Source organism: Meriones unguiculatus, chromosome 17, assembly GCF_030254825.1.
Source record: "Meriones unguiculatus strain TT.TT164.6M chromosome 17, Bangor_MerUng_6.1, whole genome shotgun sequence".
Lineage (NCBI taxonomy): Eukaryota > Metazoa > Chordata > Mammalia > Rodentia > Muridae > Meriones > Meriones unguiculatus.
Window position 1 is genome coordinate 35,659,679 of NC_083364.1, and position 117,643 is coordinate 35,777,321.

At 42.1% G+C, this 117,643-nt stretch overlaps 3 protein-coding genes and 1 pseudogene across 4 annotated transcripts; 2 read left to right on the forward strand and 2 right to left on the reverse strand.

Annotated features, from left to right (window-relative positions):
• Window positions 1-10,320: 10,320 nt before the first annotated feature.
• On the reverse strand, window positions 10,321-73,596 carry Pak2 (p21 (RAC1) activated kinase 2). 2 transcript variants are annotated; one of them, XM_021645125.2, is made up of 16 exons: window positions 73,333-73,596; window positions 72,884-72,973; window positions 44,090-44,300; window positions 34,602-34,702; window positions 32,816-32,963; window positions 32,082-32,113; window positions 30,850-30,957; window positions 28,961-29,093; window positions 27,347-27,410; window positions 25,638-25,686; window positions 24,708-24,820; window positions 22,620-22,737; window positions 21,074-21,173; window positions 18,424-18,620; window positions 15,705-15,842; window positions 10,321-14,370 (listed from the first exon to the last, which is right to left on the reverse strand). In XM_021645125.2, the coding sequence occupies exons 3-16, from the start codon at window positions 44,277-44,279 to the stop codon at window positions 14,284-14,286; spliced, it is 1,578 nt and encodes a 525-aa protein (XP_021500800.1). In that variant the 5' UTR covers window positions 44,280-44,300; window positions 72,884-72,973; window positions 73,333-73,596; the 3' UTR covers window positions 10,321-14,283. The 2 variants fall into 2 exon arrangements, with proteins under 2 accessions (XP_021500800.1, XP_021500799.1); XM_021645124.2 differs by lacking the exon at window positions 72,884-72,973 and having other exon boundaries at window positions 73,333-73,595.
• On the forward strand, window positions 57,605-57,676 carry LOC132648864 (small nucleolar RNA SNORA17; annotated as a pseudogene).
• A 4,926-nt stretch (window positions 73,597-78,522) lies between the features above and the next one.
• On the reverse strand, window positions 78,523-92,403 carry Pigx (phosphatidylinositol glycan anchor biosynthesis class X). The gene is made up of 6 exons (XM_021645119.2): window positions 92,233-92,403; window positions 91,005-91,068; window positions 86,321-86,462; window positions 82,179-82,392; window positions 79,515-79,615; window positions 78,523-78,730 (listed from the first exon to the last, which is right to left on the reverse strand). Exons 2-6 carry the CDS (start codon window positions 91,064-91,066, stop codon window positions 78,587-78,589), a joined length of 663 nt encoding a protein of 220 aa, XP_021500794.1. The 5' UTR covers window positions 91,067-91,068; window positions 92,233-92,403; the 3' UTR covers window positions 78,523-78,586.
• A 513-nt stretch (window positions 92,404-92,916) lies between these two features.
• Window positions 92,917-101,327, forward strand: Cep19 (centrosomal protein 19). The gene is made up of 4 exons (XM_021645117.2): window positions 92,917-93,224; window positions 96,252-96,329; window positions 97,194-97,390; window positions 100,138-101,327. The coding sequence occupies exons 3-4, from the start codon at window positions 97,261-97,263 to the stop codon at window positions 100,497-100,499; spliced, it is 492 nt and encodes a 163-aa protein (XP_021500792.1). The 5' UTR covers window positions 92,917-93,224; window positions 96,252-96,329; window positions 97,194-97,260; the 3' UTR covers window positions 100,500-101,327.
• The last annotated feature ends 16,316 nt before the right edge of the window (window positions 101,328-117,643 follow it).

A 117,643-nucleotide genomic window follows, 5' to 3' on the forward strand; every position in this document is an offset into this window, starting at 1 on the left:
ACACTACTTTCCCATGCTGATCTTACCCCTTGGTAATGTAAATTACTTGTTTAGCATTTTTCCCAGGAGGGCAGAGCCTCCATCTCGGTCCTGACTGGCCTGCTTACCAGAACTCAGGAAGTCTACAGTAAAATTTCTTTTTTCAGACAGTTGTGAGCTGCCATGTGAGTCTGGGAATTTTACCCGGGTCCTTTGGAAGAGCAGACAGTGATCTTAACCACTGAGCCATCTCTCCCGTTCCAAGGGATCTCATACCTTCACACTAACGCACATAAAATAAAATAAAATTATTTATTTAAAAAAAAAAAAAAAACTCTTTCTGTTAGGGTCCTTCAGTATTCATCCAATGAACTATTTGTTTAAAGATAGAGTCTCACTATGCAGCACTGACTAGCCTCAAACTTGGATCCTCCTGCCTCAGTTTACCTACCAGTGTGCATTGCCACATACAAACAATAAAATTGTTGCGGAAATCTTTGTAGAATAAGCACTCCAACACTAATGGAAGAGGAAGAGAAGGAGAGGTCCCTGGTGAACCTAGTCAGGACAGTGCCTGAAGAATTTGAACCCAGGTACAGTTTGTGTACTCACTCTATGGTCTAAAACCAACAGGCAGGCAGGCAAGAGTTTACAGAACAGAACACGGAGGGCCAACGACCCATTGTTTCAGCAGGTTGTTTTGTTTGGGGAGCAGGGGGTAAATAGGCAATACAAAAGAACCCTAATCTAAATAACTCGGTATCTAATACTTTGGTCTTCAACCTTGTTCTACTTCACAACTACTTTTCACTTTTCAGTGGTGGTAGCACATGACTGTAATCCCGAGGTGGGAAGGCTGAGGTGGGGGGATTGCCACGAGTGTGAGGCCAGCCTGGTCTACCCAGCCAGGCGATGATGATTACTGTCAACGGTGAGCTTGACTGGCCTAAGGAGCGCCTAAGAAGGTGTTTGATTCCCCACACCCACATCAGGCAGCTCACAGCCACCACCTGCAGTTCAAATACTAAGGGAAGCGCCCTCCTCTGCTCTCCCAGGACACCAGCGTGCACTTAGACACACACACAGACACTAAGACACACACTTATATAGACACATACATACATTCTCAAAGAATGAAAATAATCCCAAAAAATCTTAAAAAAATAAAAAGGTGAAGAGGCAGGCAGCTCCGAGAGTCTTTAAGTACTAAGACTAGGCCAGCCCGGAGAAACTGAATGTGTTTGGACACGCAGGCATCACTTGGACAGGTAGGGTATTGTTTGGACAGGTAGGTATTGCTTGGGGTGTCTCTCCATAGAACTGAAAAGAGACTAAGTCTACCTTCTGAGAGGAACATAAAAATGGGGTGAAAGGTTTAGAGTGGTCCAGACTCTTTAATGCTGTAGTAATCGGAAGGGCCTCTTTGACCTTGGAGAGTGTTGGCTAGGTTAGGAGGGGTCCAAAGATTCTGTATGATGCCCATGAGTAGCCTGGTAAAGAGGTTTGGCTATGACTTCAAATTCAGGAATCCCAGACACAAAGGTCACTTGCTAAGCCCAGGAAGGACGGAAGGTGCTATTTAGGTTTGTTTGCTTGTTTGTTTGGGGAGGGTATGTTGTGGATTAGAGTTTTGAGATTCATCATGGGAAGGGGAGTCAGGGTGACCAAGGGTCAGTTACATAGGGGGATGCTCTCTGGGCCTTAGGGAACACCAAGTATCCCAGGTCAGTGAAAATTAAGGACAGTAGAGTTGTGCTGTAGAGACAGTTCAAAGAGATGCAGCAAAGAAGAGTTCCTCAAAATATTGGAGGAGAGTGCTGGGAGCAAGAGCCTGGTCAAAGAGATGAGAGCTATCAGGAAACCCCCGAGGAAGGATGGTCCAGGACATTTGGGTGTCAGGGTATGGCCAAATAAATGTGAAAAGGTCTTGACCCAGGACTGAGAAGTGAAAGGAGGAAGGAGGGGTAGAATGGTTTACAAGTTGAGTGTATAGGAATTCCAGCTTGGTGAAGCAGAGGTAAGTTTTGGCTAGGTGGTAGATGTCTAGCTTTCAGACTGCCAGAATGGAAGTGTTGGTCGAGAGTTTGTTGGCCATAAAACGTGGACTTTGAGGAGTCTGATAAATAAAGGTTTGTCCCCACTAAATAAAAAGATAAAAAAACTGTAGTTTACCCCACTGGGTCCATTAGGAGTAAGAGATTTGGACTTGGCATAGAAAAGTGGAGGGATCCTGTAGTTTGATTAGAGGTATGATGGGTATAGACTGTGGGGGAGAAAGTGTCCCAGACCCAAAGATAAATGGGGGTAAGAGAGCTGTGTGGGTATTCTGAGTGGGAGACCGTCTGAACAGCAGAGAAGGGAGGCTGCTTTGCAGGAGTTCAGTGATGGAAAGGTGATATGACCATGGAACTTTTCCAGAATGTTCCATACCAGGAGAGGGGTTAGATAACTGGCAATAATGAAGAATGAGTGGGAAAGGTTGCATAGTAATGGACCAGTTGGTTCCATCTAGAAAAAGGGAAACTCAGTGGAGAAAACGCCTTTATCAGATTGGCCTGTAGGCAAGTCTGTGGGATATTTTCTTGCTTCCTGATGATTTGTGTGAAGGTCCTGGCCCTTGGTGGGTGGTGCTATATATGGGCGAGTGGATTTGGCTTGTTTTTAAAAAGCGAGCTGATATGGAGAACAAGGCAGGAAGCAGCATCCCTCTGTGGTCTCTTGCTTCAGCTCCTGCCTCCAGGACAGGTCCTGACATCCCTCGATAACTGGAAACTGTAAGATGAAGTAAACCCTCTCCTCCCCAAGCTGCTTTTGATCACTGTGTTTGTCACAACAGTAGAAAGCCACTAGAGCAGAGGGGGTTGATTTGGGTGATGTGGGGATTTTCATGAAGTAACTGAAAGAGCTGTAGAAAAATAAAAGTGGAGACAGATATACAAAGGTAATATCAACAGCCTCAGGTATTTCCTGCTGTAAAATATTTTTTAGGGTCCCTTTGAATTTGGAAGTCAAGTGTACCTCCTCTGACCAGCAGTGGCCATTGTCAAGAGTGTACTGTGGCCATGAAGTGTTAGAGTTGAACTTGAGATATTTTAATTGACTTAATAGAACCTTTTAGGTCCAAGGTAGATAAATCAGGCCATGGGAGAGTTTCTGAGCATATTAGAGAGTTTTTGGTACGTGGCTATAGGGAGGGATTAGAAAAGAGGTTGTTTTTGTTTTGTTTTTTCCTAACAGGAAGTGGGTCCAGAAAGAAAGGGCATCCTAGCTGGGCATGGTGGTGCACGCCTTTACTCCCAGAACTAGAGAGGCAGAGGAAGGAGGATCTCTGAGGCTAGCATGGTCTACAGAGTGGGTTCCAGGAAAGCCAGGGCTAACAAAGAGGGACCCTGTCTTGAAAAAACAAACAAACAAACAATAAAATTAAATAACAAAGAGCATTCACACAAGTTAGAGACTCGGTGCTATGCCTGCCTGCTGAAAGGAAGGGGCCCGCTGATCCCCATGAGGAGAGGAGCAGCATGGTCAGGGGAAAAGCTGCGTTTGGCACCAGTGATTCTGAGAAGTCTCCCTGGCGGATGAGTATAATGGTGACAGTCACTGATGAAGCTGCCTCAGAGGGAAGGCATACGAGGAGCCAGGAAAGATGGAAGAGGAGTGGACAACAGGAGGTTCCACATCCTGATTCCCCATGTCAGCCACCACATGCAGGGTCAATAAGACCAGACCAACGAGAGATAACACCTCAGGACACCACTGGCTTTTAGGAAAAAGACCTGCAGACTGGGCTTCTAGTATGTGACCTGGAGCCAGGTAGTAATTATAGGGCAGAGAAATGGAAGTGCGAAAGGACTACACTTATTTATTTATTTGCTGTGGCTGGTCATCGCTATGGGTATCTAAGGAAACAAGATGAACAGTGGGCTAAAGAATGGCAGGATCAAACATCTCTTTTGGGCAGCCATTACTGGGGGAAGAATCTAGACAAAGGACTGTCATTGTGGATGTACTTTACAGACCGTCAGTGGCATGGCTAATATACACATGATGGGGGGGGGGAGATTAACCAAATTCTCAGCTGGGCATGGTGGTGCACTCAAAACTGTCTCAAAAACAACAAAAAACAAAACAAAACAAAAAAAAAAAAAACAAATGGAGGAGGAAGAAATTCTTTTCGTCAATGTTTTTTCAGCCATCTTGTCTCTGAGGGCAGGGTCTGGCAGAACAGAGCCAAGTTTCTTGAGTCATTTGAACTCCATGAGGAATAAAACCTTGCAGAACAGGGCTCACCTCCCCACCTAGATGAAGACAGTGGTTCTCAACCTTCCTAATGCTGTGGCCTTTTAATACAGTACCATGTGTTCTGGTGACAAGAAAATTATTTTTGTTGCTACTTCATAACCATAATTTTGCTACTGTTATGAACTGTAATGTAGAATATTTGTGTTTTCAGATGGTCTTAGGCCACCCCTGTGAAAGGATCGTTCAACCCCCAGGTTGAACACTGCTGACCTATGAGGTCAGCACTGCCTCCTCACAAATTGATAAACAAGCAATTTAACAATGTATCCGAGCAGCTTGCAGGGAGGACTGGGGCTGACAATAACTTTGGGATGGCCTGGACTCCCCCTTAACCAGGACTGTTTACTTACGCACAACCGCTCCCCTCCCCCAGGATTTATTTATTATGTATACAATGATCTGTTTGCGTGGGCACCTGCACACCAGAAGAGGACACTGAAGAGTTTATGTTAGCCTGAATATAACTCCGTTTTGACATAAAGATCTTGACTGGGAACTGAATTCAGGCACCAAGAAATATCACAGAATGTACACCTGGCAGAAAACAAAGTTAACTCTCCTAGCAACAGCCTCCAGGAAATATAACAGAATAAATGCTTTATAGAAAATAGAGACAAACTCCCTGGCAATAATCAATGAGAATCGGTTGGGAATCGGGTGGGGAAATTCTCCCCAACGTTTCAGATATGGTTTAGAAAAATAGCCATTGGGATTGTATGCATTAGCCATTGTGATTGTGTGCCTCAGAAAAGGTCACTCCGCCCTGCTAAACTTCACCCAATTCTGTAAAGCCAAGGCTTGTCTCCCCTGCTTGCTGCCACGGAAACCCCCTGCTCACAGACTTTCCCTTTAAAAATCCTGTTCACTGAGAGCTCGGGGCCCCACTTCTCTACTGCTGCGTCAGTGTGACTTGGGTCCCGAGTTCTAGCACTCTCGTACTAAAGCTCTCTTGCAATTGCATCGAGTCTCCTGGTGGTCTCTGAGGGTCCTGTGAACCTGGCATTACAACACCAGATCTCATTATAGATGGTTGTGAACCACCATGTGGTTGCTCGGGACCTCTGGAAGACCAGTCAGTGCTCTTAACCTCTGAGCCATCTCTCCAGCCCCAACTGCTCCCTCTTTAAACCTAGCCCTCATATCAGGACCTGGAAGGTGAAACTGGGTTCTCAAATACAGATGTGGGTAAGTGGCTGCAGTCATTTATTTCTCTTCTCACTGTGGCCACATTGAGAAGTCTCTGCTTTTCACTGTCTGGTGTACTGGAGACAGAAGGCATAGCCTAGCTTTGAAGGGCTGCTCAGACAAAATTTTGTCCCAGTCTTAGCCCCTTTTATAAGATATTTGTGTTGCAGACAAAGGATAATCAGAAGGAAACTTGGGAAGGACAATTTCACTGCGTCATGACTGTGCACACCTTGTAATCCCAAGTGCTACTTGGGAGCTAGATCTGGAGTTTAAGGTCAGGCTGGGCTACTTAAGACCCTATCTAAAAAAGAAAAAGAGAAAAAAAGGAGAGAACAATAACAAGAGTAAAGCAACCAGTTTATGAGTTTATTGGGGTTATGTTGCAGGATAATTGATCCCATTATGAACCCCAGGATTGTGAACTGTAAAAAAAACAAAAAACGCTTTTTCATTGTTTGGTGTGGCTCAGCCCTAATACACACCTTTAACCCAAGAGTTTTCTGTACAAAAAGGATTTAATAAAGTTAACCCTAGGTCAAGAGGCAGAGCAAGAAACCAGCTGATAGGAATCAAGTAGAAAGGAGGGCTTTTGAGAGACAGAGGTATTTAAGACAGCATGAAGGAAGAGGAACTCTTTGTCTTTTAGCTTTGGGCTTTTTCCTCCTGGGCTGCCGAGTGAGCTAGCAAACTTGGGCTTTTTTTTTTTTTTTTTTTCTTTTAGCATTTTGGCTTTTTCCTTTAGGGAGGTGAGCTGAATAGGAAGGTTAGCTGGGTGCTTTCTCTGGCTCCTGAGTCCTCATTGGTAAAATCAACGGTTTGAGTTTTTTTTTTTTTTTTATAATAAGGTTAGTTGCAGGAGTGTGGGTGAGGGGTTACTTATAGGAGCGGAAATGACTCAAAGACAGCTGCATCACCAAAGCCCATGAGTGACAGTTTATGAAATCTGGAAACCTGAGCACCACACAGCCTGCAGACAGCTTGACAGGCTGGAGAGTGTCTCTTTTCAGGCAGCTCAGGTGGTCCAGGTGTGTCACACAGCAGTCCTTCTTGGGGAGGGTGGAGCCTAACTTGATTGGCTGAGTTGGACTTTTGTGGTATCCTTACTTTGGTCCGTCCCTGTCGGGGAGTGTATGTTTGTCTCCACCTCCCTGGGAATACATGCACCACACATGTGCATACGCACACAGCATCCTGGTTAGCCATGTTAACCTGATACAATCTGGAGTCACTGGAGAAGCCGGATGGAGAATTCGATCATGGGTATGTCTGTGGGGACTCTGTACTGTTGATTGATAAGAGGTGGCACAGCCCACTCCAAGTGGCACCAGCCATCAGCAAGCACTGAGTGTGCAAGTAAGTGGTGTTAAGAAAGTTTTTATTGTACTTCCCTCACGAGTTCCCTGGTCGGAGGTAGTGCTGAATGGAATAGCTCCTGCCTTCAGCCACCTTGAGCTCCTGCCCTAGCTTCCTTCAAAGACAAGACTGTGACTGGAAGTCTAACAAGAAACCAATCCTCCTTGGGGCTGGAGAGATGGCTCAGTGGATAAGTGCACTGTCTGCTCTTCCAAAGGACCAGGGTTCAATTCCCAGCACCCACATGGCAGCTCACAACTGTCTATAATGTGCATTTCAAGGGATCTGGCACCTTCCCACTAAATGCACATTAAATAATAAATTAAAAAAAAAAAGAAACCAATCCTCTTCCTCCTGTAAGTTGCTTTTGTTTGGTGTTTAACTACAGCAAAAGAAATTAGAACATAAGAGTCATTTTTGTCTTTGTTTTTTAAGATTGAGTCTCATTATGTAGCTCTGGTTGTCCTGGAACTCACCAAGATATACCTGCCTCCAGGGTTTCTCTGGGTAACCCTGCCTGTCCTGGAACTCTCTGTAGACCAGGCTGGCCTCCAATCACAGAGATTCCCCCTACTTCTGCCTCCTGAGTATTGGGATTAAAGGTGTGTGCTACTATGCCCAACCTCACTTTATTTGTTCATTTGTTCGTTCATTCATTATGATTGAAGGGAAGGTTTTTATTGTAGACACAGAGAAGAGTACAGCATCTGGAAGAGCCTAGAGCAGGGAAAGTAGTAGACTAAACATGACCAGTAGACTGAACTGGGCACGAGAAAAGAAAAGTTGGGAAGACGAGAGAGGAAAAGAGAGCAAAGAGAGGGCAACGAGCCGAGAGTTAAAGACTGGGTTTATGTAGCCCTGGCTGACCCTGAATTTAAGAGATCTGAGTGTCTGCCCTCTGAGTGTTGCAATCAAAGATATAAACCACCACACTTGGTTAAGGTGTGCATGCATGTGTGTGCGCACGCGCGCACGCCCACGCCCATGCAAGCACTCAAGTGCCTGCGTGCATTCGTATTTTTTGTGGCTCAAAGCTCAGAAGAGGGCATTCTCCTGGAGCTCAAGTTACAGGCCTTTACTGGGATCGGAACTTGGGGCTTGGTTGTGTAGCAAGTGCTTTTAATAACTGAGCTATTTCTCCAGTCAAGCTTTTTGTTTAAATCTTTCGAATGCTTTAGCACAATCGTGCATGGCTTTACTTTCACGACTCAGGAGGCAGAAGCAGGTGCTATATATACTTAGTTCCAAGACTGCCAGGATTATGTAGACTGTCTCAAATAAGAAATTTGCAATTGTACACCATGTATGTTCTGTGTGAGTAGTTACATGTAAATGTGAGCACCTGCTTTACAGTGATCAGGTGGAGGCCCTCACCTTCTGCCTGGGGACAGTCTCTTTTTCCAAAGAAAACAAGTAATTCACTTGAAACAGGGTCTCCTTTTCTGCTGTGTGCACCAGACCACGGAGCCCCATTAGCTTCTAGGACTGGCCTTCTCCACCTCCTGCCTTTGTCATCCTAAAAATGCTCCAGCTTATACATCAGCCTTTTTATTTTATTTTTTTAATAAAGGAAAGTACTGTTACATACACTATTTTTATTCATATGTATTTTATTTTATATTTTTCAAGACAGGGTTTCTCTGTGTAGCCTTGGCTACCTGGAGCCTACTCTGTAGACCAGACTGGCTTCAAACTCAGAGATCCACTTGCCTCTGCCTCCCCAATGCTGGGATTAAAGGCTTCCGTTAATACTGCCCAGCTTCATTTTATTTTTTATACATCGGTGTTTTGCCTGCAATATCTGAGGGTATCAGATCCCCTGGAACAGGAGTTACAGTTGTGAGCTGCCACGTAGGTTCTGGGTTGCCTAGCAACCTATGATAGCATGTGTCGCCCACCAGGTAGCCACACCTGGTAGGCGTGGTTATGTTGCACCTTAAAAGGTTCAACCAGCCACTTCCGTCTCTCTTGTCCTCTTACCTTCTCCCCTTTCTCTTTTGGGGAGGGGGTCCTTCCTTTCCCCTATGATGTCTTACTTTCTCCTTCTCTCTCTCTCATCTCCACCCAATAAACCTCTTTCATATAAAATCTGCTGTGTGCATCATCATTTCATTTGGTCCTAACAGAACCTGGGTCCTCTGAAAGAACAACCAGTGCTCTTAACCGCTGAGCCATCTCTCCAGCCCCTTACACATCAACTTTAGTTGTTGTTTTGTTTTGTTTTTCAAGACAGGATTTCTCTGTGTAGCCTTGGCTGTCCTGGATTCACTTCGAAGACCAGGCTGGCCTCAGAGAAATCCACCTGCCTCTGCCTCCCAGAATGCTGGGATTCCAGGCATGCACTACCAGGCCCAGACACACATCAGCTGTTATGTGGGCTCTGGGTATTTGAACTCAGGCTCTGTTCACAGTTACTTTATCCCACTTGGCCATTCTCCCACCCAAGTTTTTCACTTTTATTTTGAGTCAAGTCAATTATGCCCAACATGACACAAGTCATTCAGACAAAAAGGGCTGGTAAAGGGCCAGAAAGATGGCTCAGTGGTAAATGTTCTTGATGCTCAAAGAGTTCAATCCCCAGAATCCACAGGGGGAAAGAGAGAACAGACTCCTGCAAGTTATTCTCTGATTTTTCTTTCCTTTATCTTTTTATTTTTTTTAAGACAGGGTTTCTCTGTGTAGCCTTGGCTGTTCTGTACTGGAGCCCAGGCTAGCCTTGAACTCAAGAGATCTGCCTGCCTCTGCCTCCCAGAATACTGTGATTACAGGCATGTGCCACCATGCCCAGCCTTCTCTGATTTCTTGATGGCATGTGCACACATGAAAAAACACACACACACAAAACAAAAATAAAATAGCTGGTAAACTTAATTAGGAAGTCATTGCTAATGTTGGCAAGAGTGGTTTTGCTGAGATCAGAAGGAAATGGGACATCAAAGAGAAGCACATAGTAAGTCTTAGAAATAGTTGGTATCAACCACTAAGGCACTTTCAACTGTTCTTAGGCAAATGCTCTGAGAAATGTAAAGAGCTAGAAGCTGGGCATGGTAAGTGGTTCTCCCTGACCCTGTCAAAATACTAGTATGTTCTTTGAAAACCTTATTTAAAAATTTTTATTTATTTATGTGCATTAGTGTTTGTCTGCCTGCAGAGGGTGTTAGATGCTCTGGAACTGGAGTTACAGACAGTTGTGGGCTGCCATGTGGTTGCTGGGAATTGAACTCCGGTCCTCTGAAAGAGCAGCCAGTGCTCTTAACTGTTGAGCCATTTCTCCAGCTCACCTCTCCCCCCCACCTTTTTTTTTCCCCCAGGACAGATTTCTCTGTGTAGCCTTGGTTGTCCTATAGATCAGGCTGGTCTCTGCCTCCCAAAACGCTGGAATTAAAGGTGTGCGCCACCACCACCTGGCTGAAAACCTGTTAAGATTTTTCAATATTTATGTTTTTATGCTATTCTGGTAAAAAGTGGAAATTTAAGAAAAGAAAATGGACATTAACGTTTATTTCTAGCCCTGAAAGAACAAAACGTTTATTTCTAGCCCTGAAAGAACAAAACAATTTAGTCATCAAATACAGTAGTTAATAGCAAAGTACAGTTAGTTATGTTGGATTAAATTAAAAATAGAAAGCAATATAAAATTTGAGAACGAACAGAAACAGGCTACTTTTACCCAACTTCTACCTACCAAAACAAGAAAAACAAACAAAAATAAATAAATAAAGTGACTACTTTCTGAATTCCAACCAATTTGTTTTTCTTGACACAGAATGAGCTTACTTGACAAGGTTACCATATTTTCTTCTGCTCTTTGGGTAGCATAGAGCAGCGAATAACAAAGCCTTGAGTTCTTTAAAGGCCAGGCCAGTGCCTGAATCTGCTCCCTCACTCTAGCATCATCTTTGCCAGAGTGGTCAATGAACGTACTGAAAGGAGGGGAAAAGTCCTACATACATGCTACAGAAAAACCATTTAATTATCTATTATAGGAACAGCGCTGACAGAAAGACCAATCTGCTTTGTATGGTGCTATGAGATCCTGTTAGAAAAACAAAAAAGAAATATTTAACTAGATTTTAGCAGTATTTTTAAATTTGGTATTTTTAAATGGTATATTACTTTCAAATAGTGGCTAGATCCTTCCTATTTTTAGTGGAGTTAGGGATCAAGCTAGGGGATTTGGGCACAATAAGCAAGTGATTCACCACTGAGCTACACCTCTAGTCCCATTAACCACAGTCTGAAACTACATTAGAAAAACTTTAAATGCAGGACATGGTGGTGCATGCCTTTAATCCCACTACTTGAGAGACAGAGGCAGGGGGATCCCTGTGAGTTCCAGGCCAGCCTCATCTATATGAGTTCTAAATTAGCCAGGCCTATATAGTGAGACCCTGTCTCAAAAAATAAAGAGAAAACAATTCTGAGACTGTGTGTGTATGCGGGAGTGCACATGGAGGTCAGAAGACAACTTGCAGGAATCAGTTTTCTCCTTCCACCATGTTGGTCCTAGGGATCAGGCTCTTGTGACTAGGCTCAGCAGAAAATGCCCTCACTCACTGCTCTCCATGGCCCTGTAACATTTTGACAATTTACTGATTACAGAGGTCAGTATGGTAACATTTTCATATTCAAAACCAGGTGCAGACTGTTTAAATGCCTGTCCTCTTAATTCTAACCATGGTCTGATAAGGTCTGAAAGCATCTGGCAAGAACACAGTGTATACACATGAGCCCATAAGGAAATACTTCTAGGGAGCTTAAAGATGCCTGTGGAGGCACAGCATGTCACTAGGTACATTTCAAGCAGCTTAATATTTTATGTTGGCAGATACATGATCCCTACTTTATTCCAAGAACTCAACGCATGAAGGCAGGGCTGTGCCAGTCATGGTGTAGTAGGCTGCAGCCACGCTACTTTTCACTGTTCCAGGCAGAAGGTGCTCTGTAAACGTAGCAGAAGAACAAGAGAAGATACCTTTGGAGCCACCACCAAGCCTGTAAAGGTGATAAATATAAGCAGTAAGGCAACAGCTCCTAATGACACAGGAGGACTACTAACGGAGGCTCCAGTGGGGATTCTTACTCTAAGAGATAACAAAAGAGAGGGAATACAGAAGGCAATTATTTAAAAAAAATAGGAATCTCACTTCATACAATTGTCTTTCAACAGGATCTCAACATTTTAATTTAAAATTAACTAATAAATCACAATTCTATATTGCTTTAAAGATTATTTTTAAAAACGACACATCTCAAAATTAACCATTACTATTAACTATTACAGGTTAGTTTATCCAGGTCAGGAGAGAATAAACAACAGTGCAGCTCCCTTAACCTCGGAGTCAGGTTTGAATGACAAAGTCCGTCGCCAGCAATGGACATGCAAATAACCATCCAAGAAATTGTAAAGACAAACCCCAAACTGCTTCTGTTGAGGGAATAGCCCTTGTGGAGTCACAGCGTAAGGCGGGGATTGGCATGTGTCCCATGTGGTCTCTATGACTTAGGATGGAGTGCCTTCTTGAGCAGTCATGAGACAACCAGTTCCACCATCTAGCTGGTTTTCTACTTTGTCGGCAGCATCATCAGCACACTCTATCCAGATGTTTACAAACAATGCTCACATCCAGAACTCAAGAGGCAGCACAGCTTCCCACCAGAAATAAACCAGTTTGTTTCTGTGATTTAGTTACAATTGTAGGAGGACAAATACAATCTAGGGGAAAATGAAACCCCATGGAGAACGGGCCATTAAGTGCTCTGTATGTTGAATTCACAGAAAACCTTTCCGTTACCAAAACCTAGCTATTTCTTCTAATCCCCATATCTTAATGGGAACAACAGGAAATGAAATCGCGCCCTTTTCCCCAAATACCCCAGAGAGCAAACTTATTCATTCATGATTTGTACTATGCAGAATGGCAAGCATGTGTCGAATTTGTTGAAAGGGGATGGTGGGGATAAATCTGAACCAACCACAGAGATTTCTTTTCTGTGGTTGCAGGAACATAGAATAGACAATAATACCTCCTCCACAGGCAAAACAACAAAGCAACAAGGAGAAGCAGAGAAGAGGAAAGACAGGAGGGGAGAGAGGGCAGCTAACAGCTAACGCTACAGGTCGCAGACCTTTTATTAAATCTTTAAAATAAAAAGTATTACTATCAATGCACACATTGCAGTTTTCTTTCTCCAGTTTTTTTTTTTTAAACAATGAATACTCTACTCATTTGGAAAAACAAAAACTAGAGTACCCAACACCTCAAATGACCCATCAAGTACTTTGCTATTTCATTTCTCACAGACAGTGAAACATTGATAATGGGCTGGAAACACTGTGACATTTCATTATTACAACTAGCCTAGAACTCACCAAGGTTCAAATCTCACTTGGTTTCTGCTAGTCCCAAATATTTTTTTCTTTTAAATAGAAAAAAGTCCTTAGCTTTTAAATTCTGAAAATTCATGGTTATTACTTGCCCTAGAGGGTGGAGGGGGTGTATGCAAAATAAGGGGTGTGTCAAATAAAAACCGACACCTAGAACCACAGCATACACAGACGCTCATTTCCAAGGAACAGCAGGGACGGGAGTGGCACCACAGTAACAACACACAAATCACTTTGGTTCCTAAAGCCAAATCTGAGGAGAAACAGGCAGAAAAGACAAAAGGGTAAGCATGTGTGTCAGTGGGATTTTTTTCTCTGTTATCAATGATTTAGTTATAAATATAGATTATTAGTCCTCTTTCTATACATGTAACAAATGTCAAACTCACTACCATGAAATTTCTAAAAGTTGACTCTTTCACATTTGTTAAAAAAGGTAAAAATCACAAACTTTCCCCCTTTCACTTTAAGCTCTGAACTGAAATACTACAATACAACAGCTGTCCTAACTTCTATGAAAAGTTAAAACATGCCAAGCTTCTCTGCCAATAGAAAGAGCTACATAATTTCTATCACATTTATCTTGAATTTAGGCACGAGAAAAACTCAAAGAAACAACTCAAAGGAACGGTTGAGAGAAGGGAACGTTACAAAGAAATGGGTCTGAGGAATGGAAGGCTACAAAGAGGTAAGACCAGCAGATGAACTACTCAGAAAAACTCGAATTTGACATTCAAGTATGAAAAATACTCCAAGGGAGACAATGAGCAAGGATCTACTGTAGTGAGAGTCATCAAAACAGTATGCAAAAGTCAAACGCTGTCTGCTGGAAAATGTAAGGCTAGGGATGCAGTCCATGGTTCCTTTTGGACCCTAAAGCAGGGGCTCATCTCAAAGTCACAACTTTCTTACTGCAATTTTCTCTTGGTCATCTTTAGAAAATAGTAGTTTGCTTTTTGTTTTTCTCCATGTGATGCAGACTGTCTCTTTACACCCCTCAGAGTAACAATTTCATGTATTAAAAGACTTCTTTTAGAAAGCAGGTAAGAGAATATGAGGCCTCAGTGATGACGTTAGCGGTTACTCTTCATTGCTTCTTTAGCTGCCAGGATCAGTGGCGTCAAGCTAGATAATGGTTTGGCCAGTTTCAGGAAGGGATGCTGCCAAATGGAGGGGAGAAAGGAAGCTTAGAAGTATTACTCATTTAGACATGAAAGCCCACAAATTACCTATGGATCACCCTTAATAAACTCAACATTTACGTTGATTCCTAAAATTCTCACACTCAGCACATGACTTTTGCAGCTGCAAGGAGAGCTAGTTTGTCTGTGGTATATGAGCTTGTTTCTGTCTACCTTTGCTCATTTTTGTGTGTACATGTGGAGGCCAGTCAATGTCAGGAGCTCTCCTTATTTTCTTATATTGTTTCTCAATGAACCTGGTGTCAACTGATTGGGTAGGCTGGTCAACAATCAATTTCTCGGCACTAGAGTTTATAAACACACATAATTACATTTAACTTAGGTGGCTGCTGGGGATCCAAACTCAAGTCCTCAGGCTTTCCTGCCAGCTCTTTATCAACTGAGACGTCTCCCCAGCCCTGGTTCTGGCTTTTAGAGCTAAAGTCTTACACAATGTAGCTTATCCTGGCCTCACACGCACCGCAATCTTATTGCCAATTTCTAAGAAGTTATTCCCTGACTTGCTCCCCCCCCTCTTCCCCCATCCTGGTCATTGCTTTTTAGTGTCTTGAAACAATGTTTCTTTATGTGTCCCTGGGTATCCTCAAACTTGGATCTCAAAACTCGGAGATCCTCCCTGAATGCTGGGATTAAAAGTGTGCACCATCATGCCTGGCTCCTTTTTATTCTCTTAAATCAGATTTATTTAATGTGTGACTGTGTTCTAGGGACTGGAACTTAGGCATTCAATTTGGTGGCAAGTACTTTTACACAGAGCCATTTAACCAACCCCCAGTAAGTTTTCCTAGCTGTGTAACTTCTACAGATTTAAGGGGCCACAGCCATAGTGCAGAAGGCAGAGTGCTTGCCTCACATGCATAAAGCTCTGGGTTTAGTCCTTAGCATTGCACAGGCAGGAGGCTCAACATCATTCTCTTATCTTCTGGATAGCACTGAACAGTCCAAGAGTTGATTACAGAACCTACTACTATGATTAAAAAAAAAAAAAAGAAAGGAAAAGAAATTAAAAATTCTTTTTTAAGGGCCAAAGGGATGGCTCAGCAGGTAAAGGCACTTGTAAAAGTCTGATGACCCGCATGCCATTCCTAAGACCTACTTTGTGGAAGGAGAGAACAAATTCTTTCAAGTTCCCTCCATGTATGTCTGTATACACACACATACACACAGAGTTAAAATTTTAAACTGACTTTAGAAAAACCTGAAATGCAGCAGCTGATGGACTCTTGGCAAGCGATCGGGAGCCATGAGCACTATGAAGTACATCTTCCCAAAGCTATCTTCACTGCATTTACCTGCAACAGTTCTTTGGCTGAACCTCTTTTCTCCACATCCATTTCCAAACACCGATTTAAGAAATCCCGAAATATTGGGGAAAGTTTTTCTGGATTCTGGAGTTCAGGAGTTCCATTTGTTGCTATCAGGTATAAGGCCTAAAAATAGAACATTTTGGCATATTAAGGTCACTCACAAAATGATAGTGCATCAAGTTTCATACTCTGGCCTCTGTCACCCTGTGCTCTCAGTGGCAGTCCTTTTTGTTCCCACGGACTCAGGGACTAGAGAGGCCAAGGGCTTTCGGCTCCTCAGTGCTCTCTGAGACCTTCACCACCTACCTCCTGATTCGTGCTGTTGATAGCACATGGATCTTCCGTGATGCAATACCAAGGGAGTCTAGGTGAGTTGCCCCACTCCATCACTATAGGTCTTTCACTGTGATCTCAAATGTCATTTCTGTCCTAACTTGTGGCCATTTCAGCAGCCACAAAGAAACACGTCACATTCTGTGACCTCTTGACCTCTTGATCCATGATGCTTCTTCAGCTGTGTGCTTATGGGCACACCCTCCCTTCACCAGGACTAGTAACTGCAGTAACTGATAAACTCCACAGTTCATCTTTTCCACCTGTACCTCGACACCAGCAATTCTGTGGCAACACTGAGTCCCAGATCCCCCTGATCCTCCCAGTTTCCATCATTCCTTGCGCGTGTGCGCATGTGTGTGCACACATACAGGCGCAACTTGTGCTTGTTAGTAAAGCACTTTTCAATTGAGCTTCACTCGAGGCTCACGTCACTTCTTTACCTACTTTACTTCACAGTATTCACTTGGCTGAATGTGGTTAAAGTTCTGATAACTTGTTCCCTAAGTCTATGCAGTTAAGTACAGTGATGGAAAAGGCAAAACCACTAAAACAGACATCTGCTTAAACTGGGTATGGAATCCCAGCATTCCAGAGGCAGAGGCAGAAGAACAACCTGGTCTGTGCACAGCAAGTTCTAGGCTATGAGCTTCACAGTGCAACCCCCCCCCAGAACTCCCCACCACAAAAAAACCAAAAAACAAAAAACCATCACCCAAAACAACAACAACAAAACCCCCCAAAAAACCCACAACCCAAATAGGGTAAAAATACCACTCACTATGTGTGCTTCCAACAACCACAAAAGATTTCCCTACTCCATTTATTCCTTTTCTTTTGGAGGGGGGGTGTTGTTCAACAAAGGGGTTTTTCTATGTAGCCTGGGCTGTCCAGGAACTCACTCTGTAGACCAGGCTGGCCTCGAACTCAAAGAGATCCACCTGCCTCTGCTTCTGAGTGCTGGGATTAAAGGCGTGGGCTACCATCAACAGACTCCTTTTTGTTCTTCCAGGGCCTATTTCTTTTCTCATGACTAGACTGACATTAAGATCAGTGAACAGAGTACCATTTTCATTGATTGTAGCACAGCAAAGGTCCACACAATAAAATAACCAACCCCTCTCTCACCTTAAACTTTTAATAACTTCTAATTATTTTGTTTCACGTGTATGGCTGTTTTGTCTGGATGTTTCATGGCCAGAAAAGGATGTTAGATCTCTTGGAACAAGAGTTACAATGGTCGTGAGCTGCCACCCAGGTCCTCTGCAAGAGCAGCCAGTGCTCTAACTGCCGAGCCATCTTTCCAGTCCCTCTTCCTTATCTCTTGAGCCTGAATCTTGGCTTTTTAGCTCTGGCTGGCCTGGTACTCACAACATGGCTTCAAATGTGTAGTTATCCGCCTGCCTCAACCTTTTGGTGCTATATCACAGGCCTGAGCTACTGTAAGAAAATTAATAATTTTTTTTTGTTTTGTTTTTCGAGATAGGTTTCTCTGTGTTACCCTCGCTGTCCTGGGCTCACTTTGACCACCATGCTGGCCTCGAACTCACAAAGGACTGACTGCCTCTGCCTCCCTGAGTACTGTTAAGGATTAAAGGCATGTGTCACTACTCCTGGCAAGGGAAATTTTAAGGAAGAAGCGAGTGGTAGAATATCATCCCTCAGCTGCTGGAATACTCAGTTCAATCTATCTTCTGTGTGAATACATGCTTTAACATTACCATCTAGGCATCCTATCTCAGAGACGTAACCTTTCCTTCATCCTTGGAACATGAGGTCAAGGTTCATTGGTGATAGCCTTCTTGCTATCCACAGGGTACCAGTGGCTCGACTGATAAGAGTGCTTGCTTAGCATGTATGATGCCATGGGTTTCGTTGTCAGCACCACATAGAACTGGGTGGTAGTGGTACACATTTGCATTTCCAGCACATGGGAGGTAGAGGGAGGAAAATCAGAAATTCAAGGTCATCTTCAGCACTTCTGTAGAAAGGTGATTACATTTAAATATCTAAAAACTTTTAAACTATCTACCCTGTAACTCAGAAGCAATATTTAGATACAGAGAAAGCAAGAGATTAGAGTTCACCAACCATATTCTAAATTCTTGTATAATGGCTAACATAAGCAAGTGCAAAATGTGTTTTGAACAAAAGTATTTTTTCTTGGGCTCGAGTGATGGCTCTAGGAAAACAAGGCACTTGCTGCCAAGCTTGACAACTTGAGTTAATCCTAGAACCCACAGAGCAAACAGGAGAAACCATCCCCACAAGTTGTCCTCTGACTGTCACACATTTGTAGTGGCATGACATTTTTTTTTTAAAGAAGGCAAAGTATTTTCTTACAGGAAAGCTGGTGCTGTATTGGTCTTACCCGTAAAGGATTTTCATTGAGGTATGGAGGTTCTCCTTCAACCATCTCAATAGCCATGATGCCCAGAGACCATATGTCAACTTTGGGGCCATAGGCTTTCCGTGTAACCACCTCTGGTGCCATCCAATACGGCGTTCCAACCATAGTGCTGCGTTTGCTCTGTTCAGGGGTAATCTGGGCACAGAAGCCAAAGTCAGCTACAGGATAAAGCAGAGCAGCAGGGTTAACGGCTTCAAGGGATGCGTCCACCATTCACTTCAGCAGACATGATGCACTGCCCCCACCCACCCTCTGCTCTGTGACGTTTCAAAATACGGCAAAGCAGGGTAAGGTTGACATTTGTTGAGGATGTGATCTACAGATAATTTTCACAATTTACTTTTGACAACAACATAATTATCAGGTCTTTTTCTTCTGAATAACTAATGCTATTCTAAAGAGTTAAAATTAAAAGAGGTCTAAAAAGATTACCCAAGGTGAACAATAAAACTAAGTGAAGTGATTAAATCTGGCAAAGTTCAGAACATGGAAACTACGCTCTTCCTTTTTTAGCTTGGTGGGTATTCTTTAATACTTTCTGTCAACATTTATTTTGTGTGTGTAGAGTGTATGTGTGAGTTTAAAGGAATATTTTCAAAAGTTCATTTTCTTTCACTGTGTGGGTCGTAGGAACTCAAGTCAGGTTGTCAGGCTTGCTAACAAACACCTTTACTGGCTTAACCACCTGGCCAGCAGGAACTTAAATTTAATCAAAGCTGAAATCACTATGAATCCAATTTAGCAGAAGGCCTAGAAAAGACCACACTTAACTGCAAATGCATGTGGAAGGTGCTCCAACCACCTCATGTACATCCAAGGAACATGGGACCTAGTGTAGTACCTGATGTGAAACTGGCGGGGATGTGAATTTACACTTTCTTTCCTTGTTGTTAAGCCCATTATCTCCTTATTTTATTGTTTAGATTTTACCCAGACAGGGCTGGCTTTGAACACAGATGTAGTCAAGAATGACCTTGAAGGCCAGGCCTGGAGGCACACGCCTTTAATCCCAGCAACTGACCAGGAGGCAGAGACAGGTGAATCTCTGTGAGTTTTAGACTAGACTGCTTTACACAGTGAATGCCAGGAGAGTCAGAACCACCTAGTGAGTTAGACCCTGTCTCAAAACAAAAACAAAACAACAATAATAACAAAACAAAACAAAACCAAAAAAGAATGACCTGGAACTCTTGAGCCTCCTAACTCAACCTTCTGAATGCTAGGATTACAGGTATGTGCTACCATACCTGTCTGGCATCTACTGACTCATTTAACCTATTAGCAAGGAGCCTGTAACACTTTGACTTTAATTATACATTTACTATTTATAATAATAGCAATAAACTGCTTGGTTTGTTTTATGTTGTATCTTGTTTTTAAAAACTTTACTTTCTTTTTTTGGAGATAGGGTTCCACTGTATAGATGAGATTGGCCTTGAAACTCACTGGAATTAAAAGCAAAAAGCCACCACACTGACTTTACTTTTAGTTTGTGAAGATAGGCTCCCATACTATAGTCCTCAAATTAGCTGACCTCAAATTAGCAGCAATCCTGCCTCAGCTTCTTGAGTGTTGGGATTATAGGCACCAACCCCACAAAATTATTTTTATCTTTTCATTTCAGTATATTTATCAGTTGAATTCTTAAAATTGAAAGCATTAAATATCAATGTTCTGCTCAACATTTAAGATAGTTTAGTTTTTTACAATGCTCTAGAACTTGCTTTATACATGTATTCAGTAATTCTATAAATGAGACTATTAAAAGGGTAACTGTTAGGTAAAACAGTATTTAGTGAAAAAGAGTGTTTATAATAAGGCAGGAACAACCTATGTAATCTTTAAAAGTTATTTAGTATGTGTGTAGGAGAAAAAGAAAACACACACACACACACAACTTGAGGCCAGATGAAAAACGCAATACTGTCTCAAACACTAAGCGGGATGCACAGCTTGGTAATGTGGATTTAATCCTCAAACTGCACATTAAGAAGCAAAAGGCAGGACTGCTGCAGATTCATGGCCAGCCTAGGCTACACAGCAAGCCCCATATCAAAAGAATTACAAGTATCTTGACCATTTGATTATCAAATAACATTTTAGAAAATATAGCTGAACAAGGAAGATGGAGGTGGGAAGCAGGCCCTTTTAGCAGATCTGATTTAAAATAAAGCACTGTGGGATTATAGCCCCAGAGGAAAAAACTGTGTCTGACAGATAAGATCTCAGGAAAAGGACATTTCCCCCCATGTTACCACTGAGGTTACAGTCTTCCTCTGATTAGACCATTGCCACAAAATTCTAAGAGGGTGAAGGGGCCGGCTGAGAAAAATACCCCAAACAATTAGACACGCAGTCATGAGTCTCCTATAAATGGACTCAGCAGCAAGGTAGCTCAGACACTGCTCCTCTGCATATTACTTTTACTTTAATTTCCAAAAATAATTCCCGATATTAGTATTTTCCTTATTGTACATCTGCAAAAACATACAAGCTCAAAATAAAGCAGTAACAGATTTGCTGCCCAGTTCATATGCACATTTAACAAGTGACCCACCCTTCACACAGCCAATTAGCTTTATTAATAAAACATCACTTCACTACTACTCACTAAGTTTAACCGAGCCTTCCATTCCCAAAAGCACGTTGTCACTTTTGATGTCTCTGTGGATCACTTGATTAGCATGTAAAAACTCCAACGCCTGTAAACACTGAACAGAGAACACACCTATCAATGAAGCAGCCCCAAGTCTAAGAAGTCACACACAGCTGCAACGGCCTGAGTAGTGCTGTCTGGTAGACCCTCAAAGACTTACCATTTGTAGAGCAAAAATATCTTCTCATTTGCAAAGTCAAGAAAAACAAACAAAAGCCACAACTCTGGCTGGGCATGATGCAACATGCCTGTGATCTCAGCACTGGGAGGCTGAGAAAGGATAATGGAGAGCTCCAGGAAAGCCCAAGTTGGACTATACCAAAACAACACTTTTTTTTTTTTTTTTTTTAAATATATATGAAGCCCCGCAGCACCACACACCTTTGAGTCCAGCACTCAGGAGGCAAAAGGAAGGAGCATTTTTTATGAGGCCAGCCAGAGCTACATAGTGAGACCTTGGCACACAAACACAAAGAATGAATTTCTGATTATTCTCACTAGGGCTGGTGGAGGGCGCAGTGGCACAGCACCAGCAAGCATGAGGGCTTAGGGTTCACAAAAACTAAATAAAGAACCCTCAGTATAAATCACTAGTCCAGACATTTTTATTTTAAAGATTTATTTATTATGTATACACAAGATCTCTTTATGCAACAGATCTTCTTATAGATGGTTGTGCGCCACCATGTGGTTGCTGAGAATCGAACTCAGGAACTTTGGAAGAACATCCAGTGCTCTTAACCTCTGAGCCATCTCTCCAGCCCCTACTCCAGACATTTATTAGTAAATATAAAGTGCAGGCCAGTGAGGTCAGCAGAATGGGCTTCCTACTGCCACGCCTAGATATCTGAGTTCACAGACTCCCACATGTTATCCTGACTTCCATATATGTGTCACAGTGTGTACATGACCACACATATGTGTACATATACAAATAAAAGTATAATAAAGAAATTAAAAATCTAAGAAAATCACTAGTTTCTTTACTTCGGTGGTCTTTATTAAAGCCAAGGGCAATGCAGATACTTAAGGTATTAAGCGAATACCTTTTGTTCATCACATTGATTCTAGTTTCCACTACTGAATTATACATTTTTAATGCTATCACATTTTATTTTGGAAAGTGTTCTATGTGGATGATATAAACCATTTCTCGCTGCTAAAGTCTGCCTGTGACTTCTACACCTCACAGGTCCATGTCTTATTCCCAAATTATCTTCCAGGAAGGAAAGGACTAAAGTTCTATTTTTGTTTTCACTGGAGGCAGCGTCTCACTATGAAGTTCTGGATAGCCTCAAATTTATAAAAAGCCCCCTATGCACCTCCATGCCCAGCAGGACTGAAGCTCTTATCTGTTGAAATGATAAAGGAAAAACTTAAACAAACAAACAAAAAAAGCGTACAAGAAGTATAGAGAGAGCAATTCTCTGACCCAAAAAACGTCTTTTTCACCTTTGCTAAGCACACATTACCTCGGCGACCAAATGGCAGGCAGACTCACCTCTCTGCAGACAGCTGCAATCTGTGCTTCATCCATGCATGTTTCTGTTACAACATCAGTGAGTGACCCGCCAGCAAGGTATTCCATCACCACAAACAACTCATCTCCTACCAAGTAACTGAAAAAGAGCATCAAAATACACATGGCTTCTAATTTCTCTAAGAGCATGGCTCACTGCACTGAGGAATTAAAATGATAATACAAAGAGCCAACAGTTCGAGAACTAGGAAGAGCACTAGAGAGGTACCACAGCACAAACCAGGATGTCCTGAACTGGGAGTGGTGGTGCACACCTTCAACCCCGGCACTGCCTCAGCAAAGGCAGATCTCTGAGTTTGAGGCCAGCCGGGTCTACAAAGTGAACACCCGAACACGCAGAACTATATAGTGAGGCCCTGTTGGGAAACAAACAAAACAAACAAAAAGTAGATGTCCTCAGCTGGGTGAGGACAATGCCAGCACTCAGGAAGCAGATATGAAGATCAATGTGAACTCGAGGCCAGCAGGCAAGAGCAAGATACTGTCTGAAACAAAACCAAACCAAGCCAGAAAAAAAAAAAAAGAACTTTTTTTTTCATTTTAAAGTTATAGTTTGCCCACATTGTTCGAGTATACACATAAATTATTGCAATTAGAATGATTCAATATAGGGGCTGGAGAGAAGGCTTCAGCACTGGCTGCTCTTCCAGAGAACCTCAGTTCAATTCCCAGCAGCCACATGGTAGCTCACAATCATCTATAAGAGGATCTGATGTCCTCTTCTAATGTACAGATGTATGTGAAGACAGAGCATTTATATACATAAAATACCTAAATAAATACCTAAACACCTAAACAAATAAATAAATGGTTTTTTAAAAAATGATTCAATGTAGGAATTATTTCACTGGGGCAAGCTAGGCATGGTAGCCACTGAGGTAAGAAATTGCAAGTCTAAAAACTCTGTCTCCAAATAAAACAAAACAAAAAAGAAGTGTGTGTGTGTGTGTGTGTGTGATGGGGGTGGGAGAGGCAAACAAAGTGGGAGGAAGACAGAAACTGACAAGAGCAACATCTAAAGCTAAGCAAACAACGACCCCAAGTCTAGGGTCTGTCTAAACTTCATGCTGTGCTGATGTGAAACATATTTTACTTAAATTAACTTAGGTGTATGGGTGTTTTGCCTGTGTGTATGTCTGCACACCAATGTATACCCCTAGAGGAAAGCAGAGGGTACTGCATCCTCAGGGACTAGGGACAGAGTTGTGAGCAGCCGCGTGGGTGCTTAGAATTGAACCCAGGTACTCTATAAAAATAGCTCTTTCCCTGTGAAATTATATAATTTTTGGTTTTTTATTTTCTTTTTTTTTTTTTTTGTTTTTTTGTTTTTTTGAGACCATGCCAGGCTGGAAATTATATTTTAAAAAAAGCAAGAAAATGGGTGGCTGGAGACATAGCTCAGTGTTTAGGGAATTTACTACCTTTCCAGAGGATCTGAGTTTGGTTTCCAGCACCCACACTAGGAGGCTCAAAAACACTTGTAACTCCAGTTCTAGCATTCTGACACTCTTCTGGCCTCTACAGGCATTGTCATGCCAAGCAGATACACACATACACAGAAGTTAAAAAAATCTTGAAAGGGGAAAGGGGCCAGGTGTGGTGGCCCATGTCTGTAGCGCTTGGGGAGGCAGAGGCAGGTGGATCTCTGCGATTTGAGGCCAGCCCGGTCTATAAAGGGAGTCTAGGACAACCAGGGCCACACAGAGAAACCCTGTCTCCAAACAATAAACAAAGTCAACTGCAATCTATACAATTTTATACTCTGCTTTTTATTTGTTGTTTAACACAATTTCTAAGCTCAGAATCTTGAATAGCAACCTGAGATGGAAACATGTAAAGTAATATTCGCAGGTGAGATCCTTGCAGAAAAGGACCTACACTGCAGTGTGCTGTTTTCACTTCTTCCCCCTCATCCTTTTGGCTTACTTTTCAGCATTGGCATTTTAATCTAAAGTGATCCTTCTGTCTCAGCCTTCCAATGCTGAGAATACAGTTATGATTCATCACTCCTGAGTTGATCTCAATTTTAAAGAAAATATTTATACTTACCTGTCCAAGAAGTTAACTATGTTGGGATTCTTTAACTCTTTCATCACCAGAATTTCATTAATGATTAATTCCTTCTTTGGTTGTTTCTGTAAATTAATCTGCTTGATAGCAACCTGTAATAGAAACAAATATGAACTATCAAAACAGCATTCCTAATTCTCTGACAAAGTTATAAGCACCAATTAGTCAAGCCAATTTTAATATGTATACCCCACACAGTGAGAATGTAGTCAAGCCAATTTTAATATGTATACCCCACACAGTGAGAATGTAACTTACTTATACATGTTTTTACATGTGTACAGCCTATGCACAGAGTTTTGTGATACAGATTCTAAATTATGTTTGAAGTGGTAGTTAAAACACTTTTAAATGACATTTTGTCTGTCTTACATGCGTGGGTGTGCATGTGCCATGGTTGCACATGCTGAGACAGAGGGAATGAACTCAGGTTGGTGAGTGCCTTTTCCTACTGAGTCATCTCACTGACCCTAGATATTTCTAGACATTTACTAACCAACCTAAGGTCGATCTACAAAAGAAATTAATTCTTAAAATTCTAAACTGGTAAATATTTTAAAATATTTCCTTATCCATGATACTAAACATATTCATTTTTGTACCCTAACATGGTAACTTGTTGACTCAACAGATCAATCCTTACAATGCACCTAAGACTAGGGAGACACTCTTCCCATCCCAAACCCTCTGGTAGCAGCCTGTACTTAAAATGCAGTGCTAGGAAGTCCACACAGGCAGACCCACTGGTTTCCTGGTCGGCCAGCCTCATTTATTTGGTGAAGACAGCCTCTGGTTATTGCATATTCATGAGCACATATAAGCACGCATATCCCATGTGCACATAACACAGTTCTACTCATGCCTTCTCCCTACACAAAGAGCTAACATGCAGACTTGAACAGTAGCTACCTCTTGCCCCAGAGCCACATCAGTTGCAGTAAAAACTGTTCCAGAAGCCCTGTAGGAAAAAAAAAAAATGAAATTTAAAAGTTTTTAAGTTACATCATTTACACAATTCAAATACTTCAGACTCTGAACAACTGAAAAAGATTTAACATCTTAAGACTCAAGACTTCTAAAACAAAAAATAAGGAAAACGAAGATGCAATCTTTATGGCCAAAACTTACATATTAAATATTTCAGGCCTATAATAATATAAGGAAAAAAAGAAGAGCACACACTCATAAATCTACTTCTATGATTAAGAAACAAACAAGTGGCAGGGCAGTGGTGGTGTCTGTAGGACTATGTAAATGGAGACACCCCCCCCACAAAACCACCAAGCCAAACCAACAAACAAACAAAAGCTAAACAAAGAACCCACCCATTCCCCGAAACCAAAAGTAAGGTAGGGTGTACATGTCTATGCAGCTCTGCTTGGGAGCTGAAGGCAGGAGGGTGATGCTGGCTAAGTGCTACTTTGGGCTTCAGAGAAACTGTCTCAGGAAAAGCAAAACTCAAACCAAACAATGAACCCTGTCAGACTTAAAGGTGCCTCTACTCTCTGTAAAAGGACCCTCTGGCCTGTATGCTGTGTATATCCTGGGTTTGATGTGTACCGTTCCTAGGCATTTCTCTGAACTTCTAATCACAAAAGGACATAGATATGTTTTTCAAGAAAATTTACAAAGTTTTGTTTCATGAGTTTCTTTGCAATTTCAACACTGGATTTATGATTGTCATTCATGCACATAAGAATTATTCTTGTTCATTTATCGTTATTATTTACTATGAAACGTCTCTATTATTATGCAAAAGCACAAAGATAAAAAAAGCTGAAGATGTAGCTCAGTAGTAGAGCCTTTGCCTAGATGCACAAGGCTCTAGGTTCAATACCCAACACACACACACACACACACACACACACAAAAAGGGCGACTTTCTTTTTTTTTTTTTTTGTTATTAAAACCAGTGCTTGGATTAAAATTGGAAGGGAAAATAAAACAAAAACCCAATATTTGATTTAAAGATTTTTTTTTTTACTGCCAATTAGCCTGCAATAAATATTGTAATTGCCTTTAAAATACATTGTATGTGTAACTTTTTTTACATGATCTCTCACCACCTATGGAAAATGATATACAGCAAAAAGCAATGAAAACCACATAGTGACACACACCTCTGTCCTAACATCAAGAAAGTTGAGGATGGGGGGTCACTGAGATTTGAATTACATAGTGAGTGTGGGGCCAGCCTGGGCTACACAGGGAAACCTTGTTGAAGAAGATAATGATGATGATGGAGGAAGTGAAAGGGAGAAGAACAGGGTAAGGGAAAGAGGAAGACAGGGGGAAGTAGGACAGACACTGTAAAGTTACAATTAACCTGTGCTGGATTACTTTTATTTTTTGAGACAGGATCTCACCATGGGCTCAGGCTAGCCTTCAATCTGCAGCAATCCTGCCTCAGCATCTCAAGTAATAGGATTACAAGTGTGTATCATAGGCAACCTAGAGTGCAGCTCTGCTTTAACAGTATCTAACACAACTGTGTTATGTATTCACACACTCTCCCAAAGTACCGCACAGAACAGCTCCATGCTGAGTTTCAGAACGGAGAGTGCTGTGGACATACACAGGCGGCCCTGAGTACGGTGTCAGAAAAGACCAACACTTACCCTTGCCCAATCTTTTCATATCTTGTGTATTTTTTCTTAGGGTCACCTATGCTCACAATAGTTCCTGTTTTAAACAAACAAATTAGAAGTCAGTTAAGCAAGCTAATTGCAAACAAAATTTAACTATTCCTTTAAATAATTCATGATTATTCCTTTTAATAACTACACTAATCATAAAAGTGCTTTCCATATACTGTTTCAAACCATCAATTGTTTCAAACAATTTAAATGCTTTAAACCATCAACACCAAAGAAAACTAAGTAAGGGATGGAGAGAAGTCTCCACAGTTAAAAGCACAAGACCTGGGCTCAGTTCCCAGCCCCCACACAGTGGCTCACATCTACCCAGAACTCCAGTTCCAGGGGAGCCAACACCCCTTCTGACCTCTGCTGGCACCACTTATGCATAAGGTAGACACACACACACACACACACACACACACACACACACACACAGAGAGAGAAAGAATTTTTTTAAAAGATTTATTTATTTATTACTTATGCAATGTGTGTTAGCATGTACACCTGCACGCCAGAAGAGGGAACCAGATTTCATGTTTAGATGGTTGTGAGCCACCATGTGTTTGCTGGGAATTGAACTCAGGACCTTTGGGAAGAGCAATCAGTGCTCTTATCCTCTGAGCCATTTCTCCAGCACCCGAGAGAAAGAATTTCAAAGTTAAAAGAAAGTGGCACACTTTTCCATCAGGTTAGACGTTTCCCCCCTCTCTATGTAACCTTGGCTCTCCTAGAACTTACTCTGTAGACTAGGCTGGCCTCAAACTCAGAGATCCACCTGGCTCTGCCTCCTGAGTGTTGGGATTAAAGGCGTGCACCCCCATTGCCCGGCCAGGTTAGATTTACTAATCACTTTCTTTAAAATCCTGACATTTTAGTAGACCCAATTGTCTCAGTCAGCCTGAAACTCACAGGGTTCTCAGAATGCAGGAGTTATAACATAACTAAATTAAAAAAAGAAAAAAAGGCTGTGAAATGACTTACTATCAAAAATAATAAATGAATAAATAGTCAACTAAATAATCCTTAACTGGTTTTTCAAACGTTTCCAGCCCATCTTCTACCTTTCTACTTAAGTATATTGAAATGGACTTCAATTTACTAAGAAATATTAAATTCATGAAATTAGAAAAATAATTTAAACATATTTACTATTAAGTCAAAATGACACATCACTGTCACTTGCTGAAGGTAAGACATGGACATGTGAAGCCCAGTCAGAGTCGTCTACTTAGGTCCCCACCAAAAGCAGCCACTTAACTACAAGCTTTAACAAAGTTAAAGCTTCCTCCATTTGTATCCCAGGGGGTGAAACATCAGGCTTGGGGTTGAATTTCCTTTCCTACTGTACCATCTTGCCAGTCTGTAAGGGACATTTTTATAGGTTTGCACTAAGAAGATGTAAGTGCACATACATACATACATACATACATACATACATACATACATGCAAAGCCCCTCTGATAGAGTTTCCAACTGTGCCCTTTAGGCAGAGACCAAGGGTTCTGCACACACTCAGCAAGTGATCCCAAATAAGCAACAAGTATCTCCAGCTTTGGGGCAAATATTTTTAAGAAAATAGTATAGACTGCATACTTAATTTCTCCATAATCTCTTCATCTGTCATCTTGGCTTTCTTTTTCTGCTTGTCTGAAGACTTGGCACCACTGTCAACATTAGAATCACCAACTGGAGCAGGAATAGGGTCGATGACTGACCGTGTGTAAATCTGCAGAGATACATAGTTTATTGCTGAGATTTGAAGAAAAAAAAACATTTAAACATTTTCAGATGATTTTAGCAGCAGAAAATTCATTCTTTGTTTATTTATTTATTTAAAGCAAAACTAAGTTCTGTCTCCCACTGTTTTGAAGATTGGGAACAGTACATTCAACAAGGAACACATAGCTGCCAGGGACAGTGGTGCATGTCTATAAACTAACACTCAGAAGGCAGATACATGAAATAATAGGACAGCCTGGGCTCCGATAAGACCCTGTTACAAATACTCCTACTTCCCCAAAACATGTAACTCGGAAAATAATGTGTAACATTTTTTTTTCTGACATGGCATGTATGCATTTTGAAAGTGTCTAGAAAAAAAAGTTTATGAAATTTCAGTGTGATCACATTAAAAGTACTGAGAATAATTTAATGAAAAAAAGCACACTTGTGAGGTTGGAGAGATGGCTGAACAGTTAAGAGCCCGGGTTCAGTTTCCGGCACCCACATGGCTGCTCGTAAACCATCAGTAAATCCAGTTCCAGAGGATTTGATGCCCTCTTCTAGCCTCCCCAGGCAACAGGGACACACCCAGGCAACACATCCATATACATAAAATACAATAATAATAATAATAATAGCAGCACACTTGCAGTGGGCATAGCAGCACACATCTATATTTGGGTAGCTGAGAGGCAGAGACAGAAGGATCAAGAATTCCAGGACATTCTCAACTATAAAGTGAGTTTGAAGCCAGCCTAGACTACCTGAGACTCTGGCTCAAAACCAAAACAGAATGACCCCAACATAGCTTAGTAACTGCCCATGTAAGTTTTACACAAATTCAATGATCATTTTCCTTAAAATACCTGTCCTGTAAGTCATAAAGAAAACCCAGTCTTCTATCACTACCTCAGTCTCAAATCTGTACTGAGTGGACCAGAGCCCCATGGTAGCACAAGTATCATCATCTTGCATTCTTCCTCATCATGGCAGGAAGGGCAGGAAGTTTCTCACTACCTGCCTCCACTTGAGGCCCCTACTCTTTTTTTGTTGTTGATATTTAAGACAGGGTTTCTCTGTGTATAACAAGCCAGGCTGGCCTTGAACTCACAGAGACCCACCCGACAATGTTAGCCTCCTGAGTGCTGGGATTAAAGATTTATGCCACCACACTCAGCTAAGGACCCCTACTCTTAATTCTCTTGATGAGTAATTTAACTCCCAAATGCCTGTTGATTAAACACACAGCCTCTGACAGCAAAGTAAGATACAACAATGACCTAAGTTTTAGATAAAATACTTAACTATATTGAGAAAGCTAAAGAAATACAAAGTCTTTAGAGTAGGGGGAAGAAATATTTTCTTTCTTTTCTTTTTTTTTAGGAGATAGGGTCTAGTGTCTTAGTATGGCCTGAAACTCACTAAGCTAGCTGGTATACAACTCACAGAGATCTACCTGCCATGCTACGATTAAAGTCGTGCACCACCACACCCACTCATGACATTACTTTTCAAAGTATTTTTATTAATTTTAACTTACTTATTGTGTATATGGGTTGCATGCACACACCTAATCTGCATGTAGCAGTCAGAGGTGTTCACCGTCTACCACACAGGTCCCCGGGAGTGAATGCAAAGCTGTCAGGCTTGGTGCCAAGCACCTTTACCTGTTGAAAAGTTTCTCCATACTACAATATTTTAAGCCTGAGGGCCTGATGTTTTCAAAACAAACAGTTGCAGGTCATCATTCAGTCACTCACTGATTTTGTATGATCTGGCCGAGGGGCAATGACAGGAGGAGCAGCATCTTCATCATCGTCATCTTCCTCTGTTACTACTGCTGATGTTTCTGATCCCTTTGTATTCAGCTATACTCATCACAGAGGCAAAAAGGAGGATAAACCAATAAAATTAAAAGGTTAAAATGAGGTTCCCTTTTAAAAAATAAATTTTAAACTTTCTTCAACTCATATAAAAATTATCGAATTTCACTGGTTCAGGTATACCCAATTAAAAAGTAAAAGTAACTTAATATATACAATAAGTATAATTTTCAGCGGAGAAGGGACTTTGCTAAGGATTGTGTATGGCATAACTGCTCTACCACTCAGAGCTCCCAAGTACACTGGAGGACTATTGCTGCTTTTCCATGAGCACACACAGTGCTCTATAAGGAAGCAATCTACTTCCTAGGAGCAAAGCCAAGGTCCTCTGGACTCTGTAGACATTTTGAGGGATTTAAAACATCATTTAACCAGTTAACAAAGCAAGAAAAAGAGCTAAGGGGATGGAGAGATGGCTCAGAGGTTAAGAGTACTGTCTGCTCTTCCAGGTCCTGAGTTCAATTCCCAGTAACCAGGTGGTGACTCACATACATATATAATGAGATCTGGTGCCCTCTGCTGACATGCAGGCAAAACACTGTACAAATAATAAATAAGTAAAATAATCTGAAGGAAGGAAGGAAGAAAAGGAAGAAAGAATAGGAGCTGGTCAGTTTTAACTATTTAGACTGTGCTACAGTTTACCACACATACTCAGAAGGGTACAGGTAGGATGTTTGGCAAAGAGAATATGCCAGCCAGTTCACCATATTCAGGTTCTATTTGGCAACAATAGAAAAGTAACTACATTGCTCTTGAGGTCATTATCAAGTTTAGTTACATTAAATTGCCCACCAAGCAAATCCTACTTACTTAATACGCCTTCTTCAACTAATCAGGTGGCTAAATTAAAAACACACCACCCAAAAAACTAAGCAAATATTTATCTAATAGTTCATTTTACTCTACTTTTGGTTTTTTGAGACAAGGTCTTGCATGTCACCTAGTCCTTCAATTTCAGTGATTTCACTACCTTGGCCTCTTTGAGACTGGGGCTAGAGACAAGGCTACCACATCCAACTGGTTCTTACTACTTTACCAAGCAAAATTAGAAGACTTGTTTTAGGCAACCAAATTATAACAGAAACTATAATAAATTATTAACTTACTGCTGGTGTTCCAGAAGGGAAGCCATCTTTCTCTAAATGTGAAACAGAAAAGATATTAACAATTTGAGAAATAAAACTGGAAACTGAGAAATGACAAAAAACAAACAAACAAACAAACCAGGCAAGGTTTTGCTATGCAGCTCTGGATTGCTTGATATTTGCTCTGCAGTCCCTGTTACTCAGTTGATGTGTGTATATCATATACAGGGATAGGTATCCTTGGCTGGTTTGGACCTCAAAATGTAGTCCAGGATGGCCTTGAACTCAAGAGAGATCCACCTGCTTCTGCATCCTGGAGTGCTGGGCTTACAGGCATAGCCACCGCGCCCAGTTGTGAGAAGCACTTTTCACTTCAAAACCTGCCATTTATTAAAGCACTTCTGTTTTATTCTACTCACAATAACCATCTCTAGCATGAACTTGTCTATAAATTCAGACTCTCCACCTTCTATTGCTGGCAGTCATTTAAAGGCATCAAAGAGGAAAAGATTAAATAAACAAAGAGCCAAAAATCCACCAACTCCATTTCTGGCAAAAAGATATGGTTAACATATTTTCTAGACTCCGGTCATGCTCTGGGCCAACCTCACCACTCTCTCAAGGGCAGATTTATAGAGGAGAAAAGGAAGGCCAACAGCTATCCTTCCATTTTTTTAATCTTCCCAGAAGGAATCTTTTTATCTGGCAGCGCTTCAGCTCTCTTGATCCAGCCTCTCACAACTGTCTGGTCTTACCAGGTGGAGTAAAGCTCAGGTACTTCTGCTTCACGGTGTTAGAGTCGTAGAACTTCAGGACGTCCAGCACGGCTTGAGGGTTCTTTTTCTGCTCTAGTTTGGTAATGTTGGACGTCTGCAACAGCCGTGCCCACTGCTCAGGCATGCCCTAACAAAAACAAATCCACAAGGTAGTTATGGCTTGATGTTCTAATGAAGAATATTTTCACAGACCAATGACAACCAACTTAAACTTTAAGTCTGGCTAAAAAAAAAAAAACCTTTTCTAAAAATTGTATTATTATTTTCTAGACTTATGTATGAATGTTTTGCCCAAATATATGTCTGTACACCACGTTATGGATGGCTGTGAGCTGCAATGTGGGTGCTGGGAATTGAACCCAAGTCCTCTGCAAAAACAAGTGTTTTTAACTACTGAGCTGTGTCTAAGCCCGTATTTATTTATTTTTGAAACAAAAGTTTTAACTATATAGTTCAGCCTGGCCTGGAACTCACAATACTTCCCTCAGTTGTCTTAGTACTGGGATTACAAAAGTATAGGGGGGTTTTTTGTTGTTGTTTTATTTTTTTCAAGACAGGGATTCTCTGTGTAACCCTAGCTGTCATAGGACTCACTCAATCTGTAGACCAGGCTGGTCTCCAATTCAGAGATCTGCCTGTCTCTGCCTCCCAAGTGCTGAAATTAAAGGTATGTGTCATCATGTCTAGCCAAAAGTCTAGTTTTTTTTTTTTTTTTTTAAAGGACTACATGGTCAAATGATATTATTCTCTACTGTGGTTGTCAGGTGCCTTCCAAGTTTTTTTTTTTTTTTTTTTTTTTTTTTGAGATAGGGTCCTCTACTGGCTTAAAATGCTGCCGAGTAGGCTGGAGTCGCAGATGGTTGTAAGCACCATGTGGGTGCTGCGATTGGAACCCAGGTCCTCTCCAAGAGAAAAAAGTATTGTAATCTTCTGAGCCATCTCTTTAGCCCCAATCACTAATATTTTTATGACAAGCAAAAACCAGTAAGAATTGATACCTTAATGCTAATTATGGTAGTCAGTGCATAACCCCACACTCCTGCCTAAAAGCAAGAGGACTCAGTTCCAGGTTTTACTGACTTATAATGAGACTGCATTAAACAACAAAAGGAATAGAAAAAGAACTGATAATCACATGGGATAGAAAAGCTCAACACCAGTCATGTTAGCCCATAGTTGTTACCCCACCACATGCAAGGCAGAGACAGGAAGACTGAGTTCAAGACCAGCCCCAATTACAAAATGTCATGGGAGGCCAGTCTGGTTATATAAAAATCCTGTCTCAAATCACAGAGAAAAACTGATTTCAAACTTAACACTGAACAAAATGCTTGAGTACCTTTTTTGGTTTCTAATTTTGAGTGTGTGCACATCTGTAGAGGTCAGACTATTTCAGGCATCGCTGTCCTCCACCTTAAGACAAGGTCTCGTTTCTCCTACTTGGTCATACACCATGTTAGCTGTTCCATGATCGGTTCAGAGTCGCCTCCCACCACACCACAGGAGTACTACAATACTTCATCTGGTTGTGTGCCTTCTGGATTTAAACTCAGGCCCTCACATTTGCACAGCAAGTGCTTCTCTCTCTCTTTTTTTCTTTTTCTGTTTTTGAGACATGCTTTCTCTGTGCGTCTCTGACTGTCCTGAAATGCTTCCTAAGGGGTGGGGTTAAAGGTGCGCACACCACTCCCCTCAGTAAGCGCTTCTCTGCACACCCTTCAACACCGGGCTCTAATATCATGACATATTCCACTAGGAAACTTACAGTGAACTCTCCAGTAACGGCATCAAAGCCAACATGGATGGTGTGCTCAAAATCAGACGGAGGAGAAATCTCTGGCCGTTCTTTTTCTTTCTTTTTACTTCCTAGAGGGTGGGGGCGGGGAAGAGAAAATAATCCCTTTACACAAGACTAATGGCACTCATTATTGTGTTTTTATTTTTCCTGAAACCGATTAGGAATGAAGTTATTATAGAAAACTGGTACACACACCATGCACCCTGCTGGAGGGTGCCACCAAAGACATTTCACACAGGCCACGTGCCCAAGCGGAAGTCTTCCTTCTTTCCTCCCTCTTCCTCCTCCAACCCGCTTTTCAGAGACAGGGCCTCATTCTCCAGCCTACACTGGCTTCAAATTCATTGCAATTCTTCTGTATCAACCTATGGATATTAAGACTAAATGCATGAGCCATAATACCTGGTTTACACTTTTTATTAGTTTGTAAATGTAATATTTTTACATTACCCAACTTTCTTATGGTTCTGTTTAAAAAAAAAAAATTCTTCCAACATCATTAACATCCTTCCCAAATTCAAACACCCCAATTCCTTGTCCTTCCCAGTCCTCCTCCTCTAATCTGTACCTCTTAAACTCGTGGATCTATTTCTAGATGCTCTGCTCTCTTAAAATCATCTATCATTATGGCAATCCTGTCTACCTTGATTACTGTCATCTTTGTAACAAACATTCTAAGTACAGTCTAGGTCCTTTTTATACTTTTTTGAAATCTGCTGAGATTAATTCAGGTCCTCTACATTTCTATATGAAATTCAAAATATTTTTAATTTCTACAAAAAGCCTTCTAGGGCTGTGACAGGAATTGCATTTAATCCATAAATCAGTTGTAAGAGTTTATTCATACCTTGTCTTCTGATCCATGAACAACAAAAAAACCTCTACGAATTAGGTCTTTAATTTCTTACAGAAATGTTTGCTAGTATTGACAGACAGATTTCAGACCCTGCCACTGCTTTCATCATATATCTGCACAGGAATATTTACTAATTTTTGATGTTACTAAAAAAGGCATTTTTGGGGTTGGGAATGTAGCTTAGAGGTAGCTTGCTTGCCTCACATGTGTAGGGACTGATCTTTTGACACTTTCTTCTAATTATTTTTAAATTTTGTAGGCATCACAGGATCTTCTGTAAGTAATACACTATGCTAAGCTAAGGAGAGGCTGCTGTAACTTTCTAATCTGGATCATTCATTTAATTATTTCATCTTATTGAACTGGCTAGTCCCTAGACCTAGGTTCAATAAAAGCATTAATAGGAATTTTTGTATTCTTACTGAAACAGGGAGTGAAAAGTCAGTTTTTTGAGTTTACTATCAACAATCATTATTCCTAACATGCCCTTTATATAAATTTACTAAATTTCCCTTGATATTGTTTGCTCAGAAATTAATATTGGATTATGTCAAATGTCTTCTCTACATCTACTTAATAGATTATACAGCTTATCCTAAATTATACCAATTTTCAAATGTTTAACTAGCCTTGCAGTCCTGAAACAAACTCTACTTGGCCCCAATCTATTGCCCTTTTTACACTGTTGGATTACTACTGTTAAAACTTTGCCAAGTTCAAGAGATCTATAGCTTTCTCTTTGTAATGTCTTTGGTTTGGATATCCATGTAACACGAAACTCACTAAATGTGTCGGGAAACATTTTCTGGAAATTGTATAAAACTTATATCATTTCTTCTTTAAATATTTCATTGATTCACTAATGAAGCCAATCAAGTCTTCAATTTTCTTTGTAGAAAGAGTTTTAGCTATAAACTAAACTTTTCTAGGATATACACAGTGTTCTCTAATCTTTCCTAAAGCAAGCTTTGGAAATCTGTATTAATTTCCATAACTTGAATGTATCAGTACATACTTGTACTCAACATTACCTTGTGTCTTCTTAGTGGAGACTGAACCTTGACCTGTATGTATTAATTATATGCTCTATCCTGACTTCTACTACCAACCTCAGCACACCTTTTATTCTAACCTAACATGAAAGTTTATATAAAAACTTCATGTATACAAGCAGTAGTGGTGCACGCTTGTATCCTAGCATTAGGATCCTGCCTCTGGAGGCAGAGGCAGGAGAAACTGTCAGTTTGAGGATAGCTTCCAACACAGTAAGTTCCAGGACAGCCAAGGCTACACAGAAACACTCTGTGTAGAAAACAAACAAACAAACAAAAACAACAACAAAACCCCCCAAAAAAACAAATCATCAAAACCAAACTTCATATAGAAATGGAGATTTCCTGTATAGGATGTACTTTTGGCTGCTTTATTCATCATTTTTGCAATCATTTGAATTGAGTTTTATTATTCCTTTCCATCTCCTGTGTTATTTTACCTGTTTAAATTGTATAATCAAGAAGGTTTAATATATTCATAATTTCACAATCATTATCACCATGTAACTAGCATATCTTCATCATCCCCTAGAAAAGCCTGTATCAATTAGCAACCACTCCTTATTCCATTCTTGTCCACTGCTCTAGCCCGTCATCAAATAACAGTATTTTTCCGTATCTTAGTTACTTTTGTGTGTGTCAGCTTGAGTGTATGTGCACCAGTGTGTGCAGGTATGCTCAAAGCCAAAAGCAGCCATTAGATGTCCTGAAACTGAAGTTACAGGTGAGGTCAGCTGCATGATGTCAGCTGCATGCAAGGAACCAAACCCAGGTCCTCTTCAAGAACAGCCAAGTGCTCAGTGCTCTTAACTGCTGACTTATCTCTCCATCCTCCCAATTTTTAAAATTACTAATTTTTCTTAATGCACACTAATACTTTGCACCATATGTATGTAAGGGTAGCACCTACATGCAGTGTCTGTCCACGGAGCTCGGAAGACTGCATCAGGTCCTGGCTGTGAACCATCGTGTGGGTAAGAGGAACTAAACCCAGCAGCAAGCGCTCTTTAATATTGAGCCACCTCTGGGCTGGAGAGATGGCTCAGAGGTTAAGAATGCTAGCTGTTCTTCCAATGGTCCTGAGTTCAATTTCCAGCAACCACATGGTGGCTCACAACCATCTATAGTGAGAATTGGTGCCCTCTTCTGGTGCGCGGACAGAATGCTTTATAAATAATAAATAAATTATATTTAAATATATATATATATTGAGCCACCTCTCCAGCCCCTGGATTACCGCTGGGTCTCTTTTCAAAAATTATTTCTTGGGGGCCGGAGAGATTGCTCAGTGGTTAAGAGTATTGTTTGCTCTTCCAAAGGACCCGGGTTCAATTCCCAGCACCCACAGGCAGCTCACAACTGTCTGTAACCCCAATTCCAAGGGATCTGACACCTTCACACTAAGACACATAAAATAATTTTTTAAAGATTTATTTATTTATTGTATGTGTATGAACATATACTTTGTTTTCATGCACACCAGAAGAAGGAATCAGACTCCATTACAGATGGTTGTGAGCCACCATGTGGTTGCTGGGAATTGAACTCAGGACCTTTGGTAAATGCTGTGCCATCTCTCCAGCCAAATTTTTTAAATGTATTATTTCTTTATTTCCCCTATTCTGTTTAATCTACTCATTATTTGCAACATATAACTTATCTTTTTCCCATCTTAAAAAAAAAAAAAACTCTGGGAGAACTTTCTTGATTATCTTCTCAACTGCCTATTGGTATCACATCTGTTCTGTTAATTTTCTATTTGTTTCTTTTTTTTCTTTTCAAAATAGGGTTTCTCTGTGTAGCCCTGGCTGTCCTGGAAAGCAGAGATACCCCAGCTTCTGCCTCCCAAGTGCTGGAAATTAAAGGCATGCACCACCATCACCACTTGTTCTATTAATTTTAAATACTGATTTTCCAAGAATTATTTCTCATTGTTCTTTTTTTTTTCCTCTGAAAATCCTTTTCTTGTTTCATAAATTTATCTTCTCTCCTCAAAGATTATGCTGTATGTACATGTATGCCAGCTGAGTTCACTGGTTTGTTGGTTTTCTCCTGAAGTGGAAAGCTTTTTCTAAACTTCTGTTTAATAAAATTACAGGTTTTTGGAGACAGGACATAGAGCCTCGGCTAGCCTAGATTTCACTTAGTTGTTCAGGCCGGGCCTCACACAGCACATGCTAATGTGGTGCTCCCAACTACTCTGAGATTTTATGTCTGAGTGCTGTTTTCAGATGTCTGGTGACCCTTTGCTGTCCATGCTTACAGAAAAACATTACACAACTAACCAGGACACAAGCTAGGTTAAAGATGAAGATAGGATTCTGTGTATCTAAAGTACTTTCCCCACAACATTCCGTTTATCCAGAGAAACCTTCCAGTGTCTAGTCTGCAGGCCAGGTGAAGGAGAAAGTACTCTGAAAGCAAGGCAGACAGAAGTTCTGTGTGATGACTTGGAAAAAAATATATGTATTTTTTTAGTCTGATGCTTTCATTTTTCAGGATTCCCAAAGAGAATATATATGTGGCCCGTTAGTGGAGGGAAACAGTGAATTCTGACAAGTATGTTGGATAACTTCCTATGTAGATTTAAGTAATTCTATGGACATCACTCTCCTCTCCCTACAGTTTCTAAATCCCGAGTCACTGAAACTCTTAGAAGGGAAAATGGTTATTTCTCTCTCATACTCCATTCTGCAACTGCTGTCTCTCTGTCCACTTAAGCAGCTATGGTCTTTCCACTGCAATCTTCTCAGTGCATGCTGAGAATCCTTGGACCCTGTTCCCTTTTCTGTTTTCTTTACCCTTTACAGTGACTTTAAAAACAAATGGCTTTTAAACTGTCATTTCAGTTGGGTCTTGGGGTTGGGCACAAACATGTACTTACTTACACACACACACACACACACTATGCAAGTATTTCAATATGCCATGTTTAACCAAAAGATTCTACTGCACTGTTGTTTGAGAATTCTATACATACTATGTTAAACATGCTTTTCTTTGTTTATTACTAATCTAGCACTCATAGGAAACAATACCATTTTTTGACTAGTGATAACACATTTCTGCAAAATGTCCAGGCTTCCTCTAGATCTTCCAGGTACACATATTTACCAACAAGAGACATGGCAAGAATACAGTCAAATTGATTGTGGAAAGGAAATTATTAAGCTTGCATAAAATTTTCTTGTCTTTACTAAAATACACAATGACACAGTTCATAAGCAACCTTACAGTTTCCACCAGACTGATTTGAGTAATCTGAGGTCAGGACTTCCGGTCCTTTTTGTACCTGGGCTTCTAACTCATTATACTGCAAACAGAAGAAAGTATTTGTAGCCTATGAAGTAACAGTTTACTTTGTATACTGTTTCTGTAGAAATGACAGGGGGGAAAAAAGTTTGTTTCTTCTTTTTTCAAAAGTCTGCTCCAGATTCTTTTCTCCTGTTAACCTGAGAGCTCCCCATGCATGTTCTTATGTGACCTTGATCATGGATGCCTAGTCCAAGGTGGGTATCAACCTTCAAGCTACATCAGCCACAACTGTCCCCCACCCACCTAACATTCCAGCCAACTGCTTCACACAGAGACTATCTGAGCTATGCCAGACTTAGAGAAAATCACCATAGCTCCAGTGACCAGATCATAAGAAGGCCATCTGTTGTTGAAAGCTCCCTTTCTTAATACAAGAATGAAGTCCATGCTGAATCAGCAAACAGGAAAAAAGTTCAGGGACAAGGAAAAAAAAGATGCAGTTCTTGTGTCTAAGGCCCAGCCAGGTCCTCCACCTTTGAGATGTTAAAAAGTAAAATAAATAAATAAATATGTGTGTGTGTGTGTGTGTGTGTGTGTGTGTGTGTGTGTATGAAAGAACATTTCATAAATGTTAGAGATAACAGAACAAAGGAAAACACAAATATGATTAAACAGCCTAGAAATATGTCAGTCTACTCAAATGAAAACAGTGGGCTAGCAAGGCAAGTAAAGATGCCAAGCCCAACAGCCTGAGCTTCTTCTGCTGGACACACCCGGTGGAACGAGAGACACAGCTCTCACATTCACCATGGCTCACAGGCACATGCATGCACATGTGCACAGTAACCTCTCTAAATAGCTCTGACTGGTTGAGAACCCACTGGATCCGCCTGCCTCTGCTTCCTCCGTACTAGGATTAAAGATGTGTCACCACACCTGGCCTAACAAAAATTTTTGTTTTTTTGAGACATGGTTTCTCTGTGTAGCCATGGTTGTCCTTGAACTCAGAGATCTGTCTGCCTCTGCCTCCTGAGTGCTGAGATCAAAACACATGTGCCAACACCACTGGCTTCCCCCCAGGAAAAAAAAAAAAAAAAAAGAAAAGAAAAAAAGAAATAATTATGCAAGATACTTGAGCTTTGGGAAAAAAAACCTGTTCATTCTTAAAAATAAGTTAATTTCCCATTTTCGCTTGTCAAAAATAAGAATCTATAAGATATCTACCTTCAGGCAACAGATCACTAGATGGAAAATAATGGACCATGGAAACTTCTTTGAATCACTTTTGAAACCTATAAAAATCAAAAGAGCAGCAGCAGGAAGAGGAGGAGGTAAAATCCACATGTTGACACAGAATCTTAAGGCCACTGCCTTTTTCTACATGTGACCTAGCTGAAGTCACAGTTAAGAACAGCCTCATCTGAAGCTGGGCCTGATGGCTCATGACTGGGACCCAGCACTTGGCAGAATGAGATGGAAGACTGCTGTGCATTCCACAAAAGAAAAGAGGAAGAAAGGAAACACTTATCTGCTTAAACAGAAGACTCCTCAGTTTCTAGTCTAATAATCAGTGATGATATCTTTTCTTGTGATTTAGACTAACTTCAAATGAGTGCAACTAAACTTGTTCTGTCACACAGAAGCGTATTTATTCTCCAGGAAGTAAGTGAAACATAAACTAGTATTAACAGTAATACTGGATTTCTAGAAAGAAGGTTCTTTTCTTTTTTTTCTTTTGGTTTTTTGAGACAGGTTTCTCTGTGTAGCCTTGGCTGTCCTGGACTCATCTGTACACCAGGCTGGCCTTGAACTCAGAGATCCGCCTGCCTCTGCCTCTCTGAGTGCTGGGATTACAGGTGTGTACTACCTGGCCCAGCTAAGAAAAACTGTTTACATATCATCTTCGTAACCCCAGGGATATGAAAGTGCACACAGGCTGACATACAGGTGTAAAACTTCCTCAGTTGATGAATACTCCACCAACTCAACACTGGCTATCCGACTAAGCCAAGACAAGGGCTCACTGCCATTTTCATTATTAAAAGTACTAAACTAGCTAAGGGCTACTGCAAATGCCTGATAGTTTCCAAGGTAGTGTTAGACCTCCAACAAAACCCATTTTCTATATGGCTACCAGTCTCCTGTACCTCAAATAGAAACCTGGCCAGCTCTTGCCCTGAATTAAATTCTGCAATGGTTCCCCAGGAAACAAAGAAAATCTAAGCTCTACAGCACAGAATACAATGCCCTTTGTGATCAGATCCTGTCCCACTTTTTCAGTTTCTGTTGTATGTGGCTCCATGTGAATACCACACTAGACCGTGATTATCACGTGCCCTGTTTTTAAGTCACACTAGCCTGCACTCAGTCCCATGAGTGCACCACGACCCTGTGGCCAGGCAGCTAACAGCTTTTCTCCAGGCACAGAATATACTTTAAACGTTGCTTCATTCTCCTGTAGTTTTAAAGCTGTAGTTTTCTTTTCCTTAGGAAGCTTTCCCAAATACTCCAAATTACTCAGCCATCTTACACTAGCTCTGTGTCACTTTTCACAGTTCACAATTACATGCTACATTTGCTCTCAACCCCCCCAAACCCAAACTTAGCGCCTCACACGCTATAGTTATAGTCCCAGCTCCACTAGCTTTTGGACTAGTAAGGGTAGGGACTGTTTCCTTTGTTTATCATTTTATTCCTGGCAACTCAGACAGAGTATGTAAACATTAACAGGCAAGCAAAAAGGATCAGTGAATTGTTATAAAAAGTGTAATTCCATCGGAATGTGCCAAGCTAACAAGCTTTTCCAACACACACACACACACACACTCACACACACACACACGCACACACACACAACAGTGGGGAAAAAAACACCACCTGCTGAATGGGAGAAAATATGAAAATATTTAAACTACTTAATACAAGGGATCAATATCCAGAGTATATGAAGAACAAAACAAACCACCTCAATAAAAATAAACAAGTGATCTGAACAAACTTTTTTTTTTTTTGAGACAGGGTCTCACTGTGCAGCACTGCCTAGCTGGCCTAGAACTCACAGAGATCTGCCTGTCTCTCAGTCCTGGGACTAATGGGACAGTTTGATGCCAGGCTCAGCTATAGGAGAATATCTAAACAAAACAAAAAACCAAACAACAATAAAACAGTATGAAAAGTAGTTGGACCTTTAAGGGACAGGACACCATAGGAGGTAACTGGGTCATGACCACCTTTAGAATGGATTAATGTTGGTGCCAGAGAGCACAGGAACTTCTGAGAATGCAGATGCCCACAAAGGGTGACTAGCCCCTTCTGAGTCTGCTGCTTCTGGATTTGAACATTCCCATAAACAGCTGGCTCCTCATCTGAATCTTCACTGTGCTGAGATACTGTCCCCATCGGACACTATGACTGTGCTGTTTGCAGTTTCTGGCCATGAGAAGCACAGACCATGAACCTCTTTTCAGGCAGGTAGGGTTGAGACAGGGTTTTACTTAAATAGCCTTGGATGACCTGGTGCTGACTATGTAGACCAGGGTGGCCTAGAACTCATGTATATCCATCTGCCTCTGCCTCCTAAGTGCTGGGATTAAAGGTGTATACCATCATTCCTACGTAAAGTACCCAGCCTCAAATACTTTGTTAAAGCCACACAGAACAGACTAGGGCAATCACAAATCTCACTAATGTAAGAAAGTTTAGAAAGGTCTCAGGAAATGAAGGGCGTAACTGTAGCAAGCAGATTAAACAAGCAATCACAGCTTAACAAGGTAGTCTTGCTAGACATGGTAGCACGTACCTGCAGACATGAGGATCAACAGCTTGGGAATGAATGAATAGGTTTTGCTTGTTTTGTTTTAGAGATAGGCTGGCTTTGAACTCCTGAACTCAAGTGAGCCTTCTGCCTCAGTCTCCTAAGTACTAAGTAAACAGTGTGCCATCAAGCATCAGCATCAAGTGTTTTCATTCTTCAAGATTTACTTTATTTTATGTGTACACATATTTGCCTGTGTGTACGAATGTGTACCACATGCATGCCTGGTGCAGGTGGAGGCCAGAAAAGGATGTTGGATTCCCTGGAACTGGAGTTACAGACAGTGGTAAACTGCCCTGTAGGTGCTAGGAATCAAACCCGAGTCATCTTCTGCAAGAGCAGCCAGTGATCTTAATTGCTAAGCCATCTCTCCAGCCTGCAAGCGTTTTCTTAATGTGTTTATTATTCACCATAGGATAGCAATATAGGTAACATATCATAAGCTAATGATGACTTAAAAATTATAGCAGCTGTTTACCTTTTTCCGTGCCTGAGAATATGGAGATGATTTTGTTCCTGGGTTTTTTTTCCTCAGGAACAGAAGGCAAAGGTTTCAACAAACTGTGATTGGCTGATAAAGGATCTTTTCCTCCGGTGCTAAAAATGGTACTGCTCATTCGCACAGGAGGTGCTGGAGGCTTATCTTCTAGTTCTCCGTTATCAGACATGATTCAGAATTATGAAATGGCCTGAAAGAGACAATCCCAAAACATTCAATTAATTGCAAGGTTAAAGACAGCACAGGCAGTAATTATCCCCTGCAAATTAGAAAATGTGATCCAGTTAGTGACACTTGCAAAATATAGATATATAATAAAAGATAAATTTGTCTCAGTAAAACCAATCTCCACTAAATAGCCACAGAAATGTTTGAAAAGCACATTCACACTAACACATTACAGAAATGTACCTACCTAACAATTCTGAGATGAGTCCAAACTAAAGTTGTTATGTTCGTGAGTTGCCTCATTTTGGTACACATGACACAAGCTAATCTCACCTGGAAGAGGAACCCTTAGTTGAGGAACTGTCTCCAACAGACTGGCCAGTGGGCAAGCAAGTCTGTGAGCACTTTCCTGGCTAATGACTAATGTGGGAGGGCCCAGTCCGTCATTGGCAGTGCCACCCCTGGGTGGGTCCTAGGTCATATAGGAAAGTAAGGTATGCAAAACCCTAGGGAACAACCCAATAAGCAGCATTCCTCCTCATGGTCACTGCTTCAAGCTCCTGCCTTGGCTTTCCCCAATAATGAACTATGATCTGTAAGACAAAAAAACCCCTTCCTTCACCCAAGTTGTTTTTAGTCAGTGTTTTAACTGTTAATTTAGATTTGTTCTAAATTGTTCATGAAATATCAGTGGTTCATCACAGCATTAGAGAAGCAAATTAGAAAAGTTTGAATTTTTAAGGTTTTTATTGTATGTGCTGTGTCTTGCCTGTAGAGTGTGTGTGTGTGTGTATGTGTGTGTGTGTTTGCGTATGTATGTGTGTGTGCGTGCGCATGCAGAGACCAGAAGAGGGCATCAGATCCCCTGGAACTGGAGTTACAGTTGAGAGCTGCCAGGTGGATACTGGGAACCAAAACCAGGCCACACCCCCCACCAACAACAGCCATTGCTCTTATCCACCAAGCCATCTCTCTAGCCCGTTTGTTAATTGGGTATAAACTTGTAGGGCTTCTCCTGCCTTCTAAACACCAGGATTATAGTCACGGCATACTACATAATGTGGAGACATTTTTTTCTTTTTTTAAATTTTTATGATTTTATTTTTAAATAATTTTATACATTCACTTGTAACCCAGCCCACCCCCTCTTTCCCTCTCAATCCTCCCCTCCCTCCCTCCCTCATCTCCTCCCTGCCCCCTTCTGAGTCCACTGAGAGGGGGTGTCCTCTCCTTCCATCTGGCCCTAGCTTATCAGGTATCTTCAGGATGGTTGCAGTGTCCTTATCTGTGGCCTAGCAAAGCTGCTCCTCCCTCAGGGGGGAGGGGAAGCTCATGAGTCCATGTCAGAAACAGTTCCTGTCCCCCTTACTAGGGAACTCACTTGGATACTGAGCTACCATGGGCTATGTCTGAGCAGGGGTTGTAGGTTATATCCATGCATGGTCCTTGGTTGGATAAACAGTCTCATAGAAGACCCCTGTGCTCAGATATATTTGGACCTTGTGGGCTCCCTGTCCCCTCTAGGATATACTAATTCCTCCTTCCTTCATATTTCCTACACTATGCCGAAGACTTGGTTATGGGTCTCAGCATCTGATTTGATATAATATGGAGACTTAAAGAAAAACAGATTTCTGAAGGGGAACAGTAGGTCTCTTGACCAGCCATATTGGATGGCTCTCGTAGTTCTGCTGTTAGAAGCAGAGTTAAGTCCTTGGCTTTCCTTTGTATGTGTTTACATGTACAGGAAGGCCAGAAGCTGATAGAAGTATCCTCTTCAACAACTCTGTACCTTATATTTTCTTCATAGGGTTTCTCATTGAAATTTGAACTCAACAACTGGCTCAACTGGACGGCTAGCAAGCTCCAAGGATCTTCCAGTTTCTACCTCCCCAGTGCAGGCTCTGATGCTTTTACAACACTTTACTGACTTAGCCATCTTCCCAGTTCCAGTTCCTTAGCTCTTAAACCTACCAACCAATACTTCTTTAACCTAACTCGATGCACAGGAGCCTTGTGATTGATTTTAATTTAGTTTCTCACATAAACTTTCCTAACAGAATGTGCCACTAATAGAGATTGATGAAAAAAAAAGTGAAATTACAAAAAAACAAAACAAAAACAGTGAAGTAAAAATCTGATTCTTTGAAAAGAATAAGATGATCAATAAACTCTTTGCCAAACTAACCAAAACAGACAGAAAACCCAAGTTTAAAATTAAGAGGCAAAAAGACATGATAACAAATATCAATGAAATTCTGAAAATCCTAAGGACAGACCTTAAAAACTTAGATTCCAGGGACTGGAGAGATGGCTCAGAAGTTAAGAGCACCGTCAGCTCTTCCAGAGGTCCTGAGTTCAATTCCCAGCAACCACATGGTGGCTCATAATCATCTATAATGAGATCTAGTGATCTCTACTGGTGTGCAGGTGTACATGCAGGGAGAACACTGTATACATAATAAATCAATCTTTAAAAAAAAAACTTACATCCCAGTAAATTTTAAAATCTAAAAGAAATGATGAATTTCTAGATGTATATAGCCTACTATATATAATTAAACCAAGATGAGATCAATAAGTAGATCTATAACAAGCAACGACACTGAAACAATAATTAAGACAAGAAAACCTCCCAACTAAGCAGAGTTCAGGCCCAGATGAGAGTTAAGAGACATCTACCTTCTCCACTCTGAAATAAATGCAACCAAAGTAGTAATAGAGCTCTAAAAATGAAGACTTTAAAACATCAAAGAAATTAAAGACACTAGAAGATAGAAAAATATCCCACACTTTTGGATTAGTACAGTTAATATTATAAAATGGCTACCTTATCGAAAACAATCTGCTGATTCAAATTTCAGCACCACTCTTCACAGAAATCAGAAAAATAATCTTAAAGTTAATATAGAAGCACAAAAGACACCAAGAAACAAAACAATCCTTAGCAAAAACAAGAATGCTGGAGGTAACACCATATCTGACTTCAGGTTACACTGTAGAGTCATGGTAAAAACAACAGCATGGTACTGGCACAAAAACACAGATCAGCAGAATAAAAGACCCAGATTAAAACTAGGCAAAACAAAAAACCCACAGCTGCAAACACCTGATTTTTGACAAAGATGTAACAAATACACATTGGAGAAAAAAACAGCTTCTTCAACAAATGGTTCTAGGAAGCTGAATGTCCACATACAGAAGAATTAGAAGAATTAATTCTCACAAAAATCAAATCCAAATGGATCAACGATCTTAATTAAGACCTGAAATTCTGAAGCTGCTAGAGGGAAAAAATTCAAAATACTGGCATAAGTAAGGAGGTTCTGAACAGGGCCCTTAAATTCTGAAACTGCTAAAGGGAAAACTAGGGCAAACAACACTGTCCTGAAATGGCTCCTCTCACTCTGACATAAGATCAACAAATGACAAATGGGATATCTTGATATTAAAGCTTCTATACCATGAAGGAAATAGTTAATCGAGTTAGAGACAGCCCTTTTTAAAGGAGAAAACTGTGCTAACTATATACTATAGAGAGGCTTAATATCAAACAGGTATATTCTGCCTTTTTATACTGCAACACAATGTCATCTACAAGGCAGAACAAAACAACTAAACTACACACAGAAAGACCAAAAATATGTATAATATTTGAACTAAGTTTAATATTTTGGTTTAGGTCTCCTTCTGTCCAGGTGGCCCATGAACAAACGGCAGGTTGGACATGACTGACAGAATATACAAAGAACTAGAAAAAAAAACCCTAAATAACAAAAAAATCAAATAGCTGATCAATAAATGGGCTAAGGAAATTAACAGACAGTTCTCAAAAACACGAAATACAAGACCAGTGGGTGGCTCAGTAGGTACAGAAACTTACATGCAGACCTGACAATATTTGATAGAATCCTACAGGAAGAGAACTGAATTGCCTTCTGGCACTGTTGCATTCACAAACACATGCACACAAAATAAATCTGAAATACAAACAGCAATAAAAACATAAAGAATGTCTAACATCAATTAACCAGGGAAATGCAAATCAATGTGAGGCTGAGATTCCAGCTTAACTGTAGTCAGAATGGCAGTCAGGAAGGAAACAAGTAACAATAAATGCCAAAGAGTCCAAACAGAACCTTTAAGCACTGCTGGTGGGAGTGTCAGCTGTCCAGCCATTACGAAGGTAGTGGTGGAGGCTCCCCAAACACTAAAACAGGAACCTCTATAAGATCCAGCTGTATCATGATGGTTTTGCCAACAGACTCCAAGTCAGCAGGTCACAGAGACACTTGAAAGCAGGTGCTCACTGCAGCACTATTTACAGAACTACACATGAGCATAGGCATCCAACCAAAGGATAACTTAATTCTGAGCAATTTGTGACTTGGAAGTACAAGCATCTAAAGGGACAAAAGAAACGTACACATTTCGGGAAGTCAAGGGCTCAATATATACTCACACTAAAACTTAAGGGATGTGCTATGGATGCAAGAGTCAGTCTCTGAAAATCTGCCATATGGAACCTGACTGGTCTGAATACAGCGATATTAAATATTAAATGTATTAATATTAAATGTATACCATGACCAAGACTCTGTAACCTTTTAATGTCCTGCTCAGATAGGCAAGTGACATCTCCCTTATAGCTAACTTGGTGGAAAATTTAACCTCACTTACATACACAAATCGATGTATAGTCTGTCTTTTAAAAAAAATTATGTGTGTGTTTGTATATTCTGCCAGTGTGTGGGTATCTGAGGCAGCCAAAAGTAGTCATCTGATCCCCTGGAGCTGGAGTTACTGGAGGCTGTGAGCTACCTGATGTGAGTACCAATAACTGAATTTGGTCATCTTGAACATAACTGCTAAGTTATCCCTTCAATCCCTGTCTGTGTTCTTCAATCTTCCTGGGAGTGTGTATGCACATACACACACACAGGAAGTCACAGGGCAACTTCAGGTATGAGCCCTTGCTTTCCACCATGTTTTGAGCCAGGGTCTCATTTACTGTTGTGCATGCTAGACTATCTAACTCATGAGCTTCTGGAGATTTCTCCTGTCTGTCTCCCATATTGTTATAGAAACATCAGGAGTATGTGCTACTATGACTAGCTTTACATGGGTCGAGGGAACCCAAACTTGGGTCCTGACACTAGCCTGGCAAATGTTTTACCCACAGAGCCATCTCTCCAGCCCTATTTTTGCTTTTTATTTATTTGTTTGTTTGTTTAGTATGCACATGAGCGAGTATATATAGGTCAGAGAATAACTTGAGGCAGTGAACTTGCTCCTTTCACTGTGTGGGTCCTGACGATCAGACTCAGGCCATCAGGCTTGAAGGCAGCTACCTTTACAACTCAGCTCTATTCTGTCTTATTAAAATAAAACAGTACAGCACAGCAGTAGAAAATCTCTACATAAACTCTGATAAAAAGGTGTGTGTGTATGTATATATACACATATGGAAACTCCTCAATAAACAAGGTTTTGAATGGTAACTGGATCTTGATCTTTTGTGGAGAAACCTTTGTTTAATCTACAATAAAAAATGAGGCCAACCAGGTTGGAGAGATGGCTCAGAGGTTAAGAGCACTGGCTGTTCTTCCAAAGATCCTGAGTTCAATTCCCAGCAACCACATGGTGGTTCATAACCATCTATAGTGAGATCTGGTGCCCTCTTCTGGCATGCAAGCACACATGCAGGCAGAATACTGTATAAATAATAATTTAAAAAAACACAAGAAAACATTTAAAAACAACAACAAAAAAAAAAATGAGGCCAACTGCATCCACACAAAATTTAAAATAATCATTATTCCTTCAATTTAGCTCAAATTCGAAGACCTGGAGAAAAGCAGCTGTAATTTGAGAACTGAGAGATGCAGACATTATTTTCCCTTGAATCTTGAAGCCTTTATTACTTTCACAGAGCATGTCACAAATGCTACTCATTTCTGGTGCATTACTTTAACATTATCTGTCTCATTTAACATATGAAAGAAATAACCCACCAGAAAGTAAGAGACTTACCTAAAACTTGTACATGGACCTAGTACTAGGACCAGAACCCAAGTTTTCTAACTCCTTCCTCATGCTTTTCTCTTATACTAATGGATAAGACTCCTGGCAGTGAATTACAACAACTGTAACAATTAGTCATGATTTATGTCACTTTCTTCTCCAACTTCACTCAGTCCAAAGGGCAAGGACTTTGCATATCTTAGACAGGAATGCTGACTGACTCATGTTGACCATATTCTATCCTCCATTTAGTCTATCCTTCCTGAATGTAGTGGTCATTTTCTCACAAAGCAGTTCACTAGACACAGATAAAGCATGCCATATTAACAGGATTACCTTTGAAAAGCTTTGTACTTGTCCCTCACAGCTGAGTTATGACCTTAGTCTCTTTCCCACAAAGCATCTTTTTGTGCACTGCTTCCATCGACAGTGTTAAGTGCCTGAAAAGTGCCAAATAAGGTCCTGATAAAATTCTTTAATCTTATATTTTAGTCAAGAACAATAGACAGAAACAATTCATGGGATTGGAGTGCTTGCTTAGTGTGCAAAACCCTGGGTTCAAGCTCCAGAACTGTACAGTACTGGACAAGGGGTGCATGCATCCTACACAGGGAAGTTGGACAGTAAGTTCAAAGTCATCCTTGGCTGCATAAGGAGTTGAACCCAGCCTGAGATACATGAGATCCTAAACCAAAACAAGCCAAACAAACTTATGTGAAATGGTAACGTTTCCTATATTCTGTTCTACCACTACTTAAAAAGGCCGTACAGGGGCTGAACATCAAGTGAGCAGCGCCTCTCTCCAATCTGTTCATTTTTTGCTACTTTTCAGAGACAAACAAGTAGGCAAAACACAAAGCGTGCCCCAAACACACTGTGCTCTCTAACAGACCCATTGTTTAACTATGACAAGCCTCAGACACAATTCCTCAACTGTGTACTGAAGAAGACCAGGGGTACTAAATACATGGCAAAAATAAAGAAGTGGTGTCTGGAAGCAATCAGTCCAACTAGTGGAAATTTATCATAATCTACTGGGATCAGCTGTAGCACAGCAAGTGAAAAACACATTACCAGAAAACATGGTAGAAAGTAGAATTCTGATTCAAATTTTTACTTAAATTTTATATATTTTCAGGAACTTGCTAATGACTGGAACTCTTAACAATCTCTCCATAAGCTGACATATTGAACCCCAAACCTTAAGAACCTCTGTGAGTGCAGGAATAGATGAAAACAAGCTCAAACTACCTGCAGGTGTTGCCACATATAGAGACAGAGGCTTCCACATTGGAAAGGCAGTAGTGCGGTCACTTGATGAGAACGCCAGTCAGAGCATCAGGCCAAGATGGCAAAGCTCCAAAGCAAAGAGTCAAAGACAGGTGTACAAACACAGGGAGGACTTATAAGAAACACAGGGAAATGGAACTGTATCAAATTCAGATAAACACGAGCTCATGTGACTGATCAAAGATTTTAAGTCATGGGGCCAGAGGGATGGCTTAGAGGGCAAAGATACTTTCTGCAGCCAGGTGCATCAGTACATGCCTAGGAAGCAGAGGCAGGAGGATCTCTGGGAATTTGAGGCCAGTCTAGTCTTCTTCTAAGCCAAGGACAGCCATGGCTATACAGAGAAACCCTCTCTTGAAAAAAAAAAACCAAAAACAAGATACTTTCTGCCATGCTTGATGAGCTGGTTCTATCTCCAGAATCACATGATGGAAGGAACGCCCACACCTACAAGTTTTCCTCTGATCTCCACATATACATACACAAACTAAATAAATGGAAAAGTGAAAGGTTTTAAATTTAGTGCACAAGCAGTAGTAAATAAAACAGGAAATTTAGTGAGTCCAAAAACAAAGTGAAAATACTAAGAACGAGCCATTTATTAGCCCACTCCTCCATGGTGTTTGACTAAACTCACTACACTTCTACTTTGATGGGAGCCAGAAGGAATATGCAACAAAACCAGATCCTGTCTAAGTTTGAAAATGATAATATAAGTCCCTTTCACATAAAGCTAGGATCTAGAAAGCTGTAGTCTACAGCAACAAATAAAAAATAATTCTCTCTGGGTAGAAAAGAATGAAACAAACAAACAAACAAAAAACCTTAAGAGGTTTTTTTTCATAGTGAACGGGGGAAAAAAGCAAAGTCACTGAGAGAAATGCTAACACCCCCCCCACACACACACACAAATACACACACACTCCTTTACTTGCTGTGTAGTCAAGACTGGCCTTGAACTTGTGATTGTCCTGAACACTAAGGTTACAGGGGTGAACCATCATTCTTAAACGCATTTTAATGGTCTAAATTCATCCTGTGGAACACAGGTTCATTTTGGTAGCATTCTCTATTGAATTAAAAACAACAACAACAACAAAAACAGTATAACACCTTTTCAGGACAAATGAGGCTTTACAACTATTATCAACTAATACTCAAGGATATATACATTTGGCAATAGGGTGTGATGTAGCCCAGGCTGGACTCAAACTTGCTGTTTATGGAGGATGATTTTGAACAATTTTGAGATAGGTTCTCACTGTATAGCTCTGAAAAGTCAAGCGCTGGTATTTAAGGTAAAGCCACCAAGCCTGACAAGTTCAATTTTCTGTCTCCCTGCCTCCATCTTCCAAGTGCTGGGATTACAGGTGTGCTTGACCAATAACTATTTTATAAGATTTATTTTCTATGTAAGAATGTTTGACTGCATGTATGCATGTGCGCCACATACATGCCTGGTGCCAGTGGAGGTCAAGGGGGCATCAGATCCCCTGGGTCTGGAGTTACGGTTAGTTGTGAGCTGCAATGTGGGTGCTGGAAACCGAAATGTGTGTGGCTGAACAAAAGTGACCGTGATCAGTGACTGCTCACTCTCACCTTGTCTTTAGGCGTTCCAAGACACCTACATTGGAAACTTCCTGCATTGCGCATTATACAAACTGGTCAAATTATGATACTGCCACTATATTACCTAATATGATGTGTCTTATATCCTCTCTTGAGCGCTAATCTTTGTGAGAAGACACTAACTTTATAGGTTTGCAGGAGGAGGACATAGTCCAGGGTGGGCTTGAACTTTCTATTTGCCTGCCTCAGCCTCCAGACTGCTGGGACTACATGCGTGTACTACCATGCCTGGAATATCCTTTCTGAGTTATCTAAAAATACCTAGCAAAGTACTACATAGACAATAAAACATGAAAATGTTTTGTTTTTTCAAATAAACAATACAAGCTAAATTAAACAAACTGCTGTCATTCAAGTTGTATCTTGAAAACAAAGTCAACCTTCACTTTTAGACCCTTCAAGTTCAATCACTAAGCAAATTGAGTAACACTTTGTATTGCCTATTCTTTCACAAAGAGTAGGGTGGGGATGGCAAATGTGGAAAGTATTTTGAGGTTTCATCAGCTACTTTTCTTGTTGCTGTAACAAAATGTCTAACAAGAACAAGGAAGGGTTTATCTTGCTCAGTGTGAGTGCACAGGCCACCAGGGAGGAAAAGGCATGGTGGCGTGGGTGCTGCGCCACGTTCAGGAGGCAGAGAGGAGACCTAGTTTTCAGCTTTTCTTTCCTTCTTATTTGGTCTAGGAATCCAGCCCATGGAACGGTGGTGTCCAGAGTTAGGATGGCTCTTGCCACACACACCTAATCTAGACACCCTTCCACATACATGCCCAGAGGTTTATTTACATGATTATGTATCATAAATCCTGTCAGGGTCACAACCAATGTTAACCCTCACATCACCTAAATTTCTTATTAACAAATTCTTTTGTCTCCAAAAAAGTGTCCTTGATCACAAATGATTGTCTATAAAGTTTAAAAGCACCACCACACTGATTGATTTTTTTTTTAACTCAAAATAGGGTTTCTCTGTGTAGCCTTGGCTGTTCCTGAACTCACAGAGATCCACCTGCCTCTGCCTCCTGGCGTCAAAGTGCTGGGGTCAAAGGCCACCACTGCCTGACTATCATTTATAATAGCATTAAAAATAGAAAGTTCCACCGGACGTGATGGCACAGGCCTTTAATCCCAGTGCTCTGTGAGGTAGATGGCTGTGAGTTCAGACCAGTTGGTCTACAAATCAGCCAATCCTGTTACACAGTGAAATCTTTGTCTTTTTAAAAACAAAAGTTTCTAGGCCACATTCTCAATTCACTTTATCCCGCTTATCTAAGATTAATTACTTCCATAGTACCCCAACATCAAAAGATATGTTTAATCATGTCATCTCTTTAGTGAACTGGTTGTCATTTGCCATTTATGTTTTTAAAGGGTAGTACTTATTTGAAAAAAACATTACATGTAAGTTGAAAGAAAACAGGACTTTGTTTCATTACAAGTATTCCTCAATGGCTAACACTATTCAATGGGCACTGCATCTCCAAGCCCTGGACATCCCCAGCCTCACTTTCGTACTCCACACTGACTGTCATCATTCCAGCTCAACAGCCACCTCACTAAGCTGGACATCAAATATATCATATTCCAGTGTTGAAGCTAGTCTTCCTGGAACTAGAAGCCTGCTGAGTCCAATAGATTTTATTCATCATTTAAACTTTAAAAATACTCCATGGCGCCTATGAGCTTAACGGAATGCCCCAGAGTCTAGGTATGGCTTGGGAACCGTGGACTTACAACATGCATAAGAGAGGAAAATGTAGTGAAAGACATTAAATCCCTAGATGGAGATAGATATGTTTATGAATCTATTCCAAATTGTAAAGATACAGACTCTACTCAAACCTATCTATAGATTCATTACTAACCCTCATTAACTATATGAAGCCTTTGAGAAACAAGTATCAAGTCTGAAATTTATACGGAAGGCCAAGGATACCAAGGATGCTCTGGAAGAATAATTATATAGATATATAGTTACACATGTAGCTCACTTTAATAGGAAAATATTTTATATCACAAACTTGGTTTCTGATATTGCATTACTTGCAGCTTTTCAGATCCTCTGGGCTCATCTGTTTAAGCTACTACCCCAGCAAACAGGTTTGTGCTGAGATCAGCTTTTTCAGGCACACCATAGTAACAGCTCACAACACTGTCCTGTTGCACCACACATACAGAATCTGGTAGCAAGGCGACTAACTGTGGAATGGGTTATTCCTCTCTCACCCTGTGTTGGACGGGACAATGCAATGAACACTGGTTACACTTCCCTTAGGCTACTACCGCTCCTTCCATGCTACACTGGCCCTCTCCACACATCTGTTCTCTGGGAATGTGCTTCCTAATAAGGTAAAGTTATATAAGCCTCTGCCTTACTCTCTCCTTAGAGGGAGCCAGGCAAAGAAAGAGCTCTACTTTACATTATATATGTAACATCAAAATTACTTCAAACTAAAGGCTGAATGTGAAAGTCAAAATTCTTTAAATGATTACAGACTATCATTACATAAAAGACTGTCTTAGGACACAGAGAACACTTTAGTAAATAAGCATATGGTCTACACAAAAGAATCAAAGCAGGAAGCTGGTTGATATTTCAAAGACAGATTTTAAAAATGCACTTTAGATTAAAAAAAATGAAAAGACAAAAAAAAATCCAAGAACTGGGCTGAAGAGATAGATCAGCAGTTAAGAACACTTGCAGAGGACCTGGATTTGACTCCTAGTAGCCACTCGGCAGCTCACAACTAACTGTGACTCCAATTCCAAAGGACCCAGTAATCCTTCCTCAGGTCTTCGGGAGTATCAGGCATGCACATGGTATACATACATACACACACACACACACACACACACACACACACACGAAAACTCATGGAGACATATAAAAGAAAAATAAATAAATCTTGGTAAGAACCCAATAAATAAGCAAATAACATGTGGATATGACCAACCTCAGATACTGTAGAACTGTAAATAAGCCATCAACAGATACTACTTTATACTGTCAATGTTGACAAGAATTAAAATGACTAACCAAGGCAGTGTGGATCAGAACTCAAGGCCAACCACAGCCACACAGCAAGTTGAAAGACAATACAAGACACAGCAGTGGTAGGAGTCTGCTAGTACCCTGTTCCTAGAACTTACTACTTTGTAGACGATGCTGGCCTCAAACTCAGAGATTCTGCCTGCCTATGTCTTCCAACAGCTGGGATTAGAGGCATGTGCCATCATGCCCCATTTATTTAGTATTTATGTGCATAAGTGTTTTGCCTGCATGTATGTCTGTGAACCATGTATGTCTGTGAATCATGTGTGTGCCTAGTGCCTGCACAGGTTAGAAGAGGGTGTTGGATCCCGAGTCTGGAATTACAGAAGGTTGTAAACCCCCATGTGAGTACTGGGAATTGAACTCTTGTCCTCTGCAAAAGCAGTAAGTGCTCTTAACTGTTGAGCCAATTCTCTAGTCCCACACGATATTTTTTTCATATGGTTATTCCACTGGTTCTGAAATGGCATTTCACTTTGAGTTTAATTTGATAAAAATGGTTACATGGTGGATAGAGTGGGAAAGGAAAGCTTTGGGTAATGGTGCTACCACAGCTCTTATAATCTTGTTTATTGAAAAAGGAGACAGGTATGGTAGTGCACATCTTGAATCTCAGCACTTAGAAGCAAAGGCAGGCAGATCTTGTTAGTAAGTTCAAGGCCAGGCTGGTCTACATAGTCAGTTCCACGACAGCCAGAGCTACATAGTGAGACCCTGTCTCATTAAAAAAAAAAAAAGACTTTGAGACACAATGTGCATTGGAGGTCTGTCTGGTCTACAAAGTGAGTTCAGGACAGCCAAGGCTACAAAGAAAAATCCTGTATCGAGAAACCAAAAACATAAAAGAAAAAGAAAAAAAAGTTAAAAACGATACAAGATATGGCCACTATCAAGGACATGAGCCACGGGCAGCCTATCATGCCAGCTAAAAAAGCAAAAAACAAAACGAAAAAACAAACAAGTTCCAGGTCAGCCAGAGCTACATAATGAAATGCCTCTCTCCATTTTGACGTTTTTGTTGTTTTAGTTCTTTGCCCAAAGGTGTGTGCCACTATGCCTGGACAAGATGATGATGATGAGAAAATAAATTAAGAGCACAGACTGCTCTCACAAAGAAGCTGGTTCACATCCCCCATCCACATGAGTTACTTCAGTTCCAGAGGACCACATGCCCCTCCTCTGGCATCCATGGGCACAGCAAAGCACAGACATATTTATACAGGCAAAACGCCATACATATAAAACAAAAATTCTTTTTAATTTATGAAAAAAGAACTAGGCTCTGCAGAATATACCAGCTGTTTCTAGAACAATTTTTAAAAAGTTCCAACCCTGCGCCTAGAGGCACTGCAGGTGTGGCTGTAGTGTCACACGTGTGTCAGTAGAGAAGAGACCACCAGAACAGTGATGTACGGCCTGGTTGGTCTCCCAGGCGGGTGAGCCCAAGACAGACAACCTTCGAAAGGGGAATGAGGCCACTCGGGCAGCCCTGAGAATCAAGCCGAGACAACCACCAGACTGGCACCATGGTGCCTGGACAGGGAGCTAGCCTGAGATGACCACCAATCTGGTGCCTCAAAGGCCTGGGGGAGAGGGGCAGACCACACCTAAGATGATCCCTGCCCAGTGTCAAGGCCATGATGCACAAGAGGGGCATAGCTCTCCTGAGACCACTACTGAGATATCCCCAGACACTCAGAGACCCCAAGTGCCTAAAAGAAGCAAGTAAGTAGTGGAAAAATGGAAGAAAAAGACAAACAGAAGGATGAGGCCCAGTGAAGAGAGGCAGAACTGGAGATTTGAGAGTAGCCTGTTATAAGTAGCCGGTGATGCCACCTGGAACCATGATGGGGTCCTGGCCTGTGCTACCACCAGGGGCCACATCTGGGTCCATGGCCCTGCAAAAAGGGCCAAGGCAGGCGTCCCTGATCTGGGGTGCTACCAGAAAACATGTTGATGTCTGAGGGCCATGTAGAACTGACCCCACCCATAACCTGGCCTGGGTCATGAGAGCAGGAGAGCTGGCCCTGTTCCTCATCAGCTGCAGCACTTGGGAGATGCCCTGCACCTTGCCTGGGTAGCACAGTAGAGTAGACCCTAGTGATAGGTGCACAGGGTATGAGCTTGGGAGAGCTGGCCCTCCAACTTGTCTACAGTGTGGTGACATGGGTGAGGGAGAGCAGCTCCCTATGGCAAGCAGGGAGCTGGACCCTGAGGTCATCAGTGAGAGAGGTGGCCTTTCCTCTCACCTACTGCAGCACTCAGGAGAGCAGACCTTGGATGTGGGGGTTGCTGGTAAGCAAGCCCTGAGGGCATGCGTGAGAAAGCGGGCAGGCTGACCAGCTCAGATACCTCCCAGGCCCTGATCTAGGACTTGGAGTTGACCCACCTCAACACCTACCACACTGATAAACTGCTGGAGTCTACGAAGGGACCAGTCCTACAGATCCAAAACTACAGGATCTCCATGATACAAGCAACAACAGGATACCAGAGAGGAGTCCTAGTGAGGCTGCAGTGTTGACAGAATAACAAAAGCCAGAGGCCTTATACCAGACCAAGAAGTTGTTGCAATGAACATTTGCAAGCAAGTAAGTGTGGACAGAAGAGTATACTGTGGAACATACAACACACTATAGATTCTACGAGATTTTTCTTTTCTCGGTTGAGGAGAGACGTTGCAAGGGTGGAGGGCAGGTACAAGGGGAGTGGGAGATGAGTAGGGTTAGGGTGCATGATGTAAAATTTACAAAGAACCAATAAAAAGATTTTTTTAAGTTCTAAAAGTGATTTGAATGCTGTAAATATCACTGACATAGCACACAGCTTTTGAAAGGGGCTACTGCAGAAAGTGACAGTGCCATTTATAGATTCTGCTATGTTCTAGAATCCTTTTTATGATTTTATTTTATGCAATTTTTGTTTTTTTGTTTGTTTGTATGGATGTACTGAGACAAGGTCTCACTATGCAGCTCTGGCTGTCCTGGAGCTCACTACACAGACCAGGCTGTCCTCAAATTTACATAGATACACCTGCCTCTACTTCCCAAATGCTGGGATTAAAGTACACCACCACACCAAGGCTGCTTGTATGGAGTGTGTCTGTGCGCCAAACATTAATCTAGATTTATTCTTCTGGTAAAAATTTTACCTAGTGACAAAAATAATTAAAGTAAAAATATTTAGATTTTTTCCATTTTAAGAAATTAACATTTTAGATGATTTTAAAAATCATTTGTTTTCATACCTTGCTCTAATTTTCAATTCCCAAACTCTTCATACCTGCTAAAACAGATTTCTGAAACCACCCAGCATGGGTGGTTCAGTGGTAGAATTCTTGCTTGCCACTCGGAAGGCCCAGGTTTAATTCCTGGCCCATGCACCAATATTAGCATTATGCGGAAGGAAGAGAGTTACACGGCTCGGGCTCACAAATTACACCAGATGACTGGTTCCACGTGGGAGGTTTATTAGGGGAAGAGGAAGGGATCACAGAGACCGTCTCTGGACGAGGCAGAAGAGAAACAGAGAGAGGAGGAGCTTTGAGTTCTCTTATAAGGCGACCCAGAGCAGCTGCAGGTAGTTTCCATTGGTCAGTGGGTGGTCTTCTAGGTGGCCTCACAGACGCCAGATAACCAGTTCGTCAGGGGCTGGCCGTAGAGATGCCTGCTTACTGATCCCAACAATGATCACTGCTACCAACTGTCCCCAAGTTTACTCTTCACTGTCAGGTTCCCAGAGTCTATCCTTCACAAGGCAGGTAGTAACTTTAGAAATGCCACATGCTATGGGTTCTCTGTATAAAAGCTTTTCAAGAGATTGAGATAAATCCCAATGATACCTTCAGGACCAGGCTACTCACTGTCCAGATGCAACTCTTTCTGATCTTTCTGTTTGAGCTTTAAGTCTATCTCTTCTTCAGTTTTTCTACCAGGCCCCTCAAACATTTAAAACCTCAAACATATCTGTCTTAGAAACCACACCCATGTCCTAAGGCAGGTCCTTTTCTCTTAATCCTCTCGAGCCTATTTTGAAACATCTTAATAACCTGTCCAAAAATAAACTCTCAATCCAGAATAAAGTCTGAAATAAAAAAAAAAGAATATTCATTATCCTACTTTCCAGAAATAACCTATTTTTATATTATCATACTAGAAGTTAAATGATACTTTGAGAATAGAGATTCTTATTCTCTCTTCATTCATTCATTCATTCATTCATTCATTCATGTAATCATTCATTCATTCAAATATTTACTTAAGCTAAACACAGTCTCATATCTTTAACACCAGCACTTGGGAAGCAGAGGCAGGTAAAATCTTAGTGAGTTCAAGGCCAGTTCCTGATTTATTAAAGTTCCAGAGAGACAGAGTTACGTGGTGAGACTGTTTTAAAAATAAATAACAAAACACTAACATACTTATTTAGTGCACAAAATTTTACGAGATACTAGAGAGCAAAAATTTAGTCCTGGTTTTGAGACAGTCCATGGGAAAATACCATCATGCTGCAACAACAAAAAGGCTAACAGGCCAATGAAACATGGTGGGGAAAAGGCTATTATTAGCCAGAAGCCACACCTGGATTTAAAAATAAAGAAGGACCTTGCCAGGTATTCAGAGGAAAAGCAAGTGTAAATATATTCTGTAATCAACATTGTGATACTTTCTTTTCTCCTTGTCCTCCATCCAGGTACCACACTCACAGAGTAAAACAGTGAAGTGTTGTGGCTCAGAAAATACAGGAACAGGCAAGCAACAAAGATTACTAAACATTTTAAAATGAACAAAACACTATGAAATCTAGCTTTTCTTAACTTTCATCACAAACTCTAAATGGCAATTCAAATATGCGAAAGGAAAAAAACACATACAGAGCAGAGGATAGAAGGTAATAAATAAATGCAATAAATACAAGAGTACAGCTTCACTCAATAGCAAAGAGGAGCAAACTGGGACAACGTAATTCTTTTCTATCTAAGTAAGGCCCACAAAATCTAAAACAAAGGTTTTGTTGTTTGCTTTTTGTTTTTTTAACTGAAGAATGAAGGTCAAGACTGAAGTGACTAGCTACATGTCTTCCTATCTCTTTCTTTTTGAGCCTGGAACTCCCAATCTCTTTCATCTCAGCCTCTGGAGTGCTGGGATTATAGGTTTGTGCTACTGCATCAGGAGTGTGCTATCTCTTGAAAATCCAGAATAAGGCTGGAGAGATAGCTCAATGACTCAAGTGTTGGATGTACAAGCATGAGGACCAGAGTCCAGATCCCTAGAACACACATAAATGCCAGATGAGGTGTTGGCCTGAAATCCCAGCTTCTCAGCAGGCAGACACACACTGGGGATCTCAGGAGCAAGCTGACTTACCAGACTAGCCCTACTGGCAATCTGTGGATTCAGCAAGAGACACCGACTCAACGGATAAGGTGGAGGGATCAGGAGACACCCAAGTCAACCTAGGGCCGCTTAACAATGATAGGACAATAACTGGACAACAACAATAGACATGGTAAAGTAGATGAAGAACAGCCCATGAGTCCTCAACATTACACAAAGATCCATGAGTTCCATGAGTTCCCATTCTCTGCCCGCCCTCTGAAATACACACACACACACACAAAACATAGCTAGGAATGTAGCTTAGCAGTCAGAATGTGCTTAGCATGTGCAGTCTTAAGTTGAGGTGGGCAATCTAGCAACATCAAGCACCAAATCTGGAAAGTCCTATGTTTTGAGAACAAAAGGTTTTTGTGTTTATTTTTTTAAAACATTTAATTTGTTTTTCGAGACAGGGTTTCTCTGTGTAGCCCTGGCTCACCTGGACTCCCTTTGTAGAGCAGGATGGCCTCAAACTCACAGAGATCCACCTGCCACTACCTCCCTAAGTGCTGGGATTACAGGGGTGTACCACACCTGGATTATTTTATGTATTGATTGTTGAGGGATTTCTATTAGCTACAAGGTCATAAAATGACTCCTCAGCCATGTTATCTCACAAAATAAAATTCAAACATCTGTCTAAATCCCTTGTCCCTCTCTACCAGCCACGCTCACAGTCAAGACAGGTCAGCTGTCTCTTACCACAGACACAGGGTCTACTGTAGCCAGTTCCTCATCCTCTGACCTTCCTACACACATCAGATCACCACAAAAATTCCAGAAAATCCTATGTGTTTGTGTGAAGACAGACAGACTGAGTGGCTAGAGCAGTGTAAGAGCAGGAAAACCTGGGCTGATGCATTCCTTCCTGGGAGGTACAGTCACACAGTCAGGAAGAAACCTTTGCAGCAGCACATTCTGGAAGTCAGCGATCAGTTCAGAAAAGAACAGATCCCCCAACCAAGGGCAATGCATGGAGAGGACCTAAAACCCCGGTTCAGATGTGGCCTATAGACTCAATCTCCAAGTGGGGTCCTTCTGGCATGAACTCAATGACAGGCTCTCTCATCACCTCCTCCTGAGGGAGGCGTAGCCTTGCCAGTCCACAGAGGAAGACAATGCAACCAGTCCTGAGGAGATCTGATAGGCTACGGTCAAACAGAAGGGGAAGAGGACCTCCCCTATCAGTGGACTAGGGGAGAAGCATGGGGGAGAAGAGGGAGGGAGGGAAGGACTGGGAGGAGAGGGGTCCACAGCCAGGATATAAATTGAATAAATTGTAATAAATGATAATAATAAAAACAGAAAGAAAAAAAGGAAGAAAACAGGACAACCTAAACACAAGTAACCAGAGGTATTTCTGGAAATGAAATGCTAAATCATGTTTCAAGCAACACCAGTGAACATTTATTTACAAGACATACACTATTAACATGGAAGTAAGGAAGGAACAGGGAGAGCCTACTAAGAAACACCTAGGGGGAGCCTAGACACAAGAACTACCAGGAGAGAGCCAGGGACAAGCCAAGGCAAAAGGATAGTAAATATGCCAGAGAACAACACTGACAGAAATCCTGAGGTCAGCAATGTGGTAACTGCTGGCCAAGGCTTCCAAGTACTCCTGCAAAGCAGGCTGACTTGCACATGGCCAATCTAAATGCAAAATCTGAGTCTAGTTTCACAAAATGTAATGACCAGCAAAATATGAAAAACAAGGTATTCTACCGATACTTAAAATATAAGTACAACAATGCATGAATATCCTGTTTCAAGTTTGCCCTGGAAAACCATGGGCAAGAAAGTGTGGCTGTGTTTAAAAAAAAGACTATAGTTTTCAGCTATGGGAGACAAATGAATTTTCAGACTGACAAATCAGAAATGCTTTTGTATTTTCCTATTAAGATTTAGGCATCAAGCTGGGCACACCTTTAATCCTCTGGGAGGCAGAGGCAGGTGGATCTCTGTAAGTTCCAGAACAGCCTGGCATACAATGTGAATCCAGGGCAGCCAAAGCTACCGGGAGGGAGGGAGGGAGGGAGGGAGGGAAGATTTAGACATCAGCCAGATATGGTGGAACTTGCCTTTAATCCCAGCACTTTGGAGGCTGAGGCAGGAGTTCTTTGAGTTTGAGGCTAGCCTGTTTTAAATAGTGAGCTCCAGGTCAGCTAAGGCTACCTAAAACAAAAGATCAGACATCAATTCACTCAAACTAATTTATTTTATTGGACTCATTTATTTCAAACATGTAAAATCAAAGGAAACAAAATATAATCTACAAATTAAAAACATAAAGCACTGATGAATAGTTAAGTGAAATTTGGTACATATCACACAGTGGCATATAACAGCCTAAACGAATTAAGTGCTAGTACATGCTACATGTGATAAACCCTGAAGACAATGTACTACCTAAAATAGCCAAACACAAGTATTGTATGATCCCACTTTCATAAAACACCCAGAAAGAGGCAAATTCAGAGGCAGAAAGCAGACTAGACATAGGATGATCACTAGGTAGGATGGCTAGGAGGTGTTTAAGGAAGTAAACGCTCCGCTCTGCTGGGGAAGAGGCACATTCCAGAGAAGAATGACAGTAGTGCTGTGCAAAGCTGTGACGGTACCGAACGTTTAAGAACCACACCCGTCAAGCTGGTGCCAGCTCCCACCAGGTCATCAAGGTTTCCCCACAGCTTCAACAGTCTCCTGTGTACCACCATCCCCTAGCGATGGCAAGCCTCCCCATAACTTCCTGTCACATACAAGTCTCCACGATTTCCAAAGCCCCATGCCCACCAGCAGCCCGCTGAAAGGGATAGGGCAGATAAGAACTCCTGAGCAGAAGCTGACTTAACCAGCCCTGCAGAGGCAACTCCTACGAAAACTAAAAATCTCCACTTTCCCTCTTCTTTAGGACCAGATATCCTCATCTTGAATGCTGGCCAGGATACTTTATTTCCATATTCAGCATCCTGCCTGGAAAATGCTGATACTGCTCAACCTACAAATACAGCTCAACACAGAATATAAATGTAATTAAAGCACAAAGAAAGACAGGTGTGGTAGTGTACACCTTTAATTCCCAGCGCTGGGGTGCAGAGGCAGGACGATCTCTGTGGGTTTGAGGCCAGCCTGGTCTACCAGGCTGGTCTCAAATTCAGAGATCCTCCTGCCAGAGCCTCCCAAGTACTAGAATTAAAGGTAGGCACCACCACACACTCCTTGTAATAAACTATTTTTGTACTAGTAAAAAAAAAAAAAAAGTTAAGGTGGTAACTTCATAGCATATGGGTTCAATAGAAGTTAAAAACAAAAACCTCCCAAGAGCAATTAAAAAGGCAATCATTAAGTAAAATAAACATCAGAAAGCAATCATCTGTTATCTATTACAATAAAACATAATTTTTAAAGACCTATTTTAAAAAAACAATAAACCATATGTGAGTTTTTCTTGAGAGTATGTAACTACGTCCTTTTTCCTCAGCCTCAAGTGCTGGGATTATAGGCATGTGTGCTACCCACCAGACTACATGCAATTTAGAAAAGAACAAAATCAAAATGCAAAAGACAAAGCTTAATAATAGCGTCAAAAAGACAAAACTCTTAAGACAGAAGATAGCAAAATAGCATACACATGTAATGCTAGTTATCCCAGTACCCGGAGCAGGGGTGGTTAAGTAGGAGGCTCAGGAGCTCAAGCTCATCTTTAGCTAGGTAATGAGTTCTAGGTCAGCTTGGGTTGCATGAGAAGAATCAGAAAGAAAATAAGGGACTGGTGAGGCACCTGATGCCAAGCCTGACAACCTGAGCTTCATCCACCTCTGAACTCACACAGAGAACCAGATTCTGCAAGGTGTTCTCTGATGCACCTGTGCCCCATCACAGAAATACCCAATAAATGCAAAAGTACAGACTAGGACAATTTATTTTACTGATAACATACAATCTGTAAAAAAAGATCAAGCAGAACCTACTTGTCACCAAACCACACCACAGCAGAGCACGGCATAGTTATTAGTTAGGAGAATGAGAAGACAAGCCACAGACCAGCAGAAGTGTCTACAAAAAAATGTTCCTGATATGAGAGTATTACATGAAATATATACAAAGAACTCATTACTCAGCGATAGGAAAATGAATAACTCTAATAAGAATGAACAGAATAGCTAGTGAGACACACCTCATCAAAGATGACATACAAATGGTACAGCAGCATATGAAAACATACTCAACATTACACATCACTGTGAGATTTTAGGAAACAAGGACCAAGCACATAAAAACTAAAATACACCACATGCTAGCAAGGATGTGGAATGCAAGAAAATCCAGCTTTGAAAAACAGTACTGAAGTTTCTCATGCAACTAAATATATCACTGCCACAATCTAGCTCCTTAATTTAACCTCATTAGTAGAAAAGTTCTGCTCTCAGAAAAACTGAAATGGAAGCCAAGCTGACAAAACTTCAAAGATAGATAAATGACAACAAAGACATGAAAAGATAGTCAGCGTCACTAGTAATCATGAAAACGTAAATCAAAACTACAATGAAATACCTCATACACGGTAAGATGGTTACTATTTAAAAAAACAAAACAACAACAACAAAAAAACACTGCCAGGGTTGGGGAGTGCTGCCTGCCTTTAGTGGCAGCACTTGGGAAGCAGAGGCAGGCAGATCTATGTGAGTTCAAGGCCAGCCTTGCCTACAGAGTGAGTTCCAGGACAGTCAGGGCTACACAGAGAAACCTAGTCTCAAAAACAAAACAAAACAAGAAACTGGCAAGGATACGAAGAAACTGAAGACTCCATGCACTGCTTGCAGAAATGTAAAACAATAGAGCCACCAAGAAAAACAATTTAATAGGTCCTCAAAAAGTAAAGGTACAAGCCAGCAATTTCAGTTCTGGAAAAAATTAGGTTCTTGAAGAGACATCTGTACATCTATCTATTATATTATACTCCAGTGTTCTTTGCCCCTGTTGGTTAAGCAAAATGTGGTATGTACACAAAACAAGTATTCAACCATAAGAAAACGAAGGGTACAGCATGGATAAACACTGAGCATAACAGAATATATAAAATAATCCAAACTCTACTTATACACAAGTAATCAAAATCATGGAGACTGAAAGGAATTACTAATTAGCATGCACAGACTTTGTGTTTTATAGGATAAAAAAAGCTATAGAGGGGTGTGGAGGTGGTGCCACGAAACAGTGAATAAATGTGATGCTACGGCACTGTAAGCGTAAAACTGGTCACGATGGTAGCCATCCTTAAGTGTATTTTATACTTCAATGGAAAAGCATAAACAAAATTCAGGACCCAGAAGATACCTGAATATGTAAAAGCACCTATCATGCAAGCCTGATGACCTGAGTTTGATTCCCAGAACCATGAAAGCCAGATGCTATGTGCGGCATGCATCTATAGCCCAGCACTGCTACAGTGGGCTGGGAAGCAGAGACTCGCAGATTATCTGGAGTCTTACTCCCTTGAAATACAGAGCAAACACAAGCAAGAGCTGACTCAGCAGTTAAGAGGGCTTCTTCATTTCTCAGAGGGTGCAAGTTCAGTTCCCTGCCATGGGCTCAAGAGAAGAGAAATAAATAGAGAGAGCAGACAATTTTCTTTCTTTTTTGAGACAGGGTCACTCTATGTAGCCCTGGCTATACTGGAATTCACTGTATAAACCAGCTCTGTCTTTGGAATTAAAGACCACTACGTCCAGTGAGCACAAAAAACTTTGACTGTGTGTTTCTTCAACATGTTATTATTATAAATTTGTCAAACCCCACACAATGTCTATATAACATGAGTGAACTCTAATGTAAACTATAGACTCTGGGTGGTAATAACATGTCACTGTTGATTTGTTCTATCAAAGATCTACTACACTAGCACAGTTACTGGTGGTGGGGAAACTTTGAGAACTATATACTTTCTGCTCTTGTTATTATATAACATCTACTAAAGTTGTTCTATAGCGTTCACTAAAATAAGTTTTAGAATCATTAGAAATATAAAAAAACTGACATTTACTCAAGGAACACATGCTTACTGCCTATCAACTTGTTTGAAAATCTGGGTCAAAGAAATAAAGAAAAAAAAGCATTCAAACATGAGCCGATGGGGCCACTGTCATTCAAACCACATACACATACATACAGACATATACATAATTGTAGGCATAAGGTTACTGTGTAATTCAAATGCTGATTTCTGTACCCCCCCCCATATCTGGTTGCAATCCTTGTTCTGAGTCTCAAATGTTGTGTAAACACTGCTCCCCAACTATCCCTGATATGCTAATAAAATAGCTTACAGCCAATCACTGAGCAAGGGAGAATAGGGCTGAACTTCTTGCCAGCCAGAGAAGGAGGACTTTGAGGAAGAAGTAGGGATTGAGTCACCTGAGAGAAAGCTACAAAGTACAAGTATCTCTGTGAGGAAACCAGATTAGCTTAGAGAGTTAAGAATAATAACTGCTCAGTTCTTGTGCTGTGAAACTTGTTAAAATAATATAGTAGAAAAATATAATAGAGTCTCAATTATTTGTGTGATAGCTGGGTTAAGGGAGAAACTGGAAAAGTTTTATGAAATAATTGTAACTGTTATTACTATATATAAATAATATATAACTATTCTAAAAGTACAAAGTAAAACAGACTTTTCTCGAAAAAGTGTAATTAGCAAGATTTTAAAAGAGGCAAAAAGAATACCCAGTCAAAATAAATAAATAAATAAAACATATAGACAAGAAAATTTACACTGGTGAAATCTTTTTAGAGGTCAGTTAGACGACCACTAAAATGTAGAACGAGGTGGGCAAGATAGCTCACAGGTAAAGGAAACCAAACTTAACAGCCAATTTCAATCTCCAGGATCCAAACAAACAACAAAACACAAACCACCTTGAAATGTCGTCAATGGTGGCAATGCAGGTAGTTCTGAAATCCCAGCCCCAAGGGTGGCTGATGCTTCTTTCTAAGGCAGCCTGAGGGACACAGAAAAACCACATCTGAGAAGCAGAGCAAGGTGGTGCACGCCTGTAATCCCAGCAGAGAGCAGAAGCGGTGGATCTCTGTCAGTTCAAGGCCAGTCTGGCCTACAAATCGATCCAGGACAGCTAAGGCTACAGAGAGAAACCCTGTCTCGAACAAAATAAATAAAATCTAAGGGCTTCTCTCCCCCTTACCTCACTGCCACAAAACAGAAAGAGAAGAAACATCTTAAATACTTAATGACCCGAGTTTCAATACAACCTATACGGAAGGAGAGAACACAGGAAAGAACAGAGCCCCACAAGCTGCCCTCTGACCTTCCCATGTGCCTCCCCACACATACACGAAATATTTTTTTATTATTTAAATAAAAGCATGTAAGCCTCTTAGAGGAAGCATGTGAGCATGCATATGTGCAAAGACACATGACAGGGAAGCTCACTAAATGCTTTCTAGGCTTAGAATTCGAAAACGGTAAATCACTGCAGATAAGAGTACCTTATAATGGGGTAACTCGAAACTGTTAAAAAGATGAGGTGTCACCAAATGTATTTACATGGAAATAAATACACAAGGGTTCTCTCCCCCCTCCAATTTTAAAATCAAGGTAAACAAGGCATGGTAGCTCAACCTTTAATACTAGCACCTGGATGGCTCAGGAAAGAGGGATCACACTGAGTTCAAGTCCGGCCAGGCTACATATGGAGACCTTGTCTCAACAGAATTTAAATCAATTAAAAAATACACACCCTAGACAGATGCTTAGTTCTAGTTTCTTGTTAACTAACAATGGAAAACTGGAGCAATGGCTCAGCAGCTGAAGGCATTGAGTGCTCTTCCAGAGGCTGCTTACAGCTGTCACACCAGTCCCATGCGTCTGCTGCTCTCTTCTGGCTGGAGGGCACCAAGCACACAAGAGCACACACAGACATACATGCAGGCAAAACACTCAGACACATAAAATGAAATCAAGAATATTAAAAAAGGCATGGTGGCGCACGCCTGTGATCCCAGCACTTGAGGAGGCAAAAGCAAACCAATCTCTGGGAGCTTGAGGCCAGCCTGGTCTTCAAAGCAAGTCCAGAACAGCCAAAGCTGCACAGAGAAAACTGGTTAAAAAAAAAAAAAAAAAAAGAAAAGAAGGAAGGAAGGAAGGAAGGAAGGAAGAAAAGAAAGAGAGAGAGAGAGAGAGAGAGAGAGAGAAAGAAAGAAAGAAAGAAAGAAAGAAAGAAAGAAAGAAAGAAAAAAAAAAGAAAGATTATTATAAACTGCTAACAAGGGCTAAGGGTGGATACATGTAGGAAATGGAACTCGAATGTGAGGAAATAGTAATTTTCACCTTTTATGCTAAATAGTCGTGTTACGTGGGCCTTCTGAGTACATACTACTCTCAGGATCTATTTTTAAGATAAAATCTCTTCTGCTTTGTTGTGGAGGTCACTGCTGACAGCTAAGGATAACGTAACTTTTGTGCTGCTTTGTCCACTCCACTCAACACATCTTCTATGAGAAATACGCTTACTTTTTACATTTAAGGATTTTTTTTTTTTTTTAAATCCAGCAGTGGTGATGCACGTCTTTAATCTCTGCCTGTGTGATTTTCAACTTCCCCTGGAAAGCCATTTTTCAGGCAGGGTTTAGGTGGCCTAGGTCAGAACTCAAACTCAAACCCTTACATTAGCCTCCTGCATGTCAGACTTGTGTCATACCTGGCCAGAAACAAACTTCAAAATCTTACCTTTTTTTTTTTTTTGGTGGGGCAGAATCTCCTGTATTCCAGAACTCCCTCAATAGTTGAAGATGGGTGGTGGCATTCAATCTCAAGTGCGGGACCACAGCTGTGAACTATCACAGGTGTCGACTGCTATTACTATGCCCAGTGTAGAAAACAAAGTTTAAAAGCATTTTGAAGACCAAACTAGTAGCTAATATTACCCACTTAAAGCACTTCACTTGCTAAGGACTTTATTTGCATTATTTCTAAACAGCCCAATGAAACTGGCATTACAGTATTACTTTTACTATCCCCATCTAACAGATGAGAAATAAAAAGGATACAAGAATGAAGAAGCACAATTTGCAAGAAGTAACAACCTCCCTTTCATTAGACAAGAATCAGTTAATTTTGTAACTAGGAGGGCTGGAGGAGGGGAAAGACCTGATCTAATGTCAAGATTTGAACACAGTCCAATCTGAACCAAAACCAGCAAACTCAGAAAGCCAAAAGAAATGCATACTGAATATTACTACTGTAATAACCAACACTGATAAAGGTAGTTAGGATTCAACCATACCTACTTGTTTTATACTTGGCTACTTATGCAAGCTCCTGGGTTTTGTGAAAGTATAATTCAGAGTTTATCCTTAGCAAACCAGAACAAGTTTTTAAGTTCCCCCACTTAACACATGTAATTGAACTGAAATATAAACTACCCTTCATCGTGTCTTCCTGGGAACTTGCCTATTGATCAAATAAACATGAGACCCTCTACTCCTTTAGCAGACATACAGCAACTAAAACTTCATCAATTTAGGTTTGCAGTATTGGTATCCTATAACACAAAGTCCAAAAGAATTAATCTTTCTTTTTCTCTGATGGTAAAACTTGGAATCATGGCCCGAAGAGAAGTGAAACACCAAAGAATTCTTTTTTAAAAAATGTCTGCTTGTCCAACACAATGATGCACACCTGTAATCGCAGTTACTAGGAGCCCGATGCAATCTCCTCTCCAGAAGTCTGAAATGAGCCTTGGGTATCATGGAAAGAGCCAGTCTCCAAAGGCAAATAAGCAAACACCTGTTTTTGGAAAGCAATGAGCCCTGTCCCCGAAACAAGGGAGGTTGAGACAGGAAGAACACCAGTTCAGGGCTTGTCTGGTTGAGAGCAAGTTCAATACCAGCCTCGGCAGCTGAGTGAGACTGCCTCAGAAAGTGAAGAGAGGACTGGGCTTGTGCCTCAGTGAAGGAGTACTTGGCTAGCATCACAGGGAGGTTTGTGGTTCAATCCAGTACAAGGGGTTAAAAAAAGAAATAGCAGAAGCTGACTTCAAGGTATTTTACATTCCCTGACGTTTCTACACCTACATCCCTTGTGCCAAGACATCTCATTAACCTAGGAACAAGTCATAGTACCAGAGGATGACAGTACTTGAGAACTAACCAGTTCCCCCACAGCCTAGCAGAGGGAAAGGTAGTAAAATAGACTATTTTGTGAAAACAATGAAACATTTTTAATTTAGATCAACCTCTTACACCAAAACCAGTTACTTTAAAATGAATATCTCTCTCTCTACCTATCTATCTATCTATCTATCTAAGCAACAACATGAAATTCAGTTTCCATGATGTAAATGTCCAATAGTGTTCCTGGCTAATTAATCTCTAGAAAGATTTAAACGCAGAAGCTGACAACTACTGTGGCTCACACGTGTAATCCCAGCACATAAGGCTGAGACAGGAAGAGTGTCAGGCCAGCCTGAGCCGGAATGTGGCCTCGTCTAGAAAAAAAGGCAGAGGTTGGGTGTAAAAGCATATGAAAAGGGCTTCCCTACACACAACACCCCTGGAGATCTGGGGTAAAGACCAAGCAAGAATGTTCTACGAATGCCATAAGAGCTTCTGGCAAAGTTAACATGCCCTAACCTGCTTTAAAAATTACTATTCACTGCCTTCACCCCAACCTAATTTTATTCATGCTATTCTTTTGGATAACGCTGAAAAAAAAAAAATCCCCAGAGCAAATTCTTGTGTATTTATTTCAATATCCTGCCTACTTTATAAGAACGGAAGAGTCAAACACAGCAGAGGAAAAACGTGACGTGCACAACTTTCTTCATCCAAAACACAGCTTGTCGTGGTCTAATTTTGGGCCTAACCTGTTTAGTTGTCTCTTTTGAAGGGTTAGAACTGAAAGGATAGAAAATCTACAAGGCCCTTGTAAAGAAGAACCTGGCCGCTATCGCTGGGAGTGGTTTATGTATCAGAGAGGAAACAAACCTCACTCCCACTCTACCTATTCCTATTAAGGTAGGGGATGGAAAGAACTGCCACAATGGCAATTATTTTACACACTTCTGTCTTTGACGACTTGATCTACAACTAATCAAAAGGTTGAGTCCACGGAGTTCTTTGAAGCAACGTTTCTGTAAGAGAGCGCGTGTTTCAGACAGCCAAACATGGTGAAAAGCCAACCTCAGCCCAAGTTAACCTTAAGAAGCAAATATTCACCTCCTGGCTGAAGATCAAGCAAAAACTTTGAGAAGATCCTTAAGCTGTGTTCTAAAGCGCAGCCTCCCGGAGCCCTGGAAAACTTTTCTCCTGATGTGGAGAATGAGGAAGAGTTTACAGGCTGAACCTCAGGGGCTCGCGACAGGATTCCCGAGCGACGAGGCTGCAGCGAACGCAGCCGGTAAAGGAGGGAACAAGCAGGGACAAACCCGCGCTGTCCGGTGCAGCGCCGGCGGGAGAAAAGGGCGAGGGCGGCCGGCCAGAGCCGGGGTCCCCGCAGCCCAGCAAGCTTCCTCTCGGCCCGAGCTGAGAGCCGGGCGCAGACAATGAGCCACCGCCCGGAGCCGCCGGCCCGCCCGCAGGTGTCGGCATCCCGGGCCACTGGGCCCAGGCCGCGGAGGGGGGAGGAGGGCGGCGGCCCGGCCCGGGCGAGCGGCGTCCGCACTTACCAGAGAGGAAAGGTCTCTGCCCGACCCAGGGCGGGCTGCCGGGCCGACGCGGGCGAGGGCTGCTGAGCTGGGCGGCAGAGAGGAAGGAGGGCAGGGCGGAGGGGAGCGGCGCGGGGCGCGGCCGTCGCTACCGAGGACGTGAGGCGCAGAGCCCCGCGGGCCAGGGAGGGGAGGGCAGGAGCCTTCGGCAATGGCGACGGCCCGGGCCAGAGGGGAAGCGGAACAACCGCTGCCGCTGCGCGTGGCCACAACCCTGGGGGAGGGCAGCGTCGGAGCGGGGCGGGGCCCAAACGTGGCCCCTCCCATCAGTGCGTCACTCCTGAGGGGCGGGCCTGCATAGGGCTGCTGGGAATCGTAGTCCAGTCACCTGATGGGGACGCGGGGGAGGGTTGAGATTACAGAAAAAACTTGTCCTTCATTTAATTCAGCATTATATATTGTCTGCAGTTCCGTTTTACCTGCTGAAGATGCTGAGAGAGAACATCTGATCCATACATGCTTATGCATACAGGAACTTTGTTTCTGAGAACATATCCATTTAGCCCTTTGCTTCCCCCACATACACACACACAAAGACAGGGTTTTACTGTAGGCCTAGTTGTCCTGGAACTCTGTAGACCAGGCTGACTTCCAACTCAGAGATCCGCCTGTTTCTGTCTCCTAAACGCTGGGATTAAAGGAGTGCCCCACTACTGCCCAGCTCACTTTTGCTTTTTTTAACTTCCACATTAAACCAGATTATGCTGTTAAATTAAGTCCTCCTCCTAGCAAACAAAGATTTTTATCTTTCTGTATTTTATCAGCGGAGGAGTTAAGCTATGTATTATTATTCTTCAACTATGTCAATGTCTAATATCTACAAAGGACACCATTAGGAAAGAAAGAGAAAGAAAGAAAGAAAGAAAGAAAGAAAGAAAGAAAGAAAGAAAGAAAGAAAGAAAGAAAGAGAGAGAGAAAGAGAGAACAGAAAGAGAGAACAGAAAGCGAGCCAGAAGCAACCAGGGGAAAGGATTACAAGCAGGAAGGAAGAGCATGCCAAAGTCAGCAAAGACCCTGGTAGGGCTATAGAGATGGCTCAGCCATTGAAGGTTAGGCTCACAACCAAAAACTGTAAGAAGCCTTGTGTAGTGGCAGCTTGGTGTGAGAGTAGAAAACACTGGAGTACGAGAGATATGATGAAGCAAACCTGTAATTCTAGCACATGGATAACCGAGGTAAGATGGGGAAAGGACGGGCCCCAAATCCAAGAAAACAAAACAAAAACAAAAACAAACTTCACAGCAGACATGATTCAAGTCACAATGAATCTTAAATGCTATGGTAAGAAGCATGTGCTTTATTTCAAAAAGTCATTAAATGATTTTAAGCAGAGCAGCAATGTTGCCTGATTTCCCCTTTAAGCTTGTTAGATTGTCAGGTGCAGTAGTGCATGCCTGCAATCCCAGCATTTGGGAGGCTGAGGCAGGAGAGTTTAAGACCAGCCTGGATCACATACAAGGACTCATCTAAAAAGAAGGAGGAAGAGACGAAGGGGGAAGGGGGAGGGGAGTGTCAGCTAGATAAATCAATAGGTGATGGTGCTTGCCACCAAGATTCACCACCTGAGTTTGATACCCAGGACCACATGGTAGAAGAGAATTCTGACCTCCATACCAGCACCCTGTCCCTCCCCCAAAATAAAATGACAGAAAAATGAAGTAGGGACAGTAATTCCAAGAGATTCCAGAACACAGTGGTGGAAATAGAGCAAGCAGTTTGTGCTCTGTTTTGAGAAAAATAACTGCTATGAAGAGCAGAGAAAAAGACACAAGATAACTCAAAAGTGCTCGCTCACTGTCAAACACAGAAACACTTGCTGAAATGTGACATCCTTGCAGAAACATAGCTAAGTTGTCACTGGAGAAGAATGCCTCTCTCTGGTAGTTCTCCAAACCCCAGGCTCAACCCCAAACAAGGAGAAAACAGAGCGACTGAAGCCATGTTTGTCCAGGTTAAGATACCAACTTCCCTTGAAAAATCTCTAGGGTTTTGATATCTGCTCAGGAGATGGCAGTGAGGCTACAGAATACCACCGTGACCAGGAGAAACCCAAACAAAGACAGTTCTCTACAGATGAACAACTACTAAATTCACACCAGATTTCTTAGCTAGTCATGGTGATATATCCCTATGAATCTGAGGCCTGCCTGGGCTGTGAAACCCTGTTGCAAACAGGCAATAAATTATACATATCTCAAAAGCAATCATGGGTATAATGGAATAAAAACTTCAAAGTACTGAGAGAAAATAAGTAAACTTAGAAATGTACAGATAGCTAGAACAATTACCAACAGATACCTAGAAAAGATATAATTCATGCCAGGCATAGTGGTGCCAGCTGGAAATGCCAGCATCTGGGAGGTAGAGGAAGGATAAGGAGATAAAGAGTTGAAGGATTACATAGTGAATGGAGGCCAGATGAACTACATGACAGGGAGAGAGAGGGAGAGAGAGAGAGGGAGAAAAAAGGGGGAGAGAAAGTGGGGAGGAGAGGGGGAAAGGGGAAGGAGAGAAAGGAGGAGGAGGACAGGGAGGGGGTGGGAGCGGGAGAAAGAGAAGAAAGGGAGGTGAGGAAGGAGGGGAGGCAGGAGAAGTGGAGGGAAGAGAAAGGAAAAGGAGGGGAGGGATGAGTGTGGGATGACAGAGAAAGGGGAGGGAGGAGAGGGAGAGAGAAAGAAAATTAAGGTAAAAGAAACAAGAAATCAGATGAGTAACTACTACTCTCACTCTTAGGGCAGTTCTGAAATGCATACTTGGTGCAAACCATTTTATTTTCTGTAGCCTTCCAAATCCTACATTCAGCCACCTGTACTAACAGAGGATACATGTTTGAATAACATAGGATTGCACATCACTTCACATGGATGTTCATCACTTCGCTCTAATTCCATTCTCATATAATTAGCATTGAACACAGATTATTCCCTAGAATAATCTTAAATCCACTATATCCCCATTTGTTTCCCTAGAATAACCTTAAATCCGCTATATCCCCATTCGTTTCCCTAGAATAACCTTAAATCCGCTATATCCCCATTCGTTAGAGCTGCAAAGGGTCATTCTAGTTCCTAGAGCATGCAGCAATCTCCAAAATGACTAGCTAACGGATATACATTCTTGGAAAGTGACTGAGATACACATTAATATACATCTGCTTCCTCCCACCACCCTTAGCAGAGGTGAGCTGCTTCTCTGTTTTCTGCATCCAAAAGAACCTAACGCAGCTCTCTAAAATAAACAAACCATAAAAGTAGAACAAAAACTCAGAGATAATGAACAGAGCAACATTATCCATTCTCTCGGCCTGAAACCAAAAAGACCGCACACAAAACTACAAAACTGCCTGAAAATATAAAACACCTACTCAGTGTCTATCAAAGGAAGATGCTATTAAAAGCCAAACTTGGACATGTGCTTGTGTCAGAATTAGTATTATCTACCGGTCAGGCAACAAGAGTCATATCAAAGTTTGAGTCATTCATTTGCTTTTCTCGCACTTCTCAACATCCTTATCAGTGAATTCCACTCTGGATTATGCAGTAAGACACAATCTTAAATATTAACGTTAAGTTTTAAAGACTGATGAAATTTGGTTCAACTGAACACAAGGATTTTACAAACATACGTGCACACATGCACGCATGCAAAAACATGAGTATACATGCATACCCATACTTAAGCAAAGGTGGAAGTTAAAAAAAAGGGGGATAAGGGAGGCTAGAGAGATGGCTCAGCAGTTAAGAGCACTGGCTGCTCTTCCAGAGGACTGGTACAATTCTCAGCTCCTACATGGCAGCTCACAGCCATCTGTAACTCCAGTTCCAGGGGATCTGATGTCTTTATGGGTAAAGGACACTTTAGGTACACATACATTCATGCAGGCAAAACACTCAGACACAAATGAAACAAAGTTTTAATGTACTTTGACTCTCCATAGGATAAAGGACTAAGTAGTAGGATCTAGTTTTTTTCTCAGCTTTGGTTTTATTTTTAAATCTTCCTTACTTTCTCTTTCTGTGTACAACAACTCAGTTATCTTCTGCCACTGTGGGGGATCCACAGAGGTAGAGCCCCCTGAGGTGGTAGATCTACCTGAGGACTTCCATCTCAGGTAGAGTCAGGCCTGTGCCCAAGCGCCTCTACAGATAAGTCACCTCACCAATCCCATGCCTTGCTTCTTTTGAGCTTCAGAAGAATACAAAAGAGGCAGTGCTAAGGCAGGGTAAGTTCAAGAGCAGTGGTTCTCAGCCTTGTAGGTATAAGGTTATTGTGTAATTCAAATGCCGATTTCTCCCCCCCACCCTTATCTGGTTGCAAAACTTGTTCTGAATATCTCCTGTCATGAAGTTAAGGTTTAATTACTCTTTCTTAAATTTTATAAGTATGGTGTTTTGTCTGAATCTATGTCTGCATACCACTTGTGTGCCTAGTGTCTGAGGCCAGAAGAAAGCATTCAGTCCCCTGGGATTGGAATTACAGATGATTGTGAGCTAGCATGTGAGTACTGGGAATTGAACCTAGGTGCTCTGGAAGAGCAGCAAATGCTCTTACCCACTGAAAATTACTCTAATTTCATCTAAATTGTTTTACTCTTAATTATAAGGGTGTCTTCCTGTTAATTATAAATTAAAAGGTTCTATTCACAAAATGAGAATAATTTAACACTAATAAATAATGAACTTGGGGACAGATGGCTCAGAGGTTAAGAACACGGTTGCTCTTCCAGAGGTCCTGAGTTTAATTCCCAGCAACCACATGGTGGCTCACAACCATCTATAAAGAGATCTGGTACCGCCTGCTGGTATGTGAGCAGAATACTGTATGAATAATAAATTAATAAATCTTAAAAAAAAAATGAAACTCATTTTTCTATATCAATTGAGACAGTCACTTCTAAGTATTAATTTAACACAATGGAACCAACTCTACTAGACACCAGAGCACTTGGAGGTTATATAACAGAACACTAAAGTTTGCAATTACCTGACAATGACCCAAAATTTCTTCTGGGAAACCTAATATTTTCATTGTTTGTTTTTTTGGACAGGGTCTCACAATGTCCACCAGGCTGCCCATGAACTGACAGCAATCTGGCTGGCAAACACAACTTTAACCATAGGGAAGACAAACAGTTAAGTCTGAAAAGAACACTTCTTGTCACAAATGAATAGGGCTCATTTATTAGGTTCATAGGAAACATTTAACTGCATAAAACTTACAGGGAAAAATGGCCATATTTGAAAACAGCTACAAGGATCAAAGTGGAACACAGGATCGTAATGAGCAGAGTCACAGAGCACACTAAAGACGTATGTATAGTGAGCCCCACTGGCACTTGTAGGGTCAAATTCTTAAGTATCTGTGGAGAGAGGGGAACAGAAAATTAGAGACATTTAATAACTTCAGTGCTCAACTATGGATGGGTCATCTACACCAAGCTCCCACCAGTCAAGGCTCTAGAAATGTCTCACAAGAGGGGCAGAAAGAATGTAGGAGTCAGAAGATGTACAAGACAGCTGTGAATGCACACTTCTGATCCAGGAGCCATAGGTAGTTGATGGCTGCTTTCCTTATACTCTCCTTTGGGGACATGGTCACTAGAACTTTGCTTATGCCCCTGTGGACAGCCACACGGCCATGTGCACATGGACAGCACTGACTAGATTCATTAGGTTATGAAGAAAATTTAAAAGATAAGGTGTTTCCAGAGTGTAGTGGTTATCATGCTTGCCTAACACACAAGGGGTCCCCGGTTTGAAACCAGGCGGAAACATCGATTTGGTTCTTTGACTGTCTCTGACATGAACTCAATGGCTGGCTCTTTGACCTCCTCACTCCTGAGGGAGGAGCAGCCTTGGTAGCACACAGAGGAGGACATTGCAGCCAGTCCCGAAGAGACCTGATAAGCTACGGTCAGATGGAAAGGGAGGAGGACCTCCCCTATCAGTGGACTTAGAGAGGGGTAGGGAGGAGATGAGGGAGGGAGGGTGGGATTAGGAGGGAGTGAGAGAGGGGGCTATGGCTGGGATACAAAGTGAATAAACACAGCCAACATGTTCTGTATTAGAATGCATGCTAGCCCTTTAAAGACAGCAGACGGGCCTTGAAATTCGGCTATTTGGAAGCAGCACAAAGCAGCTTACTGGTTGATACTGCATGTTCCTCCATTGGCAGGTCTCCTCACTCTTCAAAGCACAGGGAGCTGCTATTTCTGACTGAGCCCAGCATCTGAAAATTGGGAACTCTGAGGAAAAAAAAAAGGGGGGGGGGAAGACGTAAGAAAGCTTGTATTTTGATTCAAGGCTATAGCTTGTCTTGCATTTCACCGGGAATCATCTGTGCTGGAATACGAGAATACAAACATTTCAACGCACAGTGTAGATGGCTTAGGATCCATCTATCCCAGGCTGGTGCCCTGGGGGCCTTTCTTACGTAGATACCTAAGAGTCACGAAACTGCAGTGGGGATCACAGAATCAAAACATTGTTTGTGAACAAATTCCATTAAAAATGTTATCTTTTTTGGAAGCATCATTTCAGAGGGGAAAAAAAAAAGGCCTATTGTTTCAAAAACATGTTCTGAAGTGTCTGAATTATATTCAGAAAAGGGAACACATCTTCAGTACACAGCTGGGAAATTTCCATATCAAACATTGCCATGAAAAGCACTCAGATCAAAACAAAGAGTATCAGAATTCTGTGTTCTCTCAGGAGAAACACTTCCTCAAAGTTTACTTAGGATAAATAATGGTGTCATTAACAGGAACAGAAAACATGGCTTAAAGAAAGTGAATACCGTGAAATAGCCTTTAACGTTCCTATCAGGAAAGGAATAAAAGAGACAAGATAAGATTAAAAAGTCCCTCCTACTAGTTACTAGCAACATCACTGTTAGCATTTGCAAGTAAGCCCACGTTTGGAGACTAGGAAGAATTAAAACCTGAAACAGCTTCTTAAATTAAAGAAAAGGCCTCGATTCTGAGGCACTATGAAGAAATTATCAAAGAACAGTACTTTCAGTTTTATTTTGTTGTTTGACAACAATTTCATGTAGCCTAAATTGGCCTTGAACTCACTACTTAGCCAAGGATAGCTGTCAACTCCTGATCCCTCCTCCATCCCAAGTTTTACAGGTGTCCATACACCTGGCTTTTTTTCCCCTCTCTCCTTGTATATTTTGAGACAGGGCCTCACCATACAGTCCAAATGACTTCAAACTCTTGACCCTTCTCTCCCAGCCACTAGAGTACTAGGATTAGAGGTATGCACCACCAAGTCCAGCAAGAATAGCTTTGTAATTTGCCCAATTCTCCACATAAAAGCAGAACTGGAGAGTGAGCCCCAGAGCTCATGAACGAAGTCTGCAACCAATGGAACAAGTACCCCACAAAAACAGCACAGGATAGAGGAAACAAAGCACTAAAACCTCAAAACCCTGTGAGCCATTGTAAAAACAGAAAACAGGGACTGGACTCTGCAGTTAAGAACATCTGCTCAGTTCTAGGACAGCCAGGACAGCCAGAGCTATACAGAGAAACCCTGTCTTGTAAAACCAACCAAACAAAAAAAGAACCTTTGCTCTTTTTACAAAGGACCCAGGTTTGGTTCCCAGCACGCATATGGTAGCTCACAACTAACCAGGTTACATGGTGCATATACATACATGCAGGCAAACATTCATACATAAAATAAATCTAAAACAGAACAGAAAGCAGCAAAGGAGAGGCAGACGGCTCTAAAAAGGAGACACCAGAGTATAACAATCTCACCACTCAGGAGTCTGGGACAAGATGATCAAGATTGTCAAGACTGGGCTGTAAACTACAAAGCAAGTTTAAGGCAACAGTGGCCTACACAGAAAGATCCTATCTCATTCCTTTCCCCTGTTAAGAGAAATGACCAGATATTACATGTCTACTCATAAAAGAACATATTACTTACACTCTTGCCAAAGGAACCAGACATGAATGAATCTGATCACATCTCTGGAGTCACCGGCTAATTCCAGAAAATAAGAGTTACAAGAGTACATTCAGAAAAGCCGGAACAGTAAGAAACTTTCAGGTCAATGTGCCTTTCAAAAGAGCTTCCAACGAAAGAGAGGACTGTTACACAGAGAAACCTGATCTGAAATACAGATAGGTAGGTAGGTAAGTAGGTAGATAGATAGATGATAGATAGATAGATAGATAGATAGATAGACAGACAGACATCGTGTGTGTGTGTGTGTGTGTGTGTGTGTGTGTGTGTGTGTGTGTACATGTGCAGAGGACATTTTTAGGACTTGGTCTCTGCTATCATGCAGGTCTTGGGGATCATGCATGCAGGTGGTCAGGCTCTAGCAAGCAAGTGCCTTACCTGCTGAGCCGCCTTACAGGCCTGTGAAGTTTTATTTTCTGACCTACGTGGCACTTATAGGCCTCCACCTTACAAGAATTCCCTAAGTCATGTGTATGTGGTTTTTCTGTGTGAGCTTAGTATTATAACAGAAAAGTTTACAAAGGAAGACAGGTTTGCCGTTCCTGTCCTTGGCGAAAGCTTGCTGCCACACCTTTATTCTTTTTTTTTTTTTTTTTTTTAATTCTTGTGGATTTTTTTTAATTATTTATTTATTATTTATACATGTATGCCTACAGGTCAGAAGAGGGCATCAGATCTCATTATAGATGGTTTGAGCCACCATGTGGTTGCTGGGAATTGAACTCAGGACCTCTGGAAGAACAGCCAGTGCTCTTAACCTCTGAGCCATCTCTCCAGCCCCACACCTTTATTCTTACTTGCAACCCTCAGGCGGTGTGCACCCCTTACCTTGGTCACAGTACATCAGTAAGTCAGGGTTGTTGACCACGATAAGGGTGTCTCCATCTTTCCTGTGCGGCCGGTGATAGCGGTAGTGCACAGGCAAAAGGGCTTGGAAGCAATCAATGCACTGTGCATCTTGCCGGGCATAAATGAGGACTTCAGATTCTTTGGACAAATAGTTGGGGGCTTCTATATTAAAACTTTCTGATACCATCACTGCCTGTTGAAGAAAAAGCAAGTGTTAATAAAGAAGAAATTATGAATGAAAAAAAAATAAGAAAAAGAGACAGAAAGTAAAACCCGAAGACTGCTGTACAGATAGGCAGGAGTATCAAATGTGCTCCCGCTATCGGCTGTTTCCAACCCTTTTCACCCTCAACTGTATATAGAAAACACAGGATACGATCTACGGATAATAAAAGTACAGTAGGGAACAACTGTTGACAAAACTGTCAACTTGTGTTAGATTAAGATGACTGGTATCATCCTGCCATTTCCTGTTCTCTGGTGAAGTAAGATGGTAGTGAGTTAAGACAGAGTACCGCAGGCAGGAAGCCGAGCAAAGGTCAGCAACTTTCTAGAGTGGGTATAAATGGAAATGTGAAAAATAATTTTATTTTTGAGGTGTTGGGGCTCAAAACCAGGGCTTTAGACACTCTAGGCAAGAGATCTACCTCTTAACAGATTTAACCACTTCCAACAAATTGTACTCTCTTTGTCTCTGTCTTTCTCTCTCTCTTTGCCTCTCTCTGCCCTCCCTCATCTCTGTCTCTCTCTCTCTCACATACACACACACAATATCTAGAGTGTCTCACTGTTTAGCTAAGGCTGGATCTGAAATTACTCTGCACCTCAGGGTGGCCTTAAACTTGGCAATTCTCCTGTCTCACCCTTCCAAGTGCTAAAATTACAGATATGCACCATCATTCCCAAACAGCAAATTACATTAAAAAAAAAAAAAAAAATCTCCGAAAGATGGTCCCCTGGATAAGAGGACTGGCCAAGCAAGTCTGACTACCCAGCTTCGACCTCTGAACTATAGTGTGCAAGGAGACTGCTGACTCCAGACAGCTTCCCACTGGACTGAGGAGCTGGCCCGGTGGTTAAGGGCACACGCTTCTCTTATCTTGTAGACCACCGTTTGAGTCCCATCATCCGTGCTGGACACTCATGAGTGTCTGTGAGCTCTAGTTCCAAAAGATCTGATACCCTCTTCTTGGCTCTGCGGACCCTACCACAAGTGCACACACTCACACAGACACATACATAAAAATATGAAAGTTGTCTTCCGACGTCTCCCTGTGTGCCGTGGAATACACACCTGCACACAACCCTAAACAAAGCAGCGGCCAGAGAGATGGCTTGGTGTTTAATAGCTCTTACAGCGCACCTGAGCTTGGTTCACAGTGCTCATGTGGGTCAGCTCACAAGTGCCTGTAACCCCAGGCCTCTTCTGGCCTCCACAGGCACCCACAGATACATACATATATCCACACCACACACACACACACACACACACACACACACACACACACACACAATTAAAAACTAAACAAAGCTTTAGCAGATAAAATTAAAAATTATGTGTTTTTTTAAAATGTGGTAAGAGTCCAGCACGGCAGTGTTCAACTCTAACCTCAGCACCTGGGAGGGTAGGGGCAGGTGGAGTTCTAGGAGTCTGGTCTACATAGTGAGTTCCAAGCCAGCCAGTGCTACATAGTCAGACCCTGTCTCAAAAACCAAGACCACCCAAACAAACAAACAAAAATGTGTTTAGAGCCATTTAAAAATAAATATCCTTAGCCAAGCATGGTGACACACGTCTATAATCCCAGCACTTAAGAAGCTGAGACAAGATTACTGCAAGTTCAAAGTTAGCCTGGGCTACAGAGTGTGGGTCAACTCACACTAGCTGTGACTCAAAAAAAAAAAAAAAGGTATGTATTCCACACTAAAAGTAATAACACAGAGGCACAGAGAATTGTTGTATTGGAAATCTGTATACACAGTAGAATTCTATGTAGACTTGGCTGGCTTCTAATTCACATGTATGCTGTCTCTAACTCCTGAGTGTTGGGCTAAAGGCATGTGTTACCACAGCTGGCTATGGCTGCATTCTAATATCTGAAAATCTGTGGTATAATGGGGAACAGAATTATTGCAGCTATCATAAGCAAGAACAATCCAAAGTTATAATGTATTTATTTAGCATATTCATGTGATACACACATGTATGTGGATACACGCACATACTCACTCACGGCTCCCTTCTCTTAGCACTCTATACAGCCCAGAGAAAGCATCAATTAGCATTAATTAGCACTGTCACAGCAAGCAGTGCAATTTTGCTATGTGGCTGTGACAGCAAGCCCCATATGCTTCCCACATTTTCTTTCTTTCTTACCCACAGGAATGAGAACCCACTAGCCAAGGTCAGGCTTATATACAGACTTACGAATCATTAAGAGAACTCAAAAGTGACCACGTTAAACCACTGTCTCAAGAAAGAGTATCTCAGCCACTACTTCAATACCTTAATGGCCACAAGGGAGCTCATTACTTTAAAGCTCTCTCTATCTACTGTTAGAAGGGTACTTAATTTCCTCAGGAGAAATTTTATGTACTGGCCTATAGCACCAGTTGTTCTTGCTCATGATGCTGCAGTAATTCTGTTTCGCTATTCTACTACAGTTTCATGTATCAGAACGCAGCCATAGCCAGGCACAATAACACATGCCTTTAGCCCCAACACTCAGGAGGCAGAGGCAGAGGCAGGTAGATCTCTGTGAGTTAGAAGCTAGCCTAGTCGATAGAGTTCCGGGCCAGCCAGGGATACACTGTGTATACTGATATCATATCTTTATTTCTTTTCCCTTTTTTTGGGGGGGGGCATCAAGAGAACAATCTGAGGTGTCAGGCCTTGTCTTCCAACTTACTTGAAACACCACTATGGCAGCCTCGCGGTCTTGACAGCTTCTGGGGCTCACCTTCACTCCTCCTCCCTCTGCTTCTCTTCTCCCCGCAGAAGCAGCGGGATTACAGACACTGCTCCTCAGCAACTGGATTTTACATGAGTTGTGGGGACTTGAACTCAGGTCCTCATGCTTCTATGGCAAGTGTTTTCACCCACTGAGCCTTCGCTCCAGACCCTTAATTATTTAATTGGCATCTTCTTTCTTACATAGTCATTTAGTGTTGTGACTTTGTTTTTAAGTAGTCTAAGCAGCAACCTACTAATTGTGAGAGTGTTTTCACTTTTCATTCATTATTTCTTCTTTCCCTTAGAAATACATTATTAGTCCCCAAATACTTGAGGACTGGAAGATGGCTGAATGTGTAAAGTGCTCAGTGAGCACACTTGCAGACCTGGGTTCCAATTTCTAGAACCCACATAAGAGCCAGACACATTCCTGCATGTCTGTACCTTTGGAGCTGGTGAGGGACGGGAGGGGAGGACAGGTGGATTCTGGTCAGCTCCAGGTTCAGTGCGGCAGTCTGAACGGCCCTCCTAAGCTCGGATGTTTGAAAGCTTGGTGGCTGTTTGGGAAGGATTAGGAAGGTGTGGCCCCGTTGAAGGAAGTGGTGTGGGGGCAGGACAGATGGGCTTTTAGGTTCCACAAACCCCAGTGTGCACTCTGCCCCCTGCTTATAGATGAGCTCTCAGCCACTGCTCCAGTAGCCTGACACAGACTCTGGAACCGAAACACCAATTTAACTTTCTTTTGTGAGTTGTCTTGGTCATGGTGTTCTATGACAGCAATAGGAAAGTAACTAAGACAGACCCTGTGTCAAGCTGTGGACTCACACAGGCACACACAGGTGCATGCACACTAAAAAGGCAGGCAAAAGGCCAGCGCGTCTTTAATATTAACAAGGTGGAAACTATTAAGCCTCAATCTCCTCAGAGGCAGAGACACACACATGTATACAGAAGTTTCTCAGTCACTAACCTTCGAACTATGCCACTGACAAGCATTTGACTGCCTCAGGGTAACTGGCTTAATCCTGACGTCACTACTTTGTTGAAGACTATGTCTGTGCCATTGCAAACAAATACTTTAAAAACTTTAACAAAATTTAAACTATTTTAATCCCAATCCCAGCATCCCTACATCCACTTCTCTTTTAAAATTCCCCAATGGCTGTACCTCTGTTATGTTTTTCTCTTGTAATGAAGCCAACTCATATGGATCCACAAAAAGTCCTGATGGAATGGAATGTTTAATTAAGAGCCGGCAGGTTTGTAAGTTCTCAATGCTCTCTCCAAATTTCACTTTTATTAAAAGGTCTCTGTAAGACAAGGACATTTAAAGTAAATCTCTTCCTTCAGTTATTAAATAAAATAAACATTACATTCATAATAGCATAGACACTATATTTCAAATTCATTTTCCAAAAGTAGATTATCATGTCAAATGAAATACAGCACAAGAGATCACTGATTAAATATTTTATAATTTATGTCATGAGACATTGCACAGCACTGGTGTGAAAACTGATGAAGATGAATGGAAAGGAATAAAATCCAAAAGTAGCCACACATATATAAATATTTACAAAAATGAACCAATATGATTTGATGGGAAAAGCCATGTGTCTTTCACCAATGGTACGAACACTGGTTATCTATATAGAAAAAGACTGATTATTTCATAAACATCTACAAAAATTAACTTAGGTTACATGAGTGCTGCTCTTACAGAGGACCTGTGTTCCGTTTCAGCACCCGGGCTCCCACAGCCTGTAACTCTAGCTCCAAGGGATCAGACACTTCTGTTCAGGTACCTGCACTCACATACACATACCCACACATACACACCTGCACTCATACACACATGCCTAAAGGCACACACATACCTGTACTCATATACACATTCCCACAGGTACACACACAGCTGTGTTAACATACACATATCCATAGGCACATACACCTGAATTTAATGTAAACATGCTCACGGGTATGTACACATACCTATAGGTATACACACCTGAAGTCACATAAACATACCCACAGGCACATATACACCCACACAAACTTGTACATGAGGTAAAAATACCTGCACTTGTATACACATACCCACAGGAATACACACATACACACACATATATATGTATAAATTTATATATATATAAATTTATAAGTTTATAATGTATATAAATATAAATTTATAAATTTTAATAAGTTTATAATGTATATAAATATAAATTTATAAATATAAATGTATAAATTTATAAGTTTATAATGTATATATTATTATATAATTATAATTATATATACTTATAATAATATATTATATATTATTATAAACTTATAATGTATATATATTATAAGTTTATAATATATATATTCCCCCCTCCCCAAGACAGGATTTCTCAGTGTAGCCCTGGCTACACTAGAACTCACTCTGTGGACCAGGCTGGCCTTGAACTCAAAGAGATCCACCTGCCTCTGCCTCCCGAGTGCTGGGATTAACGGCATGCACTACCATGCTGGCTAAAATACGTCTTCTCTAAATATTAGTTTTAAATAGGTTATAAACCAGGAGAGGAAAGTAAACACATATAATCTCAGCACTCAGGCCAATGCAGAAGGATCTCTGAAAGTTTAAAGCCAGCCTAGGCTATTTGTTGAGACTTTATCTCAAAACAATGATATGAAATAAGATGTATAATGATCCCAGCATTTTGTCCAGAGGCAAATTCTGGACTACAGTGCAGAAGGGATCCAAGCACAGCAAGGTGCATTTGCTTAAGGAAACAGCAAAAGACCAGAGCAGCTGGAAGTCACAGAACTAAGTCCAGAAAGGAGCTAATATTATAAATAAATAAATAAATAAATAAATAAATAAATAAATAATCAATCCAAATAGAAACTCCTTTAATTTTTGCTGAGTACTCAGATAAGTGTAAATAAGACATAAGTCCAGAAGACTGAAAACAGTGATCAAGAAGCTGAAAAGTAAAACAGACCTAAATTTCATGCACCATTAGAAAGCATTTGAGTCCTGTCCAATCAAACCATAAAATAGAAACATTAGGCACAGACCTCAAACAGATTAAAAAAACTTAGATAAATTAGCCTCAAAGTGAAGATCACTATAACTTTATAACTAAACAAACAAAATTTTATAGGATCAAGCTGGTAAATAAAAACGTAAATGACAATAGGAAGAGCCCAAGTCTTTAATAGAAGAAACAAAATCTACAAATAACAAAGCTCTGACAGGGGCAGCATTTAATCACATGCATTTAACCACATGCTATTGAACATGTAAACAGCCAAGAAAATATGAGCAACAACCAGAAGAACACCAGTCAACAGAAAGAGGCTGGCATGGACTTTCTGTTTTCTGTCTCGTCATGGGATATCTACTTTTAGACCTAGTCAGCAAGAAAGCCGCTACACTATCAGGTGTGGTGTCTTCGGTTGCTTAGGGTAGTTTTGTTTTTGTTTGTTTGTTTATGTCAACTTAATATAAGTTGAGCAGAAGGAAATTTCAAATGAGAAAATGCCTACATCAGACTGGCCTGCAGGTAAGTCTGTCGAAGAGTTTCCTTACCTGATAACTGATGTGAGAGGGTCCAGCCCACTGTGAGTGGTGCCAGCCCCAGGCAGCTGTACAAGATAGCAAACTGCAAGCCATGTGGAGTACCAAGCATGCACATGGTACACACACACATACATACATACATACACACATACAGGTACCTAATATGTCCAAAGATTTAAAGTTAATATGTCCACGACTTAAAGATAAGCAAAACTTTACACGGGAAAGGGAAGTGTTTTTTAATAATTATTTGTGTGTGTGTATGCATGTGTGGGCGTGTACTTGGCATGGCTCACACTTGGAGGTCAGAGGACAACCCATGGGAGTCGTTCATTCTCCCCTTCCGCCATGTTAGTCCTGGGGCAAGCACTTTTACCCACTGAGCCGTTTCACTGCCCAAGAGTTTGTTTTTGATTTTTACAGACTTGACTGTAACTTCAAAAGATGTACGTAAAATAAAATGAGTAACTGAAAGCAATTAAGGACTGAATAATGAAAGAAACTAATGACTTGGAGACAGCAATAGAAAAGTATAAAAACTGAAGCATAAAAAGAAGAAATATCAACAAAAAGAAAAAGACTGGCAGAGAAGAAGGAACTGAAGCAGCAAACTTGAAATACTAGCACACAATCTAGTAACTACTTAAATGGCAACGGGAAAGATACAAAAAATAAAATAAGTAAATAAATAAAGCCATATGACCAAAAACTGTCCAGACTTCATGAGAACTATGATCCCATAAATCCAAGAAGCTCAACGAACCTCAAGCAGGGTTAACAGAAACAAAACCACACCAAAGCATGTTACAGTCATGAAGACAAAGGCCATCAAAGCAAAAGAGCATCAGTATAGAGAACAAAACAAGAATAAGCTAGAAGAGGGCTGGAGGGATGGCTCAGAGGTTAGGAGTACTGGCTGTTCTTCCAAAGGTCCTGAGCTCAATTCCCAGCAACCGCATGGTGGCTCGCAACTATCTGTAATGAGATCTGGTGCCCTCTTCTGGCAAGTAGGCACACATGCAGGCAGAACACCGTATACATATAAATAAAAACAATCTTATTAAAAAAAAAAAAAAGCCAGAAGAGAAAGGAATTAGTCATCCAGCAGCAAAAAAGGCAAAATGATAAGAAGTCATTTCTTTTTTGCTTTTTCAAGACAGGGTTTCTGTGTGTTTCCTGCCTGTCTTGGAACTCACTCTGTAGACCTGGCTAGCCTTAAACTCAAGATCCACTTGCCTCTGCCTTCAGAGTTTGGGACTAAAGGTGTGCACCACCACAACCAGGCTTCTCTTTTACTTCTTAATTTAAGGATCCTTGGGGGCTGGAGAGATGGCTGAGAGGTTAAGGGTACTGTCCGCTCTTCTAAAGGACCTGGGTTCAAATCCCAGCAACCACATGGCAGCTTTCAACTCCAGTCTGCAACTTCAATTCCAAGTGATCTGATACCCTTATACCAATGCACATAAAGTAAAATTAAATAAATTACTTTTAAAAAGAGTCCCTTATGTACTAGGAATATTATTAAGATGTTGAGAAGTAGTCTTTTTAAAAGGCAAGATAACTAATAATAAAAATAAAAGCAAGGGGGCTGGAGAGACGGCTTAAAGGTTAAGAGCACTGGCTGCTCTCCCAGAGATCCTGAGTTCAATTCCCAGCAACCACATGGTGGCTCACAACCATCTATAACGAGATCTGGTGCCCTCTTCTGATGTGAAGGCATACATGCAGATATTGTATACATAATAAATAAATAAATAGATAGATAAATAAATAAATAAATGGAGAATAAGCCAGGAATCATAGCACGCAGCTGTAATCTCAGCAGCTGGAAGGAGGATCCACATGAGTTGTAAGCCAACTTGAGCTACACATCAATATTTTGTCTCAAGGAAAAAAAAAAGTAAATTAAGCAAAAGTTATACATATATATTCACAGCAAGCAACATTTTCTCCACTGTTATTTTAATCATTTTGTCATTCCAAGTGTGACTCACAAATGGCAAATCTGTTACTCTGTAGAAAGCCAAGCTTAGTGGCACACACCTATAATCCCAGCACTTAGGTGGATAAGCAGGAGAACCAAGAGTTACTGTGTAGCTTAGTTATCCTAAGCTACACAGCAGCTTCGAGGCCAGCCTGGACTATAATGAGACCTTATCTCAAAAGAAACAAGTAAAAATGGAAAGAAATGTTCAGTTTATCCATATTTCAACTATCATTTTTCTTGCTGTAAATTATGAGACAGTATTTTAATATAAGTACAAATCAATGAACAACTAACCTGTGGAAACCATCTTTCAAAAATTCTTGCCTCAGAATAATTTCAGAACAAGTGGCCCTCATACCTATAAAAATAAAGATGTTAAAAATGAAAATAAGCACAGTAAAAAAGAAATCTTAAATAGTTATAAAATAACTACTATAGTAGGCTTTACTCCTAGAAAGATCTAACGGCCTAACAGCCCAAGGTAAAAATTCTAAATGTAAGTAGTTTGAGCTACATATAAATTTATTTCAAGAAATACGACACTGAGGTTGAGTATACTGCCATGGGAGTTAGCTTGTCTGGTTTCAGATCTTAGCCCATCACTTTTAGCTGTGTCACTGAGTTACACCCAGTCATCTCTGTGTTTGTCCTAGGAATTTAAGACATGTAGGAGCAGTCAGAACACAGCTACCATATTCGAAGGACTTCTTTCCTATGATCCTAAGACATCATCCTGGCTCACCAAACGCTGTTAGATACATAATGGCAACTTCTGTATTCTGATGTCCAAACCTACAAATCCTGGAAGATTGTATACCTTATGAAGTGATTGTATGCCTTATGAAGATGTTGGGAGAGTTTAAAGGGGAGGAAAAAAAGAAGAAAAAGGGGGCGGGCAAAACAAGAGGCACTTGAAGACTCGGAGTTCATTTACAAACTTGGAATAGACAGAAATCTTCATATTCTATGCATATTTTGGACACTGAACCTATTACTCAGTGACTAAAAATTCAAGACTGGCAAGGCGGTACACACCGTTGGTCCCACCACTCAGCTTGGTCTACATTCCAAGTTCCAGGACAGCCAGGGTAGCACAGAGAGACCCTGTCTCAAATATTTAAAAATAAATAAATAAATAAGAAACAAAAACAAAAAGAATAACTAAATATCCAGTAGCCAGGTACCTCGCTCTAAAAGGTTGGCTAGAAATGCGTGGGAAGGACATTAAAACAGTGTGAATGATTATGATAAACCTGTTACTCAGTAATGTGAAGAAAGCATGTGATGCCGGGAGAGAGATTCTTGAGGGTCCTACCAACAGTGTAAAAGGGAAACAAGAGTTGCCGGGCGGCCTGGAAGCTGCTCAGTGAGCTCCAGAGATGCAGGTTTCGGGAGCTGGCGTAGGCTTCCCGGTGAAGCCTCCTGCTCCTAGTAAGCAACCCTCTAACACACATTCCTACTAGCAACCCTAACGATAAAAAAGTCATTGGTTCCGCAAACTGGACACTGGTACAAAGGTTACCTTTCTGGAGTGAGGGGAGGGAGAGAGAGAGAGACAGACAGACAGACACCACCTCGCCCCTTCTCTGCACGCTGTTTGAGCATTCTCACACTTGTCGGGACGCGGACGGCTCGATGACCTCTCGCACAGCACAAAGCATCTTCAGGGTTACCCTAAGCATCCCAAGATGCTCCGCGGCTGAGTTTGTTTAGTACTTTAGTCGCAGCGTGGCCAGTCCAGCCTCGGGAGGACAAAAGCCTGGCTCCAGGGCCCGGGATGGAACACCAAGTCACAGGGAGGGAGGGGAGGGCCGCACGCACGCGGCCTCCGTGGCTGACCTCCGCCCCGCGCCCGCCCGCCCGCGCTCCCTCAGCCCCTAGCCCTTTACCAGCGCCGAAGGGGGCGTCGCGTAAGCCCGCGGCGAGCCCGCCGACCAGCCCGGCCGCCCAGAGGAGCAGCGGGGCCACGGCGCCGGCAGCCAGGACGCCGGAACGCCGCCGCCCGGGAGGGGCGCGCGGGGCGAGCTGCGGTCGCGGAAGCAGTCTGAGCACGCCTGGATCGTGCTCTCTCTCACCCGTCCCAGTCCCAGCGATGCCACCCGCCCGGTGACTGGGAACGCGCGTCCCCCGGCGCGGGCGACTTAGGACCCAGGAGGCCCGCCCACGGCCCCGCCCCCTGTCGTTCCAGCCTGGGCGGGGCGAGAGGCCGCGCAAGCGCAGTCTGCGTGTCCGGGATGTTGCCTTGGGAACGATCCTGGGCTGGGACCCCCGCCGGGCCTATGGACCGGGCGAGCCGCCTTAGGACCACCCTCGCCGCGCTCAGGCCCGCCTCCTGTCGGTAGCCAGATGCATGCCGGCTGCTCCTCCTTTCTCTGAGTTCACGCCATGGTTACCCCTTCAGGCTATGGCTGTCGCCGCCTCCTGCAGCGTCAGGCTTCTTGTCGCCTCAAAGTCGACTGAATGCTCCTCTATGCAATGCGGTTGGATGAGAACCACTCTCTCACGGATGTTAGGGTAAGAAGGGAGGGTACAAAGTGTCTAGGGTAGAGAGGGTCGCCTTGCACCGATGAGGACGAGAGTAGGGAACCCCGTGCCCCCGTAGGTGCTGTGGGGAACACAGTCACTTATCGCTGGTAGGAAAAGTATATCCGTCCAGGCACAGTTAGGTCAATGTGCTGTCATTCCTCCCAGCTGCGGAATGTCTTAGCAAACTTACCTAGAGTGCTGGTGCAGATCGGAAAGCTATGAGGTCTCAAGGCGGGAAGAGTGTAATACTGCAAACACGCTATTGAGAAATATGAACCAAAAAAAAAAAAAGCCGGGCGCTGGTCGAGCACACCTTTAATCCCATCACTCTGGAAGCAGAGGCAGGTCGATCTCTGAGTTTAGGCCAGCCTGGTCTACAGAGTGAGTTCCAGGACAGCCAAGGCTACACAAAGAAACCCTCTCTCGAAACAATAATAATGATAATGATAATAAATTAAAAGAAAAACTCTATGGTCAAGACCCTACATTATTATTGCTTCTATTCACAAGTGTGGCCATTTGCTTGTGTTTGTAGACCATATAGTGCGTTTAGTAGTATATTCTAGAAAGTTTACCAACATCACACTTTAGGAGGTGAACTAGGAATAGCATCTGGTCATTGACTGGGATCAAATACAGAACACAGCAATATGAGAAGCAACTCTTAGGACTAACCTCATGGGAGTAAAAATTCACACATCTAACAGTAGGGCTGCAGATTATGCTTCTATATGACAAATCTACTTAGCAACCATAAAATTTGCATTTTAATTCAGGAAATCGTATGTATGTTATAAAACAAGTTGTAGTTTATATATATTCATATATGTACACATACATATAGCTAGGAATAAAATAATAGAAGTTAGGTTAATATTTTATTTTCTCTTTTTCTGTCCCTATTTTTCTATGATGAACAAATATAAATACTATTAATTTCTTAAAATCAATGTGCCTATAGGTGTTCTCTAACAAAACTAGGTTTATGAAGATATTATTACCTTATGCTCAAAAGTTCCAAAATTTGCAAATCACAGTCACATTTGAGCAATTCTTATAATTGAATGTACTTTGCCACTAAGGGTAGAGAAGGAAAGAGAACAGAAACTATTAATCTGAAAATATGTTTCTTTTTTTTTTTTCTTTTGAGACACAGTTTCTTTGTGTATAGCCTTGGCTTTCCTGGAACTCACTCTTCTGTTGACCAGGCTTGCCTCAAACTCAACAGAGATCCTCCTGCCTCTGCCTCCCAAGTGCTGGGACTAAAGGTGTGTGCCACGACCGCCTAGCTAAATATCTATATTTCTTTTTCTTTTCTACTCCTCTTTGTCCTCCTCCTCTTCTTCTTCTTTCTTTCTTTCTTTCTTTCTTTTTTTTTTTTTTTTTTTTTTTGAGACAGGGTTTCTCTGTATGTAGCCCTAGCTGTCCTGGAACACAGTAGACCAGGCTAGCCTCGAACTCACAGAGATCTGTCTGCCTCTGCCTCTGCCTCACAAGTGCTGGGATTGCCACCACATCTGGCATATCTGTGTTTCTTGTACCTGGAAAAATAGGACAAATAAACTGAAATAAAAGCCATGTAAACATTACTGTTTTGTTTATGGACAGTCTGATTGTCTATCTTATCTACCCTTTTTTTTTTTTTTTTTTTTTTTTTTGACAGGCAGGGAACAGAATTCTCAAACAGATGTCCTTAAACTCAGGGCAACCCTACTGAATTCTGAGATTACAGGCATAAGGCACCATGCCTGTTCAGATCTGCTATTTTTAACTGTGCTTCTAAACTATTGGTACTTCAGTTGTTACCATCAGCTATCTGGAATCATTTTGCCCTAACTGGATAGACATCATGAGTTGGAGAAATAGTTCCCTGACCCTTGAGTATCCAAGGCCTGGGAGCTTAAATAATAGACCAGATGATTATAATATCAAACACGGAGAGGTAGGGACTTAGTGTCCTGACCTAGGAGCCTGAGACATATGGCTCTTGGTACTCAGGTTGGATGCTATTGCTTTAGCATTTGGCAGCTAAGTGATGCTCAGCTTCCAGCAGCACTGATTGGCAGCAGCAGACAGTATCTCCTGGAGTTACAGTTCCTGTCGGCCTTGAATGTTGAGACAGTCCATCCCCACAATGGCTAGTATTATAGTTGTTGGGCCTGCAGTGTGAAAACCCTAAGCCCTTAAGGCCTGGAAACCTCCTGAAACTCTTCAGCACGTAGGTCTCTTAGCTTCCGCTGACTCTACTCCCGTGTTTCTGCATTGGTTACTTATTCTCCATAACCTTCAATTGCCTTGTTGGGGCTGCGGCTGCTACCACCAGAATGGAGGCCGCTACCAGTGTGCCAATGTTATCATGTTTTCCTTGTGTTGATATCCAGTCTGGTCTGCTAATACTAAAGATCAGAGGCTGGAAAGAAAAGGCCAAGCCTGCCTCGTAATGTAACGAGTAACAACGCCTGGAGCAGCACAAACAGGGGGTAGCCCAGGCAACTCCAGAAGTGAGCGGCCAGATGGATGCAAGCACAACCGTCCATGCAAATGAACACCGTGACCTGCTGTGGAGCCACCAGATTACTGTCCCTCTGTCCTGTGTCAAAACAGAAGGATCACTAATACTCACTGAGACCATGCTGCTTCCCAAGGCTGTGCAAGCTGGTGGGGGGCTCGGGATAGCAGTCTTCAGCTATGGCTCTATAGCATCCTCAGAGAAGTAGAAATAAAGGAAGGAAGGAAATCTGAGTCTGTCCAGTTACACGAGTAAAGGGCTTAAAGTTCCCCACTCCAGGCTGCCTGGTGTAAGAGAAGGACCTGCTGCCTGCATGGTCTTAACCATTCACAGAAAGAAGCCTCAACACAGGCTAACAATTCTAGTAACAGTTAACAGTACTTAATATTATTTAACAATGCATAACAGCAATTAACTCCTGCTCCAATGTCCCAGGATAATATATAGAAACCTTAGTTTTTACTAATACATAGCATTAAACAAGTATTATTTTGATTACATTCCAGACAGGTGCTAAGAGCTTAATGAAAATGGACACACATCTTGCCTTCTTAGAGCAAACAGACTAACAGGGAAAATAGATGGTAAGTAAAAATAACCTCTTGATGAATAAAAGAATTGGGGAAGCAGGCAGGCAGTGGGGCACAATCCTTTACTTCCAGTACTTGGGAGACAGAGGCAGGAGGATCTCTGTGAGTTCAAAGCCAGCCTGGTCTACTAAGCAAGTTCCAGGACAACCAAGGTTATACACAGAGAAATCCTGTCTCAAAAATAACTAAAATAAGTAAGTAAAGTCAGAAGGTACAAGGGGGGGAGGTGTGTGGATATGGTCTAGTGGGCCTCTCAGAATGTTTATTTTTTTAAAAAAGTGCTGGGGATGTAGCATAGCCACTAGAGTGCTTGCCTTGAATGCATGAAGCCTGGGTTCCATTTCTAGCATCCAATAAACCAAGCTTGGTAACACATGCCTGAAATTCTAATGGGGAAGTAGAGCCAGGAGGATCCGAAGTTCAAGGTCATCCTCCAATACATAACAAGTTCAAGGCCAGTCTGGACTGCATGAGATACTGTCTCAAAAAAGGAAAAAGTTTTAAAAGACCATAATATGTTCTATTGGTAGAGGGTGAACGAAAAATCTTTAACTGAAAAATGAAAATGATTCTGTGGACCAGCATGTCAGTTCTTGTGTTTGTAATCTCTGGTAAGAATGCAGCTCAGTAAGGGGTCCAGGCCGAATGGTGTTACCTAGCTCCTGTACAAATGACCTGCATCCCTCAGATATCCAAGGAACTGAGGCTAACCTAGGCCAAACTCAACTTCCCACGTAGCCCTCGACATCTCAAACCTCTTCAGTTAAGCATACAAATCTGGGGCCAGTCTACAGCCAGATCCGCTGAGGAGAAGGGGAAAGATTTGTTCAATACCTCAATTTGCTTGTCCTTTTTCAGGGAATTGTTGTACAGCCATCCCATTTGTATCAGAGTCGCTCCAGTTTACCCTGAATTATATGTGAAAATGAAATGCATTGCCAAGAAATGTGGAGTTCGGTTCCAGCCTCCAGCTATGATCTTAATTTATGAGAATGAAAACGAGGGAAAGAGCCGCCAACGCATCATGCCAGTCCGAAACTTTTCAAAGTTCTCAGGTACCCCTTGTTTTATCTTGCCTCCTGTCTTTTTCTCAATAGATTTTTTATTTCTGTGTATGTGTCTATGTGAGTGGATATCTACACAGACCAGAAGAGGGCATCGGCCTCCCTGTAGCTGTAGTTACAAGCCCGGGAGTTGCCTGATTGGGTAGCTGAACTTGGGAACCCTGCAAGAACAGCAAGTTCTCCTAGTGATTGAGCCACTTCTCCAGCCTTTGCCTCCTGCCCTAAATATTCTTTTATTTTCTTTTATTTATTTTTACTTTATGTGCATTGGTGTTTTGCCTGCATGTATGTCTTTATGAGGTGTCAGATCTTGGAGTTACAGACAGTTGTGAGCTGCCATGTGGGTGCTGGGATTTGAACCCAGGTCCTCTGGAAGAACAGTCAGTGTTCTTAACTGCTGAGCCATCTCTCCAGCCCCTTAAATACTCTTAAGTCACGTAACTTCATCCACTATGGTGGCATACACCTGTAATCCAAGCAATTTAGGAAGCTAAGGTAGGAAAATTGCAAATTCAAAATTAGTCTGAATAACTTGAGATGATATTGTGTCTCAAAATTAAAAAAAAAAAAAAGAGAGGTTGAGAGGGATGTAGATCAGTGGTGAAGCACTTACGTAGCATGTGCAGGATCCTGGGTCCAGTCCACACTGAGCAGGAAAAGGACAGGAAGGCAGGGAAGGAGACAGACAGACAGACAGATACTATTTTAGTTTGATGTAATGGGATGACATGTTCTTCTAGTAAAACAAGCCTGGGTTTAAATCCTGACTTTGTCAGGGACTGGCGTGTGATCTCAGTGAAACTTTTTGTTCATAAACTTTTGGTGCTGATGTTTTTATGTTGACCTGACACAAGCTAGAGTCACTTAGGAAGGAAGGGGGAATGTCAACTGAGATATTGCCCCCAACTGACCTGGGGTGAATCTTCTTGAATGATAACTGATGTGGGAGAGCCCAGCCCACTGTGGGAGGTGCCCCCCCCCCCGGGCCAGTGGTCCTGGGTGGTATTAAGAGAGCAGGCTGAGCAAGCCATAAGGGGCAACCCTAAAGCAGCATCCCTCTGTGACAACAGCTCCTGCCTCCAGGGTCCTGCGCTGAATGAGCTGCTGCTTAGCCCTTCCCCTGGGAGGAGCTTATACATGAAATGAACCCTTTCCTCCCCAAGCTGCTTTTGGTCATGGCATTTTAGCACAGCAATAGACACTCTAACTAAGTCTCCTAATCTATACTTTTTAACAGTTAGAGAATTGGTGGTTTAATATTTTAGAATGGTTATATGAGCTAAAAGATATACTACTGTTTAATAATACTAAATTTCCTTCTCTCCACCTTTTTTTTTTTACTTATAGATAACATTTTTATTAGTGTCACACAGCTGCCTTTTAAAAACTATGCCTTTTTTTTTTTTTTTTTTTTGGCCATGCAATGAATGCCTTTAGTCCCAACAGCAGGAGGCAAAGACAGGTGGATCTCTGTGAGTTTGAGGCCAAACCTGGTCTACATAGTAAGCTCTAGGCCACCAAAGGCTACATAGTCTCTAAAACAAATAACAATCATGCTATTTTTTATCCTTAGATACTTTATTCATTGGAAAGTTTTTAACATCTCTACAAAGTAATTTTAGGCTAAGAAAGTAAGAAAGGAAAAAAAAAAACATCCTTCTCTCTCCACACCAAAGTTAGGTTTGTTTGTTTGTTTGTTTGTTTAAAATGTTTTATTTGGGAGCTGGAGAGATGATTCGGGGGTTAAGAGTTGCTCTTAACTGGGTTCACTGCCCAGCACCCACATGGTGTCTCACAGCCATCTTCTAACTCCAGTTCCAGGGAATCCAACACCCTAACACCCTCTTCTGGTCTCTGCTGGCACTGCACCCACACAGTGCACACACATACATTCAGGCAAAATGCATATGAAATACAAATAAATAAAATCTTTTTTAAAAAATGGCTTTAGCTTTTGGTGTTTTGTTTTGTTTTGTTTTGTTTTGTTTTGTTTTGTTTGAGACAGGATCTCTCTATGTCACCTTTGCTGGCCAGAACTCATGAATATCTTTCTGCTTTGGCCTCTCGAACGCTGGAATGAGAGGCAATTAGAAGCGCGCACCACTATACCCAGCCTGTTGTGGTTTTTTGTGTTTAAGGCAGGAGAGCTCTTCCAAATGATAGGATCACAGGCATGCATGGGCTGTGTGACAAACTTCTCCTCAGGAGACATCAAATATGCATGTGTATTTATCCCAGAGAGCGAGCCCTTGACAGACCAAAGTGTGGATACCATCCAAGTTCAGTCTGGCATACCAGCGAGCTTCACGAGCCTCACCTACAGGCATGGGTGACAGCTCACTTACAGGAGCAGAAATGACTCAAGGACAGCTGCATCACCAAGACCCACCCCAGTACAGGCGACAGCTCACAAAGCTGGGAGCCTGGAGCACACTGCACAGCCTGCAGGCAGCTCAAAGGATGGACAGTGTCTTTTCTTTTTCAGTTGATGCAGTTGGTTTGAGCCTCTTTCAGGCAGCTCCACTGGCTTTTGTTTCTTTTCAGCTATTTGGCTAGTCTGTTCTTTTAGTCTGTTTGGCTAGTCTCAAGAGTCTTTTATATAGCTTGGCTGCCACAAACACCTTTAACCACTTGGCTATCATGGAGCTCGTGACCTCAGGATTTTGGACTATTTTAGTCCTTGCAGTAGTTTGTGATGGATGTGATTTGTATACACCATATCCTTTTCTCCCTCCTAGACTGCACCAGAGCTGCTGAACAATTAAAGAATAATCCACGGCACAAGACTTACCTAGAACAGGTGTCCCTGAAGCAGCTCGAGAAGCTGTTCGCTTTTCTACGAGGTCACTTACAGGGGCAGAGCTTGGCAGAAACGAAGGAACAGATTCAGCGGCAAACAACCATTGACCCCGAGGAAGACCTGAACAAGCTGGATGACAAGGAGCTTGCCAAAAGGAAGAGCATCATGGATGAACTTTTTGAGAAAAATCAGAAGAGAAAGGACGACCCCGGTTTTGTGTATGACGTTGAAGTTGAGTTCCCTCAGGAGGAGCAGCTGCTGTCCTGCAGCTGGGATGCAGAGTCAGCCGATGAGTTCTGAGACCTACCCACCCACGTTTCCACAGAGAACAAAGATTGGTTCGGGAAAACCTGCCAACACTAATGTACATATAAAACCAAGAGACTTACATGTACTAGGTAGGCCTATGAGAAACACAGAAAAACAGAATAGGAATCTGCCTTTAAGGAGCTGGCAATCCAAAGGGAGGGTAACTCAGAAACTTGTAGATAGATATTTTAATAATATTGCTCAGGAAAAAGATTACAGCCAGAGTTTTGATGAGAGCTGAAGAAGGTCAGAAACCAGGTCACTGGACTAGGGAAGACCCTTCCTCAGTGGAAAGAGGCCCATGGTTGGTCCCAAACTGCTACAGATGTTTTTCTAGAAATCTAGAATGAAATCTAGATGAAGCAAAGGGGGAAGGGTGCAGTAAAGAGACGAGAAGCAGGACATTTTGAGAAAAAGTGAATGATTATAGTTTGACAAGATTGGAATTAACCTGTATTCATTATGTCTCTATGTATATTTAACTCGGAGGTAGACAAGATCACCTACAAAATGCCTCACAGCTACAAATGCAGGCGATTCCCCCACAATTAGGAACTCTAAAATTACTCTGAAACCCAGAACCACTTCCTGTGAAAGGCTGGTTTGGACAGTGGAAGTCCACCCACAATGAATGAGCTATAGGCACTGTCTGTTCAGACCTGTAAAGGAGGTTAGATGTACAGAAATCTCTAACGAGGCCACTGTGTGCAGGTGTGTTTGTTCTTACTAAAACGTTAGCCGATTGATAGAAATCATATGTTTTCTACAAGGAAACTATTACTCATTGAATAAAGCTGTGAATGTAAGTGTTAAGTCTTACCGGTTTTTCTTCTTCCTTTTTCCTTTCCTTCGAATGGGTGTTTTGTTTGCCAGGGTTTGGGGTGCTGCAGGTTTGTGTAAGTTGGCAGACAAAGTAGTGTGCTCTATGATGTCATTCTCACATGCACATCAATTTTCTCTGTTCCTAGTCACCCCCTTCCCTATCCCCTAGTCTTCCTCTGGCTGATCCCCTTTTCCCAAGTCATCCCCTTTCTGCTTTCATGTCCTATGTGTTCCATTACTGTCTGTACCCCCTTAAAGTTTCTTCCTCTCCTTTCATAGTGCCCTTTCTAGTCACACACACACACACACACACATTAAAAAAATGCATAGGAGAGAACCTGTGCTATTTGTCTTTCTGAACCTGGTTTAGTTTGTTTAGCATGACGATTTCCTTTTCTCTCTGTTTCCTGTAAATACCATGATTCCATTTCTTTATGGTTAAATAAAATTGCATTGTGTGTATGTACAATTCCTTTACTGATTTACCTATTGATGGGTATCTAGGCTGGTTGCATGTCCTACTTTGGTGAATAGAGCAGCAGTATGCATGAATGTTTGCGTATGTCTGTAGGATGCTGGCCTGAGTTCAAGGCCAGCACATCTTTGATCCCAGCACTCAGGAGGCACAGGCAGGAGGACCTCTGAGTTTGAGGCTAGCCTGGTCTACAGAGTGAATTTCAGGACAGTCAAGGCTTCACAGAGGAACCATCTCAAAAAACCAGAGGGAAAGAGAGAGAGAGAGAGAGAGACAAACAAGCTGTGAGTAGCAAGCCGAGCAGCATGACTTCATGGTCTCTGCTTCAGTTCCTGCCTCCAGATTCCTGCCTCAAGTTCCTGCTCTGATTTCCCTCAAGGATATAATATAACCTGATGAAATAACCCTTTCCTCCCCATCTTGCTTTTGGTCTTGGTGTTATTTTTCACAGTAATAGAAATCTAATGAGGACAGAAAGGAAACAAAGAAGTCAATTTGTCCCTATAACATAAACCTAAAGATTCCTAAAGAAGAGACCCTAAAGACTTTACCAGAAACCCCTTACACCTGATAAAACACTGTCAGCAAAGTATCCGGATATAAAACCAACACTTACAAATCACTAGCCTTTCTATATACAAATAACAGAAAAAGAAAACATGCCTAAAAAGAAACACGTAAACATCAAACCCTTCCCTTGGTTGAGGAGCCACTGGCAGTTGTCAGCCACTGGGGAGGGAAACTCCATTTTCTTGAGCAGTGTGGTCCTTGGAAGACTGCCCATGTTCCAGTGCTGGCACTAGCTGGACTCAGTGTGTTATACAAAAAGAAGTCATTAAGGTTGGAAGGGGTTGGGGGGGAGGTGTCAGGGAGGAATCGGAGTTGGGAAGGCAGCAGTGGAGATGCTCCAAACACGTTGTATGCAGGTATGAAACTAACAAGCATTAACAAATAAGCCCAGGAATACCCTAAGGAGGTAAAAGAACTCTATAATGAATACTGAGGGGAAAAGGAGGACATTAGACTTCCCATGCTTATGAATTAGAAAAAAATTTTAAAAATTGAAAAATGTTTGTATTATTGAGAATGATTTTAAAGATTTAATGTGATCCCTATCAAAACTCTAGTGACATTCTTTACTAAAGTGATGGGGGGGGAAGTAGTACTAAAATTTATATGAAAGCACAAAAGGCTTTGAAGAACTAATGCAATCCTAAAAAAGAAAGAGCAATGGCGGGTGCGTCGTATGTGTTCTCAAACTACATTACAGAGCCATAGTAACAAAATCGACATGTGAGGCAATGCAAGAGAACAGAGGATCCATGTAGCAACAGCCATCTAGTTTTCAACAAAGGTTCTAAAAAAACATACATTAGAACAAAAAGAATGCCCCTCTGAAACAATCAGTCCTTGGAAAACTGGATACCCACACATAGAAAGATGAACTAGATCCGTATCTTTTGTGTAGACAAAAATAAATTCAAAAAAATGTAACAGACTCCATATGAGTCAAAGACCTTAATGTGAGACCTAAAGCTTAATGTGAGACCTAATGGAGGAAAACACTTTACATATAGGTGAAGGCAAGGGCTTCTTGGAAGAGGGCTCCAAAAGCGTAGGAGCTAATCCTAAACTTTGACTAAAGTTCCGTATAGAAAAGGAAACAATCAGCAATAATGAGAGAGCCTACAGTACAGCAGGAAGGGGGTGGAGATGAAGCTCAATGGTTAAGAACATATATGCTCTTGCAGAGGACCTGAGTTCAATTTCCAGTACCTACATAGGCAACATCGACTGGGGAGCTGCCCTCGTCGTGTAGGGCTGCGGGATGTCTGTGGGGAGTTTCCGTGATTGATGATTGATATATTGGGTGCCGCCCAGTGTGGGTGGTGTCCCCCCTGGGCAAGTAGTCCTGGGTTGTGAACAAGCCAGGGAGGAATACCCAAGAGGTATTCCTGCCCTGATTACACTTTCTGATGTACTATAAACTGTAAGACGAAATAAACCTCTTCCTCCCTAAGTTGCTTTTGTCAGTGTTTTATTATAGCAACGAAAAACTAGGGAAAAAATTTTGTTTTTGTTTCTTGAGATAGGGTTTCTCTGTGTAGCCTTGGCTTTCCTGGAACTCACTCTGTGGACTGGGCTGGCCTGGAACCCAGAGAACCACCTGGGATTAAAGGCATGTGTACTGTCACGCCTGGCCTAGGACAAAAAAAATTTCAAAAGAGTGAGCAACCTTTACATTACACACATTGTTACTGTACATTACACAACTAAAACACATGTATCATTTATCTATCATTGAAAGATTCTGTGAGTTCTTTATATAATCTAAGATATATAATATAATATATATATATATACATATAGTCTAAGATAGATGATTATATAAAGTCACAAAATTAAGTACTAACCCCCCAGCTGAATAAACAGTTCTCAGAAGAGGAAATACTAGTGGCCAGTAACTAATTGAGAAATGTTTCCATCCTTAGTCATCACAGAAATGCATATGAACTGCTTTGTGGCCAAACACCGGAATGGCTACCAGGAAAGCAAATGACAACAAATGCTTTCGAGTATACAGGAGAGAAGAACCCTTTCTGCACAGCGGCAGGGACGTAAGCTGCCATAGCCACTATAAAAATCTGTACAAAGGTTCAGGAAAAAACATCTAAAAACAGAAATGACCCAGCTATGCCACTCCTGGAGATAGCCTGGAAGGACTGCCTGCCTCTGCCTCCCCAAATGCTCGGATTACAGGCATGCACCACCCCACCTGGCTTAATTTTTCTTACCTCACGACTTTAGCTGAAATTTCAAGCAGAGTGGGCACCCTTGTGTCATTCCTGATTTAAAATTTCCCTATTTAGAATTACGTTGTCTATAGGCTTATCATATGTACCCTTATTTTTTTCCTTTTTATTTTTTCCTTTTTATTTACTTTACATCTCAAGACTGACCCCTTCCTCTTTTTCTCCCATTCCTCCTCCCCCCATTTTATTTTATTTTAATCAAGCAATTGGCCACTATTTACTTCAGCAGGTGAAAAGCCAATGACAGACAACTTTTTTTTGTGAGTATACTTTATTGCTTCGATTTCATTGCTTGTTGTGAATATGTTTAAGTTGTTTCTATCATTTGCTATGTCATGTGTATTGAAGACTTTATTCATTTTCTCTGGATTTTCTAGTTTATTTATTTTGGGGGGAGGTGGGAGCAGATATGAGTTTTCAGTATTCTGTAATGGTCTGCCCTGATAATACATGTTCAAGACAGAAGGAGTGTTCGACAGAGAAAATGAATGCTCTCTATTTCCTGGACACCTGACCCTCTAGGATGGGAATTCTTAGGTTAGCACATTTGATTGGGGCTGCTTCCTCATTGCCCATGACCTTGTTAATTATAGCCCAATATAGCCTGGTTATATTCCTTTCAGCTTCGGGAGGAAATTTTAACCAGAGCCTAGAAATCTATGATTGCTACTATTAAATATTTCTTAATTGCATTATCCTCTTCCCAATCATATGTTAGGTGCTAGAGTATTTTCATAGTTTGATTAGATTCTCTACTCTACCATAGCTTTAGTATGGTGGCTGTAAGCAAAGCACCGTACATTAAGGCAGGAGGATCATGAGTTCAAGACTAGCTTACCCTACACATTGAGATCCTGTCATCGAAAACAAAACAAAAGTATCTTTAGTTTATGCTAATGAAGTACAGAAGTAGAGTAGATAAATTAAAGTTTCTAAAATAACACCGCCCTGATGTGAAAGACTTGTGTGTGTTCCTGTGTCAGTTGTGAAAGTTTTCTTGGACTGGGCAGGGGTGGAAGCAGAGGCAGGTGGATCTCTGAGTTATTTATTTTGTTTTTTCTTTTCCTGAGCCATCTCTCCAGCCCTTGTTTTAGCTTTTTTTTTTTTTTTTGAGAAAGGGTTTCTCTGTGTAGCTCTGGCTATCCTGGACTCAATTTGTAGATCAGGCTTGCCTCGAACTCACAGAGATCTGCCTGCTTAGGCCTCCCAGGTGCTGGGATTATCACCCCCACGCCTGGCCCTGGATTGATGATTTTTGACAGACATGGTTATGCTTGTAATCCCAACACCTGGGGTTGGGGTTGGGGAGGCAAAGGCAGGCCAGCTATTTCTACAAAGAGAGACCCTGCCTTTAAAAAAGAGAACAAGTTAGGGAAGGAAATAAAAAATGAAATCTTAACATAATCCTCACGGTTCACTTTATCCAAAACCTGTAATCTCCTCTCTTTTCTCTTTTTCCATCACTCTCTACCACATCCACCGTAAGTGAGGTTCCCAGCCAGTGACAAAAGGAAATGTACCCACCTGTAGCGACTGTACCAGTGAGGCAAGAGGTGAGGCCAGCGTCTCCACAACAGAACACTACAGCAATACATAGAAGCTTCACCAGGGCTACATGTATGCATGTGCTCTACTTGTGTGTCTTGTGTCCTTGGAAGTCTAAAGAGGGCCTTGGATCCCCTGGGCCTGGAGTTGTGAGCCACCATATGGGTGCTGGGAATTCGAACCCAGATCGTCTACAAGAATAAGTTCTCTTAACCACTGAGCCATCTCTACGGCCCCGGCATCCTCCATCTACCACAGGCTGTCCTCAAACAGTCCTCACAGCTCAGTGCTGGAAGCTGGGAACCACAACACCCGCTGTATTTTCATCATAAGAAAATCAGGATGTAAGCTGGGCGGTGGTGGCAGGGGCCATTATCCCAGCACTCAGGAGGCAGAGGCAGGTTTGAGGCCAGCCCGGTCTACACATCGAGTTCCAGGACAGCCAGGGCTACACAGAGAAACCCTGTATTAAAAAACAAACAAAAAGCAGGAAGTGGAAGAAAAAAAAATCCCTGCCATCAGAGGGCAGTATTTGTTTTTTAATTTATCAAAATATACCTTTCACTTGGCAGCAGAAGGTAAGCAATATGCTTGATAACTTAGGCACCGTGCCTTTTTGCTGACGTCCGTGGTGGGCCTCGCTCAGGCTCTAGACACCTTTTAATAATCTTGTAATGCGCTAGGATATCTGAGCTAGAGTCCTTCTTTATTCATCCCAATCATTTCAAGCACTGACAAGATGCCAAGAACTGTTCCAGTAATCAGAATACAGAGGACAAGGCAGCTCACACGGCAGCAGGCTGCCAACGAGAATATCGTCACAAGCGCTGTGCAGATGAAGCAGGGTGAGGTGAGGTCAGTCATTACTGTCGGCAAGGAGGAAAAAGGACAACCCTAACTGAGCCAACTCTATGCAAATTACAGTTTCCTATAACCAGGACTATACAACCAAGTCACATTTTATAGAAATTTATGCTCGATGAGCTTTATGCTAACATCCAACTTTATCCACCGAGTTCTGAGTTCTTTCCTTCTGACTTCATTCACAAGGCTGAGAACTTATCACCCTGCAGGGAAGGGACCAACAGTTCTGCTTTCCCTTCTTCCAAATCAGAGGCTTTCACCTGTCTGCCACTGAGCCTGCCACCTCCTCCTGTGAGGGGACTGTAAACCATGGCTCCAGTGTCTTTGTAGAGATCTATATGCTTGGTCATCCCTACGACTGGTGGCCAAAACAAACAAACAAACAAACAAACAACCTTAATGAAGAGAATACTCAGTTCTTCCATGGGTAACAGTTTAAATTTAACTAAAACATACGGGGATGGAGAGATGGCTCAGAGGTTAAGAGCACTGGCTGCTCTTCCAGAGCTCCTGAGTTCAATTCCCAGCACCCATATGATGGCTCACAGCCATGTGTACTGAGATCTTGTGCCCTCTTCTGGCGTGCAGGCACACATGCAGGTAGAATAATGTATAAATAACAGCTAAATAATTCTTTTTAAAACCTAAAAATAAGTAAATAAGTAAATAAATAAAACCCTTATTAATCGTGGGAATGGAGATGAGCATGTGCCAGGTGCAGCGGTGGGGGTCAGAGGACAATTCACGGGAGTTCATGTTCTCCTTCCTTCCTCTTTGTGGATTTCATGGATCAAACCCAAATCAGCTTGGCAGTGGGCCCCATAGCCACTGGGTCATCTCACTGGCACTCCTGCCTATGCAGACATGGGATAGTAATAACTGTTTTCAACTTGCTTCAATCTTCTGGGACTTTGGAGTACAAAACTCATTACATGACCTTCAAGCCTCTAACTCAGGCTAGCGGATTTCAGTTTTCAGAATGTTCAGACTTGCCATCACCACACAGATCACTGGCCCAGGGATTCTAGTTCCATAAGCCTCGGGTAGGACTGAGAATCTGCATTCCAACAGTCCCCCAGAGAACCACTATGCTAGGCTTTTGCTCTTCAATTGTTAAAACACACAATTTACTGCTGCAGGATATTTGATCACAAGGTGGACCCAACGGTTGTGTTGTTTACTGGGAAAACCTGTTTCTAGTTGTGGTGTGACTCATCCCTAGCACACACCTTTAATCCAAGAGCTCTCTGCTTGAATATTGTAAACAGGATTAAATGAAATCAACCAAAGGTCAAGAGGCAGAGAAAAACAACCAGTTGACAGGAAATGACAGGAAGTGAACATAGAATTATTAGGGAAAAGACAGAGTAAGAGGAAGTCAGGAGGGCAGATGGATGCACAGGAAGTAGAAGGGAGGGGCATTCAGTTTGAGGGGTCTTTTCAGACGGTATGGGAGAGGGAGAGATTTGCTTCTGGGACATCAGCTGAGTAGGAAAGTCAGCTGGGTGCTTTCTCTGCCTCTCTGAGCTAGCAGGCTTTCCACCTCAGCATCTGGCTCCTGAATCTTCATTGGTAAAAATCAAGTTATTGAGATTTTGGTAAGAATACAATCTACAATTCTCTTTTGCTCCCGTTAACCCTACCAATACCCCACTGCTCTCTGCTTATAGAACACTCATAATCACTTAATTCTACTAGATCCAAGTTGACTCATAGCGGCCTTAAACAGCCACAACCCTGGAACACTGTGGCTCACTAGTTCACCCTTACACAGGCCCTGTGCTGGTCTACAGAGTGAGTTCTAGGACAGCCAGGACTACACAGAGAAACCCTGTCTTGAAAAACCAAAAAAATTAAAAAAATAGGTGGACTGGGTTCAAGTTTATTGTCACGGGGAAATCTATTCAGAAGGAGGAGGAAAGAACGTTGCTGACTCAGGAATCATTCCTGACCCGGGAAAACAGGAGCATGTACTGGCCTGCTGCCAGAACCCCTGTAAGGACAACCAGCCAGCACTAGACTCACCCCAGTGATACCGATTTTTGTTAAAGCGGCTATTGAACTCTTGGGGGCCCCTGGACGAGGCAGTGTGCAGCCACCAAGTGAATGGGTGTGTTTGCTTAGGCCCAGGACAGATCATTCTACTTCTTCTTTGTGTGGAAAAATTAAAAAAAAAAAAAAAAAGAAAGGCTCCCCCTGCAGGGTGTGGCCAGCATCAACCTGAGGAGGAAGCTTTGCTCAATAGGAAATAAGCTACAGTGGTGAAATGGGGAAGCCTTACTGCTTTCCAGCTCGACAATTGCGAAAAGAACGGTGAGAAGTGAACACCCATCCCCACGGAGCCATCAGGGAGCCATCGAGAAATCCGCTGTGGACACCTGCGCCGCGGCATACCGGCTAGCTGCTTTTCTGTCCCTGCGATAAAGTCCTTCCAAAAGCAACTCAGGGGACAGTTTGTTGCAGCCCACAGTCTCAGGCCGCAGTCCTTGACCCCACGGAGGTCCTGGGGGCAGGGCGTGGAGGAAGCTGGTCATAACCGGGAGCGGGAGGACAAGTGCATGCTTGCTGGTCGGCTCTGTCCTTCCCACTGTCTAGCCGGCAGCCCACAAAACGGTGCTGTCCTCATTCAAGGGGTCTGACACCTCAATCAAACGCTGGGCGGGGGTGGGGGGGGCGCACACTTTCAATCCCAGCGCTCGGGGAGGCAGAGGCAGGCGGATTTCTCTGAGTTCAAAGACGGCTGGGTCTACAAAGCGAGTCCAGGGCAGTCAGGGTTACAGAGAAATCCTGCCTCAAAAAAGAAAGAGAAGAAAGGAGGAGAAAAGAAAGAGAAGAAAAAAAAAAAGGAAACAAGAAAAGAAAAGAAACCCCTCACAGTCTTGCTAGAGGCCCAACTTAATCCACCTTCAGACTTCCTTCCTAGGTGTTTCTAGATTGGGTCAAATGCCTGGCAGTGGCTACACCCTCTAATTCCAGCACTCAGAAAGCAGAAGCAGGCGGATCTCTGTGAGTTCGAGGCCAGCCTGGTGTACAGAGCAAGTTCCAGGACAAACAGGGCTACACCTGTCTCTCAAACAAACAAAAACGACTAACCATCCCATTCGCACTGGAGACCCTAGGAGACGTGGGGAATGACAGAGCGTTGGTGGCCTGGAAAGAGCTTCAGGCTCCAGGACTAAGTGAGAAAAGCAAGTTGCCGGACAGAGAGAGCAGATTCTGAACCTTTCCCGTCCCCTGCCCCACCCCCACCCTGACAAGCCCAGCGCAGGCAGCCAGCAGCGGAGGGACCTGGCCACGGGGCTGTTTTTTCAGCATTTAAATGCAAGGACTTGACTCCCGCCCCATTCCTTTTACTTAAATCCCATCTCTAGACTCTGTTATACTTCTTTCCCTCCCTTTGTTTGCTTCCCTCTCCACCCTCACATATATAAGTCAAGCACTGGACTTTTGAAAGAAAAAAAACTGTCCTGCCAGCCGGGTTCCCTGAGTTCAGCTGCAAGCCTGCCCCACGCTCCTGTCCACGCCAGCACCTGAAATGGTTGGCGGAACTTCCACTACCCGACCGCTCTTCCCCTTAATTAAACCCAGTTGACCATTTCACTGCACCGGTCCATCTTGAATTCTCTCCCTGATCTTTCGCCTGCCCGTGCCCCCGACGGCCAGGATTTTGTACCTCTCCCCAGGCTCGGATTCTGACCGTATTCCCTAACGACAGGAAGACGCGGACACGCTCCGCGGATCCAAGTTCACTAAAGAATGAAAAACACAAAAAGAAAGCAGCGGAACTGCCATTCCTGTGAGTGGGTGGGCGGCTTGTGACACTTCCTGCGGGGTACGGCGGCCACTGTTGGCCGCAGGACAGGAAGCACCGGGGAGGCGAGAATATCAACCGTTCATCTCAGCATCCCTCCACCCCCGGCCTCCCGCCTTGTCCGCGCAGTCCCAAACATGGCCAGTAGGAGGCAGGAGCGTTCCAGGGGCTTTCTGTGAGCTCCTTAGGAGGAGTTTCTGGTACGGTTATGCAGAAGAGACTTGGGAATGGGTGAAGCGAACAGGAGGTGACCTAGCGTTTGGCGAATGTCAGAGGCAGCCCTTAATCCGTGGCCAAGGGTCTTCAGAGCTCACTGGAAGATATAACTGATTTGTGCATTTTTTTTCAACCCCCTCCCGCCAAGGGCAAGAATGCATTAAGAAAACATCACATGCTGGAAAGATGGCTCAAAATTGAGAGCACCGGGTGCTCTTCTAGAGGACCCAGGTTCAATCCCCAGCACCCACATAGCTCACAACTGTCTGTAACTCTAAGGGATCCGACACCCACATACAGACGTACATGTAGGCAAAACACCAATTCACATGAAATAAAATCATTAAAAATTTTAAGCTGGGCATGGTGGTTCACACCTTTAATCCCAGCACTTGGGAGGCAAAGGCAGGAGGATCTCAGTGTGTTCAAGGCCAGACTGGTCTACAAAGTGAGTTCCAGGACAGCCTAGGCTCTGTTACACAGAGAAATCCTATACCAAAAAAAAAAAAAAAAAAAAAAAGCACAACACAACAACAACAAAAAAAGAAAAGAAAATGTCAGACAGTGTTACTGTAACTGTCAGTGTTACTGTAACTCTTTTTTTTGCTTTTTATTCATGTGCTTCTGTGAGGTCAGAAGAGGACATCAAAGCACCTGGAACTGGAGGTGTGAACTGACGGATGGGGTGCTGGGAACTGAACCCAGCCCTCTGCAACAGCAGCAATTAACCATTGAGTCATCTCTCTAGCTCCCACTGCCCTCCCCCTTTTAGAGAGAGTCCTGCATACCCCAGGGTGGCCTCAGCCTCACTATGTAGGTGAAAAATAACCTTGACCTTCTGATCCATCTTAAGTGCAGATAGGGGTAATTTCGGGCCGGCCAAGGGTATGAATAATGACACAGACCTTTTTAATATTTTAGAGCTTAAGTGTTCCAGCTGGGCAGGTTCCCAGCCAGCTTTACCCAACTAAACCTGGCTATGTCCCACCATGTGGCTAGCTAGCTCTAACTCTCTGTTCCTGTTCACTTGGGACCATCCACCTCTGTGTCTCACCTTTGCTTTCTCTTCTCAGAGACCTTCTCTCTCCCGGAAGTTCCGCCTTCACCTCCTGCCCAGCTATTGGCCGTCAGCTCTTTATTACCTCTAATAGGAAAGAGAGGAAGTATGACTGTTTACACAATGTAAGACTGGTGCTGGGCCACAGAAACAACCATACCAAAATCTGGTATTGTAGGCTAGCACTTGGGTCTCTGCGGGTTTAGCAATCAACAATCGAATGTACAGAGACATAATTTCACACAGTGTACCCCATGTAGTCAGGTACCCTACCAACAGAGCCACCTCCCAGCCGAGGTTTTATTGTCATTTGCAATCCTTCCTGTCCCTGTACTGAATATCAAAGAGAGACGCTTAGCCACACCCACTGACATTATATCTTCCACTTAGGGATCACTTTTGTGGTTGTTTCTGTGCTATTGTTACAACTTAAAAACAAACAAGCAAACAAGCAAACACAAAAGGCCAGCAGGGTCCACCAGCTGTAAGGGGCGCATTCCTTAGATAGGATCTCCATGCTGAGCTGGCTAGACGGCCTAAACCAGTGCACATGCTCTCTGAGTGGTGAGCCAGGCAGGTCACCGCGTGCTTCCGAGGGCGCTGGGACAGGCACCGTGGATGTGAGGGATTTCTCTCTGGGGAAGCTGGTAGAGTCTAAGATGTGTGACCTCTCTGGAAATACTGAAGCCCATACCCGGCCATTGCCAAGCGGGGTCACAGAGGCCTGGGAACCACATGCTATGGCCAAACGGCCTTCCAGCCTGTTCTAAGTGGTCCTGCAACTCACTGCTGACTCCAAAAAGACTTTTGTCTTGGCCCTAACTGGGACTTGACAGGATGACATCAGCCTCCTTGTGGGAGAACGGGTAGGGGGGATGGGGGAATGGGGGGGTGCCTAGAAAGACAGAGACCTGGCGCTTCATAAGGCCACAAAACATGTTTTCTGTTGCTTTCTTTCTCTGTAGGCATAGGCACTGTTTTTAAACTCTGCTTTATTTGAGGCTCCTTATGCCTCTAACTCCCTTCCAACCCCTTACCCTAGTATGAGAGAAAGAAGGTTGGAAGGGAAAGGGGATGTAGACCTCTTTAGACTTAGTTCCAGCTGGTTAGGGTCGTCAGGTTCTCCTGGGGTAATACCAGTCTCAGCCGTCAGAATGTCCAGCAGTCCAGCAACAGCAAACTGCCGCAGCGGAAGGAACAAGCAGCTCTCTTCCTCCTCCTCTGTCCTTCTCTCCAAGCCCTCTCTGTCTACCTGTCACCTCAAACCACTTTCTTCCTCTCTCTGGGCTCTTATGTTTATGCTCTCCCAGAGTCCTCAGAATTCCACTAACTCCAGCTGGCAAAGACCATGCCCTGCACGAGGCAGTTATCAGCTGTGGACAAACTAAGGCAGCCCCATATCCTATGCTTGGGATTAAAAGAAAAACACATTTACGTAACATAGCTGAGTTTTTAAAGAAGCCAAAACTTCCGTTACATGTATCTGATAATAAACATTGTACACATGTGACCAAATCTGGGCTATTTACTTTCCTTGTGGCATCAAGGTGGCGGGCCAGTAGACCCTAATAGTTATAAGCAGCCAGTTTGCCTTAGGCTGTTTCACATGTCCTGGTAGAGGAAGCATTCTCTCCTTTCCCCACTTTGAAGGACCATTTTCTACAGCATGCTTTATACGCAAGGTGTGTTCAATAATTAACAAGCCCTTTGGCAAATTTTCTTAAGCTACATTGTAACACTTAGGTAATTCTTTTTTTTTTTTTTTTTCTTTTTTGGTTGTTTTATTTTAGACACAGGGTATCACTATGTAGCCCTGGCTGACCTAAAAATTGCTACATAAAACAATTACTTGAATTTCCTTGAATTCAGAGATCTGCCAGCCTCTGCCTCCAAGCGCTAGGATTAAAGGTGTTCTCCACCATTCCAAGCCTTTTGTTGTTTTCGTTTTTTGAGGCAGGGTTTCATTGTATAGTCCTAGCTAATCTGGGGCTCACTATGTAGACCAGGCTGCCCAGGTACTCACAGCATTCTTCTGCCTTTGCAACAACAGGTATGTGACTCGATTTTTTTTTTAATGGTTTTTCAAGACAGGGTTTCTCTGTGTAGCCTGGCTGTCCTGGACTTACTTTATAGACCAGGCTGGCCTCGAACTCACAGAGATCGCCTGCCTCTGCCTCCCTGAGTGCTGTAATCACAGGTGTGCACCACCAAGTCCGGCTGTGACTCACTTTTTGAAAAATGTTTCTATGACATATTTGAAGAATCAATGCCCCTGAAAATATAAAGCTGGATGCGGTGGGGCATGCCTGTAATCCTAGCACTAGACACGGTTTCTCTTGTGTAGCCCTGGCTGTCCAGGAACTCTCTTTGTAGACCAGGCTGGTCTCAAACTCATAGAAATCCATCTGCCTCTGCCTCCCCAGCACTGGGCTTAACGGCATGTGCTACCATGCCTGGCAAGTGCTTGTTTTTGTTTTTGTTTTATTGACTTTCGCTGTCCTATTCCTGATTATGTAAATTCTTTATATGTGCAGACAGTGAGTCTGCCAGTGGATACACACATTCTGGGTCTCTTCTCCCAGATCAAGGCTTGCCTTTTTTATTTTTAAATAGCGTCTTTAATAGATAATCTCAATTAATCATTTATTTTTCTTTTCTGAGACAGTCTCATTCCATAGCCCAGGTTCACTTGATTCTGCTGTACAGCCCAGAGTAGCCCTATTCAAAACCCCTCCCTTGCTTTGTTCTTCCAAGTAATGATCTCAGTTTTCCTGTGTGTTAGGACGAGCATGCACATGTGCAAACACACATGTATAGGCCACAGCACAACCTCAGGGGTGCTGTCCACCTTCTTCGAGACGTGATCTACCATTGTCCTGGAGCCCACCAATTAGGCCAGAATGTATAACTAGTGAGCTCCGAGGAGCCTCCTAACCCCTCATCCCCAGCACTGGGGTGTCCTGGACATGGACCTGGGTCCATCCTTGCAGAGCAAGCACTCTTCCAGTCCCTAGCATTCTTCACTGTACTACCATTCCTGGCTCCTCCCTCTACCTCTTCTTTTCCTTTCAGGTTTTTCCAGACAGGGTTTCTCTGCTTAGCCCTGGCCATCTTGGAACTCCCTCTGTAGACCAGGCTGGTTTTGAACTTGGGAATCCGTCTGCCTCTGCCTTCTGAGCACTGGGTTTAAGGGGTTTGCCGCCACTGCCCAGCTCATGGGTTTTCTTTCATTTCCCTTAGCAATGTCTCATACTATTTAGGTCTCTGGAACATTCTTTGTTAGATTTATTTCTAGATATCCAACTAGGTTTTTTGTTTGTTTGTTTGGTTGTTTGTTTGTTTGTTTTTTGTTTTGACAGGGTCTCTCTCCACATAGCCCTGGCCCTCCTGGAACTCACTATGCAGACAAAGCCTGGCCTCCAACTCACAGAGATCTACCTGCCTCTGCCTTCTGAATACTGGGAATAAAGGCAGGGACCACCTATCCTGGCTTTTATTCAGCAGTCTTTAAAGCACTATTTTAAATGCTTTCAATATTTCCCTTTGCTATTGATTACAGAAATATATAGAAATAATGCATATTAACCTATATTTAATATTTGTATATTTTATCCATTTGTATATTTTTATATTAACCTTCTGACTAGCAACCTTATTAAATTTATTTATGGATTATTGTGGTAGTTTAAATAGGTATGGCCCCCATAGACTCATGTATTTGAATGCTTGGTCCATAGGGAGTTGTACTATTAGGAGGTGTGGCCTTGTTGGAGTAGATGTGACAGTTTTGGAGGAATGATGTCACTGTGGAGGTGGCCTTGGAGGTCTCAAGTTATGTCCAGTGTAGCCAGTCTCCTTCTGCTGTCTGTGGGTCAAGATGGAGAACCCTTAGGTCCTTCTCCAGCACCATGTCTTCCTGCATGCCGCCATGCTTCCCAACTCTTAAAGTTACCTCAAATTAAATGCTTTCTTTTATAAGAGTTGCAGGAGGCCAGGGTGGTGGCACATGCCTTTAATCCCAGCAGAGGTAGAAGCTGGTGAATCTCTCTAAGGTCGAAGCCAAAGAAACCCAGTCTCCAAAAACAAAAACACCAACAAAAGAGTTGCCCAGTTCATAGTGCCTCTTCACAGCGATGAAATCCTAACTAAGACAATTCTGGCGCTTTATTTGTACATTGTTGCAGAGTTTCTATGTATGTCATTATGTTACTGTGAATGTTTCTGTCTCTTGTCTTTTTTTTTTTTCTCCTGAAACAGAGCACTACTATGTTGTACGATCAAATATTGAAGGGCTTAGGGGGCTGGGAAGATGGCTCATTGGTTAAAACTGCTGGCTTCTGTCCCAGAGGGCCTAAGTTCAATTTCCAATGGACTCACACCATCCGTAACTCCAATCCCAGCACGCCTACCGCCTTCCACCCTGCCCATTTACAGGCCTTTTAATCTGCCAATCAGGGATGATGGGGATATTCCTTCTCATTACATGGTTACAGGAGACAGTTCAGCATTATTAGCAATGCCGGTGGCAGGTCAGAAACCAGATCTCAAGGCATGGAAATCAGCATTTGGATACATAGCACCAGACCAACCCCCAACAGCTTATTAAAGGTGTCATTCAATAGTTTTCTGCTTTTGCAAGGTCATTTGAAGGCCTGATATTAGGATTATGCTTATCTTAAAACAAGTTGGGTGGGGCATGGTGATACACACCTTTAGTCCCAGCACTCAGGAGGCAGAGGCAAGTGGACTTCTGAAGTTGAAGCCAGCCTGGTATGCACAGTAAGCTCCAGGACAGCCAGGACTGTGTAGAAAACCCTGTCTCAAATAAACAAATCGGACTGGGCATGATGACACATAGTCCCGATACTTAGAAGACTGGGGCAGGAGGATTTCAAGTTAGAGGACAATCTAGGCCACATAGAAAGAGCCTGTCTCAAAGCAAAACAAACCCAAAGTTGGAAAGTACTCCTTTCTCCGCTATTATTTAAATGTTCTTGAAGAATATGTTTCTCCCTGAAACATCTTGGGTCTCTGGCAAAGCCATCTGGATGTGGAGTGTTCTCTGTGGGAAGTTTTAATTACAGATTCAGTTTATAGTGATGTTCAGGGTTTCCCCCCCTCTTTTTGTATCCATTTTACTTGCGTTAAAAAAAAAAAAACTTGCTAATTTCATTCATTATTGTTCAGTTTATGCTGAGGCAGGAATATATCTTGAGCCCAGAATTTCTGAGCTGGCCTAAGAAACATAACAAGAATTTCTTCCTCCCTCCCTCCTTTCCTCTCTCTTTCTCTCTCCCTCTCCCTCTCCTCTCATTATGTAGACCAGGCTAACTTCAAACCCATATCAGTCCTCCTGAAAGCTGGGACTGAAGGCCTGTACCACAGTCCCTGAAATTTTAAAACTGAAAGAAACAAAAGCAATACACATATCATTCAACTACTTTTTCAGCAATATAGCAACATTCCAGTTTTCATTTTTACTTCCTTTTTTTTTTTTTCTGGAGTTTTTTGTTGTTTTGGTTTAGCTTTTGG

What these genes read in the sequence shown, in the direction of transcription:
- Pak2 (XM_021645125.2), bottom strand. Translation starts at nt 44,279, where the DNA reads ATGTCTGATAACGGAGAACTAGAAGATAAGCCTCCAGCACCTCCTGTG. An exon ending in TATGAAAAGATTGGGCAAGG is followed by an intron (nt 25,687 to 27,346) that starts GTAAGTGTTGGT and finishes TTTTTCCTACAG; the next exon opens with GGCTTCTGGAACAGTTTTTA. An exon ending in ATGTGGCTCTGGGGCAAGAG is followed by an intron (nt 24,821 to 25,637) that starts GTAGCTACTGTT and finishes TTTCTATTACAG; the next exon opens with GTTGCTATCAAGCAGATTAA.
- Pigx (XM_021645119.2), bottom strand. Translation starts at nt 91,066, where the DNA reads ATGAGGGCCACTTGTTCTGAAATTATTCTGAGGCAAGAATTTTTGAAA. An exon ending in TTGAAAGATGGTTTCCACAG is followed by an intron (nt 86,463 to 91,004) that starts GTTAGTTGTTCA and finishes CTTGTCTTACAG; the next exon opens with AGACCTTTTAATAAAAGTGA. An exon ending in AAGAGAAAAACATAACAGAG is followed by an intron (nt 82,393 to 86,320) that starts GTACAGCCATTG and finishes TTTCTTCAACAG; the next exon opens with GCAGTGATGGTATCAGAAAG.
- Cep19 (XM_021645117.2), top strand. Translation starts at nt 97,261, where the DNA reads ATGAAATGCATTGCCAAGAAATGTGGAGTTCGGTTCCAGCCTCCAGCT. An exon ending in AAACTTTTCAAAGTTCTCAG is followed by an intron (nt 97,391 to 100,137) that starts GTACCCCTTGTT and finishes TCTCCCTCCTAG; the next exon opens with ACTGCACCAGAGCTGCTGAA.